General features: G+C 39.0%; 17 protein-coding genes across 34 annotated transcripts; 6 read left to right on the forward strand and 11 right to left on the reverse strand.

Moving 5' to 3' along the window:
• The first annotated feature begins 3,035 nt into the window (after positions 1-3,035).
• Positions 3,036-6,727, forward strand: LOC104434467 (probable fructokinase-1). The gene is given in 7 exon segments (XM_010047412.2): positions 3,036-3,223; positions 3,225-3,270; positions 3,272-3,410; positions 3,413-3,543; positions 5,055-5,387; positions 6,141-6,257; positions 6,364-6,727. Coding segments are annotated over 7 exon segments (990 nt in total). The 5' UTR covers positions 3,036-3,131; the 3' UTR covers positions 6,496-6,727.
• A 19,185-nt stretch (positions 6,728-25,912) lies between these two features.
• On the forward strand, positions 25,913-28,178 carry LOC104434572 (protein YIF1B). Of its 2 annotated transcripts, none has more exons than XM_010047555.3 (5): positions 25,913-26,043; positions 26,660-26,858; positions 27,184-27,282; positions 27,368-27,519; positions 27,720-28,178. In XM_010047555.3, exons 2-5 carry the CDS (start codon positions 26,688-26,690, stop codon positions 28,105-28,107), a joined length of 810 nt encoding a protein of 269 aa, XP_010045857.2. In that variant the 5' UTR covers positions 25,913-26,043; positions 26,660-26,687; the 3' UTR covers positions 28,108-28,178. The 2 variants fall into 2 exon arrangements, with proteins under 2 accessions (XP_010045857.2, XP_010045792.2); XM_010047490.3 differs by having other exon boundaries at positions 26,686-26,858.
• Positions 28,179-29,385: 1,207 nt separating this feature from the next.
• LOC104434734 (B-box zinc finger protein 24) lies at positions 29,386-31,491 on the reverse strand. Its single transcript, XM_010047636.3, has 3 exons — positions 30,999-31,491; positions 30,070-30,363; positions 29,386-29,926 (listed from the first exon to the last, which is right to left on the reverse strand). The coding sequence occupies exons 1-3, from the start codon at positions 31,179-31,181 to the stop codon at positions 29,705-29,707; spliced, it is 699 nt and encodes a 232-aa protein (XP_010045938.2). The 5' UTR covers positions 31,182-31,491; the 3' UTR covers positions 29,386-29,704.
• Positions 31,492-34,998: 3,507 nt separating this feature from the next.
• On the forward strand, positions 34,999-36,612 carry LOC104434927 (RHOMBOID-like protein 13). Its single transcript, XM_010047799.3, is given in 2 exon segments — positions 34,999-35,941; positions 35,944-36,612. Coding segments are annotated over 2 exon segments (813 nt in total). The 5' UTR covers positions 34,999-35,469; the 3' UTR covers positions 36,285-36,612.
• A 2,012-nt stretch (positions 36,613-38,624) lies between these two features.
• Positions 38,625-42,308, reverse strand: LOC104435029 (protein ENHANCED DISEASE RESISTANCE 2-like). 7 transcript variants are annotated; one of them, XM_010047991.3, is made up of 3 exons: positions 41,949-42,308; positions 39,667-40,613; positions 38,625-38,950 (listed from the first exon to the last, which is right to left on the reverse strand). In XM_010047991.3, coding segments are annotated over exons 1-3 (1,011 nt in total). In that variant the 5' UTR covers positions 42,012-42,308; the 3' UTR covers positions 38,625-38,949. The 7 variants fall into 7 exon arrangements, with proteins under 7 accessions (XP_010046293.2, XP_010046243.2, XP_010046408.2 ...); XM_010047941.3 differs by having other exon boundaries at positions 38,625-38,970; positions 41,949-42,307; XM_010048106.3 differs by lacking the exon at positions 38,625-38,950 and adding an exon at positions 41,079-41,159 and having other exon boundaries at positions 39,663-40,617; positions 41,949-42,307.
• A 2,776-nt stretch (positions 42,309-45,084) lies between these two features.
• Positions 45,085-47,543, forward strand: LOC104435470 (protein STRICTOSIDINE SYNTHASE-LIKE 13). Its single transcript, XM_010048240.3, has 4 exons — positions 45,085-45,524; positions 45,861-46,145; positions 46,401-46,568; positions 46,780-47,543. The coding sequence occupies exons 1-4, from the start codon at positions 45,154-45,156 to the stop codon at positions 47,177-47,179; spliced, it is 1,224 nt and encodes a 407-aa protein (XP_010046542.2). The 5' UTR covers positions 45,085-45,153; the 3' UTR covers positions 47,180-47,543.
• A 631-nt stretch (positions 47,544-48,174) lies between these two features.
• LOC104435578 (probable transcription factor PosF21) lies at positions 48,175-53,764 on the reverse strand. Of its 2 annotated transcripts, none has more exons than XM_010048383.3 (4): positions 52,676-53,764; positions 50,695-50,827; positions 50,390-50,474; positions 48,175-48,936 (listed from the first exon to the last, which is right to left on the reverse strand). In XM_010048383.3, exons 1-4 carry the CDS (start codon positions 53,356-53,358, stop codon positions 48,578-48,580), a joined length of 1,260 nt encoding a protein of 419 aa, XP_010046685.2. In that variant the 5' UTR covers positions 53,359-53,764; the 3' UTR covers positions 48,175-48,577. The 2 variants fall into 2 exon arrangements, with proteins under 2 accessions (XP_010046685.2, XP_010046629.2); XM_010048327.3 differs by having other exon boundaries at positions 50,692-50,827.
• Positions 53,765-55,858: 2,094 nt separating this feature from the next.
• LOC104441094 (probable xyloglucan galactosyltransferase GT17) lies at positions 55,859-57,611 on the reverse strand. The gene is given in 2 exon segments (XM_010054097.3): positions 55,859-57,187; positions 57,189-57,611. Coding segments are annotated over 2 exon segments (1,470 nt in total). The 3' UTR covers positions 55,859-56,140.
• A 4,097-nt stretch (positions 57,612-61,708) lies between these two features.
• LOC104435742 (flowering time control protein FPA) lies at positions 61,709-74,966 on the reverse strand. 2 transcript variants are annotated; one of them, XM_039303463.1, is made up of 7 exons: positions 74,531-74,966; positions 70,338-70,583; positions 69,629-69,718; positions 69,520-69,561; positions 68,390-69,333; positions 66,509-67,861; positions 61,709-62,024 (listed from the first exon to the last, which is right to left on the reverse strand). In XM_039303463.1, exons 1-6 carry the CDS (start codon positions 74,840-74,842, stop codon positions 66,529-66,531), a joined length of 2,967 nt encoding a protein of 988 aa, XP_039159397.1. In that variant the 5' UTR covers positions 74,843-74,966; the 3' UTR covers positions 61,709-62,024; positions 66,509-66,528. The 2 variants fall into 2 exon arrangements, with proteins under 2 accessions (XP_039159397.1, XP_010046755.2); XM_010048453.3 differs by lacking the exon at positions 69,520-69,561.
• A 1,726-nt stretch (positions 74,967-76,692) lies between these two features.
• LOC104435786 (3beta-hydroxysteroid-dehydrogenase/decarboxylase) lies at positions 76,693-84,612 on the reverse strand. Of its 2 annotated transcripts, XM_010048516.3 has the most exons (12): positions 84,261-84,608; positions 83,145-83,234; positions 82,905-83,038; positions 82,626-82,796; positions 82,122-82,238; positions 81,961-82,040; positions 81,236-81,434; positions 80,467-80,584; positions 79,348-79,522; positions 78,570-78,726; positions 77,289-77,355; positions 76,693-77,198 (listed from the first exon to the last, which is right to left on the reverse strand). In XM_010048516.3, exons 1-12 carry the CDS (start codon positions 84,526-84,528, stop codon positions 77,035-77,037), a joined length of 1,740 nt encoding a protein of 579 aa, XP_010046818.2. In that variant the 5' UTR covers positions 84,529-84,608; the 3' UTR covers positions 76,693-77,034. The 2 variants fall into 2 exon arrangements, with proteins under 2 accessions (XP_010046818.2, XP_039168603.1); XM_039312669.1 differs by lacking the exons at positions 76,693-77,198; positions 77,289-77,355 and adding an exon at positions 78,937-79,026 and having other exon boundaries at positions 78,611-78,726; positions 84,261-84,612.
• Positions 84,613-86,678: 2,066 nt separating this feature from the next.
• On the reverse strand, positions 86,679-92,819 carry LOC104435856 (probable hydroxyacylglutathione hydrolase 2, chloroplastic). 2 transcript variants are annotated; one of them, XM_039314316.1, is made up of 8 exons: positions 92,668-92,819; positions 91,733-91,915; positions 90,529-90,732; positions 89,513-89,636; positions 88,908-89,008; positions 88,195-88,269; positions 88,013-88,111; positions 86,679-87,033 (listed from the first exon to the last, which is right to left on the reverse strand). In XM_039314316.1, the coding sequence occupies exons 1-8, from the start codon at positions 92,719-92,721 to the stop codon at positions 86,887-86,889; spliced, it is 987 nt and encodes a 328-aa protein (XP_039170250.1). In that variant the 5' UTR covers positions 92,722-92,819; the 3' UTR covers positions 86,679-86,886. The 2 variants fall into 2 exon arrangements, with proteins under 2 accessions (XP_039170250.1, XP_010046949.1); XM_010048647.3 differs by lacking the exon at positions 92,668-92,819 and adding an exon at positions 92,069-92,224.
• Positions 92,820-96,669: 3,850 nt separating this feature from the next.
• Positions 96,670-104,471, reverse strand: LOC104447947 (calreticulin-3). The gene is made up of 14 exons (XM_010061735.3): positions 104,195-104,471; positions 103,523-103,630; positions 102,633-102,825; positions 101,427-101,685; positions 101,111-101,167; positions 100,982-101,029; positions 100,637-100,723; positions 100,502-100,559; positions 99,322-99,389; positions 98,888-98,983; positions 98,762-98,818; positions 98,610-98,676; positions 97,510-97,542; positions 96,670-97,024 (listed from the first exon to the last, which is right to left on the reverse strand). The coding sequence occupies exons 1-13, from the start codon at positions 104,286-104,288 to the stop codon at positions 97,538-97,540; spliced, it is 1,197 nt and encodes a 398-aa protein (XP_010060037.2). The 5' UTR covers positions 104,289-104,471; the 3' UTR covers positions 96,670-97,024; positions 97,510-97,537.
• A 1,402-nt stretch (positions 104,472-105,873) lies between these two features.
• Positions 105,874-111,148, forward strand: LOC104436090 (U1 small nuclear ribonucleoprotein C). The gene is made up of 6 exons (XM_010048916.3): positions 105,874-106,030; positions 106,134-106,176; positions 106,588-106,629; positions 106,739-107,009; positions 109,449-109,717; positions 110,254-111,148. The coding sequence occupies exons 1-5, from the start codon at positions 106,023-106,025 to the stop codon at positions 109,706-109,708; spliced, it is 624 nt and encodes a 207-aa protein (XP_010047218.2). The 5' UTR covers positions 105,874-106,022; the 3' UTR covers positions 109,709-109,717; positions 110,254-111,148.
• Positions 111,149-112,362: 1,214 nt separating this feature from the next.
• On the reverse strand, positions 112,363-114,048 carry LOC120292773 (60S ribosomal protein L38). The gene is made up of 3 exons (XM_039311194.1): positions 113,923-114,048; positions 112,775-112,958; positions 112,363-112,647 (listed from the first exon to the last, which is right to left on the reverse strand). The coding sequence occupies exons 1-3, from the start codon at positions 113,923-113,925 to the stop codon at positions 112,625-112,627; spliced, it is 210 nt and encodes a 69-aa protein (XP_039167128.1). The 5' UTR covers positions 113,926-114,048; the 3' UTR covers positions 112,363-112,624.
• A 4,847-nt stretch (positions 114,049-118,895) lies between these two features.
• On the reverse strand, positions 118,896-120,700 carry LOC104436328 (protein SHORT-ROOT). The gene has a single exon (XM_010049107.3). It carries the CDS (start codon positions 120,622-120,624, stop codon positions 119,284-119,286), a length of 1,341 nt encoding a protein of 446 aa, XP_010047409.2. The 5' UTR covers positions 120,625-120,700; the 3' UTR covers positions 118,896-119,283.
• Positions 120,701-124,833: 4,133 nt separating this feature from the next.
• LOC104436424 (selenoprotein F) lies at positions 124,834-127,949 on the reverse strand. The gene is made up of 4 exons (XM_010049223.3): positions 127,657-127,949; positions 127,244-127,302; positions 125,705-125,886; positions 124,834-125,268 (listed from the first exon to the last, which is right to left on the reverse strand). Exons 1-4 carry the CDS (start codon positions 127,829-127,831, stop codon positions 125,196-125,198), a joined length of 489 nt encoding a protein of 162 aa, XP_010047525.2. The 5' UTR covers positions 127,832-127,949; the 3' UTR covers positions 124,834-125,195.
• Positions 127,950-129,649: 1,700 nt separating this feature from the next.
• LOC104436505 (putative pentatricopeptide repeat-containing protein At1g31840) lies at positions 129,650-135,279 on the forward strand. Of its 7 annotated transcripts, XM_039315754.1 has the most exons (6): positions 129,650-130,041; positions 130,543-133,029; positions 133,740-133,907; positions 134,028-134,151; positions 134,315-134,376; positions 135,062-135,279. In XM_039315754.1, the coding sequence occupies exon 2, from the start codon at positions 130,798-130,800 to the stop codon at positions 132,682-132,684; it is 1,887 nt and encodes a 628-aa protein (XP_039171688.1). In that variant the 5' UTR covers positions 129,650-130,041; positions 130,543-130,797; the 3' UTR covers positions 132,685-133,029; positions 133,740-133,907; positions 134,028-134,151; positions 134,315-134,376; positions 135,062-135,279. The 7 variants fall into 7 exon arrangements, with proteins under 7 accessions (XP_039171688.1, XP_039171670.1, XP_039171675.1 ...); XM_039315736.1 differs by having other exon boundaries at positions 134,028-134,376; XM_039315741.1 differs by having other exon boundaries at positions 134,028-134,372.
• Positions 135,280-140,178: the final 4,899 nt, after the last annotated feature.

A 140,178-nucleotide genomic window follows, 5' to 3' on the forward strand; every position in this document is an offset into this window, starting at 1 on the left:
ATAATTATCAGTAAGCTATGATTAATCATTATTTTTTTGATGTTAAATATATACACGATCAATGATATTACATTATTAAATCAAGTGAGTGGAATTTTAGCACTCGATAATGTAGGCATAGTCTATATTATACTCACTTATTAGCATGATGCAATATTTTATATCTTCTATTGCTACTTTACCCTCGTATTTTTTTACTTTTCGCTTTAACTAATGTTATCATCACCTTTAAATGAAGGGAGTTGATTGGTTCCCATCATGCAATAAAATTAGATATATCTTTAGGCTTTGTTTGCATCTTGGACCATAAACTCTGACTCAATATATAATGCAATTTTTAAACTTTCAATTTATTTAATGTAGTTCCTAAAATTTTGTCATATATTCAAACTAATCCCTAAATTATATGAAAATATTAAATATTTTCATTCAATTAATTTAAGTTTAGGGACAACATTAAGCATTTTCATATAGTCTAAGAACTAGTTTAAACATATACCAAAAGTTCATAGACAACATTAAACAAATTTAAAGTTCAAGAACCACATTAAACAAATTGAAAATTCATGAATTACATTGCACATTGAGTCTAAATTCAAAACCATCTGTATCATTGTCCTCAAAATATTTCATTGCCCACGAAATTGTTTTGACTTAAATTGTTATCGATAATAAAAATATTTTCCATCAATTAATTATTTCAAATGATACAAGTTATTACTTTTTAGGAAATTATTCATTTTTTCGCAAAAGAAAGAGAGACTTTAAGGGCCATTCCATCATTCACGGAATCTTTAACTTTTGCTGAAGCAGCTTCGTTAACATATAGCTATGTGCAGTATATTTTATACTTACTCAGTTTATCAACAAAAAGCAATGAGAAAAGGAGAAACTTTCACGACTGGACGGGCGATAGACGAAGCGAGACTTTGGATTCTTGCATGACGGCGACAAAAGGGTATTCATCGATTCGGTTCGCGCGTCAGCTTCGTTCGTCTTCTCCGGCCTTCTCCGGCCACGAGAAACGTCGCATCTTCGCCACTCCCTGAAGGGGGAAAAGATGGAAAAGGGATTTCTTTCCATGGGCGAGAATCTTCTTAGGGGCCTTTAGCTTCATCCCGGATGAATCTTATCTCGACGTTCGTGTTCCTCTTCATGTTCGGCCACGGAACTGGAATGGAATAAAGCTGAGGGCGGTTCGAAATGAGGTTCTGCACGTCTCGTGTGAAACCTTTGGGAAAAGGGGGAAGGTGATGGATAAGAGAATTCGAGATGTAACAGTTGAAAGAGAAAGGAGAACGGGTTGCGGTTGAGTTTGTTGCTGCTGCTTGAGATTATGACTCTCTGGATCTTGCAACAAATATGACATTGAGCAGCGCCCCAAGCTTAATTGGCCGACGGTTGCAGCCACAATTATTAGGTGTTGTGGTCACCTAACAATCAAAATCAATCTCTCTCTCTCTCTCTCTCTCTCTCTCTCTCCGGCACATGTGGAGGGCGGGTTCTGATAGAGCACCTTGGTGAAGTGACTGCGGATGTAGTGGTTGCGGTGAATTTTCGGGTCATCCCCTCTCTCTCTCGAGTGGTGAGTTCAGATTGAGCATATACCAATTAAGTTCACTAAATGCATGACCATATATTATATGATGTGACTGGTTGCGGTGAATTTTCGGGTCATCCCCCCCCCCCTCTCTCTCTCTCTCTCGGGTGGTGAGTTCAGATTGAGCATATGCCAATTAAGTTCACTAAATGCATGACCATATATTATATGATGTGACGATTGATATTCCGAGATTTTTGCGAACAAAATATATGAAATAAGAATTTTATGTCTTGTAACGCTTTTTACTTTCCCTTCGCATTTCATTAATTGCCATCGAGACGTTTGTGTTCGAAGTCAGTCATCGAGTAAGCATAACACTTAAGAATGTAAGAATGTAAGCCATACATTCCGTTTCAATAAAAGTTCCTCGCAGTTTCCTTAAATATTTTCAATTATTTGGCTAATGTATTAATTAGATAATCGAATCGTACAAAGTGGAGGCTTCAAGGCACATTAGAATCCTTCGGCTTTTGATGTGAGGTCAGATTTGATACTTTAATTGGCCATTGATTGAATTTGATTAGATTTAATAATTAAAATCATCAATTTTCAGGCGACCACAATTAAATAACGACACACGACAATCTTATAACCAAATTACTCCTAGATTCATGTGAAACCTCGAATTGGAAATGAAATTTAATTCCCTGGATTTGTTTCTTTGAGCTTTTAAAGAGTCAAAAGCGATTTTTTCCCCTTTCCCCATCAAATTCAACATATCATCCAAATTTCAATAAATTACTAAAAAGATGTACACGCGGATCTAAATATTATGGCAATACCATTTTTAGAGTTTTTAAATACAACGCATTGAAAAAAAAGTCAAAATGCATGCCCCACTAAATTTGAAACAAAAAAGAATAGTAAAAGATAAAAATAACTCCATAATAATCTAAATCTAGAAAGGTAATTGTGTTTTGCTTATCAACAAATATTATCTTTTCCCGCAATCCAGCGGTTCTAGCGTCTCCATCAAAACACGTGTAAAGCAACAACCGCAACATCAATATCCAAAAATATCTATTTAGGATTTGTTCATCTTGTTACCTCGAAAGTTTTAGTTACTGTTTACTCCCATGATTCTGTTATTGTTATGATTGGATAAGTCCGTTTGTTATTAATTATCCTTTCGACAAATCCCTCTAAAGATTTCCATAATTCCAGCCGATTTTTTAATAATTCTAGGGTAAAAAAATAAAATAATGGACCAGAAAAAAACCGCAAGAGCCAAATAAATCCTATTTTGGATTTAATAGATAAGCTCGATTTTATCCATATTTATCCAAATGATATATTTAAAATTTCCCGAAATCGGAATTTTTGTTTTTCCGGTATCCTCGTCTAAGTCGTCTTTATCTCTCCCCGACTCGACTCAACTACTTCTTCCTTCTCCGCCGCTATAAATAAGCCTGAAATTTCTCTTCATTTCCTCTCTCTCTCTTCTCCTTTCTCTCTCTACACATACGCTGTTTCTCTCTCTTCTCGCCTCCTTCCTCCTTCGAACCCTCCACCTCCACCCGCGATCCCGATGGCTTCCCGCAACAATGGCATCTCCGGCGGCAAGGGCCTCATCGTGAGCTTCGGCGAGATGCTCATCGACTTCGTCCCGACCGTGTCGGGGTCTCCTGGCGGAGGCCCCGGGGTTCCTCAAGGCCCCCGGCGGCGCCCCCTGCCAACGTCGCGATCGCCGTGACCCGCCTCGGCGGCCGGTCCGCGTTCGTCGGCAAGCTCGGGGACGACGAGTTCGGGCACATGCTGGCCGGGATCCTGAAGGAGAACGGGGTCAACTGCGACGGCATCAACTTCGACCAGGGGCGCGGACCGCGCTGGCCTTCGTCACGCTCCGCGCCGACGGGGAGCGCGAGTTCATGTTCTACCGGAACCCGAGCGCCGACATGCTGCTCAAGCCCGAGGAGCTCAACCTCGAGCTGATCAGATCTGTAAGTGCTCCCGATTCCTCCACCTCCCTCGATCCATCGATCGCTCGAATCGCTCGTTCGTCCCCTCCTCCGTTCGCGCTGCTGATTCGCCGTGAATCGCGTTGGGATCGAGCTTCGGGTTCCGGAATCTAGGCCCACCGTCACGTGGGGCTCGACCCTTGCGATCCGAACACGTCAACGCGTCCCGCGGACGTAATCGGACGGCTCGAATTGGAACGTCGGCATTGCGGATTTTCTCCATCTTCTTCTTCCCCCCCCCTCCCCCTTCGAGATTCCATCAGATCTCTCTCTGCCCTTTCGTTGAGGAAACGGGGAGCGAACGAGGCCGCGCGAGGTCCCTCTCGCCTCCGACGGTCGCGATCTCACGTGCATGTCGCGTGACGGCATTCTGGGTGGGACCCTTTGGTGAATAATTCCTTTCCAGGGCCCACTGCGGGCCCCGGATGATTCTTTTTGGAGAGATTTTTGGTCTTTTTCCTTTTTCCTTTTTTCCTTTTTCTCTCTGATGACCAATATTTTATAAAATAAAAATCGAGATTCCGCCGATAAACAGTTCGAACTGGACTATGCAGTCGGTGATGTGATCTGCTCTCGGATTGGATATTTATCGTCGATTGCCAATTTTCGGGGGATTTATTTTTTTCTCGTGCGTCGGATCGCGCACGCTTCTCCGTCAAAGCTTTGACTTTTGGTTGGCGTTTCCAGAACTTCGGCGCGCGCTCTCTCTCTTGACCACGCCTACCGCCCCTCTTATTTATTTATTTATTTATTTATTTATTTTTTTCTGTACGTAAATAAACTGGCTCATCGTCATGAGTGATGGAGATTTTCTTTTAAATACTGTTGTGAAGAATTACTTGATAATCGACAAAGGGGTTGTTTTCAGAACTTCTATTATTGAGTAAAGGCGTTTTGTTTTTTTTTTTTGGGGGGGAGGGGGGCGGGGGTGATGAACAGGTAAGATGATAGTACCAGTGGTGATCTTTGTGTTTGAGATTTGGGTCCCTGATCTGATTATCCTAGAAATTTGGCTTCAATTGAAAAATTGATGCGATGGGTCAGGTGGATTAGTACTATCGTTGATGAACAGCGTAGCCATTGTGATACCAAACGATATTTAATGTTGACATCGGATGAACCCATGAAGGAATATAAGTCTTGAAGATTACCTGCTGTCGGCACCATTCTTAGGACTAGTTATCTGACTTATTTGGGGTTCATTAGCCTTTTGTCTGTGACTTTGCAAAAGACGGACGTTTAAGAAAACATAACCTTACATGGCGAAACTAGCTAGAGTCAGAAGCCCCTGTAATTATTGAAATTTTCTTGAAGATGAGATTGGCATGCTTCATGTATCGATTCCGGTATCACCTGTTTTTATATATGTATTACAACCTTGGAAAATTTCAGTGACGGTAATTTTGATTGACCAGAAATCCTCAGTCTAACGTGTGTTTCTTAATAGGGAAAGTCTTTCGTTATGGATAAATCTAACGTGTGTTTCTTAACAGGCGAAAGTCTTTCATTATGGATCCATCAGTTTGATTGTGGAGCCATGCAGATCCGCCCATCTTGAAGCAATGCAAGTTGCCAAGGACGCTGGGGCTCTGCTCTCCTATGATCCAAACCTCAGACTACCATTGTGGCCATCACCTGAGGAGGCTCGTGAGCAGATCAAGAGCATTTGGGACAAGGCAGATATCATTAAAGTGAGTGATGTTGAACTGGAGTTCCTCACAGGGAGTGACAAGATTGATGATGAAAATGCAATGACACTGTGGCACCCCAACTTGACACTTCTCCTTGTTACTTTGGGTGAGCACGGTTGTAGATACTACACCAAGGTCAGTGGATGTGAAATTCCTACTCGTCACTTCTCTTTGCGAGACTATTGACTTTTTGTTGCAGTCCTTTGTGGCAGCTACAACTAACTATGTTATTATGCACCTCATACTTTATGTGGGAGGTTGGTCTGGTGTAGAGAGAGAGAGAGAGTAAAAGGACGGTCTAGGAATTGAAACGATAGATCAAGCACATTTTTTAACAAATTATCCTATTAGAAATTGTTCAACGATTATATAAATTTGAATTGGGTTATTGTCTTTCAGTCATATTTTGTAATAGCAGCATTGGAATATGCAACAGGAAGCATATGGAGTTTCTCTTTCTGTGCTATAAATGTTGCAGGAAAATTTTGTTTCTAACCCATGTATTTGAAGTGAGAGTTATATGAAAAGTAATGTCGTTATATGATACAACGCCCTACTTGATGTCCTATTCTGTTTTGTTGGGGTGCGTGGATAGGTTGGTATGATCATTCTTGGATTTGTTCAGAGTTGGCTTGAATTTATTATCTCATGCAGCTAACAGTGGATTGAAGCCCTGTCCTCACCGTCTGTTGTGTGATTGTGGTTATGTATCTGTCTTTCTCCTCTCCACTCCGATATATGATTCTGCTGAACTTCATATATTAAAGAACAACAAGTTGCTGAACGATGAATTGTTGTGGGAGCTATGAAGTCTTATTTAAATTTTTCTTGGGAAAATTAAAAATCACCGGACCACTAAAGTTTCCTTATGTTTCTGCCGAAATTCAGCATTTTCATGGACATGTGGAAGCATTCCATGTTAACACGGTTGACACAACCGGGGCTGGTGATTCCTTTGTCGGGGCACTCCTCTGCAACATTGTTGACGACCGCTCCATTCTCGAAGTATGTATCGGACTACATTTCCGGAACAATGCTCGCTTACTATTCTGATAAACTCCTTTATAAGCATTGGGATTTGTTGGATAACGTGCATATTGTCGATTTGCAGGATGAAGGAAAATTGAGGAAAGTCCTGAAGTTTGCAAACGCGTGCGGAGCCATCACCACCACCAAGAAGGGAGCGATCCCCGCCCTCCCGACCGAGGCTGATGTCCTCAGCTTGATCGATGGCACGAAATAAAGCATTCGAACAAGCTCCAATTCTTCCATTCTCTGATTTTCCTTAGGACTAGTCGTTGCTTGCTTCCATTTTCAATTGAAGAGAGTCTGGTTAGCATTCCTGCTGCTTCTGTATTCCCATTGCTCCCCTGCGTATGGTGTCACAGACTCCTTTGCTTTCTTAAGATATATAAATAATCCTAATAAAATTTTTGGGCTTGTGGGGACACTAAGCACGCCTTCGTCTCGTCTAACTTTCACCTTTTTTCCTCCTAAAGTGGTGGATAGCCAATTAGCCATCATTGATGTCGCTGGTCTAATCCTCTTTCACTTTTTTACTTTTCATTCAATTCAAACGAGGTTGGCTGCTGGTAGTCTTGTTGAAATGCACTACCTAATCTAGCGTCTGCGAGAGATCTCCTTTAAAATATAAAAACGTGGTTTTTATTACAGGAGGCTACTAGGGGAGCGAGTAGGGACCCCGTGCTGGTTTTTTTTTTTTTTTTTGGTAAAAAACCCCGTGCTGGTTTTGGTTTTGGTTTTGGTTTTGGCTGAAAATGTACGAAAGCATTAATAGTCAGTCACCTGCATCGCGAAACGTGCCCACCTACCCATCTTGGACCCCACGCCCCGTCGTCTCTACACGTTGCCCTTCTTCTTATCTATTCAATTTGAATTCAGTCTCTTTGGTTTTACATCTGTTTCGAGTGAACAATTGATAAAATAAAATAAAATATATATATATATATATATATATATATATATATCGAAACTCAGCGTTACATGACATGTATTTAAATGGAGGGATATGAATCGAGGCCTTGTCAAAATAAAGTTGTATGCGTATGATCGGCTGCCGTGTATCATTTTCAAGCGCCCACCGGAGCGCTTCTGCTTCTAGTCCTCACTATTTGGCTCGCGGGCCATTCTATTGCGGGGGCTAGATGTGTAATCTTTCTTGGAAGCGGATGTTTATATGGTTTAATATTAGGGGTATGACTTATTGGTTCCCATTCCGCTTAAATGTTAAAAGCATGCGACGTGATGTAAGCATGTGCTCATTTTGTGATTTTTGCGTAATCAATTCACAAAATATTTCCATCAACCTTTAACCTACTTATGACAAATCGCTAAGTTCGACTGGAATTTGAGACGTGGAGAGATAACGTCAACTAAGAAAATACTTGATGCATGCCAAGGAAGTTATTATATTTATCCTTAGGAATAATATATGTGAAAAAATAAGGATATTCTAGGAAATTGAAAGAAAATTTCATTTCCTTTAGATATATGAGGGCTTAACTTGTTGCACGAGAAGCATAAATAGTATTTCTTTTTCCAGGTATGCTTGGGCTCTTGTAATTATAGGACCTCTCTCAAACTCATAACAATTAATTTGTTAATATAATTTGCAAATGTCCAAAATGATAAATACTAATTATTAATTCGTGTATTCTATTCAGTTGTATACCAAACTGCATTTCAATTTTTTTTAAAGTGTTTTAGGGTTGGTTTGTTAACTTATCCAATAATGATAGATTCTATTATTTTGTTCCTGAAAAAAAAAAATTACAGAAATTCGTTTGGTAAATTTTCGATTCACGAGAACAAATTTGTCCCCAAGAATAGATATGAAACAAAATCAAGAAGTAAAAAATTGCTTATTTGTTTTTGAGAAAATTTCTATAATCAAGCCCAACCTATTTTTCTTTTTTTTTTCTCTTTTCTTTTCTTCTTTTCTCCTTCTCTCTTCTTCTTCTTCTTAGCCGATCACTAGTCACTGTCAACCGTCGCCACCACTACTGGCGATGGTCGGCAACCGGCCACAAAGAATAAGGAAGAAGAAGGGAAAAAGGAAAAAGGAAAAAATAATAAATATAAAAATAATAAAAATTTAATAAAAATATTTAAAAATGAAAAGAAAAAAATTAAAGAATTCTACCTAACACATTTCTATTCCTAAAATAAAAATTTAGGTAGTTACTAAACGCTCCAAATGTTAAAAAAATTAGTCATTTAGTAGCCATTTCGTTCCCCATAACAAAATGGCTACCAAATACACCCTTAAAGGAACATTATCTATTTTTCGTCCTTGTGAATTTCAATAAAAATATATAATCCGTAATAATTTGTTTTAGCTTTTACTTAATCATGGTATCAAACCACAACGAGAAAAAAAAAAAAAAAAAACCGCACAATGCACGAGATTGGAACCGGTCATCATTAAAGAGCGACATGCTCAAAGGGGTTACAATAAAAAGTCGGGAAAGCCCTTGATTTTAGTTCTGTAGAGGATACTTGCCTCCTTCCTTCATTTCTGGAGGTCCGCCCCCCCGGATCTCCGTGGCAGCATTTTATGTCCCGGGCGCAACAAATCGGGGACGTCGTGGTGCCGGGGATTGCTAATGCCAAGAATGCTAAGAAGGCGACCACGGCGTGCTTCAATACGGACCTCATTGAAAACGTTGTGGGGTCCATTATTATGGAAAGGAAGGGGGATGTTCATTTTATTTTATTTTATTTTAATGTCTGGTCTTTTTTTAGGGGCTTTGCTTGTTGAAGATGTATAGGACTCTTGGAAATCCCCTATCTTTTTTTTAGGTAAAAGAAAGAGGTGGAAACGATTAGATGCATTTATAATTGCATTGAAGATTGCGTTATATTTGGGAGTTTTGAAAGACTTCTTTTGCAACCACCGAGATTCGCCCTGGCCCCCTTCCAACATGGAAGGGAGAGGTGAGGGGTTCAAATCCCCACATTCTCAGGGGGATGGGGTGGGGACAAGTAAATTGCAAGAGTGGGTTTCGACTCCACGCTCCGCAAAGAGGCAAAAAAGACGTTATTTATAAAACAGCCCTATTTCCACCCCCATTTAATTAACGTGGTCGTCGTTTTCTACTTCTATATGGCTTTTAGTTGCCACAATTAACAATTTCACATTTTTTTTCCATTTATTGTGGGCTTCATGCTCGCATTTTTAATGTTGGATTAAGTTTTGTAGAAATTACTTTTGTTGAATTTTTTTGTTTAAGAAACTTAATCTGTTCTACTTGGCGAATAAAAATTTTGACACCCATGAGTTTTTAATGTTATCACTTGTTTTTTTAACCACTGGGATTCGCTCTAGTGGCCACTATTCCAATATGGAAGAGGGAGGTGAGGGGGTTCAAATCCCCACCTATGGTGTGGGGACGAGTAAGTTTCCGGAGTGGGTTTCGACTCCCACGCCCTGCAAGAGGTAGGGTAAAAGTCTGAGAGTGAGGGTAGAGTAGGCATAGAGTAGAATTGACAAAAAAAAAAAAAATTACACTTTTGTTGTGCTTATCACCACTACCTTCTCTTATTAATCATCATATGTATACATAAACATACAATGGGATCATAGGATGAAATCAAAAAGACCCTCTTTAAAGATTTTTTTAAATATAATCACAGGTACTTTTTCCAATGAGAAATTTTAAAAGGCATAAAATAGTAATTTTTAAAATCATCGTTTTGAATTGATAAAAACTTATATCATCCATGAAATGTCTACAATAAAAATATCAAGATTTCTCATTGTACATAACTTTTTCACATCGTGTTTTCAATGTATTATTGGATACTTGTAAAATGTCTTTACATGCTCTATGTAAAGATATTTCACAAATGATAAGGAAATTAAAAGAGTTATTTGATTTCTTAAATTAAGAGACTTGATATATATTATTTGATTTATTAAATTAAGAGGCTCGAAAATTTCTCTTTGGGTCCCCCCGCATGACATTTGACCGTCCCACGGTTATTAAATTAAGAGGCTTGATATATATATTCTTGAAAATTTCTCTTTGGGTCCCCCCCGCATGACGTTTGACCGTCCCACGGTTAAAGGAAAGCCATAAAAGTTTACATGGAATACCCACAATAAACAAAAATAAAATATGTGAAATATTTTAATTATGGCAATTGGACCTTAAATAAATAAAAGGCAGGCCGTTGCTTTAAACTGCAATTAAATGATTAAGGGCAACTTGTCTTTTTAGTGAAAATATGGGTGGATTAAGTATTAATACGGGTTCTGACCAAAAAAAAAAAGTATTAATACGGGTGAAAATAGCACCACCCTATTAATAACTTCCAAAACATAGGTACGGTGGTAAAGAAGATTGAAGCATTTTTCCTTTGATGAAACATTTTACCGGAATGGACCAAATTTTAAGAGACAATACATGCAAGAAAAGGAAACGAAATCGCTACATGTAATTAGTGCCACATTAGATTTGATTGCAATAAGCTAGTTCAAATCTAATAATCTAAGATTAAGACGTGATACCGGATGTTAAGCGGGTGGACTTGTGGAGTATTGCCAGGAGCTACGTGGGACAAGCGGCGTCCAACCAACATTTGGAGGAAATTTTCCATGTAATATCTTTAGGACGATGTTTGTTATGGAATTGAATATCTCGTATAATTCACGAAAATATCCTTTACAACCTTTTTTACAGTCTTATCATACAGGCGTTATTTAAAACTATTAAATTGCATAATCCCCGATTTTTAGTAGCTTGCAAAATGAGATATATAATCTAAAGATTATAAAATTGAAAGGATCGCCATTTTAAAGTATCCTTTATAAATGGCATGTTATATTGACAAAATAGCCATTTTAGGATACTAGAATAAATAAATAAATAAATCCATTAGGTAGTCTAGTCCATCACAATGATCACATGATTTTGCGAAGTTGTGTATTAATGCGGGTAATAGTTTGTTACAAATCCTAGAGCGGAATAACTTGCGGCTTTGAAACATTACCAAGGAAAAAATACACTTGACTAAAAAGGAAGTTTTTATTCGTTGGCATAACCTTACTAAAAATGGTGGAAAATTATCAAAAAAATCATAAACTTATTGTATCTTTACCAATTTAATCATCAATCTTTTAATTATGCCAATTGAGTCAATCCAACTAATTTTTGGCTAAAAAGCTAGCAATCCTCCATGTTACGGCCTACCATTGCCGGCTAGATTGTTAAAAAAGAAAAATAAATGAAGTATTATTAAAAATTATTCATGTTAGCACCAATCATGCCTCCTGCCGGCGTTTTCAAAATTGGTCCAATGGACTCAATTTACAAAACATGAAAATGTTTATGATTCAATTGATATAACTAAAAAGATTAAGACTAAATTGATAAAAGCACAATAGGTTTAAGACTTTCTGAACAATATTCTCCATCGAGTTGATTGGGAGTCAGTTTAGTGCCTTCAATCTTATCATTTTCATTTCTTTCGTTACCTCCATATGGACAGAACAACGGAATGACGTGTTTAGAATTAGTATATATCTTTCATCCCTTTGAATTTCAAGAAAAAAAGTATATAATCCGTAACGATTTTTGTTTTAGCATTTACCAAAATCAAACCAAAACGAGAATAATTGGAAATACCCGGGCGATGCACGAGATTGGAACCCATCATTTATTAAAGAGACATGAGTAGATGGTCATGCTCAAAGGGATTACAATAAAAGGACGGCAAAGCCCATCATTATATTTAGTTATGGGGAGGATACTTACGCCCGCCCTCCAGATATCCGTTGCAGCAGGCTCTGTCCCGGGCACAACAGATCGGGAACGCTGTGGCGCCGGGGATTGCCGATGCCAATAGCGCTAACAAGGCGACCGCGGCGAGCTTCAACACGGACCTCATTGAAAAGTTGCAGCGTCCATTATTATGGAAAGGAATGGGGGATTTTTATTTTATTTTATTTTATTTTTAGTTTTATTTTTTTTAATTTTTTATTTAGGGGCTTTGCTCGTTGAAGATGTATAGGACCTTGGAGATCCCCATCTTTATGTAGGTAAAAGGAAGAGGTGGAAGCCGATTAGATGCATTTATGATTGCATTGAAGATTGCGTTATATTGGGGAGTTTTGAATTTCTTCCTTTGCCAAAAATACGTTATTTGTAGGGTAGCACTATTTTCACCCTTATATGATCAAAGTGGTGGCCATTTTCCACTTCTATATGGATTTTCGTTGCCATGATTAATAACTTCTTTTTTTCTTTTTTTCTTTTTGCATTTATTGTGGGCATCAAGCTCGCTTTTTTAATCTTGGATTTAACTTTTATAGAAATTAATTTTATTGATTTTTTCTTTTTTACAAGAGACCTAATTCTATTCTACTTGGCGAATAAATTTATGGATCAATTGTCAAGTAAAATGTAGAAAATTTGACACAGGCAATTTTTTACTGTAATCAATTATTTATAAACTTGCGCTTTTATTGTGCACATCGACATTACCCTTTTTTTTTTTATTAATCGTCATTTCTATACATAAACATATAATGGGATCATAGGATGAAATTAAAAAAAAAAAACCCTCCTTAAAGATTTTTCAAAATATAATCATAGGTACTTTTTCCAACGGAAAATTTGAAAAGGCAAAATTCAATCAAATCAATTACATAAAATAATAATTTTTTAATCATCATTTTGAATTGATAAAAACTTATATTATTCATGAAATGTTTATAAGAAAAATATCAAGATTTCTCATTTTACATAACTTTTTCATGTCAATGTTTTTAGTGTATTACTAGATACTTGTAAAATGTCTTTACGTGCTCTATGTAAAGATATTTCACAAATGATAAGGAAATTAAAAAAAAAAAAAAATTTTGATGTGTGAAATTAAGAGACTTGATATATATATATTTTCTTTTTTTGACAAAACTCATATATGCGGAAGTAAATTCTAAAAATAGAAAAGGAAACATAGTGCATTTAATATACATTATATACCCACAATAAATAAAAAGAAAATATATGAAATGTCTTAATTATGGCAACCGGATCTTAAATAAATAAAAAGTGGGGCCACCATTTGAAATTGATTGAATGATCAACGGCGGTTTGTCTTTTTTAGTGAAAATATGGGTGGATTAAGTATTAATATGGGGTTGGAAATAGCACCACCCTATTTATAATTTCTAAAACATATGTATGATGATAAAGAAGATCGAAGCATTTTCCCTTTGTTGAAAGATTTTACGGAATAAATCAAATTTCAAGAGATAATACATGCAGAAGAGGAAACAAAATCGATACATGTAATTAGTGCCACATTAGATTTGATTGCAATAAGCTAGTTTAAATATAATAATCTAAGATTAAGATGTGACACTAGATGTTAAGCAAGTAGACTTGTAGCGTATTGCCATGGGCTACGTGGGACAACAGGCGTCTGACCAACATTGGGAGGAAATCTTCCATGTAACATCTTTACGACGATGCTCGTTATGGTGTTGAATCTCCCGTATTATTCACAAAAATATCCTTTACAACCATTTTTACAATCTTGTTAAACAAGCGTTATTTTTCGACCAAAAAAAAAAAAAAAAAAACAAGCGTTATTTTAAATTATTAAATTTATAGAATCGTCAATTTGCAGTAGCCTGCAAAATGAGATATATAATTTAAAGATTATAAGATTGATAGAATCGCCATTTTAAGCATCATTTATAAATGGCATGTTATATTGACAAAATAGCCATTTTAGGTTACTATAATTAAAAAAAAAAAATCCATTAGGTAATCTGGCCTGTCACAACGATCACATTATTTTGCGAAAATTATGCATTAATGCAGGCAATAATTCATTACAAATCCTAGAGCGGAATAACTTGCGCTTTGAAAAATTACCAAAGATGTGGAAAAATTATACTTGACAAATAGAGAAGAATTTAATTCGTTGGTATAACCTTACTAAAAATGATGAAAAATCATCCAAAAAGTCTTAAATTTATTGTACTTTTATCAATTTAGTCATAAACCTTTCGATTATATCAATTTAGTCCATCCGACAAGTTTTTGGTTGGAAAGCCAACTATCCTACATGGTATAGCCTACCATCACTGGCCAGAGTTGTATAAAAGATCAAAGAGAACAAAAGAAAATGACAAAGAATAAATAAATAAAATATTATAAAATTATTAAAAATTATTTATGTCAGCGCCGGCTATGCCTTGTGCCGACATTCCAAAATTGGTCCGATAGACCTAATTAACACAATTAAAGGGTTTATGACTAAATTGATTAAAGTACAATAGGTTTAAGATTTTTTGACAATATTCTCCATGGGTGGCCCTTGAGTTGATTGGAGTCAAACTCATTTCAGTCCTTATTGGTTTAGCACCTTGGATCTTATCATTTATTTCATTTGTGACCCCACATGGATAGGATAATAGAAGGACTTGATTACAGTAATTTGATAAGACCTTATTGTACTTCCACAATAAATTTTAGGAATCCCCGTACACTCATATCATTGTAAAAATTACCAAAAAGGAGATTTCGTCATAATATGCTTATTTGGATTAAACTTATTTCCATCGGTCACGATTAGGACTTGCTTTTCATGATGATGCTCGATGTGGTGGTGAATCTTCCATGCCATACATAAAAATTTCCATTACACCCTTTTTTTTTTGGAAAAATTTTAAATAAGGGTCCGAAGTAATATTGTTTTCTTAAATAAGAATTTGGAATGGACCTTATTTCAAATAAGAGCCTGAAGTAACTACATTAACCTCAAAGAACGGATAAAGTAAAAAATATGCCTTATATCGACAAATCAAGATAATTTGCAGTGAATTAAATTATTTTATTATCATAATTGGGTGATACCAGAGACATTTATGAGTAGTAGGAATAATAAACATCTACAAGACGTGCTCTCGTAGAAACAACGGATGAATGTCAAAACAAAGATTTCAAGATAAAAGTTAAATTTTTAACAAAGTAATTGACTTCACGTTTTACGTTTTTATTAATTAAAAATTGTAGTGTTTTTATTGCTGGCGACACGAGTGAACCTTGTCTCGTGTGAAGAATTTCAAAAAGTCGTGTAATTATTTTACCCGAAGGAGAGAAATTGAATAGGGAAAAAAATACTTTTGGCATTTTGCTTTGCTTGAAAATGAAGGTTTTTGTTATAAGGTTAATGCCCTAAAAACTCAAAATAGTATACATGTTAAAAATTTACCCAAAACTATTTTTGTAATCATGAAAATTTCAAATTGGTATATCTGTGATAAATTTATCTCAAATGATAATAAAAAAACCCTAAAATGGTATACTTGTAACAAATTTACCACAAACTAATTTATTCAACCACAAAAACTCCAAACTAATACATTTGTGACAATATGCCTTTTAATTAAATTGGATTAATACCACAAAAAATTACAAAAATTGTATAACTGTGACAAATGAATGGTAAAATCTCAAACTGATATACCAGTTAATTGTCACATGTCATTAAATTGATAATTTGACAGTAAAATTCAACGGAAATTAACAGAGGGTAAATTTATCAATTTGAGGTAAATTTGTCAAAGGTGTACCAATTTGGAGTTTGACAAAAATAATTTATAGTAAATTTATCATTGTACCAGTTTGAGATTTTTCAAAATATTAACCCTTTGTTGTAAAAGTGAAGGCTTTTCAGCGACAGTGCAACACCTGTTGATTAGTGCTACCCATCCATCAGTGCCTGTTTTGCCATCATTTAGTGTGTCAATTGGGTAGGATGCAGCTCTAGTGGAATCCATCTTCGTTAATTTGCAAGATCTCTCCATGTTCTCTCCACAAACCTCAACTCAATTTTCACTAATATAATGATTTAATTAAATAAAAATTAATATTACAAAAACTCAAAAACATTGATAAATTTATTTTAAATTAATTTTTTGATAATAAAATTCCAAATTAGTATACATGTAACAAATTTACTCAAATATATATTTTTAACCATAAAAAATCCTAAATCGGTATATTAGTCACCCTCCATTAAATTGGATTAATATTGCGAAACCCCAAATTGGTAGAGCCATCAATTGCCACGTGTCATTTGACTTAGCAATTTAATAATAAAATTTAACGGAAATCAATAGAGAGTAAATTTGTTATAGGTGTACCAATCTAGAATTTGTATTGATCAAAAAATTAATTTTGGATAAATTTTTTTGCAATGTATCAATTTAAGATTTTCATAGTACTAATATACTAGTCTTGAGACCCACCCCGGTGGATGCGCTGGTTTGCGCTCTACCCCCTCATTTGGGAGGGGAGGGGTTCAAACCTCCGCACCCCCATTTGTGCGACTTAAGTGGAGTGCCATGGGAGATGGGCCCCCGCGCTAGTGCTCCCCTTGATTTGCGCCATCGGTTGTCGGTTGTACGGTGGTTCCAAGATAAGCAATATATATATATATATATACTAGTCTTGAATTTTTCATGATGTTAATCCATTAAACAATACTATTGACTAGGAGTATAGTCCTTGCTCTTTCCTGACCAATAACTTCATGAAAGATATTCCAGACTTTTTCTTTTTTTAAAACGTATAAAATAAAAGAAATAATTGTTTGCTCAACTTTTTGTTTTTTGTTTTGGTCTAAGTTTGCTCAACTTAAAAACACGCGATTCCATGATGCATCAAGTTTTTATCTTCAAAATAGATGACTAAAGTTATATTGCTTAGAAAAATTCTTCATGTAGTACCTAAAGGATTAATAAAACCAGTTCAATTTTTTACGTCGATTTAGGGCGTGAATTATAACTATTCTTGCTAGAAATTGATTTCTTCTAGAAGAGAAATAGATTTTTCTATTTCTATTTTTGGATGAATTTCTAAGCAAAATATCCATTTAATAATGACACAAAATTTCTACTCCTAGAATAGAAATTTGTTTGAAAATGACACAAAATTTTTCTCTCGGCGACGGCGACCGGCAAGAAACAACAATCGGTGACCGGCGGCGACAACCGACGGCTGAAGAACGATGGATGGTGGTCGGTGGCAACGGATGGGTGACCGGCTAGTAGTGAAGACAAACGATGAAAATAGTTTTTACTTTAATTTCTATTCCAAAAAAAAGAACAGTAAAAAGTTTTTATTTCTGATTTCTATTCCAAATCTATTTTTTGAATAAAAATCTATTCCAAGCTTGAAACTTCTTTTCCATCTATCCAGGCTTTCAACATAGGATTGGTCTTGTCTCAAAGAAAGCATGGAAAGAGCATCTGAGAGTACCGGATCCACTTAGTAATCGTCACTTAATGCACGGATGCCTTTAATAATGGCTTTTGCTTAAACCGTGTGGAAAACTTTGCTCTTTTCTAGTGCAATATCGAAAGCAGTATTCCATTCGAGGAGCCTAGCCTTCTTTGCTATTAATTTCAATATTTGCTGCTTTTGTGCCAACCCTCTTAGAAGGAAGAACTCTAGGGAAGTAGGAATATTTCCTACCCTTCCGGGTAGTTCTTCCTTACGAAAAAAATGAAATATTACCACCTGTCGTGGTGGCTCCGTTGGGTAGGCTTCAGTCCTTTGAGGGAAAGTCATGAGTTCGAAGCCCTTGCGACGCAAGTGGCAAAGAGGCTGGCAGGCTATTAGGTGATTGATGCGTGGTGCCGGGATGGTGGTTTCCCCGTTAGCGATACACGGGGTTTACGTGGTGGTTGTCGGCCAAAGCGGTTCCTCCAGCAAAAAAAAAAAAAAAAAAACTGAAATATTTCTACCGAATGGATTTCTCTTTAAAAACAAATTTGAAGTAGAAAAATAATTTTAAAATAAAAACAGGATGGTTATAATACATACTCTTTAACGACTCTTAATTTTTCACCCATTTTGTGACGCGGTTTATTGAAATGAGGATTTTCAGAACGAACGTAATGAGACGTTTGAATGGTCTCACGCCATGGGGAAGGAGGAAATCCATAATGAGACCTGTCGCAACTACTGCACTGACAGAAGAAGAAATATGAACTTCTGAGCAAGACCTGTCTTTTTAATTAGAAAATTAGATTTTCTTTTTTTCCAATTTTTAATGCTACCCCAAATCAAAAATTAGTTTAGCGATGAAAAATAGATTATTCTCACTCACTACTTTTATGAATGGAGACTTGTCACAAATTTTTATTTTTTCATTGTCCATTGCCTCGCTCTTTTCGCCTTTTCTGCTCTATATTTAAACATGAATTATTCTGCACAAGCATTTTTCTGTTTTACATTTCTGAGCAGCATTTTTTGAAATTCTTTTCAGACCTTACTGCAACTCATCAATTTGGTCGAGTTTGTAGTGACACTTCTCATCAATCAACCGTACGTCCCTAAAGCTTTAATGGAAACTGTACAATTGTTAATAAAATAGAACGAAAGAAAATGAGAGCGAAAGAAAAAAGAAAATGAGAGCGAAAGAGAGAAATTCAGAAGCTGAGGGATAGAACATGACAAGAGGAGACCTTGCTGAATGATGATTTGATGTTCCTCTTCCCGGATAGAAAGGGAACCTCAATTCAGTACACGTGGAAAACGATAGGGCATCCCGCACCGTTTGTTCACATGCCTAACCTCAGTTTAGTACATGCGAAAGCTATAAATTCTTGACCAAATATAAAAAAGAGGAGAGTTCAATTTTCTCTAGTCAAGGCACTCTTTATAAACCTCAAGCCGGTGACGCTCGCTAAGCGAGGCGAGGGCAAGCAACCCTCTCCAAGATCTAGGAGAGGGCTCCCATATTGTCGCCCTCTCCCGTCTTTGGCTAGCCCTCACCTCTGGTCAACAAGGATTGTCGGCCCTTGCCCAAGTACCGGCGACCCGGCTGCCATAGGCAAAAGGGAGTATCTTTCTAGTATATGTTCATCTATTTTTTTAAAATATATATATATATATATATATATATTGGTTTTGGAAAGAAAAAAATAAAAATTCAAAAAACAAAATTGCCCTTCACTAAATAGTGAGTTTAGGCTCGCTTTAAAATTGATATGGTCATTTCGAGTTCTTATTTGAAATATGGTTTACTTCAAGCTCTTATTTGAATTTTTTTTCCCTCCTTATTATATAGGTGCCATTTAAAACTATGAAAATTTACAAAATCGCCATTTTTTCGAGAGCCTACATAATAAGGTATGTGATTTAAAATGGTAAGATTGACAAAATCACCTTTTTAAAGTAACCCTTTATAAATGGTATATTATCTTGACAAAATAGGCAATTTTAGGCTGATCAATCATGCCTCAAGCATGGATTGAAATTCAAGCGGTATGCCCCGTAATTCAGTTTGTGGACAGAATTCACATTAATGTGACTATTTTCCATTATCAAGTTTCAAATTTCATGTATCTCGCCATCTTTTAGATTATAAATCTAATAAATGTTTTTCTTTTAATTGGAAAACACATAAACTTCCATGGCCTCTTTGCATCTCTGTTATTTTTTTTTTTTTTATCAGCAAACATCATCATTTGATTTACTATTTCATATGAGAGAAAATAACACTCAGAACATCAGTCCGTAGATGCGAGGGGCTGAATTCCATACCTTGGCTGTCCATGGGCAGAGGAGAAAAGTGTGCTCAAGCGTTTCTGCTTCCTGTTTGCAAAGGGGGCATAAAGGAGAAGGTACGATCGTTCGGTAGTGCAAATTTTCCATTGTTGCTAGGGCATTGTTACATGCGTTCCGAGGAAATTTTTATTTTGGGTGGGGTTGTGGACTGCCAAATGTATTTCCAGAGGTTGGGATTGGTGTGTAAGATGAGGTTGCTTGTGTATTCTCTGATAAATCAGAGGCGTTCCTGAATATAAAATAACCGCTCTTTACTGAATAATTTCCTGATTTTGTGTGCATCCATACCAGTTGATCCTCTTCATCAGGTAAGCCAATGGGTGTGGCTAAAATTTCCCGTACCCTTCTTTCGTCAAACATAGAGTGTGGAAGAGGTTCGTTCCATGTGCCTATACTTGGATTTATAAGATCTGAGACTTTGCCTGGTTCTTGGTTTGTTACTGGGCCTCCTATGGGGCCACTTTTTAGCCATCTCTCTATTCTAATTGATGTTTTTTTTTCCATTGCCTATCTTGTGCATGACCTGAGGAGCAATCGAATCCCTTGCCTTGATGATACTCGCCAACCCCACGAGGGCCGTGATCCTCTCGCCAAAGATGCCGAAGTCACCATGTGAGTAATACAGCCCTTTCAATAATTTAGTTACCAAAGTGAGTTTGGATTTTTAATTATGCGCCACATCTGTTTTGCTAGCATTGCTGTGTTGAAAGTCTGTAAATCCCTAAAACCCAAACCCCCTTCACTCTTCCTGGTTTTTAACAAATCCCACTTCTTCCAGTGAATGCTAGCCTTTTTCTCATTGCTTTTCCACCAAAACGATGCAACCTTTCTCTCAATTGCTTTGCAAATCGATATAGGAATTTTGAATATTGACATAGCATATTGAGGGATTGCTTGTATTACTGCTTTCAGAAGTATTTCCTTTCTTGCTTTTGATAACAGTTTTTCCTTCCAGCTGTCCAGTTTGGAGTTAACCCGAGCTAAGATCCATGCGAACATGTCCTTCTTGGATTGCCCCCAGTCTGAAGGTATGCCCAAATACTTGCCTGTCTTTGTGATTTCTGGTACTTGAAGGGCTGATGCCATGTTTCTCTTTAGAGCTGTAGGACATCCTTTGCTAAAGTAGATACCTGATTTGTTGAGATTAATTGCCTGACCAGAGGCAAAACAGTATTGATTTAAGATACTAGCCAAGTTCTGACATTCTACAATTGTTCCATGCAGGAAGAAGATGGAATCATCAGCAAAAAGTAGATGGGACAGAGTGGGGCAGTGGTTGTTCAACTTGATTCCAGTAAGTGAACCTTCCTGAACAGCTTTCTTCATGAGGATGGATAGCACATTGGCCACAATGATAAATAGGTAAGGTGAGAGAGGGTCTCCTTGGCGTAAGCCACGAGTAGGTTTAAAGAGAGGTAAAGGCTATCCATTTAAATTTATGCTGAAAGATACTGTGCTCACACATTGCATGATCCTCTGTATCCATAGGTCACAGAAACCTAATTTTGTTAGATAGGCCTTAAGAAAATCTCACTCGATGCGATCGTACGCCTTTTGCATATCTAGTTTTAAAACTGCTTGAAATTTTTTCTTCCTGTTGCTGGTTCGTAGTCTATGTAGCACCTCCTGAACCATCAGTATATTATCCTGAATATGCCTGCCTCCCACAAAAGCACTCTGTTCCTCTGCAATGATGTGTGGTAGAATTGGTTTGAGCCTGTTTGTGAGTACTTTGGAGATTATTTTATATAAGAAATTGTAGAGACTGATAGGCGATACTGCTCCAGTTTTTCAGGCTGTGGGACTTTGGGAATCAGTGTGATGAGTGTTCTGTTTAATGCGGGATCTAGATGACCGAGTTGAAGAATAGTTGTATTTCTTGAAAGATCTCCTTGGAGATTGCTGACCAAAGGTCTTTGTAGAAGATGCCATGGAACCCGTCAGACCGGGTGCCTTGAAAGCTCCTTCTTTGCATAGCCGTGGTGATTTCCTCCTCGGTAAGTGGAGCCATCAAGGTATGATTCATCTGGTCATGTACTAAAGTAGGAATGAGTTGTATGATAGGTTGCCAATTGTGGGAGCCCACTGATGTATATAGATTTTTGTAAAACTGTGCTGTCATCCCCTGTATCTGCTTTTCCCCTCGAACCCATACTTCACTCTCATTTTTCAGCATTGTTATCTGGTTTCTACTTCTCCTCTGAATTGTCGTCGCATGAAAAAATCGTGTATTTCTATCGCCCCACTTTACCCAGCTGATTCTCGACCGCATACCCCAATACATCTCCTCTTGACGCCATAACTTATCAATTTCTTTAGTAATCTCATTCTGTTGAGCTGATTCTCCAGTGATTTGTGTGCTGTTCATCGCCCGGAGTTCACCTTTTAGCCAGGTGACCCTCTTCTTTGCATGGCCGAATTTGCTCTTGCTCCACCGTATCAACTTCTGCTGTACTTGCTTCAGTTTGTCCACCAGGTTAAGATCCTTTGTAGTAGGGTCATTCCAAGTATCTGTGACTATGTTTTTGCTTTCTACATCGTCAGTCCAATATGCTTCATACTTAAATTGCTTTCTTTTTTTGCTCTTTGGTTGAGCCAGGGATAACAGGAGAGGAGTATGATCTGAGCCTATCGCCGGGAGTGCAATGCATTCAGCCTCTAGGTAGGTAATTCTCCACCAAGCGAGCGAAAAGCCCTATCTAGTCTCTTTTTCACCAGATTTTCTCCCTCACGTTTGTTTGACCGAGGTGAAGGAGCACCCCTTACATTCCAGGTCCATCAAGGAGCATTGATTGACAAAGTCTCTCGAATGCGCTAACCTATAAGTTTTAGCTCCAGCTTACCCACTTTCTCCCAAAGTGATTTAATATTTCATTAAAATCTCCCAAGCAAAGCCATGGTAGTCGGTAATGCATACTAACTGAGGAAATCTGTTCCCATAACTCGATTCTTTCCATGAAAACAGTTGGAGCATGGAGAAAAATAATTTTCATTTCCTGATTACTGTCTTTCAGATGACATTGGGTGAAGATGGCTGTGGCTGAAGAGGAGTCAATAGATAACTGTAGATGATCATCCCAGAATAAAGCTAAGCCCTTTGCTGTACCCTCTGGATTAAGTATGTAACTATTTTGGAATTTGAGTCTCTTTAAAACAATTAAAATTTACAGAATTGTCAATTTGCAAAGAGCACGCAAAATGAGATTTATAATTTAAAAATTATAATAAAATCATCATTTTAAATTATCCTTTATAGATGCCATGTTATATTGACAAAATAGCCATTTTAGCATATTAGGAAAAAAATCCATTAGGTAATTTGGTCCATCAAAATGATCACATTATTTGCTCATTTGTTCTTCATTTACATTGTGGCAAGTTTTGTCTCCAAATTCAGTCTTGGATGCTCACCACCACTCCCCTTGCTCGGTCTATAGATTTATGCAGGTAGTTTGGCCATGGCCTACGGTGCATGGCCAGGGACAATTATCGACAAAGTTGTAAATTTATTACATTTTTGTTAATTTAATAATGAACTTTTAAGTTGTGCCAATTAAATCATAAATATTTTCACGTTTTGCCAATTGAATCCCAAACCTTATCACATTTTCCCAATTGAGTCTATTCGGTCAATTTTTGATTAGTAATCTGGCCATCTTATAAGGCACGGCTTACCATCACTACCCAAAGTTGTAAAAAAGAGGGAAAAAAATTGAAAAGAATAAATAAATAATTTGAAAAATATTTAAAAATTATTAAAATAATTCATGTCAGTGTCAGTCGTGCCACGAGCTGGCGTTCATGTATTCTTGACTAGAATTGGTTTGTTGAACTCAATTAACAAAACGTAAAAATGTTCAAGATTCAATTGGCACAATTAAAAAGTTTAGAAGTGAATTGATAAAAGTGAAATAGGTATGAATGATTTTCCCCAAAAAATGGCCCTTGGGTTGATTGGCAGTTAAACTCGTTTCAGTCCTTAAAGGTTTAGTGCCTTCAATCTTATCTTTTATTTCTTTCATTACACAGCATGGACGAAATAATGGAAGAACTTGATTGTGCTAATTTGACAAGACCCAATTGTACTTCCACAACAAATTTTGGGAATCCCAGGGCACTCATCTCATTGTAAAAATTACTGAAAAGGAGATTCTGTCATAATATATTTATATGGATTAAAATTATTTGTCACGATTGGGACTTGCTTTTCTTGATGATGCTTCTTGTGGCGGCGAATCTTCCATGCCACACATAAAAATTTCCATTACAACCTTTCTTTTTCCCGTCTTGTTAAAAATGTGGTATTTAAAACTATGAAATTTACAAAAATCGCCATTTTTCAGTACCTTACATAATATGGTATGTGATTTAAAATGACAAGATTAACAAAATCACCTTTTGAATGTAACCCTCTATAAATGGTATATTATCTTGACAAAATAGACATTTTAGGATATTATTCCATTGGGTAAACTTTTCCTATAAATAATTAGTTATAAATTCCATAAGTTTCAGACCGATGGCATAAGTATTGCATTAGTCACAACACAAGCAAAAAAATATAATATCACATCGCCAGGATCACATTATATTCCAAATTTATACATTTATTCTGGCAATTATTTATTTCAAAACATAGAGTGGAATTATTCCTCCGGAGCATGCGCTTGCTTAATCTTTAAGCTTCACTGGATCTGCAAGATTTTACCAAAAGAAATTATAATGTATAATCCAATAAATCTAGACAAGATGAACGAACGAAATATATTCTATGAATTTAATTCATGATTAAGATGAACAAAAAAGAGAATTTTGGAATATTCATCCGGTAACGAATAAGCTCGATCTAATAAAGATTTTTCGAGATAAGATTGGTGTATTATTGGACTTTAAGGCGGGGGACTTGCCGGCGTCAATGGCAGCGGGAGGAGGGCACGTTTCACTGCGTGCGCACTCCTTCTAACACGGGTAGAAAGGCTTGGCGCCGGCACATTCTTGTCTGCATATTCGATTGATGTAGTCATTGCAACGATCACCATGTGCTAATTGTGCGGCGAATAAGGCAAAGATGATCATCGCCGCCACCGCCATCGCCACCAGCCTCTTGAAACTTGAAGTCGCCATTCGAGTTTTCTTTTTTTGGATTCTCACCCACTGATAAAAAAATATGAAAATTTGTTGTAGTAGATAGAGAACGGGATGGATAGGAATTTATACAGAATGAAGCTTAGCTGGCAGAGGCAGCTTAAGGAAAGAGAGACCTCAGGCTCCTTGGAAAGCTGTGAAACGAAAGAGCTAAATTAGTGACAAAACCAATTAACTATCAAAATAAATATTGTCAAAGAAAAAATATTTAACTTCCCATTCTTTAATTTTTTTTTCGCTATCTTATTAATCAAATTATACATTATTTTCACTTACCAAAAAAAAATTTATACATTATTTTCGTGGGAGTTTCATTTTAATTAAAGAAAACAGAAACTTTAATTTCGATAATGTAGCTTTTTGCGTGTCTTAACAAATGCACCTACCATATAAGCATGTTCACGGATTTTGTTTCCATATAATTTAATAAGATCCTAATAATAAATATTTTTCCAAGGATCCTATCTGGGCAACTTTTCTTTTGGAGAAAATTATCAAAAAAAAATCATAAATCTATTAAACTCTTACGAATTCGAGCTAACCTTTTAATTATATAAAAAATGGTGAGTAAATCATATACATGTATTATATAAAAATTATGTATTATATAACAATTATATATCATTTTGGGATATTTATTTTTTCATTTTGGAATTTTAGAAAGAATATAAAAAGGTCGAAAGAAAAAGTACCTTCCTCCCCAAGTGTCGGCGAGCGGTATTCACATTTTATTTTTCTTTATCGTTCCCATGCGAAGGAGCGTGGAGGTCCACCTGTCAGCCTCCGATTGGGCGGATGATGATGGCGCGCAAAGAAAGATTCAATGGCGGTGCACACGTGCAAGCTTCCCGGCAATTTCCTCCCCTTCTTCTTCTTCTTCTTCCCCTTAGACGCGTTCGTTCTCTCAAGCTCGAGCTTTTCCCCACCGCCGGCGAGTCCTCGAACGACCGCATCTCAATCGCCGATCGACTTGCCGACGTCCCGCGTCGCCACCGCTCGATTCTCCACCGCTCGAGTTCCAGGTCCAGGTTGCTCCCTGCTCCCTCGTCTACGAGCGATTTTCACGTGTCTATGTTTTGCTCGAGTTTGGTGTCCTTTCGATTGCCTGCATTCATGTCCACTTCGTTTGCATGATTAGTTTAGTTATGGTTTAGGATGGGTTCTGGTTGTTAAGAATAACAAACAACGCATCACTCGTTTTGGAATTTGAATGAGTCATGCATTGTTATTCTTGACACTGGTAACAGTGAAGGTCTCAGGCCATGGAAGCTATCGAGAGCATTTGTCTGTCGTGCATATCGGGGTTTGTATGATCGTTTGGTATGATCCTTTCTTGTTAGACAATGAGGGGATATGTCGTTTCCATGCTAGGTTTGTTTCTAGCCAGTCGACGGATTCGACGCGGCAATGCTTGCGTGATGGTAAATCACATGGACTGCATCCCGAGGGGAAAAAGGCCGTGGCATTTGAATGATCCGGGGATTTGGCAAGCTGATTTAAGAAGTGAATTCGACTTTTTGCGACGCGATTTTGCCGCATATGAATTTAGGAAAGCAAATGGCTTGTGCCTGAAAGAAATAGATAGCCTATTTATGTCGGTTTGACTTGTGGCGATTGTTTACCTAAGGCTTTGGCATGGCTCAGGTTGACAGAAGTTGCCTCTTCTGCAGTTATGTACGTCAATCCACGGCTGCAGCCTGGGGCACCTACGCCATCGACACGTTCTCAGCCTAACCCGTTCGAAGATGCTCTTTATGGAGCTGGTCCTGGACTTATTCGAGGTGGCCTTGGTGCATATGGGGAGAAATTTTTGGGATCAAGCTCTGAGTATGTGCAAAGCAACGTGAGTATTGCACTGAAAAGTTGTAACCCGTTTGGTTGTTGCTTGCCTTTGGAGCTACATCTGAATTTTTTTCTTTTCTTTCCATTGAACGATGCCTGGTAGTCCTCTGTTTTAAGTGGATTGCAATAATGGCAAGAAGGAAGCTCATGAGTTGCTCAAATCAAAACTTTTTAGTTGTTTCTTGTTGATTTGAAGGACGGTTGACTTATGCATTGCTGAGATGAAATTTTTGATGTAGTATACTATTATTCTGCAACCTCTGTATATATTTTTATCTGACGAGTTTCGTTTGGCGTCTTTTGGATTTTGCTTTCTGTGCGAGCAGATTAGTAGGTACTTTTCTAATCCCCAGTATTATTTTCAAGTAAATGATCAATACGTGAGGAACAAGTTGAAGGTGGTTTTATTCCCATTCCTTCACAGAGTAAGTGATGTCGTCATTGGGCAGTCGTCATTGGTAACTCTTGTTCATCCTTTCATCGATCTGCTTTGTGTATTCCTTTCTTCAGGGTCACTGGACACGAATAATGGAACCGGTGGGAGGAAGGCTCTCATACAAACCCCCTATTTATGATATCAATGCGCCGGACTTGTACATCCCATTCATGGCTTTTGGCACCTATGTTGTTCTTGCTGGCTTATTGTTGGGACTTCAGGGCCAGTATGTATTGCCTTTTCGGATGTTGAAGTTTGCATTCTTCTGTTTCTTAGACATTATCAATTTCTCCTTGGAGACAAGTTCTTTCCTGGATTTCCCATAATTGCTTTCACGCAAATAATGCTAGCATTCATCTTGCTTTGGACTGATATTTCGCATTGCCCAAGCTTCTTGGTAGACATTAATAAGGGGTTTTTTTTCAGGTTTAGCCCAGAAGCATTGCAATGGTTGTTTGTCAAAGGATTGCTTGGCTGGTCTCTGCAAGTAATGTTGCTGAAAGTCACGTTGCTTTCTCTGGGTGGTGTCGAGCCACCTTTGCTGGACATTGTGGCATATGCCGGGTACTCGTTCGCAGGGTTGTGCTTGGCTATTATTGGGAAAATTATCTTAAGATACATGTACTTTGTTATGATGCCATTGGCCTGCTTGTGTATGGGCATTTTCTTGGTGAAGACGATGAAGAGAGTCCTTTCTGCAGAGGTGAGAAGTTACGATGCAAGTAGGCTGCACTACCTCTTGCTCTTCATTGCTTTCGCACAGTTCCCACTTTTCTCATGGCTTGGCAATATTAGTCTCAACTGGCTTTTCTGAACTGAATCGTGTAATTTTTTGAGTGGAAAGAGTCCGTTTGGTAGCATTTTTTATGATTCTTGTACAGTTAACTTCTTTAATTCCCTCTTAAATTTACTATGTTGAAGTTGGTTATTGATCATGCAACTTTGAGGCAGTGTTGGTGAAAAGACTATATGAAAAACAACTTCTCAGATCACGGCAATTATGAGGTTTCATATCTCTTTTTTCTTCTTTTTTTTAAACCTGGAGTAGTGGTTATGACTTCTCATCAGTACAGAATCACAAAAAGATAGTGGAATAAGGAGGATATTTACTTGATTAACATTGTATCTAAACCACTGGTATTGCCTGGCCTGGCCTGAGGTCCTGAGTATTATCTATTATCTTGCGATTTTTGGGCCATCTCTCACTTAAATCGCATTAAAAGGAAAAGATGATCTCAATCCGTCTCCATTATGGAGACCGTTGGATCAGATAAAGCCACAAGAACAGACAACTTGTTTCGGTGATTGGCAAGTAATCTTCTTAACTGGTTAATAAGTTTTCATGCTAAGTTACTCGCAATTAAGGTGTTGAAAACATTACCTTTTGTTCTTGGATGTTACCAAACAAAGAGAAAATTGTACTTATTCCTGTTACTTTTCACATTACTTTTCACAGCAACCATTCTTAGAAATGGCTGTGTATAATGGATTTAAAGTTACTTTTCCCTTTGAAAATCTATTGATCACACTGAATATGTAATTTAAATTTCTGTATGCACAATCACTAACCTCGCATAAGAGCTGTTAAATTCATAGATCTAAAGTTACTTCTCCATTTGGAAAGTTCCTAGTGACATGACAATATTACAAACTAGGAAACATTACATAATTTCTGTCATACAAAGTCGCTAAATGATGTGAATACTAGTTAAATTCACTATTTGAAAGTGTGTTAGATAGATTTGAAGTTACTTTTCCTGTCCTAATTCACTCCAAATCCACATCCATGCTAGCCAATGTATCCAATGGCGAACTATCTCCATTTAGCCTCAAAAGTATTTAGGAATCGATCAAAGAAGAATCAACCTGCCATAATTTTTGGGAAAAGATTAGATAGACCCTGCATGAAACCAAGCCTCACTGCTGTTGATGATTCCTCATGCTTCAGGGGCATGCCTTAGCGTGAGTGATCATATGGCAACGTTTGGTCCATCCAATGTTATTTTCGAAGAGTGCGATGAGCAGCCACACAAAGTGGCTATCCTGTCTGAATTTAACTGCAGACTCATTCAGAAGATGGGTATAGCGACGCTGTTGTAAATTTCACCCATGCATAAGCTCGACTCATCGTCGTCACAAAGTAATGCATAAGCGGATACTTTTAATACATAGCCACAAATTTTAAGTGTAATTCTAACAAAGAAAAAGAAAGGAAATCTAGTGGAAGAAAGACCTGTCTATTTCTTCTAACCCATGACATTAAGGACGACTTCTATAGCAGTTCAACAGTTACTTTAAGTTGTACATGCATTACGCGTGCATATGTAAATATATACGCGTATCTATGTACCAACACACCAGACTATGATCAAACCTATCAACCACTACCCTCAAAGTTAACTCCTCTATTCTCATCCGAGATCAGGGACGGTGAAGTGCTCCTCATCATCGTCTGGGATTTCAATCCTCGGCTTCTTGTGTGAGACATTGAATTTGGAGGTCCTGGAGGAAGTGTAGTTGCTCGACTGTGGCATCGGCAGCTGGGGAACTTCAGCCGCTTCTTGAGGGACGTGATCACTGAAAAGCCCCATGTCTGCAAGCCACTCTAGCTCTCCAAACTCTAGCTGCTCTTTCTGCAAGAAATTTACAAATCAAAACGAGCTCTAGAAATAACAGAACAATGAGTTAAATTTTTGGGAGTGCGACGAATCACCAGAAACCCAAGTGCAGAGCATTATTAGCATATATAGTCCAAAGTGATCACACTTTATCTCACCTTGTCAGAAGATTCAAAATCCGTTAACTGCAACAGGTCATCGACGCCCCATGGCGAAGTTGAGATGGAAAGCTGTTGGTGGGGTGTTTTAACTGGTTGAGAGCTCTGGTTCGGTGGCTTGGAGTGGGTTTTGTCACCGTCCTTGGCACATCTAGATCTTAGAGCCACCTTAATGCCGGTGGCTAGGAACCTCTGGTGGTTCGCAGAGAGGCTCCCCGCGGAATGGATTGGTTCATCACAGTCCTGACAGAAGAGAGCTCGGTCTTCGACACAGAAGATGAACGCCGCCTTCTCCTGTATGTCAAAGTTATCATGAGATCGAGAAACTAGAGTGGAAAACAATTTTGTGGCTTGTATCACCTTTGAATTACCACAGAATCCTGCAGAAGTCAGAAAGCCAAAAGGACAAAGTAGTTCAATTTTGTTAGGCCATTTTAAGTCTTTCTAATTGCGCAAAATTCACAGGGCCCCCAAAGAACTAAATTGTGGCCATAGTAGGGTGTTAAATCGGTAATCACAACATGGTCATCATCAGCTAACTATAAGGATTTGCCATTCATTATAATGCACATCAGGGTCATCATGCTCTTCAGACAAAAAGAGAAGGATTGAATCGTCAAAATTGAGCAATAAGCAGCTGCTAAATTTAGCCAGAGAGATTGATCTGTGAATATTTATCCGGACAGAGAAAATAATCATCGATAGCTATGATAAGCAACTTTCTTTATGAACTAAAAGCTTAAGATAATAGAATAACCAACTAGTTACTTCATACAGAATAAGCAACTTTCTCAATATTTATTTCATCAGCTTCAAATTGCTTACAAACAAGATTAGTTCTAAACCAGATTTCCCATTAAGAACACAGAAGAAAAGAACAATTTTAAAGGTAAATCAACATCGACCAACGCATTAAATAAGGGAAGTACCCGGCAAATGTCACAGGGAGGGAGTTTGTTGGAGAGGCAGTTGAGGAGAAGCCTCTGGTGCTTGCTCGCGAGTTTGTTCGCTGCGTGAATCTCCACATCACATTTCTCACACAGCGCAGCTTCATCCGCGCAACATATCACTGTCGCCGGCGCTCTCTCGCACACATCACACTGTATCTTCATCTTCTTCTTCTTCTTCTTCTTCTTCTTCTTCTTCACCTATCAACCTCAACAAGTGAAGTCTCTAAACCAAGCAGCAATGTTTAATTTTTGAAAAATGCCCATCTCAGGCCACGCTGAGAGGACAAACAGACAAGTTCAAGAGTAATTTTCACAATTAAGAGAACAAGAGAAATAGAGTATCAAGAGGTGGAGGGAGAATGAAAGAAAGAGGAGGGTCAGAGAGATATTGTTGCGTTCGTCTGTTTGTGCGCGTGGATGATTGATGAGGGCAAGATACACGAGAGTGTTTGGTGGACAGTCAAGGGGCGAGAGAAGATAAGGAGATATGAGTTTTGGCCCGAATCAAAAGCATGAAATCCACAACATCCACCAAGTCTTTGGTGGGGTCAGACCCCCCATGTGGGTGAGCCGTCCTCAGAGAGAACAGATCTTTTATGGTTCCTCGACATAGTACATCAATCTTGAATGGGGATTGACGTTGCTTTGATTGTCGAAAAATCAAAATCATACCTTTGACAATAACACGTGCCATGCGAGATAGGATCGTCAAGTCGTATCGTGTGGTATTAATCGCATAATTTCGAAGAGGTAAAAGTAGGATGTCGAAAAGTAAAATTTCTCCTTTTACCCTTTGTTCTTTACGACAAAGTGTTAATTATTTTCAAGAAATTCTGTGGACATGAGTACTTCCTGCCAAACTCACAAGAGGTCAATCGATATTGACAGGAGCGTATGGTGCTTAGAAGGAGAGTGGTTGCAACCTTTTTTAACCTCAAACTATATTCACATAGAGAACTTCTGGAGTGAAAGCTAATTGAACTGTGGGTCACTGCGCATGCTCAACTTTGCTAAACCAAGGAATGAAACATCTCGTGGTTAAGGCAACCAAAGAAGAGTGAAGATTGAGCTTGACCCTGAAAACCCTGATTTTGAGCCTCCTCTGAGACGTTAGTCCTCGACGGACCTCCATTACGATTCCCGCTGCGGACTCATTAAAACCCTTCATCGACCTCTTGAGCTTCCACTTAAATCCACTGACCCGATCATGATCATCGTGATGGTCATGATCGCAAATATCTTCTTCTTCTTCTGGCGGCGGGGATGATGAGGAGAAATGGTAGCTCTTTAGGAAGGCCTGCCTCGCATGCCAGTATTCGCGGCCTCGGCGATACTCGCATGTGCTAATTATGATTCCTTCTTGCGACGATCATCGGCTTGCAGACTGCAATCGTGGTCGTTGAGTTGATGATGGAGATCATCTTGAAGCGGTTCACGTTCACTACTCATTCGTGGTTTTGTCCTTTGGTGCTTCGCATGACGTCTTGGTGTGAGGGATACTAGGTTTCGTTGATGTGTCATGGCTTTATATAGACTCAAAATTAGGAAAAAAATTACAGAAGAAAAGGGCTGGTGGTTGTAGAGATTAAGAAACTGAATGTATTACTGAGTGGGTGAACCACAAAGGAGAATGTGCAATTAGGGTTGGTAGCTTCTGTTGCACCCAAGACATATCCACCCCATAGAAATGAGAATGTTTAATATTGACTAATGATTATTACTTATGTGTCTTCTGCTCTCCAGTGACGTCGCCTCTGAATCAAAAAGTCGAACTCTTTGATCATGTCACAAAAATTTTATTAGACCATCATTGACATCTTACCATCATATTAATCATATATGCCACGCAATAATGCCGTGTCATGTTATCAAACACGCGACCTCTTCCATATTCAATCAAAGTTTTGATCATTGTTACCATTTCATCAAAAGACAATTGTTTGAGTGTTAATTTTCTCTATAGATTACCAAACCTCAGTTTTCAATGGATAGATGACTTCAAAATGACCCATTAAGTAACCATTTTTCCTTAATGCCTAGTATTTTCGGTTTTCATTGTCATGTTTGATCATTCACGCCATACCGTAATCCCGTGTCATCATCGTGTCATGTTGTCAATACAAGATCTCTTCTATATTAAATCAAAATTCCAATCAGTGTTGTCATTTCACCGAAAGAGAATCGTATGGTGTTAATCTTTTTCTATACATTATCAAACCTTGGCTTTCAATTAACAGATGAGTTCCTTGTGAATCAATCTTGCCAGAATAATATTTGCTAACGAATAAATTCTAGAGCTTAGTATGGAAATGAGATGGACTGCAAATGATCAAAAGTTTCCTATGACTGGTTTCACACCAGCTTATACTTACTAATGATGAAATATTTCATCGTAAAATCACAGCACATCTCCATTGCACTTCTTCTTGTCCACAATCTTCTGAGGCCACCATACATGTAATTCGGGATTGAAAGTATTCCAAGGCTATTTGGCAGAAAATTTTCCCTACAAATTTAAGGGTCAGTCCTTTACTCTTGATTTGCAGAAGCGGTTGTTGGCAAACCTATCTCATGCAATAATACTGATAAGAAAATATGACTAGCCACTAGTCTTTGGTGTAACTTTTTGGCATTTGTGGAATTGGAGGAATCAAAAGTTATTTCAGACAAACTTTTCCCTTCTAAGTACACTTTTTGAATCTGATCTTAGGATATATAACAATATCCCGTCTGTTCAATTAGTAGAAAATAGATTATCTGCCAAGAGGGATAAAAGATATAAGTTTGTGGTTGGACCCCCTACTTCTAGTTGGATTAAACTCAATTCTTATGTGACATCTAAAGGCAACTCAGATCTAGCTTCAGTAGGTGGATTTATTTGTGATTGGTCAAGCAATTGGCTTACGGGATTCCTGTAAACAGTAGGACTGTGTTCTTTTCTCAAAGCAAAACTATGGGTAATTTTCTTGGGCCTCAAATTTGCAATTTCTTTGATTATTACTATAGTTATTATGGAGGTGAACTCGAAAGCATGTATTTCTTTGCTTCAGAAATCAACTTTGTTGCTTCATTTTGGTGACATGCTCATTCTCAAATTAGAAGTATATTTAAGTATTTTCAACAGGTCAAAATTCTCCACAATTTTAGGAACGGAAATGCATGTACAAAATGGGCTAGCAAATTGCGTCATCCAATACAATAATGTGGGTGATAATTATGGTTTAAATAGGCCACCAATAGGTTTGCTTCCTATTTTGTTAGGGGGTCAGATTGAATCATATTTTATAGGAGAGTAATAATATAATTTTTAGGCTATGCTCACTTATCTATCACGAATAATAATGATGATGATGATAGATAGATAGATAGATAGATAGATAGACTTCCAAATGACCCCTTTAAGTAATTGTGTTTTCCTTAATTCCTAGTATTTAAGGTTTTCACTATCATGTTTGATCATTCATGCTGTACTCTAATGCCATGCCATTTCCATGTCGTGTTGTCAACACACGATTTCTCCCATATTAACATCACAGTTCCGATCATTGTCGCCATTTCACCAAAAGAGTTTTGTAGAGTGCTAATCATTCTAATTAATATTACCGAACCTCAGCTTTCAGTTAATAGATGACTTCAAAATGACCCCTTTAAGCAACCGTGCTTTTCTTTAATGCCTAGTACTTTAGGTTTTCACTAGTTTAAGAAGTCAAATCATTTTGGTCAATGATATGAAACCATAACAAAGAGAGACTTTAAGAACCTTTGCAGAAACAATACGACCTTAAGATATTCACAAAAAAAACTCTCAAAGGCCCTGTAGCAGTCGTCCTTGATTAGGCTGCAAACCCCTTTTCTTTCTTCCTCCTCGCCAGTTCATGTCCTAGAGTTCGGCTCGTGTCGATGTACTGTCGAATTCGAGGAAGAATTCTAAAGCCCATTTGAGATGTGGCCCAATGCTGTCTCCTCGTGGAGTCGGTTCTGGTCCGAGGCAAGATACGAGAATTCCAAAGGCGAAAGAACGAAGTGGCGATCTTCCGGAGTTCGTATACGCACGAGCGAGGCTCAGCTGGACGGCGCGCGACGACCCGGTTAAATCTAGAATTCGCGAAGAACGGGAGGATTCATTACTGGGACTTTGAAGGTGAGAAGTTACTGCTGCGAATTTTCGAGATTCGATCAGCTCTTTCTCGGTCTTTCGAGAGCAAGAAATCTTTATCGACCCATCTTGGATTCCTTTCTTGAGCCCAAGATATTGAGAGGAATCCTGCTCAAGAGCGTCTCTTTGATCGGTTCTGGACAGCCGAGTTCCTAGTTCTGGGATATCTTGATCTGGGTTGTCTTGATATTTGCCAAATTATTCGAGAGCGGAATTGGGCAAGTCTCGTGCTCTTTGGGGTCGCGGAAGTTCCAATGCGTGGGCGAGTGAGGAGGTGATTTGAGGTTTCTGTAAATGGGGAAGCCTCTGTTTTACGAGATCTTGGAGAAACCCGCGACGAGCTGCGTCATAGGATTGTGCTGCGCGATATGGTTCTTCATTCAGAAGAAGGGGATTGGTTACTCGCATGTCGGGCTGAGCTACGACGCCGCCGTGGAAGGGCACTACTGGCGGATAATCACCTCGGCGTTCTCGCACATTAGCATCTTGCATCTTGTCTTCAACATGAGCGCGCTCTGGAGTCTTGGAGTGGTGGAGCAGCTGGGGCTCATGGGTCTTGGCGTGGCGTATTATCTGGAGTACACCCTTGTGCTGGTCATCTTGTCAGGGGTGCTTGTGTTGGGGATTTACCATGTATTGATCCATCGGTTCAAGCTCGAGCATTTTCGGAGAGTCACGGCTGTTGGGTATTCCTGTGTTGTTTTCGGGTGGATGACGATTCTCGCCGTGAAGCAGCCCTCGTCGAAGCTTGACCTTTTCGGGTTCCTTTCCTTCCCATCAGTTTTGCGCCTTTCGAGTCACTAATTTTCACTTCTATCATTGTTCCCCAGGCAAGTTTTCTTGGGCATTTGTCGGGAATCATTGTCGGGTATGCTGTTGCTTGGGGTGTGATTCATGGAATGAATAGTTATTGGGCTGTTTCAATGCTGGGATGGGTTGTGGTTGTGTTCATATATAGTTTGAAGCGATCCGGCGCCTATGATTTAAACTTTCTCGAGATTGAATCTGTTACCGATCCCTCCTTGCCGTCTTTGCGATTTGTCACAACCGGGAATGGTAGAACTTTGCAAATGACCGCACTTCCAGTTGGAGGTGTTGAACTCGTGTGACCTTTAGCCCCGCTTTCTTCTCTTGTAAGGGTGGGAGCTAGCTTAGGGCTTGACTCACTTGAGATTTTTCATGATGCACAATATAACAGTGATTTTTTATTGCCAAGATTTTATTCGCTCCACGAAGATTCCGCTATTCTGTAAATGTGTTTTGGTAAATCACTCTGTTGTATGGTACTGATACCATTTGTCTGCATTATTACACTAGCAGATGGTTGTCATTGCTTCCTTTTGTGGTGCATATTATACAGTTGACTATCTACTTCAGTTATGTTGGCAAATGAGGAAGCTTTCTTATTCTTAATGACAATATTTAGTTGGGCCATAATCTTGATATTCCGTGGCTTGGTTGTTTGAAACGTTCGGATATATTCATTTGGCAAGTTGTTCGAAGAACATTAATAATTTAAGGGATGATGGAACATTAATAATTTAAGGGATGATGGCCTTCAGGTGATACTTTTATGATGGGGATCACTTAGATGGTGATTCTCTTGCAAGCTCGACCAATCAACCTGATTAAAGTAGCTATCGAACCATGATTTAAGTGATTTTCTTGCAACCTTGACTAGTCATACTGATTCAAGTAGCTATCGAACCATGAAGCTTTGTCATGAAATATTGATTCTTCATGAAGTTGCGTTGCCCCTCTCTTTCTCTCTCTTTATAGTATATGCTTGGGTTTCTTTCTTTGCTTGCTTCCGGATCAAGCAGATTAATTTCCAGGACAAAATTACTTTTTTCTTTTGTTGCGGTGGCACTGCTTTTTTCTTTCGTGCTTACCTACCCCCGCGTGAAACCGTTGTAATGAATTAGGAATAGTTGTAAAAGGTTTTTTAACACCTTTGTTGGCTGCATTACTAATAAAACTATTTCCAGAACTTGTTGGAGTTCATGCTTTTTATGCTCGTGTTAGTAGGATTCCCTGCTCCCGGCTGCCGTGTCTCCCCTCTTCACACAATCAAATGCTCACTGTTGAAGCTGCGGCAATGAACGGAAACTTTTAAGTCGGATAATTGGTGATAATTTTGTATGCATGACGCTAGCTAACAATAAGCAAGCACATGTTACACCTTCTGTCTTTGCGTTAATCATGCATGCAACTTTTTCGTCGTTCTGGTCATCAGTCTTTCCTGTCCGGTTCTCCTGCATATTGATGTAGTCCAGCGAGTTATCAAGATCACTTGCGATGCTTTCGTTCTCTTTCTCCACTATTATAGTGTCAAATGGTCTGATGAACGTTGAGATTCTGCGCAATGTCTCTCTCTGCAACTATGTTCTTTTGGCAAGTGATGAATGTACGCACAGGTTTTGATTACAGAGGAGTGTGTAAACAAAAAGGAAATCGTGGCCTTTCTTGAGCCTCTATAGTTGTTGCGAGTAAGACATTTTGTGGGCACATGGCTCGGTTGTTGGCCTTCACTAGCTCCATCAATGCTCCTGGGAAGATGGTGTCCAGATCTCGTGTTGTTCGTGTCTGATAATATACGTGCTTCGTCTATCTACTGATTTAGCAGAAGACTTTCACAGGCTCTTGCACTTAGCAACCCAAGCAGCATATTCATGATTTGGTAGTTGCAGCATATCGGCTTAGGTCAGCCTTTTCTGATTTGCGCTTTGCAAGGATTCCAGCCATCTACGGAGATTATGTTTGGACAACATCTTGAGTAGATTTCTGTTTCAGTTTTGATCAAAAGCGACGCAATTAGGAGATTGGACTCCTTTGATGAGAGAAATTGAAAATTCTGAATGGTCTTTTTCAGGCTTTCTTGAACTATTGGTTTCTTTCTTCAATGTTGATTATCTTCTAAGATGTGCAAGAATTTTGTCCTGGTATTGGTTACATCTTGACAGTTCTTAAAAGGGCTTGAAGCGTAGCGTCACCGCTTAACACTTGGAAAGATTGGTTTGAACTAAAAAATTGACCAATAAAGGGATGCATCAAACTAATCGTACCAACGTCCTATCATTCTCTTCTATTAATTTCATTAGTTAAATTCGATAGGCACCCTGACGTGACGCTGCCGCGTACTTGAATAATACATCCACTCTTCAGGAAGAAGGCTTCTTGGGATATTTACTAAAAAATTTACGACTAAATGGAATGAATTCAAAATTCAAAATTTTTAGAATGAATGATGTTTATTTTGAATATCTATTAAAATTGGCCGTGACTTTATAAATCAATTTCATGATCCAAATCTTTCCATTTCCTAGCATTACTACTTAATGAGTTGGTAGAACGAGGTGATTGACAAATAGAGAGAATTCATAAGATGGACATAATAAGAGAAGAGGGGGGTGGAACCAAATCCTAGCCATCACCTACACCAATCCATCTACTCAGAACTAAACCCTCTATTAGAAAAATAAACACACTTACATATGTATTGCTGCATCATATTCACAAACTGAAGGGCATATCAGTTTTCATTCAATTCAAAGTTGTTAACACATAAATACAAGGCCCTTGCAGACGTCGAAGATGGGTAGACAAAAGAATCATTGTCAGTCCTCAGCCATATGATCTACTCTACAGATGAATGAAGTATCGGACAGCATGAGCAAGCGCAAAGCAGTACATGTCAGCTCAGACGTCCCCAAATTCTTCATAAGTAGACATAGTCTTTGATAGCAATAAATGCTTCCAGAAATCAACATCAACTCTGCATGTGGCATATATAATCTGCATGAAACCAATATACACCAAAAGCTGATACATTATCAACAAACAGAAAAGGCTGGCGATGCATCTCTCTTTCTCTCACACATGCACTCTCTGCAGCAATTTAGTTTGCTGAAGAAAGGAAAGAAAGTTTCGAATGAATAGATCACCAAATTAGCAGTTTTGTGGAATGCAGAGTGTGCCTAGACCAGTAAATAGCAGAATAAGTCCTAGTTAATTTGAAAACAAAAGGCCTCAGTGACACATGGATGATGTTTCAAGAGTCCGAACACTTGAATTGACTTCCCACTACAAATATTGTGGCACTGGCAAGCATCAGATACAGCCACAGAAACGCAAGTGTAATTCCAATTACAAACTTGAAGACCTTCTAGTCAGGTCCAAAGTTGGACCCAAGGTGAACTCTTTTCTGGTGGGAGTCCTAAGGGTGATATCTAAGCAATTGTCATCTTTTCAAAAGGAGTGAAGATCTCCCTGAAAAAGAGCACCTTGACTAGTTCTTTATAAAGTTCTTGTGTCAAAAGATCTCCTTTAATAGGTAATAGGAGTGCTAAAGAAGAGTGCTAACGAGAAGGTGTAGCAAATCTTATGCTAGCAAAATTGATTTTCTCTGTGGAAATGCATAAGAAATAAGAACAAAGAAATAACAAGCTATTAGACCAGTATCACCCATCAAAACATGCCTGAACAGCTTACCATTTTCCTAATATATCATTCTTGTTATCACTGCCAATGCCATTACTGTGCACTGATCCAGAAGGAGAGCTGTCCTGGGAGCCTTGATGAATTAAATTGGAAAACCCTTGACCGATGGACCTCCACCATCTAGTGGAAAGAGACGACTGTAAATTTACATCAGTACCATCAAACAGTTCCACTGGCCTAGCCGAAGCAGGGTCCAGCTCTGAGAATCTAACGGCGCCCAAGATTCTTTCTGGTAGCTCCGACTCCGTCTGGCTCTCAATAAGGAAAGCCAAATCAACTGTCAGTGTTGTAATGTAGCCAAATGCCAAGTGAACAATCGCACTGGCAACCATCGAGGACCCAATATCGACATCCACTTCTATAAAATTGTCCGATACAACATATTTACAGGTAAGGGCACGTCCAATTATGCAAATAGCCTGCTCTCCAACTGCCTTTTTAACTATCCAAGGACCCTTCACAATGTTTGCAATCATTTTGAGACGTGAATTTTTATACACATCATCACCCTTTAAGAACTGGTCCACCAGGGAACCCTCTTGAATAGGTTCCTTGGCTACAAAATACGCAACAGCACTATAGTTATCCTTGCTTGGCACTTGGAGATTAAAAGCCCATACAAAGGGTCTGTCCCCGTCTGGAAATTCAGTTTCGATGGCCTTCCTCACACGGCTATTTGGATTTTTCATGACCTCCCAGACTTTTGAAGAGCTTTTAATCCAATCGAATGCAAGAGGCTTCAAGAGATACTCGCCAGCGGGAATTTTGACCCTGTTTGCAAAATATTCTGGACCTCTAACCATAAATTTGTCTCCAGGTGGAGAAGCCCATCCGTTTGGACAGTTATCAGGATCAAGGCATGGAACAGCTCCCTCTGACTTGACTTTCTCTATCCACTGAGGATCATTTGCGTCAGCATGGCTGCCCATTTCCACTGACTGACTGCACCATCAAATAATTCAAGATTACAAAGAACATTAAGAAATAGCACAAATGATGAATATGTTGTTTCACCACCGAGATAAGGAGGTGAGAAACACTAAAAATCTACTGATCCTCTAAATGTATTGTTTTGCCTAATATTGCATGGAGGGCAGAAAGGTCCCTGCCGTCAAATACAAGCATGTTCCTTTTGTGAACCGATTTTGCTTTACTCATAATATCATAATAGCAGTAGGGACAAACAGAGACAGGAAAAAGAGACCACTTAGCAAAGTGTCCATGCCTCTCAAAGTAGGAATACAGAATACTAGTACACACATGTTAGAGAGTAAATTGGTGAACTGATCTTTTCTTTTGTTTACTTATACCTAATCAAGAAGATTGAGGGCAACAGCCTTCCAAGTTCGAACACTTTTACCAACCTACATATCCACAGAGACGCAAATCGATCCAATGATTACCTAAAGGGACAGAACAATCTTCAGAGTACATCTGATGATTGTGCCAAGTGCTCGAGAAGAAACTTCTGAAGGCTTGAGCAACTTATCAACAAAAGGAGCTATCAGAAACAGGTTGCCATGTACACATTAGTCAACTATTATCACTCCTTCCAAAATATGGAGAACCCAAAAGCACATCAGTAAACCAAACTTTTTCGTGCAAAATCTTCCTTAAGGTTTCTTTGGCACATAATGATCTACACCCCATCGAGAAAAAGGGCAGTCTGTATAGAACATGCTTGACATCTACCTCAGTGTCTTGCTATGATTTTCAAAATTCTTCACCCAGAAAAGAAAACAGATATTTAAGAAGAAAAGTTAGACCTGCATCCATTTCAATAGAAAAGGATTAACAGCCAAAACCCAAAAAGCAACCTGAAGCTCTGCTGATATCTTGAACATTAGAACAAGATTGTAAGACCAAAAAACACACAAACACAGCTTGCACCCGCGAATGAAATCACATGGAGAAAGGAGCAGATCAAACGCCCGGAATTCAGCTTAATAATAAGCAAACAGAATCAACACAAGAAACCAGCTTAACCTGCCGCCACCACCGCAATCAGACGGATCATCCAATTTCAATATCAGGGCTCAGCCTCGAATCAAGATTAACAATCATCTCGACCCAGAAAAAGAATCGCCCGCACGTGGAAGTGCAAACCAAAATCAACAGAAAAATGCATAACATGCGCAGAAAACCGAGCGATTACACCGCAAAAGGACAAAGAGACGCTTCAAGAAACCATGACAAATGAGGATCAAGATGCATGAGTCACATGTCTCGTGCTGTACAAACGAGAAGTGGGGAAAAGGAAGAAAAAATCGAACCTTTAGCCGTTGAGGAGAGATTTCAGAACATGGGTCTGTCGCATAACAAGGTAAACAGATCATATATGTAGTCAAGGACTCATTTTGGGTTTCGGGTCATGATTTATCCAAGTCAAGACGGGAAGCTTCATCGACAGCTCAAGGGGAGACCTCCCCCATTCATTTGCTGTCATTCCTTTTCTCTCTCCTTTCTCTTTTGCTTTCCAAGAATTGTACTTTTATTTCGCCAACAATTTTTAGGGGGTAGATGCTTAAAGAAACGATCTTTATGGGGTGGAAGAACGACCGAGCAAGGCAGATGAAGATTCTAACGTTCGACCATAGAGAGAATGTAACGATTGCTTGTATGGGTCGTTGTTGTCGGTGTCCTGCTGGCCCTGGATGAGAAGGGTACTTGGGAATTGACATTAGTTTTGAACCTTTGCTGGCCTATTTTGGTTGTTGTTTCTTCTAGCCTTTTCTATGGATTTCGCAGATGAGAATTGTCAATTTTGAAGTGCAAAAGAAGAAAGCATTTTTCTTTGGACTTAGTTAATCTTGATTTCATTTGTTTATACTTTGAAAAAAATTTGCACAAGAAATATAGTTTTTTTTTTTTAAATTACCTGTGGGAGTAATCAAGTAGATGCGGATTACAATTATGGCTAGGGAGTTTGGACATGAAGCGTGGATAAATTTGACCACAAATGCTCCGAGTCCATTCGGTATTATGTCGGTTATTTTGGATCATAAAAACTTCTGCATTGAGGGGACGTTGCCATTTTTTCCCTATTGACACACATGACGGGAGATGACTTGAAAAGGAGATAATTAGGAATTTTTGACAAATCAATGCATCCATTTTATGTAGGTCAAAAGCTTGTCAAACCATTGAATTATGTTTATCCTGTTTAGTGTGATGTATCCATATGAATTAGGTGCGCATGAGTGTAAAAAGTGTCTCTTCTTCTAAAGAAATGACAATAGAATTTGGAAAGGAGCAAGAAGATAGATCCCCTTTGAGTGTATCAATATGTGGCTAAAAAGAAGATTAAGTGAGCATGACCATGGTACATGAATTAGAAATAATGGACCAACGCCAACTTAGCCTTTTCTCTTAGAAAACTGAGATGGTTTGGAATGAGAAGCAAAATTTTCTTATATGAGTGCACTAGTCTGAATTCCAACACAGGACTCAGCAAGATTGTGGCTCCAAGTTTAATTTAGGGTGAAAATGTGCACTCTCACTGAGCTGCAATGAAATATTTATGTCTTATTAGATTATGATTAAGAATTAGTTGCCCCATCACAATCATCCTTTGAGAAATGATTATGGCAAAATATGCCACAAAGATTCTCTTAAAAGAGTTCGCATGGATTAGACATCTGAATCTCTCTCCTTATGTTTTATAAAACTTTGGCTGGCTTTTTTTCTTAAAATCTTGCTCCATTTTTTCCGTCTTTTGAGGATTATGCTCATTTAAATGTTCCATCCGTACATAAAGATAAGCTAATTTGAAATAAAAGTCTGCACTTAATCTGATCATAAAACTTGCACGGTAATATATATAGCTCAACACAGAAAAATTATCTATCTTGACAGTAGTCTATATGAATTTTACTCTTCATTGGTTCCATAGATGATATGTGCGTTGTATCTTCCAACAAATCAATGATGGATTGAGGGGCTTACTACGGCTGTTGCCCTTGCTTTTTAGTTGCATGGTTCCACTTAGGAACTAGGAACCGGATTGGACTGACCGGTTGGGTCTAGTTCGGTATAATGAAACTAGCCACTTAGCAAAAAAATAAAAATAAATAAATAATACTAGAGTTATTATAATTTTAGGGTTTATTGTTATTTTTTTTAAAAAAAATTGTTGATTTGGTCCATCGATCCAGTTTCTCCCAAAACCGGGAACTAACCGAAAATTACCAATTCTATTTTTATGAAACCGGGAACCGGACCAACACTTCCAAGAATCGAACCAAACTAGTTAAGTCCAATCTAGTCCAAACAATCCGGTATGCTCACCCTTGCATGCAATCCCATGAAAAGTTTCTTCGGATCGTACCCTAGCTAAGTATTGTGAATTGAAATTTCTTTCATCTTGCCCCCTCCAAGCTAGATTTCTGTGCCGGCCACTGCATTGGATCATCTCATTCTTCCCTTGTGTATGATACTTGGATCTAGCACAAGAATAAAGAGGCGGCAGAATAACAGTTTCAACTTCCAATGAACGCATTAACATCACAAATATATAGATGCAAGTCACATCTTAGCCATGTTTCCATTGATAACCAAGCCTCCATTGGAACTTTTAACCTTTGTCATTAAAACCGAGGATGGTTCTAGCCTTGTAGGGCGCTTTATGGCAAGACATCCCAAGATTGATCACTCAACAAAAACTTCTCTTGGCAATGTTCTCCTTGCAAGGCTTTTAATGCGGAACGTTTACGTGTAACAACCTCTGCATCCCCATTCATTTGAGTAGCCCCGCCCAGATATTGTTTGCTGAAGAAACTGGTCTCGAGTCATAAAGAGATTATTCTGTACGTAGTATCAACTAATAGATGCATTGAAATAACTAACAGACAAATGGTACAAGGCACCGAGTAACTTCCAAGATTTAGTACAATGGTGAAGCATTTTATTTAAATGTTACTAATCTCATATTCAAATCACAGCGTCTCTCATTCAAAATAACTTTAAAGATCTTTTGTGTCACTTTATAGATAAAATTTTGCATATGCATATGGGCATGGTGGATCACATGCATTCCTAGAGATTAGTCAATGCAACGATTTAAATACCTATGTTATAAAAAAGGAAAAAGAAAGAAAAATAATTTTTTTGTGCAAACCCCATTAGGTATCCTTTGGGCCAGCCAAGATTCCATGTCACACCAAATTTGGCTAATCTTGGCCACTTTCTCAAATGGAAAAGTTGGTTTCGTGCTGGTTTCTCTTCAAACAAGGAAAAACGGATGAACACACAATCCATGAGCATGACCGACGACAGACCACCTACTCCCACGCAAACACTTTCAATCCCCTCACGGACAATGCATGTTATCCCTAAGGTCACCCTTCTCTTTATCATATCAATCCCTACCAATCACCACAATCGACTGCCCAATTTCACATCACAACCCTCATATTCAAGAACACCCACAAAGAGTGGAAACCCCTCTGTCCTTTTGCATTTGGAGCCCTCTGGAGAAAGATGGAGAAGAAGGGTTCCCTCAAAGATGAGACTTCACTGCAACAGTTGCTAGTGTATGTTGTTGCAGTAGCATTGTTAGGGTTTTGCATGGTGGACCCATTCAATATGGGGCCAGTGGGAGGGCATGAGTTCAGGCCTGTGAGGCATGCCATTGCACCTTACAAGAGGGTCATGGAAAGTTGGCCTAGAGACAACCAGAGCAAGCTGCGGTTTGGGAAGTTGGAGTTTGCAGGCCAAGTCTTTGGGCCTGAGTCCTTGGAGTTCGACCCGTCGGGACGCGGGCCTTACACCGGCCTAGCCGACGGGCGGGTCGTTAGGTGGATGGGGGAAGGCAGTGGGTGGGAGACATTTGCTTTCGTAACTCCAAATTGGTGAGTGCTCTCTAGTTATATTACTGCTCATTGACAACAGAGAGCATTGGAACTCCTTTCAAAAGTCCACAGTACAATGGTTCCATACTCGAGCATATATTTAGTTACTAACCGAAGGATAAGATGCAAATGATTTGATCTTGACATGTATGCGATCCAAAAATAAATCTTTAAATGCACCACTTTACAACTGAAGAGACGATTAGATACAATTGCCATCATGTCAATGCAAATGCATGCTAAATGCCATCAAATTCTACTATAGCATGGAACATTTCATGTAATATCAACAAGCTGCCATGTGAATTTGGGAGTGACATTAATGAGAATTATTAGGTCAGAGAAAGTATGCGCAAAAGGTGTGGACTCGACCACACCAAAGCAATGGAAGGTGGAGAAGAAGTGTGGGAGGCCTCTAGGGCTGAGGTTCAACAAGGAGACTGGACAGCTTTACATAGCAGATGCCTATTTTGGGCTGCTGGTGGTTGGACCAGAAGGAGGATATGCAACTCCCTTGGCCACACATGTGCATGGTCAACCCATTCTCTTTGCAAATGATCTCGACCTCCACAGCAATGGCTCCATCTTCTTCACTGATACTAGCACCAGATATGACAGGGTGTAAGTTAAATACATAATACATTCCCATGTACTCATCTTTTTTTTTTCTTTTACAAAATAATTTCTGAGAAAATCACTTTGCACCCGCATTCTCTCTTTTTTCATTCTTTTTTTCAATTTTGTGGTTCAAAATACACTACGATCAACATAAGCATTTTGTTCAAAGAAGTAATGGTTCTGCACGAGCACTTTTAAGTCTTTTGGGTTTCAAATTTTTCATTGTAAGTGTGGAAATGCGATTGTTTTATTGTGAAGGAACCATTTTTATATACTGCTGGAAGGAGAAGCAACTGGCAGGATCCTAAGGTACGACCCTCCCACTAATACGACTCATGTCGTTTTGGAAGGCTTGGCCTTCCCCAATGGAATCCAACTGTCCAGGAACCAAAACTTCCTCCTCTTCACTGAGACCACCAATTGCAGGTAATCCATTGCTACCACAACTGCAGATATAACGTGCACTCTCTGTTCAACCACCATGAAGTTCTAGATTTTGCTTCTGATGATTTCGGTTTGCTTCCCCGTTAGGATTATCTATGCACACTTGTGTAGAAATTATGAAGTACCGTTGTGAAACGGACTACCTGAGGCATCGTGCCACCTCAGACTGATTAAATTTAGAGTTGCATCTCAGGCTGATGAAGTACTGGCTGGAGGGTCCAAAGACCGGGACAACTGAAGTCCTCGCTGATCTTCCGGGCTATCCAGACAATGTGAGGATTAACGAGAAAGGGCAGTTCTGGGTGGCCATAGATTGTTGCAGGACGCCGGCACAAGAGCTTCTCAGTCACAATCCATGGTTTAAGAGCATCTACTTCAGATTGCCAATAAAATTGAGCATCTTGGCGAGGCCAATGGGGATGCGAATGTACACGGTCATCTCGCTGTTCAACGAGGAAGGAGAGATCTTGGAAGTTCTTGAGGATAGGAAGGGTACGGTTATGAAGTTAGCTAGTGAAGTAAGGGAAGCCAATGGGAAGCTTTGGATTGGAACTGTGGCTCATAACCACATTGCCACCCTACCTTATCCCTGAGAGTTTGCCTTCTTTGCCTTCTCATGCATTTTTTGTGCTTTCCTTTGGTCAGGAGTACGCCTTACCAAACTTGGTCGTGCTACTACAAAGCAATTAGTTACCCCGCCTAGGGAAACCCTTAGCATGTTATTTTCCTGGATTCTCTTATGTCCTACCGTTATAATCAGAGGTCGCGATGTCATCACCGCTCAATTCTGCATTTTAATGTCCTCGCACTTCCTCCCCTGCCCAAGCTTCTGGATAACGGTGACCCCGACGTGGAAAAGTTGTCAATTGGTGGTTGCAGACTTGCAGTCAAGTCTGTGATCGAACATTGAAATATTGCCAACCAAGATTGATCAATTTACTTACTATATGTCGCCAATGGTTAGGTTCACACTTAGGATCCATAAGTATGCATGCCCTCTCAACATATAACAAAAGAAAGCTTGTTCAAGCACACATCTGAACGGTGCAGACAATAATCCCCTCGTTCTCATCTTTTGATCTGTAAAGAAAGCTGCATTTGAACTCAGATGTATAAAACAGTACACTCAGAGGAACCATGTTCCCTGAGTAGAGAAGTTCTCTATTTGATTGGCAAAACGAATAGGGATAAGACGACACACGCATAGTGTATGGATAAAGATAACTGCAGAATGCTTACTGTCGACTCTCTCAAAGTTTTTTCTTACTTGGCCCTTCAGCATGTAAGACCTTCCCAAAAATGTCAAGAGGAATGACTAGCTAGTTAAACAAGGAAACTAAGGATGTGGTCCGCCTCATAGTTTAACGCTTCATCTAGGAACAGAAACCTCTGTCCCCCTTTTTGAAAACAGAATGGCCTGCTCATAGAAATATTCTTCATTGCTGTGATATTGAGTTACTCATCAGAAAAATCAGATTACCTGATTTTTGTTCCATGTGCAATTTCGGAAATGCAGTTACAGATCGTAAGTAAAAAGAAATGAAGAAATTTTACGACCAAGGGTAGATACAGTCAGCCAAGTCCACACTAAGTAAATCTGGATTCCACTTCCTCAAACTTCACAGCAAAAAGGGTAAACGGCAATTTAGAAGCAGGCAATTTAGACTAAAATTCTCAGTTATACTGAATCACTACAGGTACCCAACAAGTAACTAATTCACAAAGCAAACCTACTATGAGAAACTTGAATCCAGATCAAAGATTTAAACAGCATGGCAACAAAAAATAAACAAATAAATGCATTCAACAGTATGTGTCCCATGAAAAGCCTAAATCTTGTCCTACTTTTTTTTTTTTTTTTTTTTTTTTTTTTTTTGAATTTTCCAAAGGGAGGGGTATGCGCCTAATCTGATGACAGATGGTAATTAATACTGCTAGTGACAGACTAAGAGGAGACGGCTGTTTTTGATACAAAGCCCAGAGGCAGCTACTCACTCCATTTTAGAAGAATTTGACTCTGCTGCATTACCATCTTTCTGATTTGGAGAAGGAATAGGTGCTCTGAATTTCAAGTCCCCAGCTGGTTGCTGCTGTTCGTGCTGTAACTGCTGCTGCTGAAGTTGGTGATGCAGTTGATGCTGTTGAAACTGGTGTTGCTGCTTCTGTGACTGAATCTGCAACTGTTGAAACTGCTGTGCAGCCAGAAGAGTGTGCATCGCATGGTTGTTGGGATAGAACTGCTGGCCACTTCCAAACGAAGGGTAGTTCATCATGGGTCCACCATTGGGCATAGATTGGCCAGTTAGTACCTTCAGATGCTGTATCTCCTCTTTGAGTGCTTCATTCAAAGCTGCAAAGAAGAAGGGGTATGCCTCATCAAACCTCCTACCAAATTAAATTCAATATACAATTCTATGCTACAGAACCATAAGTGAGGAATCTCAGAGTGAAAGTAGTAAAACCAAATGACACTTTGTAGAAACAATTATAAACAGAACAAAACAATGCTTGCAGACACTCTTAGACAACTCTCTGGAAATGGCTTCTGCAAGAACCAGACAGCACTGCAACTAGACATAATCATTGTGGTAAAGCACTTCAAATTGCTGCGCAAAGAGTCCAAATAAATACAATTACTACATTATATCAGAAAATAGAGCAAAACAGAAAAATTAATCATTGCGATGATATCCCCAAAAAAAAATTATGATGACAGAGCATTTGAAAAGGGTGAGCAAGAGAAGGGAAAATGTACCAAACTTAAATTCCAACAATATCATTGTGCAGAACCTAGCATATCTTGCATACCAGATTTACACAGATTCCCCACATCCATACTCTCTTGCACCTAATCACCTACTTTATAAAAATTGCTAATGACAATGGTAAGAAAGAGTATCTGACTAACACGAGGATTGCTGAAGAACATGTTGTTGACTAATTAAAAGTACCACATTACTGTGATATACACATACTGTGAAATTCCGTGAGACAGTAGATATTGGAGGAAATCACAAAAGATTTTTTCAAACAAAGGATTCTAGTACATAATGTGGAACAGGAGTCAGAACAATGGACATTACTTCATTTGCAGTCCATAAAAAACCTACAACTAACAAACAGGTGCATTGATCCATCATATGCTTAGATGATCATGTCATTTCTCCTGATCATCATCTTTCTAGTAGGACCTCTGGCACTGCAACTTTATTGATTTCCACCAAAGCAGTTAACTTCCATCTTATGAAAATTCTGTTTTTTTCTCGAATCCTTTAACTATTATTCAAGATGCTCAATTAGCCATGCAATGCACATCAGGTAAAAGTGGTCAACATCACTAGATTAGGCACATGCACAAAAAAATATCAAAAAGATTGCATTGCATTTGAGGTTAGATTGCATCCATTCAAGTTTCCTAATTTAAAACTTCATGTTTTAGGAATTATGTAACAATTTAGGAAATTCCACAATTTCGATTAAAATTTAATACTAATTATTTCCATTCCAAAACATCACTACAATTATTTTCATTATTACAAGCAAAAAGAATTAATTAATGCAACACAAACGACTGCAGTCGTTTGTACAAGAACCAAAACATAAGAAGCAACAGTCTGAAGATACAACTAATAACAAGCAGCTGCATCTTTCTTTTATATGCAGAAGCAATGAGACAATACAGTTCTATAATGATGCCGTACTAACTTGTGTGAACTTAAGAAAAGGCCTAGACAAGCAGAAGTGCAAACAAATTAATAATAGTTACCATACTACAGAAGGACATATCAAAGATCAAGCCTTACCATCTTGCAAATGAACTTGTTGCTCCATTGTTTGCAACCGCAGTTTCAATTCACTATTCTCAGCAGTCAAACCATTTGTGTCTCTCTGCATAATCCAAACAAGGAATATATTGATAATGATGCCAGTGCGCAAGCGACACCACTTGTCAAGAATGATAACATGAGAAAAGCAAAAGAAGAACAAAATGTCACTGGGAGCTTTTGTAGCACTTTGAGCAATGAACAAACCAAATCAGCTCACATTCAGACTGCCCAATTAGACACCATTTTCTGACCAAAAAAAAAAAAGTTAAGACACAATCTACCTGCAGCAGAGTCAGCTGTGCAGACAAAGTTGTTGCTTCAGTTTGTAAAGTTTGTACTTTCCGTTCTAGCTCAGCTATGTATCGCATCTTCCTTTCCTTTGACCTTGCAGCCGATTGTCTGTTTGCCCAGATCCTATTGAATCACCAAAAGGATGGTGTTGAAGTTGCATACAATGTGGATATTACATAATTACAGTACATAGATAAAAAGAAGTTACCATAATTAATTCTAGAAAGAGAGACAGAGGACAAAACATAAGACCAAAAACAGTTGAACTTTCAACTAGTTTGCACACTTCATAGCAAATTGAAGCACGCCATAGAAACCCCACTTGCAACAGACCTCATTAAGAGTGAGAAAATAGCAAATTACAATACTACTGAAAGCATATACAAATGTAGATATACATGAAATGTTACTCTGCAAGTGAGTCATAATTTCATAAAGCCCTCAACAGTGTCATATGTACAATTAAGTAAAATTCATGGTCATTCAAAAACATATGGTGTCGCATAGCTCACACTTGACATTTACTATGAAAGGTAAAAAAGGAGAAAACATATGCTCGCTTCTGAATTTCACGAGTAGAAATTCTTAGCAAACATAAACATCCTGAATAAAATCAAAATGTAACATGAATCTCACAGCCAGGAAAGTTAACAAGGAGACAATAAGTCCAATTTCAGTCCATTTTCGTGTTTCTACCTTCCTGCTTATTAAGAAAGCAAACTCTTTCATCAATTATCTAATCAAGGTTCTTAACACAGACTCAAGTCAAAACTCTCGGAAAAAGGCAGCAGAGCACCTCTAGCCACACATTATCGCAATGGATGTGGAAAATGTTCTAAGTCTATTACTCTAGGTGCAACCAGCTATATTAAGTAGTTCTGAATGAAAGGTAAAAATGCATTATAGTAAAATCCTGTGCTAGTTTGAATTCCTCTTGCAAACATTTACAATATCATCCAATCAGTTAATTAGTTAAAGCAACTTTCAACCTTTGATCATGTACTATAGAAGATGTACTAACTCTAAGAGAGCACATCAGCTCATGAAAAACAACAGGCATCAGTAATGAAGCAGAATACACATCAAAGTACATGAGCAGCGGAACTCAAAACCTAAAACCTAAAACCTCCCTTCTCCATGTACAATGCCTAAATGTAAACTGTTCTCATTGTTAATAAGTACCTCTTTTAAATTTATGCCCATACAGGCACCATGCAGATTAAAGTGCACTCTACTCTATTGCATCATTTTAAGACTTCCACTACATGAGAATAGAGGTCATAATATTGTCATGCAGGTCAAACTAACACCTTTGAAAGCAAACCAGCATAGGCCATACGCAGACTACCCAATGTACACGAGGTGTAGCACACATAGTGTCCTGAGAAGGAGAGACAAGCTGTATGCATTCAAACTTAAGACCTATCAAAACTCACTACCGCTGCCCCCCGCATATACATATTCACAATCACCAAAATAACACGAGTGAAGGTAGAAGCACAGGAGAGAGAACACATCTGATGTCAGTACAAATAGTTCAAATGAATTAGCAAACCAAACCTAAGGCAGCATTTTTTTTTTCCTAAAACCAGAGAATTAAGTCAAAAAAAAAAACTTGCAAGGTTATATTTTGCACCAAACATAAACCACTTTACACGTCAAATCAATAATTCAGCAAACCATGCGTCTATTTCGCATGCAGGAATGGTCCCAGAATTGTCTAAAAATCATCCATACAACAACCGTAGAACTATCTATCACGAGTGATGAGCCAAGATGTACAACTAATGTCTAGACGATGCAGTCAATACTTGTCATCTGAATACCAAACACTAAATGATTGAAGCATTTATTAAAACACAATCAACAACAGGTTTATGCTATATATGCAAGGGGGCGATATCAAACGCTGACTTCAGCAACTTGCTAGAGCTAGCAAGTATCGAAAAACTCTCTTGATCCACTGTTTACCTCTTTGCACGCTTGGGATCAATCAGTGCAAGCTCAGCAAGCTTCGCAGCAGACATGGCCTTCTTGGCATCTGCAGCAGATGCATCCTCTGAACCCGACATAAGCATCTCGGGCTTAATACTCGTCGACCCGTCCATAGACTGGCTATGCTGATGTCTAATTCTCGGCCGCTCAGTCGACCCAGAAGCCACGTTCTCCGCAGAAGACGGGGCAGCACCCGAACCGGAGTCCCCAGCACCCGGCATGGCCATAGGAGCAGAAGAAGGCTCTCCCATCTGAAACGACGAAGTCGCGGAGGACGAATTGAACTTATCCATGTCGAGGTACATGGAAAACAAATCCTCCTCCGTATCGTCCGAGAACGAAGGGCCGTCCGCGGCCCCCACGACCCCGAGATCGCTGTCGAAGCTGATGTCATCAGGGAGAGTGAGAATCTCGGAATGGGCGCGGCGGTGGCCGCGGTTCCTCGGCGGGTTGTCGGGCATCCGGCTAATGTCGTGGCTGAAGTCGGAGACCAGGTTCTGGCCCTGGGCCATGGGGAGGAACGAGGAGGAGCTCGCGGCGGCCGACGGCTGCTCTGGCTTCACGGAGAAGGCGTTGGCATTGGGCGAGAACCCGGCGAAACGACCGGAAGGGGGCGGCGGCAACCCGCTGCTGTGGCCGGTCAATTTGTCCTTATCCATGGCGACCCAAAGGAATCCCCGCAATCCACCTTGAAGCTGGCGACCCCTAGAGACCAAACACGATCGACCCAATCGAGAAGACCCCCGGAGGTCAACTTCCGCAGCTTAAAAATCCCGCCTTTACAAGGAAGCCGATGGAGGCGGGCAAAACCCTAGAGCGAGGAAGATCCGGGGAGAGCGGAGAGCCGGAGAATGGACGGAAACGAAGGAGCAGGGCGGGTGGGGAGTGAGAGGAGCTGGAAGGGGGCGTGAAAGTTTCGATTTTTATGCACCTCTCTGTCTAGGGATTGTAAGAGGGACACAAATTCTTGCAGGCGAAGTCAGACAGAGAAGAGAGAGAGAGAGAGATCAGATCTTCATGTGGAAATGGGGGAATAAAATGGAAGGGGAGGAAGGGGGAAGGGGAAGGGGAAGGGGAAGGTGGGGGGTGTAAAAGGGGGAGAATGAACAGCCTTTTTGGTCTTTCTTTTCGCAGAGGAAGGAGGCGCATCACATGGGGAGAGACAGATGGCTGTCGGAATAGAGAAATATAGTGAGAGAGAGAGAGAGAGAGAGACTATAATGTTACTAAGAACAGAGAATCGAGGGGAGAGAGAGAGAGAGAGATCTGAGGAAGAAGAAGACGAGGCTTCTTGGGAAAGACAAGGGAGGGGGACAGAGAGAGGCCTGTTTTTGGGTTGGGCCTTTCTCTTCTCCCTCCTTCTCCTTCCTTCCTTCCTTCTTCTGATTTGGCTTTAGTAAAGGAAAGGTGTGATGCAAGATTTGGATGACCCATTGCGCTCTTGCCTTAGGTGGTGATTTTAGATCTTTCTTGCCCTTCCTGTGCTTCCATTCCCATGTGGAGCTCGAGACCTTTTATTATGTTGCCCATCATGCTACAGGGCTACATGATCTCTCAACCAAGCAACCCACGTGCACTGGTTAGAAATAGCAGCGCAAATGGTCTCTGAAATTTAGCCCGACATATAATATTTCCTAAACTTTTGATTTATTTAATGTGATTCATGAACTTTCAATTTGTTTAATATGACCCTTAAACATTTTCTACATATTCAATTCAATTATCAAACTATATGAAAATATTCAATATTGTCATTCATGAATTCAAGTTAAAGAACAATATTAAACACCATTAAATTGAACACATGTCAACTGTTTATAAACCACATCAAATAATTTAAAAGTCTATAAATCACATTAAATAAATCAAAAGTCCATAAAACATAGTCAACATTAAGCGAAAATTCAATGGCCATTTGTATCATCATTCTCAAATATATGTATAAGAAAAGTTTCCAAATGCGTCGAGATATAATCGCTATATCCCTATAAAATGATTCCTCGAGAGATTGTAGAAATCGCGATCGTGCCGTCCTATTAAAGCGGTGTCGTACGTACATGAGGTTGTTGGTCGTGCTTGCAGCGCAATAAATATTTCATTTCTAATCAATGATGAGCGAAATTAGTTATAGGTTTCGATTTCCTGGAAATTCCTTCTTCCTCTAGTCAATTCTACGGACCTAGGGACCAGGGGCGTCGTACATCAAACTCCCCGAAAAGGACCCAGAATTACCTGCTGTCCAGGTAGCAGGTCGCCACCTCGCCAGATCTTTTTGAACTCCCGCTCGTCCTTTCTGCGCCCCAGCCTCGCGGAATAGTCCGGCCCGTCTGAGGCGGGATCCACGTGTGGGCTCCACCCGATCTAACGGTGGATCTGTGAATTAGGCTCGCCACGTCGGAAGCGTTGCCAATATCCCGAGAATTGGTTCCCGCCGCGTGGCGTGAAGAAAAAGGTTGGAATAAAAAACCTGAATTAACGCGTTCGACCGGGAATTCTCGGTGAATCCCGACAACCTGCCTAGCCACGTCGACTCTCCGACGGTCACGTCAACCTCAATTCAGTGGACTTCGGTGGCGAGCGTTTTGATTAGACAATTTATGCTAATAGAAGAACTTGATTAGAGAAATAAAAAATAATGAAGATTCAATTCAAGAAAACAACACAATGCCATTTAACTTTTGATGTATGTTTAATATTATCTTGATTTTGAATTAATAGAAAAATTACAATTTGCATATAGACTTCATTTCTTGAGCATATTTATCTTATTGCTCTCATCGATACTGAAACTAATGCTTCTATTAAATCATATTGAACAAATTAAAAGTTTAAAAATTATATTAAACATTAATCTAAAGTTCAAAATCATATTGAATAAATTAGAATCATATTAAATTTAAATCATATTAAAACAAATTAAAAGTTTATAAAATACATTGAACATTAGATTAAAATTTATAAATCATATTAAATTAACTAATAATTCATTAATCATATTATATATTGAACTAAAATTTTTTTTTTTCCAAAAAAAAACTAAAATACAAGTCAAAATGTAAAATTTTTCCATCTTAAAATAAAGATAAAAATGTAAATTTTCCCATCTTAAAATTTAGTAGACCTTATGAAATATAAAAGGAATTCATAGAAGACCTTGTAAAATACAAGTCAACAATTGATATTTTAGAAGGAAACCAAACGCCTGCATTGGTTCATGAGAGATGATGCCAAATGGCGATACATAGCAAATCTCAAATTCTATTAACACAAAAATCGACCGTCGCGATCGTGACAGATTTCATCACATTACACCAACACAATTAAAAAAAAAGCAAAAAAAAAGAGCAAAAAATTAAAAATTAAAGTTAGGGACTTTTATTTTTCACTAAAGGAAAGAATTATTAATAAATTTGATAAATCAAATTGAATTTTGGGTCCTCTCTAGCTTTGATTCTCCACGTGCTCGAGCAAGGCGTCGAGCGCGACGTCGACGGCGTCCCGGAACCCCAGCTCCGTCGCGTTCGGGTGCGCGTACGTGATCTCCGGTATCATCCCGATCACCCTCCGCCGCATCTCCGCCGCCTTCTCCGCCGGGATCGCCGCCAGCACCTCCTCTATCTCCACCCCGAGCCGCGTCGCCCCCTCGCCGACGTCGATGAGCACCGAGTACTCCCCCGGGTCCCCCGCCGGGAGGTACCACCGGTACTGCGTGTACGCCGTGTGCGGCGAGAAGAACACCGGCACACACCCAGCCAGCACCGCGTCGAACGCCGACCGCCGCGTGAACGAGTCCCCCGGCGCCTGCAGGCAGAACCGCGACGCCGCCATGACGCCGAGCACGCGGCCCGGCTCGTGGCACGCGGCGGGGGACGACGGCTGGCACACCACGAGCTCGCACCTGGCCGACTCGCCGCATTGGCGGATGAGGTCCTCCCTTATCGCCGCCTTCCCGGGGCCCTTCCGGGGGCCGCCGATGAAGGAGAAGAGGTGGGGCCGGTCGGAGTCGGTCACGTGCTGGCGCCACGCCTGCATCTCCGCCGACGTGGAGGGGTGGAAGTAGGAAGGGTACGGGATGCCGTGCTGGTTGGAGCCGGTCCAGGGCTGCCGCTCGACGGTCAGCACCGACATGTTCCGGACGACCGGGAGGTCGAGGAGGGAGTTCGCGCCGAAGTCCGGGCCCTGGTTCGAGAGGCGGAGGAAGTCCCATGCGGTCCGGCCGAGGACCAGGAAGTGGTCCCGCCCGCCGCGCCGCCGCCATGCCGGGAGGGACTGCAAGTGCTCGGCGAGGTCCACGGCGAGGGCGTCGCGGGCCGGGAGGCTGAGCTCGCGGAACATGCTGGACGCGTAGAGGCCGGCGTAGAAGGGGACGTAGAAGAGGTTGGCGCGGGCGGGATCGGAGACGCGGCACGGGTGGTTCTCGAGGCGCGCGTGGAAGATCATCTCGGCGATGAACTGGTGGGTGGCGAACCAGCTTCCGCCGCCGCCGCCGACGCCGCCGACGGGGAATGGGGCGGCCGAGGCCGCGGTTGGAGACGTAGGGGCACATGTCGGTGTAGATGTTGAGGGAGCGGCAGCGGAGGAGGAGGTCGGAGTTGAATTTGGAGGGGAGGGAGTGGACGTAGACGGCGGCGCGGGAGCGGCAGGCGGCGGGGGCGTTGGGAGGGGTTCCGGCGACGTCGTCGAGGGTGAGGTTGATCGCCAGAGGTCCTCGTATCGCGGCGTCGGGGCGGCGGGGATCGAAGCGGAAGTAGAGGAGGAGGAGCCAGAAGGCGAAGAAGGAAATGAGGAAGAGAGCGGGCTTGAGCTTCGAGGCCTGATCCTTAGGGTGTCTGGTGGAGGATTTGGGCTTGTCGTCCGCCGCCGCCGCCGCCGCCGTCCACGGCAGCGCATTTCTCAGCTTCCTCAGCATCATCTTCCCAGAGAGACAGAGAGAGAAAGAGGGAGAGGGTTTCCGGAATGGAGATAGTGGGTAGAACGCTGATGGCTTCTGGGGGATGTCGAAGTCAACTGAAAGGACCGACCGACACAACATGAACGGGGAAAAGAAAAGTAAAGTAAAGAGGAAATTGTCGAAATTCCATATAATTTTTTTTTTTGTCGGTGGGTTTCTAATGAAGAGAAAGAGGAATATATGTTGGTGGTGGTTAGGGACAAATGTGATGGTTCCAAAAGTGAGATCACGAGAGTCCCCATCTTTGATGGTGTTCATACACGAAGTTTGCCCAATCTTTGGGTGAGAGGGAGGGGCCTTGTTCCCCATATTCCATGCTATATATCCATCTATTTTCGTCGTATGGTCTGCAAATCATGTAAGTTGTACATGAAATTTAGACTGTTGCTGTTTAGAACACCATCGAATTCACACCGATTTGAGGTGGGCGGCCTTGACTATTGGTCGTAATCGACAGTGAGAGAGAGAAAGAGAGAGAGGAGGGAGGGGGGAGGGGAGTTTGAGAATTAGGTGAACACCCAGCAGAATCTAAAGGTCTTTGTGTTGAGTGTCAAGTGATGGATGAAGATAACAAACAGGTATAGTAAATGAGAAACGTACCGGTCATCCCTCGATTTCATAATTGGGGACCTTCAGTACGAGCATGAGCTTGAGATGAGATCTCACTATTAGGGAAATTCTGATATAAATTCATGGTCCACATCAAATACAATTTATGTTGTTCGAATTTTAAAAGACTCATATGGAACTCAATATTCGTAATTATACCGTCAATGATCATATTTAGACAAGTGTTTAACTCACCATTCAACCTCATGATCGCCTCGGTGTTAAAAGTTTAATATAAGTCAATCATCTCTTGTATTGTGTACAATGTCTAAGTGGGAAAATTTAAGATGAAATAATTTAAAGGGTCTCGTTAATTGATGTGCTCAAAACACTTATTAGTCATGTACCTAATAGAAGTAAGAGTTTCTTTTTCAACGCATCAATTGTACAAAACCCTAATTCAAAATTTGTCGAGTAAAAGCAGGAGCATCCGAGAGAAGAATGCGAAGAAGACGAATGTAATAAATACCAACCGTTATCGATCTAAAAAGTCCTAGCAAATAGCAATTTTTGAAATAATAATAACTCTACATTAAGTACTGATCTTAATTCGGGTCAACTGACGGAACGCACGACGATCATTGTCGACCCGAGTTTAGATGCATGAAATGCGCAGACGAAAGCTCGTGCGCGGCCGGACCAGACGAAGTCCAACGTCGATGATGACGAATCGATGACGATGGTAAGTAAAGAGCGAGACGCAACCCCAGAAAAGAGGTCGCATCTGGAGCCGACTTCTAGGCCAAAAAAGTCAGAACTGGACGAGGAGGAGCGAGGGAGGCGATTATTGGCGAGATTGGCGTTATAGCGTGATGGGAACTTGCGACCGGTTTGGTGAACGATCGCTGTAAATTCGGTGAGAAAATTCCACCGGAGAAAAGGCCTTAATTGACAGATGGCAGGGGTGAGATATTTCTGGAGAGAGAGAGAGAGAGAGAGAGAGAGAGAGGGATTGGCACTTTCTTGCACATGCATTGCGTGCAATGCCTTTGGACAGCAACCACCGACACCGCACGGTAGGAAAAAGTTTTAAGGTTTTTTGACCCGTTCTGCCTCGGGCAGGCTACCAGTTCTAAGCTTCGAACCGGCGGTTCTATCCGGGAACTGGCCTAGATCGGTTTAAAGCGAGTTCACCTGCTCAGCCGTGACCATTATGGATTGCATAGTGAAGATTGTTTATAAGAAATTGGTGCAGTGTAAGGACATGGTAATTGTTGCTTTACTCCAATAGAAGGGCAGAATGTTCGGAATGATGTCCCAAATCGATATTGTTCTAGACCGATTCCAAATCTCATGAGTCGATTCCTATTAAGTTTTTTCAAGACGGAACTTATCAAATTAGTTTAAGATTATAGCTTTCGAATCGACATACCTTAGAATAGATTACCATTACGAAATACTATTTAGTTTTTATAATCGTCCTACTCTTATGGGTATGCCGTTAGACATATAAGTATAAAGTCTATGTTTTTACTTAGAGGTAACTAGACTCCCAAGCTTCAGGTAGCAAGTCTGGGTATGCGGTTACTTTCTTGATCTTGATATGTTTGGGTCCAGCCAATTTTATATGTAAAGATTGAGATTTCTTTAATCACGATCAATCATCGGAAAGGACTTTTAGGCTTAACTTGCCCATTGATCTTCTGCTAATCGAGATTAGATCTCAACATTAAGGTTAAGACAAAATAGTGCCTTAATAATCAATTTTTTTTTTTTGGAGCATATTTGAAGACCTCAGCATTCGAGTCGCACCAACACCATATATTCTCAAAAACCTAACCTATGCCACGAAATAAAATTATAAATATTTTATCCAATTACAATGACAACATAATAAACCAAATGATTGAGTTATTAGACCACCCACTTGTCACATTACTTCCAATTTTCTTTATAATTGGAGTAAAACAAGACGAAACACCGCCGTTTGCCACGTGGCCCCCAACTTCTTGGACCAATCACTTTGGATAGGAGGGCGCACACATGGAATAAAATAGCACTTAGAGTAATGCTAGGATGAAGGCAGTCAATATTCTCTAACTTGAAGCTCAAGAAAAAGGAAAAAAAAATAAGTAGATTATATTTAAAGTTATTATATCCTAGTTAGGACAAAGCCAATGGTCCCATGCAATTTTAAAATGGGTTTAAACTTATAAGGAAATTTTTTTTGAAAATCTTATGGGCGATCAATTCCTAACTTGGTCAAATCCCATCTCGAAATCAAAAACTGGACTGGGGGACCAGTTTCTAGTTTTTGAAATCGAGAACCGAACTAATCAGTCCGATTCGATTCTAAGATGGTACAATAGAATGGGTCAAATTTAAATGAGAGAATGTTTTGAACTCTATGAGTGGTGAAGAGAATCTAGAGAAAGGGAAAAACTGAAAGAGCAGAGGAGGTGTGGGCGTGGTGGGGTGAAAAGAAAAGACCCAAAAAAGAAGAGGAGGCATGCGCAAGAAATTTATTAAATAAATAAATAAATAAATCCATTTGGGTGGTCCGACTGATTTGGTCAAGCCTAAGTAATTTATGGTTCAGTCAATCAATCTGGTTCACCCCTAAAAAACCTATGGCCAAATTCTCACTAATTCATGGTCATTTATTGTTCACGCTCTTTCTTGGTTATTAAGCAAGAGAGAAATTTCTCATCGTTAGATCGTGATAAATTTTTTCATAAAACTCATTAGATCTGATGATTGAGAATATGTTGCTAATAAGAGAAAGGAAGCCTAGAAATTTTCATGACGTTTGACTTGCTAATTGATTGACAAAGTATTCTCTCTCTCTAACTGTATAGTTTCGGTCACGTTCACAACCAATTAGTGCGCACTTAGGGCACACTTTATCTGGTGAGACCGAAAAATTTATTGATCTACCGAACGATTCTTGATTGTGACGTCTCTCGTACACAGACTATTCAACTTAGGAAACCAACAACCACCTCATTACTCTCGTCGTAACCTTGGTGACCAGCGAGACCAATTGCCGATGTTCGCTACCCAACAACTAACGGGCAACATTAGAACAAGCGAAGGAGAGAGGATGAATCACGATAACGGGTGAGGAGGTACCATATGGAAAGACTCTTGTGATAGCTATTGTGACTTTCTCTAGTGTGATAGCTATTGTAACTTTCACTACTAGAGATCACAAAATGAACATGTACGTTACGCTATCCTTTCTACTCCTCCTCGTGTTGTGCTTGTCCGAAAAGCCAGTACGTCCGTCCATTGCGTACGAGAAAAAGGAGATTTGCAAAGGTATCCAATGGTCTTTCTTTCTTTCTTTTTTGGTTTTTTAATAGATTGCGAATGCTGGAGTTTAGAAGCACGTATTTAAATATCAAACGGAGGCGACTTTTGTTTAATAATACTGGTCGAATGGAGATGATAATAAATACTGCTACGGAGCCACTACATGTATATTTAATAAATTAAACAAAGGAACATTAGGCTAAAAGCAAAGCACCCTTTGGAGTACAACGTTAGGGATTAAGATTAAGACTACGATTCCATGTGCATTTACAAAGAACTAGATGTTACCCAAAAAACTAACTCAAATGTAAAAAGCCCATAAAACGAGAGAGAGAGAGAGAGTTCATTGAAGAAGCCCAAAAAAAAAAAAAAAAAAAAAAAACAAAACAAAGAGAAGGAGAAGAGAAGACTACAAGGCTCTGCTAGTTGACTGGCGTTCGAAACGAGCGACGACACGTCTCTTTCCAATTGGTTCAAGATCTGCTACAGCGAAGGCGGCCATCTACGCTCCTGAAATTCGCCAAAATGGCAAACGGCAAGACCGTGTATTAGCTTTTGGCGAAAAGGACCGTCCATAAAAAACAATCTTATTCGGACATCTGGAAAGGAGCAAACGAGAAACGAAGCTCATGCGAAGTTCATGCAAATGTTCCATTCGATTGATTTGGTATTTGTAAATGCAATCTCATTCGGACATCTGGAAAGCAGCAAACGAGAAACGAAGTTCATGCGAAGTTCATGCAAATGTTCCATTCGATTGACTGGCATTTGGAAATGCCCCACAAAAGAAGAATCTTTCCCCAACACGTGTTCGCCCGTCCATGATTCCCTATATAGAGACTTGCCCAGGAAAACAGAGAGGTAGATATGCGAGTTTCATGGTAGATTTAGTCGTGGGCATCAAGACCCAGTAGCTGTCAAACCCTAACCTACCCTCTAATTTATTTGATTGAATCAGCAACTAGAAACAATCAACCGTATCAACCAGATTATCCGTTTATTTGAAAGAAATTCTCATGCAATTTAGTCCAACGGGTATAGACCGCAAAATCCTGACTTACAATAAGAAATAGTCAATTAACGACGGCCAACTAAAGTAATCAGGATCAATTGCCTGGGATCGAGGACGTGGATTGAATCGAAACTACTGAGGCAACTAACGACGACGTGAATTTGGTTGGCAACCAAGAACCAACCGATGAGTTTGACTGGCCGCAACCCAGCAACCCAGCAACCCAAGAGGACAACATCCAACGACTTAAGTTCCAGGGCAGCGACCAGGGTTCAATCGAGCGGAGTGAGGCAGATTTTGACCCAGATCCAATGACCGGGTCCAAGCGTTTGATTGCTCAAAACATTACGAGAAATGACTGATCAGAGCTATCGATGAACCATACCAATTTCAGCTAAGGACTGAGAATTACTACTTAGGATCGGTCCGCAATGACAGTAAACAATTTTAAATCGATTGATGGACCCAAGGTCGCTCGAGGACCGACTGGCAAGAACCAGCGACTGTGGCTGATGGTGGTGGTTTGAGCAATGATGGTGATATAGAGATAGATAGAAAGGGAGAGGCAGAAGATTCCATCGTGTGTGGCGTCCGACAGTAGTATCTTCACAGTACGATCCGATACAGAAATGCCCATCCCTACAACTCAAATTGTAGGGTACTATATAATCATGATGGCATTACTCTTGAGAAATGCCCTTGCTTTGATATGGCCTTTGCCGAGACAGATCTACAGACGTACGACCAACAAACCTCCACCATCATATCCTTCTTCTGACAATTGCACTCACCACTTCGACTGGTTGAACAAAGGTTCGGACGGTACATGTTCATGTCATGCCACCCTAATTAAAAATTATCACAAAGGGTCGCAGAATCCTCTACAGAAGTTTGGAGATGGTAACGCAACCTTAAGATGGCGAAGAAAACAGAATGTCGTTCGTCGACTATCTAAGTGTGGCGAAGGATCGTGCTTCTCCCCCTCGAGTTCATAGAGACACGAGCCCCTGTCAAAGTTGTTGCAGAGTGTCGACATGATCACAATATTATGTAGTCATGTTGTGCAACCTCGAACTCGAGTCGTACATGGTCCGTGTGACAGACACAACTACGCAATGATGATACGCAACTCGAGCACAGGGACTAACAAGCATTGCGGCAGCAATAAGAGATTCATCAGATTAAGGATTTTCAGCTAGAGCGATTTCTTACTAAAATTAGGGCACGAACTATCTACAGAGACTGACCTCAATTGATTAAGGTGAACTCACAGAGGCTCCCCCTAGAAACAAAAGTCACCGCTTCTAACCACTCCTAACAAGTTTACAGAGCACCCCACACCAGAATTCAATTAACCTTATGGAAGGAAACATCGTTAGCAATAGGTTGCACTTGCAATCGAACTCAAAGAGAACTAACCCTTTAAAGTTACGAGAGGAGACAAGCGTGATTGAAGATCCTGATAAATCTCCGATAGACACAGGATAAGACATTAGTATAGCTTGTGTCGCACGCCCAAATATGTAAGTTCTAAGGGCTCTATGTCCAAAAGACTAGTAGTTATACGTGCATCTCCAAATATGCCACGTTAGACGAGAGGTAGACATTGCGATATGACCAAAAGTTACAAACCAGTAGCTCATTATAACACTCAACACTCCTATGGACCTCCCCAGTGAACCAACATCCAGTTTAAATCGCCAAACAGTAGCAGCAACACGTGCATTATTTTTGGCACAAGCGGTGCAACAACGCGTGGGAATTTGCCATTTGTTTTCCAGTGATCTCTGTGAATAACTTACTAACAGAGTCTTGTGAACAGAAAGCCAGCCAAAGCAATGGATGGTGTCAATCTCTACGGTTGGCTACTTATCATGGCATGAAGATTAAATGAATACTATGTTTTAGTGTCATTATCAATTTTGGCCAAATGATATATCGTGATTTACTAATTCGTATTTTATAAGTTTTCAGAATCGGCTGCACAAACTGACGAGTCTAAAATCATCACAGGAGCATGAAAATTCACGACTCTAATTGCTACCGTTAGGTTGGGGACCGCTTTGGCAATCGATTCACACTCCAGATTTTTCTTACTCAGATAAGCATGAATTCATGAGTGGTTTGGCATGACAGCACAACAGTAAGCAGGTAATGAGCGATCGCGATCAAGGAGATTGATGATGGGTCAGGGGGTTAAGAAGATTCACTATCTCGAAAATGTTGCGATGAGGTGCAAAATCCCGTGATGTGGCTATACCCTACCAGGGAATTCAGGTTCTTAAAATAGGCACGTCGGATATTTTAATGATTGAAAGGAGGGAAGGGGACAGATTGTTCATCGAAGCACTTGCCTTGGGCAATTTGTGTGAAGCTTCCTGACGAAATAATCTATATATGGACACGATTAACGAGTGTTTCGAGCAAGGTTTGAGGACCATATTTTTTGTTGGTAGACAACCGACCCACCCAAAAAAAAGACACCAAACTGAAGTTGACAGATGAACACTGGTCGTTCTTTGTTTCACAAAGGTTATCTTCTCAACCCAGAGTTAAAGAAGTGAGAATAAGTAAGCACACTCTAGACTACGAACATCAGGTTAAAGACAGTCGCCCTACCAATTTTAAAAGATCTGCAAATGTTCACGCACATGATTCCATCTCTTCGGGTATTGATAATTCAACAGCACCTACTTGTTTCATCGATAATTTTTAATGAGTCCTAGGATAATTCGGGCAGATTAGAATGTTCCATGTCAATATTTGTCGTCTTAGAATATTTCTAAAGATCCACCATCTAGACAAACTAAATATGCCAGTAGAAATTGAAAATCATTAGTTACATTATAGGAAGTTTCAAGTACTCCGAGGAAATAGTAAGCAAATTTCAGAAATACCAACTAACACACCACAACAGATACAGACAACTTGCAACAACAGTGCATTATACTACTAAACAACGGACAGTCAGGGCATCAAGATAATGTGAAGCATGTCAAGGGAGAAAAGGTCATCTAAACTATGAAACAAAGATCAAGGCAACAAGTAACAGCAAGATTGGTAACAGCCAAAGCACGGTAAAGCACAGAGAAAAAAATGATCAAGCACAAAGAGAAGAGAGAAGCTTGCAGAAAGGACATGGAAATAACCGAGCAAACATCACGTCATCTGAAGCTCAACTTTCACTTTCCCAAGACTACAAGCACGAGGCAAGTTCTTGAGTACGTTGAAAAGGACAACAACAATGAGACAAACGTCACAACCATCCACAGATTATTAAGAAAAAACCTTTTTATCCTAGAACAATATATCAAGACAACCTCTAATTCGAGAAAGAATTTGTATTTACAACAGTTCAACCTTCTGTTTTGCTTTTTCTTCAAAGAAATAACTTAAGCATTATTTATCTAAACTGAGCCAATCAAACTCTCAAATCATTTTGAAAATTATGCAGCTGACCATCCCCAGATAAAACAAAGGCAGACATCCAGATAGAAAAAGAGAAAGCAACACAAAAGCATGTTGCGGCACATCATACAGAAATTAACAAAATGAATGCTTCATTTAATTAATATCAATGTAACGGTAGATGATTGGTTCAGAGGGAACAGAATGAGGAGATAGGATGGAGAAGGCACTTAAAAATGACAATCATGGAACATGCATCAACCAATAAGAATCTGCACCCTCACAAGGCTCATAACATTGTCATAAGCCAGCAACTTAAATACCTATTAGGTAGCTTATGCACCCAGCAATTATCATCACACAATGCACATTTCCACTTCTGAAGTCAAAACGGAATTGCAAAGACATGCGCTTAAGATTGAGAATAAGTAAGACAAAAATGAGCCCTCAGAGACATGTACACATACAGGGAGAGAGCTATCTTCATGCCAACCAGTTGAATTTTGAGGATGTCAGCAATATCATTCAAAATGAATTAACGCACCTAAACATCAGATACAGAGAGAGAAATTACCTGCAACCATGACTCAATTTCTATTGGCCAGCACCATAACCTTGCCCATGATGGGCGCTCGGTGTTGGCTGTGGCTGCTGCTGCTGCTGCTGCTGTTGTTGCTGCTGCTGCTGCTGCTGTATCTGCTGAAGAAGGTTCGCAGCAAATTGCAATGTTGACTGATAGCGCTGGTTCTTATCAACCTCATCTTGTACACCCTGAGCAGTCCCAGAAGCAGAGGACTGTATCTGCTGTGGTTGATTGGAGACATCGGTATATGTTGTGGGAACAACAGTTTGTAGCTGAGAAAAAGGAGGAACTTGAACCTGGCTTGCCAAGCCAGAAGAACTGTGCTGGTGTAAAAGTGGTGAACTGTATAACCCAGAAGAAGTGGGAGGAACTTCAACTGGATACTGCTGGATGGAAGCTGCAAACTGTCCACCTTGGGAAGGGATATTAGTAAATGATCTAGAAACTGCGGCATATTGTGAAGCATTGAGCACAGATTCTTGCATTTGGGTGGAAGCAAGGATGGCCGGCACTTGCATGGACTGGCTAGTGGTGCTTGGGACGGTTGTATAAGGCTGAAATTGGGTTACTGATGACATCGGAGCATTCAACTGACTCCCGGGTTGTTGCACTGAATACCCACCACCATCGGATGCTTGATGTTCTTGCTTCCATGCTTGCAATGAAGATTCATTGTTAGGTACAACAGGGGGAAACATTGGCCTCGAGTTTTGCTGAGAACTTTCTGTAGATGATGTCCGTGCACTTGCAGGAAGTAATGAAGCTAGAGTTGCAATAAGCTCGGGTGTTAAAGCAACTCCAGCTTGGGATGCTGCGGCAGCATTGCCATGTGCCTGTTCGTGAGAAGCTGAACGCATTGCAGAGGACTCACCCATGTGTTGATACAGCAGTTGCTGTGGAAGTTTTGCATCCTCTTGTGCATTTCGAAGAACTTGTTCCTGCTTAGGGGATAAATATCCATACTCGGGTTGGAAAGCAGGCATCCTCTGTGCATCAGCAAATTGGGAAAGAGCCGCCAACTCGTGTGGTTGATGCTGCACAGATGCATTGCCAGGAACCTGAGCAAACTTGAGGACCACTCCATACAGACGCTCAGGACCAGTTACCCTTAATACCTTCCTCAAAAATTCTGATGGAGGGACAAGAAATAGGGTGGTACCATCATCAAGTTTGGCAACACCAGCACGATCTTTGGAGCCCAAGTACCGGAGAAATTCAGTGTAGGAACCAAATTCTTCTTCACTGTCTGGCAAGAAGAAAACAATGTCGAAACCAAGAGCTTCCTTATAGTGTGTTGCTAGCAAATCCAGACTTGTTCTAGCTGAGCAGTTGACAACTTCAGGACTGCAAAATAGGCAAAGCAGCGATTGAGAGACCCATCTCAGTCTAACTTATGTAACCATCTCAGGTAGAATACAGTATCCAAACAATGTAGAAATCTTACAACACGACAAATCCTAGGAGTTAATTCAGGCAACTACTAAAGCATCTAAAACCCCTAAATTTGAGTAAGTGCTTTAACCGCAGCACTGAGCTGCTGGCACAATAACATAGAGAATTAGCAATTGCCACAACAGCTGTTCAATAACTAGTATTAAACTTCAGTTTTAGGATTTGGTTTGCCTCAATAATCATAGTCTATGCTTTTTCACGACAACGCCAAAAGCTTTACTAGATATAACAACAAAGGTGGCTGCAAAGAAAGAATTTGCTATTAATGGAGCAGTCAGTGAGATAGCTAGTTTCAGGACGGGGTTCCAAAGACTTCATCCGAATAGAAAATTGTAGCCCATTTCCTGGGGCACCTTATATCCACACATACATATACACAAAAATAGGGTCATAATTTTTCATATAAGAGCAGACACTTACATCTCTGCAGCAAGCCCCTCACCAACAGGCACACATCGAGCATGACAGACAGGTGTTCCACCCTTCGCAATAAGGCCCCGCCAGATGTAATCATCATCACTGGCTTGACCAGGTCCAGATGCAAACCTTGCACCCATTGGACTCAGACGACCATTTCCATGGGAATTTGCATAAGGGCCGGGAATACCTACATCAATTGTTGAACCAGGCCCATGGTCCATCCTCAAGCCATGATCATCCATCTTCCTAGAAGGAAAAGATACCTCGTCGGCAGGTAAAGAAGATTCAATTCTTGACCGCTTGGAATCCCTAGGGAAATGACTAGCATCATAAACATCCCATGAGCCAGTGGCCCTCACAGGAGTCCTAACACCTGAAGCAGGAGAAGGCAGCACACCAGAAGAGGAAGGAGACGACCTCCTCCAGCTTTGGCCCATCAGATTTTTCCCGTTGACATCTTGCATGCCATAAGGCAGGTCAACATCATCAAATTCTGAAGAACCATAAGGCCTTGCCGCAATATTTTGACCAACACCATGCGGAAGTGAACCTGGACCCCCTGGATGATTGTGACCAAACATATCCATTTGGGGGTTCCGGAATGGGTGTTCCATTTCTGTCCTTGGCCCTCTAACTCCTGGATGAAACGCGGGGTACTCTCTTCCAGGTGCCAGGTCACTACTGGAGAACATAATGGTTATTCTAGGATCATTAAATAGACGGCCCTGTAATCCTTCCTTGGCGCGACGGGCTTCATCCACACTTCTAAACTCCACAAATGAATAATGCCTTGAAGGAAAGCTTTTGATTCTCTCAATCTCTCCAAATAATATCATTGCATTATGCAGCATTTGTTCATCAATCTGGACAGAAGGAGGGTAACCTATCCACAAAACTTTACTAGGTTGCCCGTCTCCTCTTCTAGACCCTGAAGAATGAGAAGGCTGCAAGAGAGAAGTCACAATATCAGAAACCAAGTAAATAATACGAAGCAATAGGGAAATCTTATCGTCAGAGTTTGGATCGAGTTCCTCTTAAAACAATTTGACAAAACTGCAGTTCATACAAAAGAAACAACCTATTTTATGAATCTGGATCAGCAAACAATTAAGAACTTGAAATAAAATTACATTGAGGAGACAGAACGGCAGAGCCATTCCAGATGCAACCACCTGAAGAGACATGGGACTGTCAAAGAAACTCAGGCATCCAAGGCCACAAGATGAACTTTTGACTCACCTGTTGCCTTTTAGAACCTGCATGAACGTCAGTAGACCCCATGCCCCTACCAACAAACTCCCTAGAGTCATGAGTGTCAGCCCAATGTTCCTAATTAGAAAGAAAAACCAGAAACTGTTAAGTCACTTGAACAAGGAAACTTTTCTAAAAGCTATAACATCTTAATCAGACAAGATTCCAAAAAACTGAATTAAAATGTATTAGAAAAATGAAAAATCCACAACAAAGGAGTGTGCTTCACCCCTTAAACGAGAACAAATAATCACATGATAAGTAATCAGAAAAATAATTGTTTCATAGTCAAAATCAAAGGAATATACAAATGTGAGAAAAAAACATATGTGGAATTCTTACAATCCCTTTAACTCCAAATCCCTCCAGATCTGGAGTTACTTAAGGAGATTAGACAAAGCAAGGAATGTTGCTAGAGTAATCCCTCCAAATCCCTTGATTTCGATCCCTCCTACCAAACAATAAATTCTTTTTTAAACCTTTTCTCTTCCTCTCTAATCTGTCATTATTCCTCCATCAAAACAAAGTGTAACAAATATGGTGGATTTATAGTAATGACAAACCAGTTGCATAAGTTTAAAATAGCATGCACTTCAGTTGACTCCTAAAAAGATGCGAACATAAAAAAACTAGCTACGGCTCATTGAAAATAACTTAAACTTGTCCAATCCCTCAATTCTTAAATAGAATAGCTTACTCTTCTTGAGGGCTGAGATCGCAGGAAATCCACACGTATTTGATCACCACCTAATTGCTTTCCATTCATGTTTCTCATCGCTTGAATAGCGTCCTCCACTCGGACATACTCCACTAATGCAGTATTGCGGTCTCTAAACAACTTAAAGTCATCAACTTTTCCAAAATTGAGAAATTCCTCTTCCAGATCCTCCTTTGAAACAGCTGGGTTGATCCCTCCAACCCATAATTGCTTGCAAGGTTTAGCCTAAAAGCAACACCAAGTAAGGACACCATGCTAGCAAATTATACAAAGGGAGAAAGAAAGAATAAAACCAGAGAGCGTGTTCAACACAAACAAGTTATTGCCAAAAGCAACAACTCGTACAGCGTCCAATCATCATATTCTTAGAATAAGAACGGCATCACATACAAAGAGGTTTGAACAAAGCAGCGGACATTTGAAATGATCAAGCATACAAATACACAATTTTGATCTTTTGTTTGTATATCATCATCCGTTACCTACACGTCTTACTCCCAGCCATGAAAAACAATTGAAGCTATCTAAGCATTAGCAATTTAGCATCATTCTCTCACCAGCTAACAATAATGGTGGAAAAGTTACTTTATAAGGATGACAATAACGGAAAAAAGAAGATGACACACACACACACACATATATGTATATATATAAAGAAAGGAGGAGGAGGAGGAGGAGGAGGTCAATGGTACTGCCAAATTTACATCATCACAATTTAATAAGTATCACCTAAAAACAAAGCTAAAGAATCATGCTTCATATATTCATGCAGGCCTTCTATTGGCATATCTCCTGCTGGATTTCAGATTGATTAACTTAGCCATAAACTTAAGCAATCTTACATTCATTGGGTTTCAAGCACCATCAAGAACCACTAATGATGACAAATGGTGCCCTACTGTGGCCCAATATTCTGGGTGGCAAAATCCAACACGCTGAATGGAACTTTTAGATTTTCATGTATTTGGCTCTGTATCTTAATGGAAAAACAACTTCCAAAGAAATAATTGGCCATAGAGCAGGAACTCTTAGTTACTTCTTTGACAATAGTCACACCTTAGAAGATAAAAGGGTGGAAAACCATATCCTGTAAACCTCTGCCTACAACCACTACCTTGCTTAGAAATTCTAAGAGATGTTACAAGAAATGTAGGGCTGTCACTGGTTGATGGTAGTCATTTGTGCGAAGTGCAAAGGGACAACATGCTAAATAACTATAGCTAGTATCATGAATAGGACTAAATGGTATGTCAACGAGCTTCACAAATTGCAAAATTGTTTCACTAATATCTGAGAAGAACGAGAAACTTGAGAGATGGTCACTTGCCTAATTTTTTGGATTACATTAACAGAAAGAAGTCACTTAACATTTGAAAGCTGCCAACAAACTACTTCATGATCTTAAGAGAAATATATGATTCAGACAAAATAACTGCATGCACTATGACCGATATGAAGATTCACCAATATGGATGGTCACCAGCAGAATAAGGCTATCATCAAACTTCGTTTTCTCATCAAAAAGTTGTCTATTGCTACAGTGGGAGGTAACCGCGATTCAGTAACTTGCTACCCATAGCTTCACTTCATCGTCTCTCAATAATATAAATTGTTAAAGGAATGACGGACTTTACATATCACCATGTGGAGTAAAATCTACATCTTTTTGCAGTAATATGCTTCCCAGGATGGCTTTCCAAATATTCTATACATCAATCATCAAGACTATTTAGATTTATCTCAAAAAAAAGGATCTGTAAATTCAGAGTCCCACGGCAAGCAAGAATTGCTCTGACATTCCCTATACTATTCAACGCACCAGATGAGTCCTTAAGGGACATGGCCAGGACAGGAAGCCTATAGTCGCATTATTGCAACAGAGAAGGTGTTCAGATAGTAGGTATCATCACATGATCACAACTTCACATCAAGATGTAGAGCAGAAAGCTGCGTGAAAAAAAAAATGTTGTTGAGGAAAACCCCCTATTGAGGCATTATGTGATGAATCCAATTTAAAGGAAGAAAATAACCAAGCTTGTAAGAAGCTTCCTGTTCACCTCTAAATGGATTATGTATCATCCAACAATTTACCTTTAAGCAGCCAAATTTTTAAAATCATAAACCCCTGTTTGTTCCTCAACAGTAATTCTAGAAAAAGAACTCAGCTATTGGTTGAAGCATAGGTTTGGGTATTCAAAAGTCAAGAATCATCAATAAAGTTCCCTACAAGTTGATAAATTGCCTGCCAAATGATTGCGAGCCTAGCAGTGGTGTGGAGCTCATATCTCCAGTGATCCTGTCTAGAATTGGGGAGGGAAGAAAAAGAAAACAGATTTCCCTCATCTATGAGCATTATTGCTATGCCAAAAATTAAGCTACATCTCCAAATGCGGAGCTTAAGGTTATGCCCTCGGTACTGTGAAATAACACATAATATAGGATACTACCACTCTATCACTTAGACTACCCTACCTGACTTCTTCTTTGAGGAAAAAACAGAGGTGAGAAAACATCAATTATGTAGACAATATGAGTTCTCTAATTATGTGAAACTCACAGTAGACTTGTAACTCGACAAACCGAGTTGAGTTGGAATATACTCACCGGTGCAGAACTCATGGAAATTCTAAATTGACAACATGTCGATGGTGAAAAAAGGCTCAGCCAAAATGAAATTTTCATAGGACAAACTCAAAGAATCAAGATATGTGTTTTATAATGACCTGGTCCGTGAGGAAAACTAGGGACCATTGTATAGGAATCGAATGACAAGGGCTCCTCCTCAAGAATGTCATTAGTGACAGTAGGCTTCAGTTGCTACTTAAACCATATTTTGAAGCTTTCCTTGAAGTTTGTTTACTATATAGTATAGGCATATCGTAGTTTATCAGTCATCTTCACATTTTTTGAAAGTGCCAGTTATCAAGTTATTCAACTATGTAAAACCGCAAGTTATCTCATTATTTTTCCATGTGTTAGAAGCCTCAAAAAGAAAATTAAACAACATAGGATATCTTATTGGTGTCTTTTAGCAGCAGTGTATCATGTGGGTCAACCAGATCAGCAGTTTCGACAACCCCAAGCACAAGAATAACTGAAATTGAAACAATTACCCAGATCGCGGTTCGAACTGTGACAATCTAAATTTCAGTTAACCACCCATTTAGATTCTCGAGATTATGTTTCAAAGCACAAATAACCTGTACCGCAGTAAGGCAATAGAGAGGAGCGTGGTAGTCCAGTTTTCATTTTTCAATTGTTGCTAGAAAAACTGGCAAAAAGCATTATGTTTGATCCAATTAAACATGTGGCGCTAATTGCATTTAACCACAAAAACTAAAGCGCAAGTTTACTAAAAGCACCCTCAATATGCAAAGCCTTCATCCAAGAAGGTCTGGCCACCATGAGACCTTGCAGAAACACCAAAAGGGTTCCAGCAGAGAATAGGGAAGACCAAAATCTAGTGTCCTCCCTTTTGTATATTTGATAATTGTCGTATTATGCCACTTGCGCCAAAAGAGAAAAAAGAGCCTTAATCAAATGCGCAACCTGTACCGTCCAGAACTCAACCCTCTCGTAGTTGAAGTATCACGTGTAGCTTTGACACTCTGAAAGTCTAATGGCCATGGACACAACCTTTGGTTTTCTCCTTTACCGTTCCTTGTTCCTATCAGTCTCCCTTTCAATTTTCGAAGTATGTGCTTCATACATGATCATAGACGCATCAGGATCAAAGCGAACGTGGAATCCTAAGCCAAAACATATTAATTACTGAACGATAACAGGAAGGGGAGCAGCCCCCATTATTCGCAATCGTCGCCACTAAAAGATTTATAATTTTCCAATTTCCTATGGATTTAACCAAGCCTACGCCTCAAAACTAAACCTAATTCTCATTCCAAGCGCGTCCGAAATCCAATTTGCGGGACATGAGCTCGGTCGTCTTTGTAATTGTATCTTAGCCAGGGCAATCGAGCGCAATCTTATGCCAAACACACCGTACCCAAAGATCGCATAAAAGCACAGCAATTGATAATCGAAACCAAGGAAAAAACTGCTGTTCCAGACGGACAATCAACCATTCTACCAAGAAAAGAGAAGCGAATACAAAAGGGAAACACGAACGCTCGCGACGGGCCGAATAAATCTACACGCGAGAGAGCGGCACAAACCGGTCGAGCGAACTCGATCTTGATCTGGTTCCCCTTGACGGAGGTCCCCTGGAGGGCGTCCTTGGCGGCGGCGGCGTCGTCGGGGCGCTTGAAGAAGACGAAGGCGAAGCTGCGGGCGGCGTAGGAGGTGGCGTCGAGGGCGCCGTACTTGCCGAACACGTCCATCAGGTCCGTGTCGGTGACGTCGCTGGAGAGGTTGCCGATCCAGAGGTTGTTCGACGGCGGCGTGTCGTGGAGGTCCCCGCCGCCGGCCGGCGACTCCTTGGCGGCGCCGTGGTGGGAGGGCCGGATGGACTTGCTCGGAGGCGGCATTGCCGGCGGGGGAAACGAGGAAACCCTAGAGAGAGAGAGAGAAAGACAGATTGCGGAGCAGATAAAGAAGAAGAGATTGAAGACAGCCCTGGAAAAAGAGGGCGACTGACGATGTCTACTACTCGAGAGAGAGAGACGGGACGATATATAGTATATTTTTGTTTATGTAAATATAATATATATATATATATATATATTGTTTTTTTTTATGTTTTGTTTATTATTATTATATTATATTATGTTACGGATAAAACGGAAGCGGAAAGTAGATTCTAGAAAGCTTGTAGACAGATGATTTTTGGTGTTTATATTTTATGTCGGTGATCCACTAAATGAGCCTCCTTTAATAATTCTTGATTGTAATGTGTTAAATTTCGAAAAATTATGAAAGAAACTGGGATTGTGCTACCTCGGGCCTACTGTATGTATAAAAAAAAAAAATTTGCGATGTGATTTTGAACTCAATTTCTTGCATGAAGATTCTATGAAAACCCATACGGGTCGAAACTATATTAACAAGTAAATATTGGAATGTGTGTACTTTACTTCTTCTTTATATAATGGAGAGCATCTTTTCACACGAAATAAAAAAGGCCCTTCAAAATATTAAAATATTGATTTGAAACTAGGCGTTCACGTCAAACATGGTCTTCCCTTTCGTACTTGAAACCTACATGAAATGCGATTTGACTGGAGTTTCCGACACAAATGCAAGAACATCGCCAACATCAATAGAGACTTCATCAGAAAACAAAACATAAAAAAAAAAAAAAAAAAATTAAGATCGTGGTAACTCAAAAGTATTGTATGTAAAAAAAAAAAATTGTGATGTAATTTTAAACTCAAATTCTTGCATAAAGATTCTAACAATACCCATATCAATCAAAACTATATTGACTCGTAAATTATAACCGATTTGAATATGTATGTACTTTCCCTTTTTTTAATATGATAAAGAATATTTTTTCATACCAAATAAAGAAAGTCCTTAGAAATACTAAAATATTGGTGTGAAGCTGAAAAGTAAAAATAAAGAAGACTTTTTTCGTGTTAAAAATCATCTTATCTTCTCAATTTTTTTTTGTCAGATAAAATCGTCTTACTTTTTTTTTTTTTCCTATTCGTCTTACCTTAAGTGCTTGAAACCTTCGTGAAATAAGATCGTATTGGAGTTTCCGACACAAATGCAAGAACATTGCCAACATCAATAATGACTTCATCCGACAAACCTTCAAAAAAAGAAAGAAAAAAGATCGAGGTGAACGGGTTTGGAACACCGTGCGGGGCCTTTCCTTCGAAACAAGTACACGCTCCCTTCTTCTTGTTTATTTGGGGCGCTCGGTCGTGCCTGCCTTTTCGGAACAAGTCCGGACGTCAAGAAAGACCAGGAATAACCACATAACGAAATCCGACAACCTACAGAAACCTAGCCCGTCCGGTCGCTACAACAGACAGACCGTCCGCCTCTTGAATCGAGGCTTTATAATCCGAAATTTGGCGGAGCAATCTGTTCAGAAGGAATTCTAACGATGCTCTATATTACCAGTGCGGACACATTGATGACTCGTTTCACCAAGGTGAAAAAGAGGACGTGTAGAAAGCATACTACGGTTTTGCATGTTTCACCTATATATCCTGAAGCCGGCACACCTGATCGGATCCGGCGTCCTCAACCTGACTCTCCAAGTGTCAAGCTGATGCAGCTTTAAGACGATATCTATTGATACGTTGTCGTCAGAATCTGCTTTTGTGTGCTCATAGCCACGTCTGACAACGTTGTAAAATTTATTCCTTGCTTTTAGGCTGGTTCAACAGTACAAGTAGAAAAAAACAAGAGAGAGAGAGAGAGATGAAAGGAAAGAGAACAACCATTGCGTTCCATTGAACAGTTGCTGTTTACATGTCATCGGTGTACACCGCCAACTGTGCTTTAGTGACGTGAGATTCAGACGTGTTGTAAAGGACAGGAACAATCTATTTCCAGAACTTCTCGAAGTTAACGAGACCTGGTTAGAGACTCAAAGGAAGCGCCTTCTAGCTTAATTCTACGATCAATCGCTGTACCTGGATGCAGATCCCCTAGTGAAATTGCTAATTCACTAATTACATTTGAGAGGCGATGCTGTCAAGCTCAGGTGGTGGTCAGTGGTGGTCATTGCAGACGGTTTCTTGCGTTTGGATGAGTCCCCGTGCTACAAATCTTGTGTGCAGCCATGTGGCGTTTTGGAAAGAGGCAAGAAACTCACCAACCATCCCTTCAAGGTTTTCATTCCGCTTATCAGAACCCTTTCAAGTGTGTCAATCTCCGATTCGTATTGTTCGTAGATGAAGAAGCAAGTAAACGAACAGATGAGAGCTGCAATCGCAACCGACATCAATTAGGATGAATAAATAACAAATCTAGGACCGCTTTAATCTGTACTTGTGTATAACCACTAATTCTTACCTGCACCAACTACGTAAGTCAGGTAATATGATACAATGAGCCTCAAGAAATACGTAGCGACAGCGGTCTGCATTAGTTTGAAAAATCATGTAAATAGGCTTCATAACTTCAAATACATTGTTAGCATGCGACTTAGAACCAAATGATATTGAGCATCAGCAACTCAAAAATGCAAGATGAATGCATCTGTCCACTCCTGCATACATTGGATGTTCTTTCACAACAAAGGGGGTTCACCAAGAAAGGAATGTTAAGAGAGTGCAGATATTCCTGAGCATTTTAAGATGTTGCTTGGCAATGTATCAAGTTGCTCGTTCATGAGATAACCTAGATCTTTTCTTCCTGCTCCAGAAAAGAAAGCAAAGAAAAACTAGATCTTTTCTGTAGCAGAGAGACTAGACAATATGACAGTTAAGCAGTACATGATGCACCACTACAACCAGAAAGGGCAGAGCAGGGGCAGTACACTGCAATTATGAGTGGATAGTGCTATGACAATACAGAAGACATCATTCCTGAAGTCTCAAATTACTACAAGAAAATGTGATCTAAACCTTCATTCTCAGCCTTGCAAAAGTGGAAACATCACTGTTTACTCAATTAAAGTTTAATTATCGTCAAGTTATGCAGACATATTTTATCATAGCAAGCCAAAAACTTTGTTGCAGGGAGTGTAAACTTGGAAGGCTTGGATAATTCTGGGGAAAGCACCCATAGCAGTCTAGTCACTCACATTTTACACAAATATCTACTTATTGGGATGGGAAACCCCTCGAACATATCATGAATCTACAGGCACTAGAACACCCTCATTGACAATCCTTTACCACAACACATCTATGATTTCCTGAACAAGGTGATATCTCATCCAGGGTAAATCTTTAACTCATCCCCCTCTTACTAAGATGACAAATTTTCTGGTTTACTATTGGCTGCAGTGATTTCCAATCCAGCAACATTAAGAAAGGCAAATTTGATTTTTAGGGGTGATAGTATAAAAGTTGACCGATAAATGACCCTTACCGAACTAAGGGCCGCTCAACTGCATCCACAAGTACAAAGAGTAGGCCCTCTTAGAGACTAAAATTTTGTTTTTGGCCACAAAAGAAACCAGAAGTTTGAATGACAAAAAAGTACCATACTCTACGTAATACATAAAGCATGAAAGTTGACTATCACCATAAGGATGCACATGCCCAGCATGGTGATACTATTTGCAGAAGTTGGCAAATCTAGTGCATTATGCTTTTAGAAGAAATTATATGACATCAATGGTGATACCTTAAAGAAAATGTTCCAATCCTCTCCTTTTGCCACTGATCTCATAATACGGGCCCCTCTGTTCCACAACAAGATGATACTCCCAAGCGACTCTTCTACTATGCTTTTGTGCATATCAAAACAAGAGAAAGACGCTGTTTTGATATTAGAATCGAACCTGTTACAAACAACCAAGCATATGATCTATCATTTCAGTGAGTCGACGCTAAAACACACCAGAAGATAGCCACTATTCTAGAGGAAGCATAAAAAGTCTTTGAGTACTTGCAGACAAGAAAATATTTCAAATGCAACAGGGATCCCAGGCCTTTATACACAGTGAGACATTTAAAAACTAAGTGTAAACCAGTAAAGCCAACAAGTTTACCCTAGAGATCTTGCTAAAGGAAATTATTAATTGCATTCCTGTCTGTGAGGATAATGAATGGTGTTTCCACAATGATTATTAAACTGCATACTGGTGCAGAAAAGAAAGAAAAGGCTGCCGCCACACAGTCACTAATCAAATCATGAAACAAGAATATTTCATGCTTATAGGTCAAAAGCAAAGCACCTGACAAGCCTTAGCAGAATTCTAACCCCCAAAAGAAAAAGTTTGGCTATAGTACTGCTTATGCATAAAAGAGAGGAACTAAGCAGATGGAGAACTTGAATTAGTCAACTTTTGCAGGGACACATAAATGACTTCGCTGAAGAGAAATTCTTGCCAGAAGACCTAGGAAAGGGTGGTAAACAAAGAAAGATCTTACTTGTGGTAGTAACAAGCATTAATACTTACAGGTTTGATGTCAGATAACCATACCCAACGAGAGCCATCATCAACATGAGTAGTAGATAAGCAGTCGATGAGATAAAACTTCTTCCACTAATGAAGAACCAGTAAAACAACACCACCGAAATCAGAAAGTAGGCGAATGTCTCCTTCTCATCTCTCCAAAGCAAAATGTCCGCTACTGCAGTAGCACAACATGTCAGAAAATTTAGATGGTGATGTTTCGTAATGAAGCATGTATTTGTCACATGCAAGACACTGCATAACGAGACAAACTAAAAGGACTTTCATAGTGAGACCAGACAGGCCTATTCAATGAGTAGGAATGGCAGCAGTGCTTAGGTTCATTCCAGATATTTTCTTCATCAATTAATCTGATTTTTGTTCAATTAGTCTCTTTTTGCAATAATGATGATAGCAAAGGATAAAAAAGCTGTAAAAAATCAGAGACCAACAATGTATGTTTTTGAAAACATCGCACCATTATGTCACCACAACAACTGACTGCACTTTGTTACTCCACAAAGGTTATGTTACAGTTATATTAGGACATTGAAATTTTTATCAAGAAACAGTTACACTATTATTAATCCATGCAAATAACTCAATTAAGTAATGATCACCGCACAGAAAACAGTATTCAGCAACTTGGAGAAGGCATACAGAAAAGGTAGATCTATGTCGTAGATTAAAATATCTAAAGAGCTTTATTAACCAAAGGGCAATTTATTCTGAACATAATCATCTTCAAAAGAATAATAACGTAGCTTTTCACCATAGATAGTAAATTTAAAATATTGATTTATAGACTTTTAAATTTAGCCAAATTTCCCACTTGAAACAACATAATTAGCACTGGCACCAAAACAGGGGTTAATGAGCTTTAATGCAGGTATTTCATGGGCTGCAGTGTACCTGCCTAAGGAGGATTCCTCGTCATAACATTTTAAAAAACAGCATTGTGAGAGAAAAAAGGTCATTTCCATTTCTTCCGGTAGAGAAAAAAGGTTAATTCATTAATCTAATAAGAACCTTCAGCAAAGTATGACTATGAATCTACAAAAACAAATTTGGTATCACTAAAGAACCAACATTGTATACCATGGAGTAAAAAGAAAATACAACCTTTTCCACCGCCAAGCATCCAATCTGCTTTTGACTGTTCAGGGAATTCACCTTCTCCCCCATAAGATGAGTCTCTGGAATAATGAGAGAATGATGCAATGGTTGTTGCGATGCCATCCTGTTTGAGCAATAACAAGTGAATACCCCCATTCAGACTTGCATTGCTGAGACTAAGCAAGGACAACTCTGTTGTAGCATGAAAGCTCAAAAAGTATTACTGACATTGCCACAAACAGCCCTAACTGCAAAATGATTTGATCCAGCATTTATAGTGTCCCAGTGAAAGTAAAATGAGGGAACAAAAGGTGACCGGCAGCAAATCAACTAAGCAAACATCCAATTTGAGGACAACATCTCGAAGTATAAAAGTAAGAGAAATATGCTGAATAATACCCAAGACGAGGACCAACAATGAAGCAGTTTTCCTGTTTGCTACTTAGGGATTGAGTAAAAAAATATGCAAAGTGATAGAAAACTGCTTGACACTGCTAATGCTCACAAGAATACTCAACAGAAACCAAATATAGGTTGACAAGGGAAAAAAAGATGTGTTCCACTGAACCTGGAAAACTACCAGACCCTAAGAGACTACATATCATCATCAAAACTTGAAAGACAATGAGTTTGACATTTTGCATATTCCCTGAGAAGCTAACAAGGTCTTCCACCTAGAAGGAAATCCCACAATGAGATTTGACGAAGCTCACGGGTGCAAGGACTCAATAATGTGAAAAGTGCTAAAAGCAACAGCTTAAGAGGAGGTGCTCACTTTTAGGGTAACAGTCGGAGAGTATTCAAGTTGCTTCCGGGCCGCACTGCAATCAAAGGTTCTATTTCGGGAGGCTACTTGAACATAATGGCGAGCTGACATAATATAACTGTTCTTTGTGATGCCCAATGATTCAAACATCCCTTCAAGAAGCAAGAAAAAATAGTAGACCATGCTAACAGGCAGCTTTATGAAAGGCCTGCAATCAAGAGGCCAATATTCAGCAAGCAAGAAGAGATAAAATTACAAATTCACCAGTTAATAACACTTCTAGGATGACAACAACCAAATACCAACCAGATAATTATATCCAAAATCAAATTAAGCAAATATAAAAGTAATGCAATGTAGCTGAAATATTAAAGCTCAATATCATAGTTATTTATTAAAGCTATTAAATGAGCACAGCTAATCTTTTGACCAAAAAATGCTTAGCTAGCATCTATCTCACCTAAAATATACCTGATTATTCCTCCAACCCATCCTCGAAACCCAAAAGAAAATGACAAAGAGAAAAGCCACCACTTTAGCAAGTAAATTCAACACTAAATAATTCAACTAAGTAGTACAAGAAACTCAAACAACTGCTCTTAAGAAAATAATCCACATAATAGGTGCAGTACAAATGCATTTCTAATAGTCTTTCAGATTTGAGGAACAGTGGTTCGCATACTAACTCCACATTTTCAATAGATGGTGCTAGTGCAATCAACATTTCCCTTCACCTTTGATATCCCAAGCCTTCCAATAAGAGAGAGATGAATTCCCAGAACTTCACTGGTTCATTGTTAGTGATGAAGAATGCCTAAAAACAGTCCCAAGATCAGCAACAATTGAATCAGGATAGCAAAGAGATCAGCAGCCAATGATGTAACCAAAGCAATACCTTTCCCGCTACAAAGACAGTCCGAGAACATAAAGCTTCTTCCGTGCAAATATGGGCATGAGCTACATTCTCAATATAGGTGAAGTCGCACAAATTTTCTCCACCTCCTATAATAAACTGAAATGAGAAATTCTGTTACCTTAAAAATGATTCATGATGGAGTTAAAAAGCAATATGCAACCACAATAAGAAGACTCAAATTTCACAAATCAGGGACAAAAACTAAACTGACATTATCACAGAGTAAATCCACTACATTACCAAGAACATTTGGTAGCATAAACATTCAATCTGGTCAACAAAATTGTCATGTAAGGGAAGAGAGATGGAAAAAATAAACACAAGGATAAGAATGAGTTGCTCCAATCATACTACTCAACAATTGTAGTAACAAAATGCAGACTGGCATAAGAGTCAATAACACATACAGACCTTTTACAACATCAGTAATACAAAATGTGGCTGATTATATAAATTGAGGAAGTGCGCGGAAATTTCTCAAACCTTCATCCAGCCGGATTGTGCTAGATTTACAACTGCTGGCACAAACTGTGCATCTCCGGGACCAAAAATGTTGCTAGGACGAAGGGCACATGTCAAGAGACCATCAATATCGTTTGCAAACAAAACAAGTGCCTCCGCTTGAGCCCTGAGGTCACTCAACATATCTGCATACTGCTTTACCATACAGACAAGATCATGAAAGGAACTAGTGCATGAAAGAGTGAATGAAAGAAATCTTCGTAAATTGTGAAAATGGCTCCATTAAAGAAAGATACATGCCTTCCAAGGATATGGCAATGATTCATTTCCACCAATTATGTCCCTTGAACCATCGAAAACAACATCCGCAGAGCTGTTGTAAATTAGCCGTTTGACTTTGCACTCTCTACAAGCGTTTATGACATTTTTTACACCTGCCTCAACATATGAAGAGGCTAAGTCAGCTAACCACCCAACTGAATCAATTCCAAAAGTATCTTTCTACATGGTATTGCTAGTACTGGCGAAGCAATGTCTTACCTTGAACAATGATCATGTAAGAGTTGTAGAAATCTTGACCGGATAAATCCATAACATCCGTATAGAACACAGCCTGTGAACCTTTAATAACTGTGAAGGTATATAAAAAAAAAAATGTATGAGTCATTCCTATACTATGTTGGAAGAATATGACCATGAAGCGCGAAAATCAGGATAAAAGGGGAAAAAAAGATTTGAAAAGTTATATATCATGCTAAACACAGCAGTTGGTACCTCTCTTTCACTCTCGACCCTGAACCAGAAAGATTGCATCTATAACACATTGTGAGAATAGAATACTCGGAAATTTTATTTTTAAGTTCAACCAGAGCAAACCACCAGATTGCAAATTGAGCAGCATGAAATTTCCAATTCAGGTGAACAAGCACAACTGAAAGTTACTCATGCCAGTTAACAGCGATGGAGATAATAACCATTCAAATTATTATTCTGCATCAAACATTTCTCTTGTTCCTTTTCTTTAAATATGGCAATTATCATACAATAGCCTGCCATTTTGCCATCAAACACCTTCAAACCTGAGAATATAGCGCTCTCATTTTTTAAATTTGAGATAAAATTGAAATGCAAAGTATCTTCATAACAGTATGCAAGAATGACTACAACTATTGCCTACATGGCAAGGATAAAATTCTGGTTCCTACATTACAAATATGTATGTAAAGGGTCAACTGTCAGAATGGAACCACCAGCAATCTCTCTGGGCTCAAAATTAAAATGTTGACATTACAAATATGTAAACGCTCCTGTCGAATGGAACTTGCAGGGTCAAAATTTGTCGATCAGCTGCAGAATACGCAGTAAATCACGACTGCATGAACCACCAGCAATCTCTCTGGGATTCTCAAACGAAAAAAGCCGAACAACGGTAAACAGCTCGATTCAGCAGCGATCTCTCCTAATCTTTCCAACGATTTTCCCGTTTCCAAAAAAGTAAAGTAGCTACGTCACCAGACGCAACACGCAGGACAACACAGCCGAAACGCCGTACATCAACCATTTCCGGCCTCACACTTTCTCATCCGCACACCCTCGCCGTTCCGCATTTCTCACGTCCAATCACATGCACAGGCGCGAAATCGAAAGACCGCTCACCTCCGAGCACCGACGATCTGTCGCGGACGTCGAGGTGGTGGTAGGAGGCCTGGCCGGAGGAGACGGCCCGGGCGAGCGCCGCGTCCGGCTCCGCCGACGGATCGAGCCGGAGGGAGGGATCGGAGTCGGCGACGCGGACGATCCACTGGCCGAGCTCCAGGAGGCGGAGGACGAGCCAGCGCCCGACGAAGCCGCGGCCGCCGACCACGACGCAGGTCCGCCGCGTGGGGCTCGAGCCGGCCGACCAGCTGTCGCCGATCGCCGCCATTTGCCGCCGCGCCGGGAGAGGGAGGGGGTGTCGAGGCTACGCGTCAAATCGATTGGACGATGGTGGTGGTGGTGATGGCGGGGAAATAACAATACGAAGAGCGAAAAGAAAGAGAAGATGATCGCGAAGTTTAACGGGGCGGTGGGCCCCGGGAATCGGATTGGGATTTTTTTAACTTTTCTTGGGATGAGGATACGAATTTTCCTGTTCTTCTACCCAACGTGCAATTAATCAATATGTAATATTATCCTTTAATTTAAAGATAATATTAAACTTTTCACGTAGTTCCATGTCTAATATCAAACTCCAATTTAAAGAACATATTGAATAAATTAAAGATTTGGAGATCACATTACACATAATGACAAAATTCAAGAACCATTTATATTATTTTTTCTTTTCTTTTTCATTCTTTCGTGTTCACTTCTATTATTATTTTTTTTCAATTTCACCCACCAATTTCTTCATGACTATTGAAATAAAGGACCATTTATATCTTTTTCCTTTTTTTTTTATTTTTTTCATTCTTTCGGTTTCACTTATATTATTTTTGTTCTTTTCAATTTCACCCACCAATTTCTTCATGATTAGTGAAAAGAATTATTCATCATTTGCTAGTAGTTACACCATAAAAATATTGATGTGGGCATTATTTGACGTGATAAACACGATAAGTGACGAGAGGGGAGGAGAATGGCAAGGGAGACGACATTAGAAATTATGGCAACCTATAACTTGGCACGATGTGATGAGGAAATTATCGTGAGTGAAAGTAAACGAGGGGTGTGATCATTTTTCCTTTCCTTAAGCAATAAGTAATCGCAAGAAACATCCCATCAGCTCTAATTGCCTCCATCCGAATACGTGTAAAAAGACAAGTGGGATACGGAATTGAAAAATTATCCCCATCACTTTTGCTTTTCTCTCACAAACCTTTTCAAATTTTTCATAATTATCCACCCAAATTTTCTTTCTCCCCCACCTTCTCTTGTTTCCTAAACATACCCTAAAAACTTGCCTACTTTGACAACAATTTCAATCCTTGGATTCAAGAGGTGTCTGATCCCAACAACACCGCTCATTCTAAAGGACAGAACATGCTTTGACAGGCTAACGGCACAGTTGGTGAACTGATCATTAATAGATAGCCCCCAAAAAACACTGGAAAGACTTAGAAAACTGGAATTGCCTCCTCCAGGACGGTGGTCATGCCAATTGAATAGGAAGATCACAAAGGGTAGCAGATGAAGAAGTGCCACTCAACTTGATGGAAGCTGATGTCAGCCCTTTGGAATCAAGGCAAAAAAAAAGGGTGGAGTTTGGTTGAGAGAGATTACAAGTTTCACTAGGTCACTATGAATGAAAACCCAAAAAGTAAGAGAGAGAGAGAGAGAGAGAGAGAGTTTGGTAAAACCATACATCAACAAAAGGAAGCTTCCCAAATTCCCAAGTATCAAATTGCAGTTGAAGTGCTCACTTCAGTCATCACAACCAAATTGGTGTCATCCCACCTTTGCTTTACTTAGGGACTTCTCAAGCTCTGATGTGTGGTTATACACTGGCACCCTCCCAACCAAGTTATCTCCAATACAAGCATTGGAAGGAAGCTTGCGCTCGATACGCGATGCTCTTGAGTAACAGTAATATGCATATAAAATAAAGCATCCCGTTGCGCTAAGTTGAAGTGCATATTATGCGGGAGAAGCGTGATTATATCCGTGAAGTTGGTTGAAATCAATTGAATACCGAGACTCAGGAATTACGAGGAGTAATTCATTAAGTAAACTGTATTTACTATTTCTCTGAGTAAGGGCCAACGATCTTTCACACGACAATAGTACGTAGTCAAGAAAAGTGTAATTATGCCTTGTCAAATGATGCCAAAAAAGGGCTACTTTCTCAATGCAATAGTGTCATTTCTAAGCTAAGTCCACAGGACTATTTTCAACTGACTCGACAGAACCCCATAACCCAACAGATCTCAAGGAACCGAATCTTAATAATTCACACAACCGCAGAACTTGTTACCGTCAAGCTCATTAAAAAGCCCGTCGATCAATGCCTCTCCTCGACATTTCTTCACCTATACAGGGCACATTATGGAATGGCAGTTCGAGAGGTGCAGGGCGACAGCTTATTTCTCCGGCACATCCGTGAAAGCAAATCTCATAATACTTTCAAGTATAAGAGAGTATTCTTCACAATAGCAACACGCCTTTCTTTACCAAGCAATCGCTCGAAGAATCAATCCAGCATTAGATTTCACAATACTGAAGCTACAATCGTCGGGTTAACGACCACTTATGGATGCATTCACACGCTCACTCTATACAAAAACTGAAGCTGCTATCGACAAACTCAAAAATTATCCTTTGCTTGTCTAATAATACCCAATGCCTCGGCATCGTCTGCTGTGGCTGGAATACTTAGCAACTGTCGAATTTCCGAGCTCGAAGTGCGAAGGAATGGATTACACATTTTCTCCATCTTTAGAGTCGTTGGGATCTGAAAAAAAATATACTCACATTATACTTCTAACTACACATCAACCGTATGTCCACCATTCTAACAAAGAAGACTGCTATAGAAATATCTTGAATTACATCAATGTCTGACTTGAGTAGAATCTGTGGAATCATAAATTACCCTGAACCTACCATTGCATCTGAATAAAAGGCTTATTCTACATAACTCATGCAATTCAGAAGATTGACTGAGGTAAGAGAAGCAAACAAATCGATCTTGAATTATGCATCTCCCCACCCTAAAAACTTTTCAATGCCCAGAGAATTAGTTTGATCAGAGGTGAAACACAGTCAAATATGACTACAGACAATATTATTAGCCATGTATATTTCCCTGAACTTAATTAAGCAACCCAATACACTAAGTTAATTGAAGAGACTATCATAAGCCCAGTAGATGGGCAACAATTAAAAACCAAGATAGCTTCACTAAGCATTTTTTCAAACTATATTTAATGTGCTTCGGGAACATAAAAGTAAGCTTTTCATGTTTCCACATACGACACATATCATTACATGTTACTCATTTTCGAGATCTCAACATAAAAATATTCCCTATGTATAATTAGCTGAGATAGTGCCCTAAGGGCACTCATCACAGGGACCATCTGCTAATATACGACATCTAGGTAAAGAGGCCTAAAATTGCTATACACCTCATATCTAATACAGGAAAATACAACTGACCGAACATGAAGACATCCTAGACATGTACCAAGAAAACATTTTATAAATTAAAGATATGGCCCTTTATGCAGAAACGGAAAAGGCACTGTTGCTTTACATATTGATGTAAAAAGCTCATTTTAGGACATCACATGCACAACGCATTGAAAATAATAAGTCTCTTGCTATACGCAAACTCAGCCAAAACCATCAGCAGTAGTCACTGCACCATAAATAAAATGTTTAATGAATTCTTCAAAGTTACTGGCAAATAAAAATTAGACCAAAGGTACCGTTGCTACGCCTTTGCTGCGCTGATGAGCAACTCGCGCTGCATAGTTTTTAAGTGCTTCATTGTTGGGTTCTATAGACAATGCAAACTTTGAATTACTCTGCCCAAAAATGACAACCAATTAGAGCTTTCAGAAATTGAGCTTAGCAAGGCTCAACAACCTAAGAAGACAAGTTGACTCACCAATGTATATTCATGACCACAATAAATGTTTGTATCATCTGGCAAAGCTGTGATCTTTTTGAGGGATGACGCCATCTGCCAGAAATATCAAAAGTTAAAATCAGCCAACTGACCATCAAAATGAGCTGGCCCATATAAGCAGAACAAGCAGGAGATAGTAGCGGTGAAAGCACGGTTATTGGAATGAGAGCAATCATCATTTGAGTGTAACAAAAAGATATTCAACACTTCCCAGCACTAAAGATTGATGTTCCAAACCTCTATTGGATGTGAGGAAGATGAAAGTTGACTCTCAGCCTAATAATGTATTCACCTGGAAAAGTAAAAGCTAAACCCATCTCTCCTTAAGACAAAACTGGAAATCTTCTCCACCATCAAAAGGCAACAATAACAGGGGATTTGGTGTAAAACGCTTTTTTCCAGCCTATGCAAGAGGCATATCCCTTTAAACTGGTAGTTCTTTTTTCTTTTGGGCCAAAACTGGTCCCCTTCAACAGAACCAAAAATAACCAAATTTTCTGACCATGCCATATATTAAAATAGGTCAAGAGAAGTTCAACGTTTAATTTCCATAATTCCAGATGCAAACCACATGATCTCTAACCATGCCTTAAACAGTCATTTCTACATTTTCCTCGGGCTTTGTCCCACAAAACATCACTTTCAATATCCAAAGAAACAAAATTAAAATAGTTATTTCAAAGCAATATTACCTGTTCAGGAGTCCCTTCAAAGAGCTTGCCACACGATAAGCTAAACAATGTATCTCCAGTGAAAATTACTCCAGATCCAGGAAAATAGAAACTAATGTGGCCTGCCACACAAAATCATTTTGAGACATTAGAAAGAAGGAGAAAAGATTAAAATGTAATCATGCAATTTGATGCTAATTGAAATATCCAAAGTTAAGATACTTGACCGATTTCCCTCAAAAGCCTCTAAGCAAACGTAATTGGATAAAAAGCTATGCCCAATGGGCGGTCATGTGAGTCGCATGTAAATCTCCCAAAACAGGCATCCCTTGGGAAATGCAAATCCTCAATAGACACAAAATTACTACAGATTTCCTAAAAGTAGGCAAAACCAACAAAGTCACCTACTGAAAAGGTCTCAAGCAAATCAGAGTAGTGCTCTGGTTTGAAGAGCTAATGAAAACCATGATTGTATAGGTGTCCATACTAGTTTGCGTCAGCCATGAAATAATTAAAAAAATTCAGTCTCGTCATGGCCTGAAATACTAAATGGTTAATTTAAAGAATCTGATCTACCACATAGACTAGCAGCCAAAGTTTCTCGAAAGGAATAGGGAGAACTCAACCTCGAGTATGTCCTGGAGTTTCAATCACAAGCACCTCATGTCCAGCGAACATCCATTTATCCCCACCATTGAGGGCTATATCTATGCCAGGTATTCTGTCCCTGTCCATTCCTGAACCAATCACCTATAAGAAGCAAAAATAATATGAGCTAATGCAGAAGTTGATTACACCAAAAACACAAATTTCAGACAGTGTAGCTTGAGAAGGGTATCGAATGATCATAAGTTTCAATTGTCAAATCCTAAATCTTTACATTATGAAACAACCAAATATATGGTCTGCAGCTTAAGAAATATCCTAATCTACCTCAAATCAACTTTTAAAAGTTGGGAGACTATTTTTCTGTGTTTCTTATTCCAATCGTGAATATAAGAACAAAAAGCTCATTGACTCTAAAAAGGATCAGAGTAGAGGCCAATACTAGCTTCAGCCACGTTTTTAGGAGGCCATATAACATGAAAAACACTGGGCTGCATCAACATGACCAGAAAACAAGTTGTCAACTGTGCAAAACTAGACAATCACAACCAGAACATTCAATCCAATCTAAATAAAAGAATCCAGTGGTAGGCTACTTCAGACAGCAGGTCGCTCTTTCCTTAGCAAGTGTCAATTTCAAACCCATAATGGATCTAGTCCAGCAAGGAGAGCAATTTCTAAGTGCATTCAGTATAAATCTCATCATATGTTAAAAGTTTCCAAATAAACTGTTCTCTCTCTGTAGAGAACATGTGTATTTATGATTGCTTATGTGTAACATAGTTCATTATGCTCCAACTAAACAATGGCTAAACCCTTGGTCAGAACAAAACAAATGCATGGAATAAAGATTCAGCTAAGTAACTTTGAGAAATCAGATAGTCATATCATTCTTATAAAAAATGCATAGACATAACAGAAAAAAGCTTTCACTTGCACGCACATTCCATCCTTGACTTTTTTTACATGTGCATCTAAGAAGTTTAGAAGAACAGTAGCAATATATGTACTTAATTAACAAGATGATGCATCATACCTTAGCACCGTACCTTGCTTTTAGCTCTACATTGCCTCCAGTATGATCATAATGATGATGGGTATTTAATATATAGTTGAGATTTCGGTTTTTCCGACTCAAAGCATCAATTATAGGTCGAGATTCAGATGGATCAACCACTCCAACTGTCCCAGTATCCACGTCATGTAAAAGATATGCGTAGTTGTCCTTGAGACATGGTACCTGTGAAAAGGCCAAAAGAATTATGTTTCCATGCAACAAAATGCAAACGAAATTTCTAAGTGACCGAACAGATACACCAAATGCTAGTGAAACTAAAAAAATTAGACGCACAAAAAACTCCACTGGAAACTTTTAATTTACATACTTCAGAATGTTCCAGAAGAATAAGCGTCTGTAAATGTACCTAAAAGCATGATTTAAAATCACATCATGGGAAGAGGACATGAGTAGATATGATTATCCAAGAGCCTCTTAGGTAGTAATAAGACGTAGAATGATTAAAAACGAAGCCACTAGTCACCTTCTGATGACCATAAAGTTATTGCTGCACAACAGGGATGAATAGAACAACAGAAGTAACTCCAACGTCTTTCATGAAGTTGCACTCAACAACTATTCCAACAAGACCCAATCATCCATGTGGTCCTCCATCTTCTATATTTTACAAAGTCAATGACATTGATACAATCATACACAGTGGACAACATCCACTGAATAAAAAACAAAAACAACTAAAAACAGTAGGGACAAAAAAGAAATTTCTATTTCCGTGTAATATGCAACAACATTAGAAGGGGGCAGACCTTTTAGAATATACTCTTTCTAAGTTGTCAATTATCTTTATCCGGCCACGTAAGTTCTTTTTCATTGCATGAGTTCCTAATTTTCTCCATAACTATTCAGCTATTCTATTTCACCAACGAAAATTCCAGCATCAATTCAAGTATTTATGTTGGATAAGTCTCATATCATTATTTTTCAACCCTGAGAAGCCCATAAGCATCTCCAGAAGTAAAGCCTTCACTATCCAAGCATCATTAGCTGACCATCCTCAGCTGTACTACATAATTCACTGTTTAAAAAAATCCCAGAAGAAATAACAAATTCAAGTTTCTTTGCATTTTTATTAGTTACTAGGACTGTACGAAACAAAAGAAAGCTGAATAGAAAGAATGCGACGGTACGCCTGTCAGCCCAATGTAACCCAGGCAAGGCTCACCAATTCGATCTGTAAAGAGGAGGACACGCTCGACACAGTGCAAAATTGAGTAACTTTGAGCGATCTACTGGCACCCCACAAGGTCTTGAAAGGAATAGACAGGAAACGCAACAATCCATACGGAAGTCCTTTCCTCAAACAAAGCTGTTTCATGCCCGGCCACACGCATAGCCCGCTCTTCACCTGAATTAAACAAAGCAAGAACATCAAAAAATCTCATAAGATAAAGCTTGGTGAACATAGCATGACAAACTACTTTCTCAGGGACCCAAGAGCACCAAATCAACTAAGAGCGAGCGCAACACACAGCAACAGACAAAGCACGGCAACACTCACAACTGTTCACCCAGTAAACACCATTTCTAAGAAGATCAAGAATCCATCCGAAGATTCGGGCGAAACCCGACCGCCAGATTCAGCAAATCCCAAGTGCTGAACCAAACGGCACTCAACTGCCGGACCACACGGCACAGGAGACCCAAGCTAAAAAATTTTTAAATAAAAAAGAGAACCCAAGTTCCGCAATCAGTGTCTCTATTACAGAGTCGCGGACACGCACTGCCTAACAAGACAAGGACAGGAATTCTCCAATAATGGACACGTCGCGATGCACCGTCGAAATCGAAAGCCAGCCCGAATCAACTACCGTCACTCGGAAACGCGAAAAGCCACAAAGCGAACAAGAAATAAACAAATGAACGGTAAGCTCGGTCCACGTGAACCTCCCTCCCGTCGATTCGGGAACCCAGATTTTTCCCCGAACGAAACGCACAAATCAACAGCAACCCAGAAAAAGTAATGGTATGATATTCGGGGGGTGCCGATCCGAGTCACCGTGCGGAACACGATTCGAGGCGCGAAACCGAGACCGACCCTCGAAGGAAAAACAAGAAAATGCGATCTAGAGAGAGAGAGAGAGAGAGAGAGGTGGGGACCCTGGTGCAAGGGAAGGAAGCCATGGTGCAGGAGGCTTTGGAGATCGTCTGCATCGCTTTCTCCTCCTTCTTCCTCTGCGGAATTCTCCTGGTTCTAGAGAGAGAGAGAGGACTGCCCAGGGTAGAGAGAGAGAGAGACAGTGGAGGTGGGCTGGCGCTTTTTCAGAGAGATGCAGTGGGCTGGCGCTTTTTCAGGCAGTTGGCACTTGCTCATGTACCACTTCATTTGTTTGTTGTTTTTTTGTGAACCCCACCCCAAAAAAATGTGTCGTTTGTTTTGTTTTCAAAAGGTACTTCATTTATTTATTTTTCTTAAAATTAAAAAAATTAATATCTGCTGTGACAAATTAAATTCTCTCTAATTAATTAGAAAACCAGCTCATGTTTATTTCAACAAAACTTTTTTATTTATTTATGAAATTCTACAGTATAATTGAGTCGAGTGGAGTTCGAGCAAATTAAATTCTCTCTAATTAATTAGAAAACCCAACTCGCACGAGTGCAACTCGGGACTCGAACTCAAGCTTGGTCGAATAGTGATTTTTTTCCTCTCGAATTAAGACATCGGGATATTCAGAATTAACTTGATTGCAATGAAATTACAAACAAAAAATTCAAGCACAAGTTTAAGTATATCTATTTTCATAATCGTATGTGAATATAAAAACAAATTACAAGAACTTGATCTGACTTACAAATATATCGAGTTGAGTATCGGCAAGTTTGAGTCGATATAAAGTAGCCATTGAACTGTGTCCCAGTTATAGGCATAAATTGCTTGACTTGTTTTCGCCCATTGTAAAATAAAAATGTCTGTATTTGAGCTTTTCAAAAAGTTGAAAATTCCACCTCTACTTAAATGGTTGATACTCTTAATCAATATTCCAATGAGTATAGAAGAAATGATTATAAATATCAGGAATTTTGCGCATCGATCAATGACCACTAATTTTAAAATTTGCAAAAGCTAATTTATTTTTTGAGGTGGAATGGGACCGAGATGTTGCTGTATAAAATGCCTCCTTTTTTTTCTGGTTCCAAGATGCTTAGAAGAGGGAAAAAAAATTCTCACCCCACTTTATTATATCCTTTCCAAAGATGCTCCTCAAGCCACGTGACGAGCACGCTCTCTCTTTCTTTATTTTCGAGATAATTATATAAATTATTTTTGAATTTTGACTTAATATATAATGTGGTCCATAAACTTTTAATCCATTTAATATGATCTTGAACTTTAGCCTAATTTACAATGTCATTCTTAAATTTTTAATTTATTCAATGTGATATATCGATATTTAATAAATGTCAAATCAATTATTAAATTATATGAAAATATTAATTGTTATTATTGCATCAATTCAAGTTCATGGACGATATAGCTTAGGGATTAAATTGAACTGTATTGAATAAATTAAAAATTCAAAAACGACATTATATATTAGCTCGAAATTTCTAGACGAAATAATTCATTTTCCTTTCATTTTCTATCGCATTTTCTATGGTGGATACAAAACCCCGTCGCACTCAACCCCACATTCCACCACATAAAACCTGAATTTTAAATGTTAATAGGGAAAATGGTCCATAGAAATATTGTTTTAAAGATATTCCACTGGATATCCTTTTTCTACGATTTTCATTACTGCGACAGTAAGAGGATATGCAAGAATATACCGCGCTATACTTCTTTTGTTATACAGCCGTTTGGTACAAAGTCATTGTTGCACGATTACGACCATTTGCTTTTGGTTCCAAAAAAATCACGAAAAAATGTTGTTATTAAATCAGATCACTAATAAAAAATAAATTATTAATGAAAATATTTCCATCATCAATATTAATTTATGGGAAACAATTTTGTAAACAATGAAAATATTTTTCATTCATTCACTTTTGTAGGTGATTATTTTCGTGAGAATATTTTACATGGTCATTTGGCTAAAGAACACAAGCACTCTTGCTCATAACTTCTCAAATAAATAGGCGATTCTTATACTATCTTCTCAAGGTTCAAAATTGCCATTTCGTTATTTTATATTTTCGTTTTACCTTTTGAAATTGTCTAATTTGAGATCTTTCGCCTCATTTGTCATTGCCATCGCCGGGCAATTGTTGCCCCTAAAGCAAACCATTATAAGGTGGTTGCCCGCCTCTGACACCATGACTGCTGCTGAGACAGCCATCGCCACTGAGGTGCGAGGTGCTGGCTGCAGTGCTGTCATAGCCCTCTCTCTCTCTCTCTCTCTCTCTACTCTTGTTTGTTTTTCACAAGGATTATTTTTTAAAATATTTGTTTGCCTACTTGACGTTACATAAGAAATTTGATCAAATTGATATCCAACTCAATATTCACATCCACCTCATCATTCATACGATGAGGATGATTTTGGTCTAAAAAGAAATGTAAAAGAACAATGTTGTATAAGGACCAATCGTGCCGGTTTATCTCCAAAAAAAAAAAAACTTGCAAAAAGGGAAGAGAGAGAGAGGGACCTATAAAGCAATGATGACCAATGTGGACCCTCGACCGACCTGACGCACCAGTGATGTAAAAAATGAACCGGAAGTCTCAAGTATTTTCAATTCGGTTTCGGTTCGAGATTCGATTCAAGTAATGGAAATTGGTCTCAAGAGTCGTCTGCTTCAGCTGCATCGCCGTCCCGGGAGACCCGCCATTGATTGAGAGAGGCCCTAGGTAAGCACAGCACGCCCCATCCTCTCTCGCTCTCTGTCTCTTGACTGCTTCTCTTCGGTGGTGGGAACCACTTCCTGATGATGATGATGGGGAATTGATGATTCTCAGGCTGCACTGTCAACTGTCAAGTCCTGAAAAGAAATTAATTCCCCTTCCCAGCCTTTTTCTCTTTTATCGTTTTTTTTTTTTTTTTTTTCATTTCTACCTTTCTCCCTGATTTTCTGTTCCTTGGAGTAGTGCTTGGAACTTCATGCCCAAATGGAGGTATACTTTTGAAATTGCCTAAAGAAATAGGATTAACTCAATAGAAAATTGATACATGTATAACAAATTTATCTCAATTAATTTTTTGATCACCAAAAACCTTAAATTAGTACACTCATAATAAATTTACTTTAAAACTAATTTTTTAACTAAAAAAATCGAAAATTAATATATTTATAACAAATATACTATTATTTAAATTGAATTAATACTATAAAAAATTAATATACCTATAACAAACAAAAGGAAAAAAAAAACCCAAAATTGGCATACCCATAAATTGTCACATGTCATTTAACTTAAAAATTTAATGGTAAATTTAACAAAAACTAACGAAGAGTAAATTTATTATAAATATATCAATTTAGAGTAAATTTATCATAAATCCATCATTTTATAGATATTTAATGGATGTATCAATTTAGAATTTTTTGTGGACAAAAAATTTAATTTAAATAAATTTATCACGTACATATCATTTTGGGGGGTTTTTCATAATATCAATCCAAAGAAAAAAGAAAAACGAACCTGACACCCAACGCGAACACTTTTGGTTTGGGTATCATGGAAATCTGAACAGCTGACGGACCTACCCACGACCACCTCATGGTGACCGATTGGGAAGAACGGCTCTGTGAGGTTGGTGGTGGCGCACTACAGATCTTAATGACAGTTAATGACAGAGAGAGAGAGAGAGAGAGAGAGAGAGCAAACTGTAAGGTGACATCAAGGTGGCATCTGCGGGCGATTGGGTTAAGAGAGTATCTACGTCGATTAGCCAAAAAAAATTCTAAGTCAACAGCTTTTAGGCGGTATAAACGCACGTCAGCGAAATCCATCGTTGACCCGATTCAAGGACGAATGGTGACACTTTCCCAAAGGCACCCGGACCATTTTAAATAAAAAGGGAAGTGAATGGATGATGTCAAGCAAGAGCACAAGGACTAACTCAACTGAAAACATCAGCACATATAACAGCAAATCGACTTACTTTTCTTTAAAGTTTCTAAAGCAGCAGATTTTGGTACACTACTCAAAAGACCGAATGTCAAAAAGGAAAGGCAACTCGAATTTCTTTAGTAACCATAACAACACAGCCAGTAGAATCATATGCAGGTAATGAAGAAAAAAGTTCATAGTACAAGGCTCCAACAATCCTCATATTTAAGCCGAAAGTATGACAGGATTTACTTCCAGGATCCATACTAGAAAATAGAAGCAATTGTGCTCCTCAAACACAAGCTATTGCAGGTAAATTAACCTTCGCGTTTGTCGTAGTTTCTCACATCAAGGACAGGATATAATAAACCCATAAGCTGTTTCAGCACGAAAGCATCTCTCATCTGTTTTATGAGTGCAAAAACGATTGAGGAAAACTGCATGTCATCAGAGCTCGTCCTGCAATCCACAACAGGTGCAAAAGCATCATTCAAGCATGCTGAACAAATTCTATTCATAGCAGCGAAACTATTAGAAACTCAAGTGTGCGACTAGATATTCGCCATTCTTATTTTCTCCGTTGTTTTTTCCCTCTCTGTTTCTTTTGCATGGTAAAGTGGTTTATGATCATCCAGGATTTTGAACCCCAGGTGCCAGAGCACTGAATAAATCATAATCACAATCCCAAAAGCACAGATTGGATCGCCCAAAATGATCTATCTGCTCCATAGAAATAGACCAGCTAAGACTTAGAGGGTTCAGTGCTCCTCACGAAGGGACCACAGGCAACCCAAGCTGTTGCATTGTCCTGTTGAACTCAGTATTTGGTGATCACTTTATATGACAGATACTACCGTGATTAGGCTAATTAGCAATTGACTCCTACGATGCAAATTATGATTTTGAGAACAGTAAAGGAGAGTAGTCGGAAGGAGAGTGCTTACATGGTAATCATCCAAGTAATCATGTGGGTCATGCTGCGAAAGGACAATAATCAGATCAGATCCCAAATCAAAATAGCTGCAACTTACAAGCAAAAGGTTCAAATCTCAAAGCATCTCTCCTCCCTTCAATAATAAACAAATAGGAGGACCATTGGACAAGCGCATCTTTCATGCAGTACATGAAGGTACGTGTAGTTTTCAATTTTTTTCTTCTAAATGATTGTCTTTGGTCTTAAGGCTGGGCTTCCACTTTTGGATCAGACAAAGGGATATATTTTCTTATCCCCAGAACTTCAGTATATATTGAGGTTTTATTTTCTCATCAGATGCTTGACCCCAGAAATGAGGGCATCCCATGTTGAGCAACAATCAGTGCCCATAACCTTTTCTGAGAGGAGAAAAAGAACTTTCCTAATGCAAACATAGGAATAACTTGTTCCATATTACAAGAATGGCACTGTCAGTGAAAAAAAGAAATCCACCTGATTTATTCAAGGATGAGAATTTAAGCTTTCTTTGTATCAACCAGACAGCCTGACTTACTCAGGATCTGAATGAACATCAAAATATTTTTCCTTTTCTATTTGCCCAGAGAGCTTCACATCTTTGGATTTCAGAAGCCTATATAATCTAAAGCACTTAATAAAAAAGATGAGATTTTTGAGACTGAAAAAGCAGGGTCTTGGTGGCTCTAATGCCATAAAGAAATTAAGATATCATTCACAACGTATCTAAAAATGTAATGAAGATGTAGTTTAACATTCACTGTTCCTAACAACATAAATCTGTTCATAAATAGACTTTCAATTTCTGAAGCATTCAAAGTTTATTTAGGCCCAATTGCACGTTAGATCAGGAAAACAGAGATTAACACTGACTAGTTAAAGCCGCAACAGATGCACAATTTAATTATGTCGCTAAAGGGGTAGCTGAACCATGTCCACATGAACACGTCCTTCAATGGTAGAAGACCATAAAAGTATACTTCATTGCTCAAAGTACAAGAAATCATGGGAAGATGTACATATTGGCATTTCTCAAGCTTAAAAATCTTTTACCAAAATTTTTAAAGTGAATGAGACAATTAACATGACTATTACCCGTCTGGAGTGCCTCCCACGTCTTTTTCTTCCTCTTTTCACCTTCCACTCTGGCCTTTTCATTTTCCTGCAAGTAACGACCAATATTACAAAGTGGCCTAAACTTTAGTAAAGTTTTCCTCTCAGATCACAAAGCCAAGTATAGATGCCACCTCTTCTTCCCGAGCTCTCCTCACTTTCTCAGCTTCCTCAAAGGCATCCTTCTCAGCCTGAAATAGAGAAATAGGTTAATTTATAGAGCTACACAACACCATCGTCGAGAAAGATCAACAGCTCACCTCTCTATTCCTTTCATAATAATCTTCCACAATTTGCTTTGCATACTGTGGATCATCGCAGACCAGTATATTATCATAAACAGAACCAGCTTTCACCTGCAACAAAATTGCTTGGTCAATCTCTGATGATGTCCATTGAAGGTTGATTTAATAGGTGACTCCCCATTCAATTATTCCAGATCCAAGATCTTGGAACTTGATTTTGGAAAAGCACAGATACATAGTCTGCTAAATGAAAGAAGATATATGCAGCAACCTGGACAGCTACTCCACAGAAAATTCGCAACAGATATATACAGCCAAAATTTCTCCTACCCTCAACAGCAAACTCGATACGCAGAATTATTGCAAAAGGTTGATTGTTGCACTTAGTTATATGCTATGAGATGATAAAGAGCAAAACAAAACCAGTTGAGGTAAGTAGCAATGTTTACCTGCCAAACTTCTATTCCTACATACTTGATTGGCTTCATTACATAAAGGTCGGGATCATCTTCAAACTCTGCAGCAGTAACAACAGAGAATCAGGATATATAGAATAAATAATAAATGGTATGGCTTAATTGTATCTTCTATTTTAAAAGATAAAGCTACACGGACTAGAAGGATCCATTTATTTGGTCATTCATAAAATAATAGCTCAGAAGTTGACACAAAACATGAGATGCTCAGAACCAAGGTTTTAAATTGTGGTCGTGGTCATGCTGCGATAGTCGTGGATGCAGGCATAGTGGCCATCCAATATCTGACTGTGGTCATAGCAGCATGAATTTTCATAATGTTTACACAATTATCATAGAATCAAATTAACTTTTGTAGCTTTAATATTACTATATTTGTGACATATAGGAATATTAGAGTGTTTTTCAAAGCATATAAGAGTGCCAAAAGTTGAATTATATGGATTTGAAACTTTATATGTCGAATATTAATTAGGCTAGACAAATCTTTGAGCATGTTCAACTTTTCTACATGGTAATTGAACTGACTTTCTTTAATCTGAGACAATCAACGCTTCCTTTCTTGAATTTTGACTTCAAATGAGATGGGCTGACAACTTGACCCTTGGGTTTATGATTATTCGTAAAGTAAGTTCAAATTGAAGGAAAGATCTTCTTCTATATTTTAAGTCGACTGAGAGAAGTGGAGTGGAAAAGTAAGTGTTAAAATTAGACGGACACGAGGCTTGAAAGTTTCTTGGGAAGACAGTTGATGTAACTCTCTCTCTCTCTCTCTCTCTCTCTCTCTAGAGTGGGAACTTCTTGTCTTCTTGTCTTCCTCCTTCTTCTTCATACTTTTCTTTTTCTTTTTTTGTTTGAATTATTAGGGTGCGCAACAGCCCCAATAATGCCTGCAACCAGCACTATCGCTGAGATAGGGGCGGGATTTAGAACTATGCTCAGCACACAATTCTCAAATTAGGATCCATAAATAAGACAAACATATTATGGAAAGGTAGAAAGATATCCACAATATGACTAGCAGGAGCCAATGTTTATGTGGTTGTTTAGGATTATCTGACACATGCTGACATTCTCCTGTCTCTTCCAGATTTAGATTTCAGAGACAAATGGACCAAGCCGGCGATAATTTCTAGCCAAAAAAGGAAGTTACCTGGGTTATCTATCCAAGGAGTCTTCCATTTACCCTTGTAGTTGGGATTTTTGACTTTCTGCAGCTCAGAAACAAGTATCATAAGTTTCAAAAAAGTGGAAAAGGACTAAATCTCCTATATAAAAACTTAAGCACCTTTCTTTTCCATGGTCCTTTATATGCAGGATTCGGAATTTTAGGTGGTTTCCATATGCCATCATCTTCCTCATCCCAGTCTGCAGGCTACATTAGCAAGAAAGTGGCTCCAGTAATCAGCATTTCATAAGGAAGGAAAAACTCTGCATGTTACATCTCAATAGAAGAGAATGTATAGTCATTTCAACCTATATGCATTTTATGCCGGTGGAGAAGTACAGGAAAAGGAATAAAAAACAAAGAGTAAATATTAGGATGTCATACTCAATCTAGAATGTGTAAAAGCAAGCGGCATTAGTTTAAATCTGAAGTAGACATGGCAAAACGATTTTGTTGAGCACTTACCTTTTTAGCTTTTGGATCTGGAATCTCCTTAGGAATTGAATCGTATCCCTGCAATGTTCAAACATGAGGAAAATGTCCAACATAATGATCTCAACAAGTCCTCCAACTGATTGAGAGCAGAACTTCTACCTCTGGTCTGCCATCATTAGGGTCATCGATGTATTCCCTGTCATCCCAGTCTGCCGGCTGTATGGATGACATCAGTTATGAATGTTATCACAAGTAGCAATGCAGGAGCATAATAACTAATTAAAGACGAAGTCAACCACATAAAGCACGACATATATTATCTCAACATCAAGATTGCCTGTTGATTGGCATGCACAATTATCAGAAGAACTGGTCCTGAAATTATAAATCAGTTTCCCGCACAAATTGGTGTTTGGCGTTAAAGAAAAGGGTGTTTTTCACAAAACTCCAGCCATGTCTAAACCGGCGAAATTACCTTTTTAGCTTTCAAATCCTTAATCTTCTGTGGGGGAAGGATATCCCAATCCGTATACAAACTTCCTTTTTCCCTCTCACGATTATCAACCAATAGACTGTATGAAGCATCTGGCCTAAGTATAAATGTGTAGAAATGAGTCAACTTGTCAGTCTCACATTGGAGGTCCTTTTTGATTGGATAATTCTGCCCCTGGTAGGAAACTATGAGATGAATCTTTTTTGTCTGTGAGCCACATATATCTGGTCCTAACATTAAACTGCAAGGAGAAAGTTGAAATTAATATATGCAGCTTAGGAGTAGTTAACTACTAATGAATTACGATTCAGAGTAGGCATATTTAGGGCAGAAAGTCAATGATACAGTAAATAACAGGTTGAAATGAACTCATAGAATAAAAAGGCAAAACACATTTCTGTACATCAAATGATTAGGGATAACCCATTTGATAGATAGTGGGTCTAAAAGAACTACATCAAGAGTGTAACTTTGAAAAACTTTTATTCCAGAAAAGCTACAAGAGCAGCAAAGCCTACAAGAGAAAATAACTGAGCCATCACAAACATTTCATTTGCTCAGGTTCTGTCAGGCACTTATTTATCAGTTTTCATCTTATACTAGAATTATAAGGAAAAGCCACCAGAATATGTAAACATAAAAGATTGCTTTTGTTTGATTTTCTTGACTTTAGAAGAAATTCACCTCAAGGAAGTCGATAGTAGAAAGTTTTATCTTTCTTCTGAAAGAGTAGCAGTATTCATAACTGCTATAATGCCACGCAAGAGTGCAGCTTCAGTGCAAGTGAATAACTGTTTCCCAAAAAATTACCATAAAGGCACCTTACATTCATTCCTTTAAGAGGAGGATGGGTCCTAATTGTAGCTTTTTAACCAAACATGGATCCTTTCGGTTCAATTAATTCTTGTTCAAGCAGGGTGATAAAAACCAAATATGATCAAATCTGTTTAATTTGATGATTGGAAAAGAATTTTATTAATCGACAAACAAGTACTTTATTAAACAGATTTCAGCAACGCACCCAAGAAATACTCTTTGACCATTGGGACAAATGCTTAAACTAGAAGTCACAAAGTGGGACACTTGAAAGGATATCAAGTGAATTTGTGCTCCTTTGACAACCTTCCTTAAGGACATTGATGAATAGACTTTACAGAAAGTGGACTATGGGGATAATCAACTACGAACCTATATGGAGTATCGCCACCAAATTTCTTCTGATTGACATAACCAGATAGAAGCTTGATGTAACCACCACCGCATTCAATGTCCTGCTCAAGCCGAAGTGAATATTGGACGACTAGAGTCCGATCTTTGTTGCTGAATTCTGGTATCTTTGCCGATATGGCATAATGCTTTGCATCATAATAAGTCTGGAGACCTACCAGCACAAGCAGATCATCAAAAGGACGATATTATGAGAAAGATTTAACTGAGAGTTACAGCAAAAGGAGTTCAATGAAGCGTAGCAATGGAAAATTAGACTTAGTAATAATTCTGGAAGGAAGAGCTGTTTCAAGGATAATTTAATTCAAGCCCATGACCAGACAGCCTGCATGATCTTCACTATATTAAAGATTCCATTGAAAAATAAATAAAACTTAATAAATTAGACGTGAAAAGATCTGTTGAGATCGTGGGTGCTGATGGGACTATCAAGACACAGATTCAAAAGGATGCGTACTAGCTATTGGCATGCACTGCACGAATGCAGACTAGCAGATAAGATGGACTGCACACATGGATTGTACACGGCAACTTGCTTTCATTCCTCATAGGCATGGAAGCATGCGTTCTCTATGACTTTTATATTCCATCAAACATAACAATCATACTTTCAGTAAATTTTTCCAAGGCTGCTGGGGATGGGGAGGGGGATTGGGAACTGTAGCAGTAACGTAAGCTTATACCCTTTACCAATAGGAAGAAAGATGGAAACAACGTCTCACTGACATCTTGACAAGCTAGTAAGCAAAACAAATCAAGTTATCCAGATCCCACTGAATTATACGCATTTATTTCCTTTTCCTGCTGAACTAAAGCAAAATAATTCTGTAGAAGATAGATCGATGATTTACCTTTATCATTAGGATCTCCATGCCATTTCCCAGCCGTATGCTTAAATGTCCCTGCCTTCCCTTCGGCCCGCTTCCAGTCAGACAACACCCACCGATCTTTCCACCCATCTGTCGAAAAGTATCAAATGAAAATGTCAACAACAGCCTTAAAATAAAGAAGAGGACACGAAGACACTTGGACACGAACTAGCACCGCCCGCACAGCTTCTGCTGTATCGTATATACTAAGGAAGATACTCGAATCCTAAAATCGCAACAGACGTGACCCGAGAATCGCCATCATGACTAGACCAACACGATACTTCGACACTAAATCGCCCAAACAGTAAGTGCTCTCGCAATCACTTGATACTTTTTATTTACTTTTTATTCACTTCGAACCTCAACACGAAAAAAAAACTAAAGGAACTCAAGTTCATTTCCGTACGATAAAGGAGATGGAAAGCACACGAACTCCGTGAGGATTATTTGGATGCTAACTTCGCGCGAACACCAGAGGACTCGAATTCACCCTCGGCTAATTCATCCTCCGCCGAGATCAGTCGATCCTCCGACAACAGACAACGACCGTAAGACCGCGACCCCGCACGCTCGCCCGACATTAGTAACTAAACCGACCGACGAGCAGAGAACGCGAGAGGAGAAGCCGCGCAGGACGATCGACGAGCTCACCTTCGAAGCGCTCTTCGAAGAAGATCTCCGCGACGGCGAAGCCGGAGAGGAGGGAGACGGAGAACAGCAGCAGCAGCAGCAGTGGCGACCCCATGAGCACGCTCCGCGTCTGACGCCTGATGTTGTCTGAACTCGCCTTCCTTTTATACTCCCATCGCCATCTTCTTCTTCTTCGTCTTCTTCTTCTTCTTCGTCTCCGTGTTCCGTGGTTCAGAATTCCAGCTCGTTTTCAGACGGTTGGGAGTGGCCTTCGGGTCGAGCGTCCTCCACGGGTCGCGACGACTTTGACGCCGGTCTTGACTTGGAAATCCCCGGAGAGCTCTTTGCCCCCGTTTTCGAGATGAATTACGCTTGTGCCACCGTTGGGGAAAAAAAATCGCCTCGAGGTGGACGGGCTCGACGTCGGGCCGGTGGCCGAAGCTTCTCGAAGCAGCGCCGGCCCGTCTTTCCTTGCCCGAGCCCGGCCCGATAGGAGGCCGGTCTCGACGAGGCCCGACCCGATTTTTGGATGGTTGGCTTTTGGGGGAATTCGATCTCCCAACGACCTTTTTCTAACGAAATTAGAAAGGAGAATGAATTCGGATTTTGGAGCAAGTATGAAATTTTAGTCTCGATCCATTGGCGTGCCATGCTGCATAATCAAAAATTTAATAATTTAACAATTTAACATTTATCTAAATCTCAATTATTTGAAAAATCTTACAAGCGAAATCACAATATATTTTGTGATATCTTAATATGTCATAACGTGATATCATTAGATTATGAATATATGCCAAAATATCTTAAGATCACTGTTAGAATCTCATTGTGCATTGTAGGGATCAATTGTATCGTTGTTAGTTGTGTTAGACTTAGGAATGCCAAAAAGTCTTGCTAATGAGTTTTTTTTTTAATACTTTTAAAACATGTTTTATAAGGAATTGCTTTATTTCAAAGTATTCATTATGTATGTCACTAATGAATTGAAAATTTCAGTATTTTTCTATTTAATTGGTCAAAGTTGCCGTGATAACATTTTAAAAAAATCTTTATAGATATGGATTGCGATGCAAATACTGCATAAAATCGTGTGAACCTTAACCAATAAATCCACTTACCAACTCCTAATTTCTCTCTCACCTCAAGTAGGAAGAAGCAATCAGTCAGTTTAACTCAAGAGTCTTACTAAATAATAGGCATTATCAAATCAAGTCTAGGTTGGAATGTATGGAAATCTAGTAGGTTCTAGTTCGATTTTAGCCTAGGAAGGCCACCATTGCTTTTGGCATTTTTTAAATTTGTTAATTAAATTAAATTTATTTTACAAAAATAAATTATTTTAAAAATATTTTTTAAAAACATAACTACTTTAATACTTACTTATATCAATAAATGAATATTTTTTTAATTATCTACAAAAATATCTAAACATCCAACTATCAATCATTTCATACTATATAAATAATATAACTTCACATGAAAAAATTAGTCAATAAAAATATTTTTATTATCAAGAATAATCAATATTTATATGTTTTCATAAATGACAAAAAAATTCCGTTTATCTATTTTACAAGCAATAATAATAATAATAATATCAAATCATTAATTTAAAGTTTATTTTCCAATGAAAGGCCCGATTTGCGAATTGACTATGGAGATCGTTCAATTCGAATCCAACGGGTTCGATTCCGGTTGGGCCGCCTCGGAAACCGCCCGGAGCGAAAGAGAAAACGGCAGGCGGCGCAGCGTTACCAGACTCGTCCTCCCCCGAAGAAGCCGAAGCCCCTCCGATTTTCTCTCGCCTAGGGTTCCGCCGCGCTCCTCCGCCGAACTCGAAGCCGCCATGCCTCGGTAACGTTCCCACTCGTCGGGTTCCCTCGACCGACACCCTCTCGTTTCCGATTTGATCGCGTTCGCCCGATCTCCGCTGACTCGAATCGTCCGTCCTTCGCAGGTACTACTGCGACTACTGCGACACGTACCTGACGCACGACTCGGTAAGGCCTTCCTTCTCGCTCGGCTTTAGCTCTGTAGAGTGGACGATCGATGGATCGGGTTTCTGTTTCTCCTTCTGCAAGTCGTCGTGTTGAGTTTCCTATGCCGTTGGCCGTGTGCCGCGTCCGTATCGCGATCTTCGAGTCGTCCGTGAGCTTTGAATTGATGAGTACTGGGCTTTAGAATGACGTGCGAAAATGGCTGCTTGCTTGTTGAAGTTGCTCAGGGACTGGTTGTTAGCTCTGAGGAGCTGCTATCTTATCCTTTGCCTTTTTCTTCATGAGATTGAGCTCGTTTTGGTTATGATAGTTCCATTTCATGTTTCTTTTTGAATGACTCGTTGCACTATTTGACCTTTAGAACTTTGCACCGCTAATATTTTTAATTACTATTTATTGTTTTTGATGCCTCAGCCATCAGTTAGAAAGCAGCACAATGCAGGATACAAGCACAAGGTACTTTTTTCTCGTCTGCATCTGTTTTGCTTCCCTTTCTTTCTTTGTTTGCTTTATTGTTTATAGTGGGCTCCCAAGTTTTTGAATTTGAATCTGTGACTGGTTTTAGGCGAATGTGCGTATTTACTACCAGCAATTCGAGGAGCAGCAAACTCAAAGTTTAATCGACCAAAGGATTAAGGAACACTTGGGGCAAGCAGCAGCTTTCCAGCAAGTTGGCGCCGCTTATAATCAGCATCTTATGGCTCAGAGGCCTCGATTACCTATACTACCAACGCCTATGATGCCCATGGGAGCGAATGTGCAGATGCCTATGAATTCTCCTTTAGCCCCCGGAATGAGGCCGCCTGTTTTGCCTAGGCCACCCCCTGGTGCTCCAGGTACTGTGTTGATTATTGCACTGGCTCATGCATGAATTTTTTGTACACATGCTGAAAATGTGGCTGTGTGGAGCTTTCCTTTATTGATTGACTGGTGGCCACAATATTTTCATTTCATTGTCTGGGCTTCGTTAAGGTATTGAATTTTATTGGTGGGAATATTTGGCACGAGACTATTATAGAATTTTAGCTAAACCATATGTTAATGGTCTCAACCCATTGCAACCAATGAGGATATATTATGATATTTCCAGAGCAGAGATTAGCATATGTCATTTTCTTCTAGTGGTAAATAAAATTCCATGAAGATGAGATGGTGCATCACCCCTATGTGGAACGACTTCGCAAGGGAAGCCACCCATGTAAAACACTGTGCTAGAGATATTGTTTCCAACATTTTTCAGAAGTATGAAAATTGAATATACCAAGATTGAAGGGTGTATAATCAATTATTCCAAAAAGAACCCCAAGAAGATTCAACTTTTTCAAATGCATATTGTTTCTTCTCCACTGTACAGAGAGATGGAGGAATTATCTTAGCAACTTTCTTCTTTCCAACACACTAATTTATGGCCCCTCTTCAAGCTCAAAGTTCTTGTTGTATTGTGCCTTATGCAACCCGCATTACCCCTAACATTGCAAAAACTGCACTTCAGATCTGTGTAGTTTAGTTATAATGTAAGTTGTAACAATAGTTGTTGTATGGAAACATCTATTTTTTACCTGTGTTTTCTTTTTCATTTGAAGGCTGTCATAGGTGATACTACATCCCTGAGCTGCTTCTCTAGAGAAAAAAGAAACCTTCAAGGAACCTTTACTTTCCATATAGATTCCCAAGGGAAAAGCATGTTTTGTTGCACTTCCTGTTTTGTAGAGACAAGATTAATGTAGTTGGATTTGATAGAAAAATCTCTAGAAGTACAAGAATTCCACCGTTCATTATTGTCCTCTCGCACATCAAGTGTTATCTGCTACAACAGCTCAGAAAAACTAGAGAAAGCTTTGAGCTCCCAATCTTTAGCCCTAATAAACAAGGTCCATTGCCCACACCACTTCTCCACCGTCAGCCTTCCACCACCTGAACTCTTGCAGTCCTTGCTAATGCAAAGAAACTGAAATTTATCTTTGAAGGCAGTGTCTCTGCACCATCCATCATCCCGCAACAAAGTTTAGATACCATTTCCCACTTAAATGGTAATTTTTGCTTCTGAAGTTGTCCCAACCCTGCCTTATTTTCTTCCAAAGCCCTATCCTGTGTGCTCCTAGATTAGACATCGCCAAAACTGCATCTTCCAAACCAAATTTTGCAATTAGTAACCTCCTTCACAAACTGTCTTTCCCCACATCAAATATCCACTGCCATTTCAAAGCAAAAGCTTTGTTGAAAGAAGGGGTATGTTCTTGGTGTGTTTATATTTCGTTATCTCAATTTTGTGGATGGTACAATAATGCCTACCCTTTGGAAGTGCTTTGTTGGAACATGCATTGGCTGATGATGTATTAAATGTTCAGTATCCATTTTCTATTTTGTGGAGTGTCTTTTATTAAATCATCAGTATCACTTCATAGAATGCCTTATCTTCTCCAGAAAGATTCTGGATGAAACATATAAAGTTTTGAAGGCTGAAACTTGCTGTACACATGAAAAATAAATTCAGTGAAAGCTCCTTTAAAGTGAGTTGGATAGGGCATTGACACTGTCAATGCCTGCAAGGAGCTGGGTAAATGTACCTCTGTTGGGGCATTTATGTGAAAATATGTAAAGTTGGACCTCCAAGACATGGTAAGGATAAAAAATGTTGTAATGTAGAAGGGTGTATCATGCTGATCTTTTGTGTTGCTTCTTTCATTGTTTTTGTTTTAGTGAAACGTTCAAATAAATGCTCTAGTTCTTAAGAGGCAAGAAGGACAATTGGTAACTATACAATTCTGTTTACTCTGAGTTGTAATGGTGAAAATTGTCTAATCAAATCATAATCATTGCATGGCAAAGGACATCATATTGTACTTCATGAGTCCTCTTTTATCTGTTTTCTAAACCAACGCGAGTCATCTCAGTGGATTAAAAATCATTGTGTTCTGGGTATTCATTAGTTCTTATTCTAAGCACAAGCTCCACTTATCTTATTTGCTGCCATGTTTCTAATATGTTTTTGAGTTATAGTTTTCTTTTCTCTTTTTACTTTTCCACACAACACCATTTTATTATAATGCATTGACTTGTTGCATTGGATGTGGGAGATCTTTGACAAGCAAATGGTTGTTCCATGTGTGTTCTCATCGATTTTTTGATATCATTTCAGTAAGCTTGTATCATCTACATCTACTCATTGAGAGAGCCTGCACCCTCCTACCGATGTCTCTTTGTTGCCCACGTATAAAATGGCTATCAAAGGAGAAACATGGATCTCATTTTATTTTATTTTCTTCTTTTGGCAGGCTATAATCCTCCCTCAACAATGCCTTCAATGGTGCCACCCCCTGGTGCTCCCTCTATCCCTCAAATGAATGGCATGCTAAGGCCTCCTACATTCAACGTGCCTCCTAACTTTCCTGGGAGTGGAACAACCCCAACCTCTTCTGGCAGCACCTCCTCAATGGCACCACTTCCTGCCTATCAAACAAATCCTGCCGGACCAAATAGTGGAGGCTTTGACAGTTTTAATCCCAACTCTAAAGCTCCTGATGCTAGTCATTAGTTTTGTTTGGTAGGTACTTTTGCTTCTTAATTGGATTTCTTATGTTGTCCAGTAAAACTATAAATAATTTACCATTCTTTCGGAATATATTGCCCGTGATAATTTGCAGTCAAGTCCTATATAGGCGGTTCTTCTTGGATTAATAATTATTTTATCAATGTGGGACAGATGCAGGCGTTGGCTTGTTAAAAGTGGATGATTTTAACAAGATATAACATGAGGGGCCATGTGGTAAAAGTTAAGTCAAAACCCTTAAGGAATAAGTAGCTAGTTGAATTTTAATCTACAAAGAAATAATTTACCAGGTTCATCAAATATTTCAATTACCTTGTCAAATGTGGCCTTCGAGTTTCTTGTTTGTTTATATCTTTCATCAGAATTATGAGGTTGGGATTCTTATCTTATGGCTGACTTTAGAAATTTGCCACATTGCTTCAAAATAATTAGTCCATGATCCTTTGTTTGAATTTCCTTGTGTGTCAGTGGCTTTTGTGATTTCATTTTTCATTTGACATGTTATTTACTAGTATTTATTCTTCAAACAGGCAGCTAGTTAAAAGCAGGATTTGTGTTCATGGTGTAACCAATTGATGCCTTTTGGACTGTTGAGGGGTGCTTATAGGATGTCAAAGTAATGAGTTATGTGCAATGCTATCACTCTGTAGACAATGAGTATAGTCTAAACCATCTTCTTCTGATTTGGAACTCGATTCTGGATCATGGTTCGGCTGTTGAGACTGTTTATATAATCTGGGGAGCCCTCGACTTAGGAAAACACCCTTTCCTGTTGCTGAATGGGACTCTGCGGTTTTATGATCCTATGATCATACTTGTCTTCACATCCCAATTGCCATGTCTGAGTTTCACTATGTATATGTGAAGCATTTTGATGGAGCCGATTATGCTTTATGTTGTTGAGATTGTATTTTCTTGGTCAACCCTAGTTGATCATATATGGGAAAAATGACACAAATAGTCCCCAAACAAGTTTCATTGTGGAAGTCGTAAAGGAGATGAGGGACCTCAAGAGCAGAATCAGCGCAATTCTCTTGAGGTACTTGATTTTCTTAAAGATGGTAGTCTATGTACACAGTCTTTTCGCTTGTGGTTAGAACTTTTTTGTTTCCTTAGAGACGAAGTGAAGATAGATATGGAAGAGTTTGTTGGTAGAAGTGGTAAAAGAGACAAGGGACTGCAGGATCAGAATCAGAGAAACCGGTAATGGTTGGAACATTTCCATTTCCGCTATTTTTTGTAATATGATTGGCTTGATCCGTGAGACCAAGTTTTAGGTATTTTGTCCTAGTATCTTTTCTTGGAAGACCAAAAGACTGTCCATTATTCTTGACTTAGGTTTTGGAGTTTATTTGATTATTTAAGTTACGTTTGTGCAGTTCCTGCCAATTGCCAGATTTTATCATGCTATCCTTTTACTATTTATCCCCTCAGTAGTTTGATCGTGAGTTTTTGATCTTTGATCATTAGGCAAAACATGTTCGCCATCGTCTTGTTTGTCATCTGAGGCTCCATATAAATAAATGTGCAGAGCATCTGGATATGTATGACAACTGACAAGCTAAGAATGGGATTTTTGTGATTGTAGCTTGTTTTGGGAAAAAATGAAGACCTGGACAAAATCACAAAAAGAAGAAATAAACTTCCACCAATCTCTAGATTTTGATTTTTGTGGGAATTTTTTTCTTGATTTTGATTGACCGACGAGTCTTTGCTTATTCTAATTTTCTTTGTGGTGAAGTTAATCGATTCATTCCATTCCGGAGTCCATAGAAACTTGTAGTGGATACAGCGACCACATATACGTATATCGATCTTCTGCATTGCTCCCTTCTTTCTGCCTCTCGTCGCTGCTGTGCTCATCTTCACTCTTACTCGCTTGCGACGTATTTACTCAATCCATTGGAGGAGCGAATAACCAATAGGTACAATTCCAAAGTCAAAACGACAGCCTGTTTGGAGATTATCCAGCAGGGCATTTTGACATGAAGAAGTTGTTTCCGGAATGCAATCCCAGGTTCACCTGGAGCTTAATCCACCAGCACAAGTCCCCTCGAGCGCAACACTTTTCATTGGAACGAATGATCAAGGCAAATCTCTCCCCGAGTTTTATGCAAGCTTGCTTGCACTTCATACTTGCTTGGCTTTGGAGAGCCTGAAATGGCGTTAGCCTTGAGAAAGAAGCCTCAGAAGAAGCAATCCAAGGGATTGCATATTTTGTCAAGAATTGGAACTAAAACTGATGAAATAGAAATGAATGTAAACCCTTAGTTGTTACTCTTATCAAATCGGAAACAGTAATTATTAGCTCAACTGTTCCAACTTGAACCACAGCAAACCCTAGTCTCCGGGAGAAACGACTAAAGTACTTCACATATTAGATACATCGCATAAGAGTGGCACGTAAAGAAGCATACCTACCTAACGAGAGTTTATCATATTTCAATCACAAAGTTGTTTCATTTGCATATCATGTGGATATTCAAATTGATAAACTTTTCATTTAATCGATACATTAAAACCTTTAAACTGGTCCCCGTGTTTATTTGGCAAAGGAGTTGCAAATTACCATCCGGGAAATGAAAAGTCAGTCAAAATTGCGAAAATGAAAATATTACAATTGATGGGAGCATCTTCTATCAGAAAAAAGAAAACCATATTGATTCCATATCAACAAAAATAAGCTTAGATTCTTACTCAATCCAAACAAGATGATGGCCAGAAAGGTTCACAGGTACCATATCACATAATCCAGCATAAGCCATATTTTCCTCATAACATAAAAATTAATAACCAAATCCAGGTCAACCTCTAGATACTGGTAAGAAAATAAATCTTCAAAAACAGGAAGTGCATGTGTCTCGTTAACGACTCTACTGGATACGAAACAAAGCCATCTTCTCACAGGTCTTGCACGCTCAAACCTGCACAAGTGAACAAAAAGAAATCAGCTGCAATGCCCTTTTGTATATCAAACATGGAAACTATGACTATTAAAAAATGATTTAACATCTGAGATGAACAAAATTTTATGTTGCTGTGGCAGCGAACCTGGAGGAAGAGATTGCTTCAACTTGTCGGCCTTCTCGGAGTCAAAGACGCAAAGAGTGTAGAGGTACTTGGAGCAGCGAACCTTGAACTTCACCACATCCTTGCTCCTCTTGATCTTCACAGAGCGTGCATCCTTCCTCCTAGCAGTGAGGAGGAAATCCTTGATCTCGTGGATTTGCTTCGGCTGTGTACCACAACAAGGAGTTCCAATCAACACGAAATCCCTCTCGGTATATCAGTGACATATTACAGTCAGTAAGAATCGAATGCATGTAAGACCCAACGAGCATAACTCAGTACAGAATTTAGTTTATATGCACAGTAACTACCCAAAACCTTTATAAAACTCCACCATTTATCATCTAAGATCCAACTTATAAAGAAGATTTGGCACTATAGGCTAAAAATCAATGCCTTTTCAACTCAGAATGAACCCACTTGGCAAAATTATTCTGGGAAACCAAACAGCTGAACTTGGATTCACGTTTCGCATCTACTGCCATCTAATATAGAGTTTTTTGGCAAATAAACACTTGTGAATTGACTCTTGCTTCTGCAGCATTCAGTCAACCAATATCTAGTGCCGCTCAATTCTTGCATTTTCTAGGCTGCAGAAGCTCGGAGTCCTTCCTGGATACAATCTCACAAGTGCCAACAAACATCTAAGCCTCACAGGAGGAGAAACAGAGCATCAAGGAAGAGTTCTCGATCACCATCGATCACCAACCATACACCCAGAGACAAGTCCAACACAACATCTTGCTACCGAAAAATTCTACATCCATCTCCCAATACAACATGTCAACAACGCCGCATAGCCCACTCTCCACAGCAGTTTCCTTAAATCAATAAACAGTTCTACCCATCATCTAAAATCCGAGTAACTACGAACAACTCCCGCGGCTTTCGACTACACACCAGTCCTAACAGTCCTAACATTCGAAGCTCCAATCTCAAAATTATCAAATATCAAACTTGCTGCCCAAACAGGTTACAAGATCTGAATCTAACCTAACACTTCAAAGCAGGAACCGAACAAATCGTCAACGCCTCTTCAGACACATCACAGAGCAGACACTCGACAAATTCCGTTCGGACAACAAGAAGAAACGAACGACGGAGGAACAGAGGAGAGATGACCAAAGTACCATGTCTGAGCAGACGGAGGAAGAAGGCCAATCGGAATGAGAAGCTCCCTCCGAGAGTTGTCGCCGGCACGCTGGAAGCGTTAGCGCCTCGTGATTCTGGTTTTATAGTCGCAAGAACGAAACCCTAGGAATCCCCAAAATAAGGTTTTGAGTTGTTGGGCTCAAGACGATGGTCTCAAGCTTCTTGGGCCAGGCCCATCACCTAAACTTTTCAGGCCCAAATACTGTTGATCTCGCCCATGATTGGTTTAGAAGTTTCTTATTTGAAGATGGAAAAAAAGGAAGAGTTTGATCAAGTGAGAAGAAGACATTGAAGAAGGAATGTACTGAGTTGATTGAGTGGTAGAATGATTGTAGATTTGGTGCATGTTGGCGGTTATTAGATACTGTGCGAAGCATAAGTTGATTCAATAGGAGCAGCTAAAGGCATGGAACTATACTTGCCTATTCGGTAATAGCTACCTTTGAAGAAATGATAGGGAGTCTATCTTTCTCCCTAATGGTCGCCTAATTCCTAGGTAAATATTTTTCTTCCTTACCTAAGAGGGGATACTTTCGAGTTTTATGTCTCAGAGTTTAGAAGAAACCTTTTAAGGACTTGCTTAAGTCCAAAAAAAAGGAATATAGTATGTTGATTGAGTGGTAGAATGACCGTCGATTTAGTGGTTCCTTTAATCTAAGTGCCAATGACTTACATCTGTTGGGACCCGAGAGGTAGACTTACATATGTGGACATCGATTCAATAGATATCGCCTAACCAAAAAGAATGATTGACATAGAGGGCATGAAATAAGTGATTCATTTCTTGCTTTCGTACTAGTTATATCAAAGATTTTGTGTACGGCGATATCATAAATAAGTCACATGATCGACAAGATTTGACAGGTTAGATTTTGCTATTGTTGCTAGGTTTTTAGACCCCTATTGATAATAGAAAAAAAGGGGGCTCGTGCTATAAAAAATTCGAAATTGCTGCCCATAAAATTTTTAACCAAAACTAGTTTAGATCTCACGAACAAACCCAGACCAATGTCCTTGAAACCCAAGTCAAGCCCGTTGAACTAAATTTACACTCCATTAAAATGCATATTTGTCAACACACGTGGATTTTCCACAATGAATATATCATTTTCAATACCATTAAAAATCTCAAATCTTTATGACATATTTAACCTAAACTAATTTTAATCTCAATCTGTACCCTTAGCTAAATCTACCTTTTGTTAGCATTTTGTTTGGTATCTCGTGAAAATGCATATGCATTGACATACGTGGCAAAAGACTGAAAGATGGATTTATTAAGTAGAATGACATAATCTTTATAGAAAATTAACGTATAGACAAGCATGCTCTTCAACGAAGGGTATATTTGACTTAAGGGTATCAACTTTGGATTTTTTATGAGAAGAAAATTAATTTAATGATAAATATGTAGTAAGGTACCTTTTTGGGAATTTTAATGGTACATACCATTTTCAAATAAAAAAGAAGCCTCCTTTTTTTAGCGAACATGATTCATCCACATGGAAGCGCAGATTCATAGTGTTTTGTATGATGAAGCAAGTGGGCTATCAATAAATAACCATCAAGGATTGGGCGACAAACATGTAAAATTAAAACGCAAGGTCTGAAATCCATTGATGGAGAAAAGGTTGTGGGTAAAAAAAAAAAAAAAAAAAAGATGGGATTTTTCCCACCATGTGATGTTGGGGTTATGTATCTATACATATATAAATATCGATATTTTCATGCTGTTCATTCAAATCATCCACAGACAAAAAGGCAAAAATGGGATCTGGTTGATAGGTCGGTGCTTGCCACTGAAGTCTCATCCTGGGCCTTCCCCTTTATCTTTACTCCAATTCTATTATATCATCGTGCACGTAGCATTTGGTTTGGGAAGATTTCTAATAAGAGTACGAAATGAGTAGATATGCTCCTCGAAATCATTTCCAAAATAAATATTGATAATTTGGATCGAGATCCTTTCAAATATGTTCATTTGACCTTCGGGTCCATGACACATAAGTTGTTCCCGAACTAAGTATGATGGATGCATTTATTAAAATTTTAAGGAAGAAGTACATTTTTTATATGATGTGGTTATACTTTGCTTCCTCAACTCAAACATTCGTTCATCTTCGTTGCCTTAATTGTGAAAAGCTCCCGGGGAGAAGCCGGCACACTCAAAGCCTTTAGTCTTGAGATTCTCTTTTATCTTCATTCATTCACATTAACAGAACCTTAAAAGTCCAAAATCAGGCTTTGATTTGTTGGGCTCAAGACAATGGTCTTCTTGGCCCGGGCTAATTAACTAGAGTTCTTAGTCCCAAATACTATTGATCGATTCCTTCATGGATGATCATGTATAGACCGTCAAATAAATGATTTGGGCTGGATAAAAAAACCAGGTGGATTGGCTAGGTCAAAAATGGTTGGACTAAAATCAATTGATTTCCATACAATATAAAATATTGACCCATACCCAACCAAACCATACCGATATATTCTCAATGACTTATATTGCTAAAACACTTCTATACTTAATCTAATTTAGGATAACAGCGTAAAGTGAGCGGGCGTGAGATGTAGTGATAGCGAGAGGGAGTTATATAATTAGAGTCTGAGTCTATAATTAGATTTGAGTGAATTCATTTATGACCTATTTTGACAAATATAATCATGTGAGAAGACACAAAGGAGGAGAATCTAAGGGCTGGAGATTGGGCGGCTCACATACTCTTCGGCATCACCGACTTGCATTTGCAAGGACTTGAGAGGTAGACTTAGCTACGTGAAATATCACCTTACCACTAAAAGAAGAACAAGAACGGAGACCGGGAATTAATTGTTCATATGTCTTGCTTTCCAGATGATCTAAAACATTTTACAGCAGTGGTGTCCTGCAAGTTATCTGGTTTCCACAAAAAAGGCGATATAAGTCGCACATCGATAGGCCTAACAAGTCAGATTCCGGCGTTGTTACTAGGCTTTCGAACCCAATTGATAAAAGAAAAAGTGAACATGATGCATCCACATGGAAGTGCAGAACTATACAGATTTTGGGCATGATAAGCAAGGGCGCTATCAATTGATCCCCATCAAGGAGTGAACGACAAACATGTAATAAAAAAACAGATGGGGTCTAAAATCTACTGATGGTACACAGAATGAGGGCATTATAAAGCAATTTTCTTTTTGAGTTTTATAGATATTGATAGAATTATGCTGGTCAAATCATGGGGAGACAAAAAGGCAAAAATGGGATCTGGTGGTTAGGCCTGTGCTTGCCACCGAGGTCTCCCCCTTGGGCCTTCCCCTTTTCTTTATGTCAATTTTATTTTTATACAGCAATTTGGAAAATTTTCATATAAACACTTAAGATGAGGAATTATTTTCGAAAAATAATCCAAAGTGGATATTATCTTAAATGAAAGTCCTTTATACACAAAATCATTTTTTAAACAAATATTGATAATATAGATTGAGACCCTTTCAAATACTTGACTCTATTTAGTCATTGGGTTTATGAGATGTTAGTGTTGTAGCTAAGCATGATGAATTTGTTTATTGTAATTTTAGAATTTTTTTCCTAATAGACATAGTTATATTTTGCATCTCAACTCAAATATTGGTTCCTTTTCTGTTTATATTGATTGTGAAAATACACTTACTTGAAAATATTAGGGCTATTAGGGTTGTTTGATAAAATCGAATTAAGTGCTAAAAATTAAAGTGTCCATAATCTCAAATGTTAAAAATATAATGAACTATTTGGTGATAATTAAAAATTGACAGCTGAATATTATTATTCTTTTACAAAAAAAAAAAAAAAAAATCACTATTAGTAGGTTTTATCAATACATTTAGCAAGATCCCAATAATTATCAAATTTCTGTTTCTGTTGGACGAATTGTGCTCGCTTACATACCAGATTAAATGGATTTTGACTTAATCGAATAATTTTAAGTAATATTCTACCTAAAGGTATCCAATAAGCCTAATCTCATTAAGTGCTGGCTTTGTAGTTTTCACCACTCAATTGAGTTTTAAAGTACAATATCCATTTGATAAAACCCAAGAGATCCATTTTGAGACAGAGAGAAGAGATAATATAGATCAAAGTTGTGGACCATTTTCTGTAAATAACCATGAGAAATCAATTTGTTTAGCTGGTAATTATCAGTTCACACTTTAGTCTACTAGATTAATCGGTGTGTTCGAAACATTCGAAGTTAGAGATAGGTCAGCCGACATGTTTTCACAAGGGATCTCAAGGTGAAGATTCTCTATTCCATATGGTGCTCCCCGACGTCTCCACGAAGCTCAATTGATGGTGAACATCTTATAACTTAATAGGTAAGATTTATTGAGACATCGGACATTGTACATGTCCCCAGAATGACTCGATTGGCTAAGAGGGTACAGCTTTTTATTAAAGCTAAAGACTAAGGAAGGACCTTGTTCCCAACCACCATGGCTTTGAAAGCGACAGCATCAATCATCAACCGAAGAGAAAGCATAGAAAATGGACAAAGGGAGGCTACAAAAGAGTAGTTCGATAAACAAGTTGCTTAATTTAAAGAACATTCACATTATAAAATTCTTGTCTTGTAAGTTATAATCAGAGAAAAAGTTCTTTTTTCTTTTCTTTTTTTAAATATAACTTATCTATCAATTGTTCTAATGAATATGTCAGTAGGTGATTCAGATTGATTATCATTATTCTTTCATTTCTTTTTGATTTCTTACATCACCTCTCTCATGATTAATGAAATATATAAATTCATAAATTTTGCATCTCCAAACGTGCTCATATAAGATGTCCCTCTCCACGCCTGACAAGAGGAAAAGAAGAAAAGAGAGGTTCCACTAGGAAAAGTGTGTGAATGATAACTCAATGATAATAGTAAAACATTGCAACTTTGCAAGTACCAAAAACGCTTTTTCCTGACAAAATTCCACGAAGGGATAAAGAGAAATGGAAGCCGATATATCAAATCAATCCAAGTAGAGTACTCCTGATAAAGTAAAGAACTTGCACAAGTTCAAGCACCTTCAAACAAGAACAACCTAATAAAGAAACATGCCCAGGGAGAGAGAGAACAACACAAGCTCCCAAGCACAAACCATAGAGAAAAAGAAAAGAAAAAGCTGAACATGGTCATGAGATGATGAATTATATGAGTCCCCTCCGGAAAGATATCAAAGAGAAGAGACTAAGCTAGTGATCATCAGAATTTTTCCATAATAAAAACCCTAGTAGGATGTTGGTATTCATAAGCCATGACAATCTATGGTGCATGCAAAGAAGGTATTACTGAGATCAGCGTCTCTCTCTCTCTCTCTCTCCCCCTCTTTTAGGGTTTCCATGCTGAAGCCCAGACTAGAGGCTCCTCCTTCCAAGCCAAATAAATCCCAGCTGATGAGTCATCTTCTTGTCCTTGTGGCGGCACCACCAGCGACCAGCCAGCCCGGTACCTCTTGAGGAGCGCCTTGACGTCATCGACCACGTCGTCGCTGAACCCGACAGCTGAAAAACCGGCCTCCTTGAGCCTCTCGGACCATTGACTCCCTCTCTCCCTTCTCTGGCACTCGCCGCCGTCGCGATGCCCTTCATCACAGGCCAAAACCCTAACTATGCTCCTTGAGCACTCCCTCTCCAGCATCAACCTCTCATTGCTCGTCGGTGCAAAGCTCTCTTCTAACATCTCGAAGTACATCGTGTAGAACTTGAGGCACTCTTCGAAGCACTTGACGAAATCGTCCCTCGTGCTGGAAAAGTCGGCTTCTTCTTCTACGACGGTCATGATCCTCGGTCTGAACGATTGGAACATCCTTATTATTTCCCCTCTTTCATCCACTTGGACCCTCCTCAATGCTCCGATGCAATTGATCGCGATGGCTTCGTCCTCTTTGATGCCTAATTTATCCTCGGTCAGCTCTCCCAAGTTGTTCAGTCCGCTAATCAAGTTCAGTTCGAAGGGCACTCCCATCAGCCTCGCGAATTTCTCCATTCTTTGACCTATTTCCTTCATCACCGACCCGACAACGCTAGCAGTTATCACCACAGTGAGCTTCAACCTCGGCGTCTCGTCATTCCTCGTGGCCAAAGACTCTAACAGAGTAGGCCATTGAGTGCAAAGCGTGTTGCTTATATCAATTATGTGAAGCTTGCTCTCTCCTTCTAGGGCTTCCAATATTGCACCATTTGAAGCGACATGACCAAAAGTCGTCCACGGACTCACCTCCTGGAACTTGAGTATCAACTTCCTAGCCACGTCGAACCCATGGCTCTTCTCAGCGACCGAGACTAGGGTTTTGTAGCACCGGTGCCCGGAGTCCGTCGCCTTGCAGAAGAGGGCTTGTAAGAAGTAGGAAGCCAATTTCTGATCGCAATCCCCATAAGGAGAAGCCAGCTCATTCAACATCCATAGGAGCTGATGGATCTTGGTGGAATCCTTGTCCGAGATCGCCCTCGCGCACTCCCTAAGAAGCCTTGGAGCCCATTTGTTACCTGTAGCTGACGGCTCGCTCGAGTCCGACGACCGGCTCGTCGAGGTCGTTGTCGTGTGGCTGTTCTGAGGCTGGTTATTGCTGTTGAATTGCATGTCTAGCTGACCATAGCCGATGATAAATTGGGGGTCACAACCGATCAGGTGTGGGGAGGTTCCTTTGGGAGTGAAGAGGGATATGTCCATGGGGGAGGAGGAGGAGGGATTGGAGCCCCTCTTTGACTCTTTTGAGACAGTTCTCTCCCAAAGGTGTATTAATAATCTATTTCACATGATGAGTTCTTGAAGTGCCAAGAAAGTGAAATAATGATTAAACTAGATGCTGCGTCAATTATAATAGTGTGGGTCGTTTGTCTCTTGGCTTACCAAATAATAATAATAATAATAATAATAATAATAATAATAATAAAATAATGATAATGATAATGATAATGGTAAATAAATAAATAAATAATAGTTTTTGCTTGTTTCTTGTTGCGTGAAACATAAACATACCAATTCTAATTTGTGAAGTTCGGCTTTAAAAATTAGTAGATGGTTTCAATTAGAGAATTTCTTGGAGGTCAGCGTCCTGAAATATGTTTGATTGTTATTATATGGTTGGCAAAGGAATAAAACATTTATTCTTGGAAATACTATACTGTGCTCGCAGAATCTAATATTAATTAATGGACAGCTAGGTCGAGGCAAAAGGAAGATTACAAAGAAGGTATTTTTTGTAACAAGAACAGAGAGATAACGATAAAGAATTCACTGTTTATAGATTAGAGAAGCTCAAGAATATTAATTCATGAAATGACTTAAATGGTCAATCAAGTTTGACATTGAGCTAATTTTAGAAAAATTCTTTCAAAAAGAGATATTTTTTAGTTCACCGATCATCATATTATCGAAGAAATTTGGCCTAGTAACCTTAAAAATAAAATGTTATTTTTCTAAAATATATTATATATTTATATATATATATATATATTTGTGCTAGCTAAAAAAAAAAAAAAAAAACTACTCACGATCCTTTTCAATGGTTGTGCAAAAATCAATATGTTTTGTATGTTTATATGTAGTTGATGTTACTCTTGATGTTAATTTCAACATCACTTTCAATATCTATTGTGATAGAGTAGTTAGCATACTTTTTTTGCAAGTGGTAATGATAGTGCAAAACAGCCTATTATTGAGACATAATTTCTCTCCTGTATTTGTTTTGAGGATCTTAAATCGGCCGATATCTATCAAGATTGGCGTAAATCAATCAGCGATCGTGTCCTATGATTCAATTTAGATGCTTGTTTCATAATCAAGATCCTTATTAATTAAACACGATATGAAAGGTACTCTCTTTTTTTGGCCATGCGTCAATAGGGATCAACGCGATGCCTCTCCTAAGATGCCCTTTTCCGCCACTCAAATAATGGGGTCGTTTGGGTTTTGAACTCTTTGACTTCTTTTCTTAATTGAAGCCGCCGGCGCAACGGTGGCCTCTTGGGAAATAAGACGTTGAAATCCGACCATTCGCACGGAATCTTTTTCCACCTTAATATTGGATAATCAGCATGAGATGGATGCTATTGCTAGGCCAAGTTCTCTTAACTCACAACGGCATGTCGGTGGCTATAGTTTTAGGGCCAACAACCCAATTTGAACGTGCACGAATAGATGTCTCAACCTACATATATTTATGTATGGCTATAATTTAATTAATTAAATAATTAATTTAATGTAGCTCCTATAGTCCCAAGAATCGACATAGGGGTCTAAGCAAATGGCACAAAAAACCATGTAATGATTGGCATCGAAAGGATGCTTTATTCCTAAAGGAGATGAAACAACAAGACAAGGAGTTCAGATCTCTATTTTATTTTATTTTCAATAAAGTTTTAATTATATTAAATCCATCCATTTTGATATAATTGGATGAGGCGTCCTTGTTGCAGCCACCTCTTTTCTCAATTTCCCATTCGTGTGGCCCATCACCACGCACCTTTCCTAAGGTAAACTCCACATTTTCCCATTCTTATTTTAGTAGGTACTGAAATAGCCATTTCTAACAGTTTTTAATGTACAGTGAACAATCCAAAGTTTGGCAGTTGGTCCTACTATAATCAATAAATATTAAAATAGAGTTACGTGGTTTGGAAACTGCTGGATTATCTATTTTGCCCTGCAAATCATTTGATGAATCTTTCTTCTGACGTGCTGGTACAATTAAGAAGGAACTTAAATCGGAATAAAAAAGTTGGGGGCTGACCAATCAATCATTAGGAGTCGCACAAAATCAGAACACATTAGGGGCTGATCAATCGACCATTCGCGTTGATAAAGATATTCTCGCTTTTTTTTTTCCTGCTCTCAATCTGGAGATAATTTTTTCTTTTGCCATGAAGTCTTTTTCTTGCTTAATGGGCATATAGTATAACTCAATTTCATTTTTAGCCACATATAATAACAGAGTTCATGAACGGTCCTCTGCTCCGTGGGTGCACGGATGAAACAAATAATAAGACAGCAAAAGCTGCATTTTCCGGATCAACTTGTCGGAAATTGGAAAGGATAAAGCAATCTGTATTGAGCAGAGAGATTAGGATTTGAACAGGTAATTAACATTGATTTCATCTTAATTGAAAAGGGAAAGGGGGAAAAATGTAAATCCTCACGAATAATTTAATGAAAAAAAATAAAATAAGCCTTGTATGTTGAGACACGAACCCTGTAATCCTTTGGTATCTCAATTCGTATCACATATATAAAATCTGGATACATATCCTCTCAATGTCATATTTTCTAAAAATTCAATAGCACCTGTTGTTATCCTATCAATGTGGCGTAAATTTAGGAACACAAAAGGAATATGTCTATAAACAAATGGTACCTAATGATTATCCTCATAATTGGAGCAAGTAATTCCTTAGAAGCTTGGGCAAAAGTTGTATACAATTCCTTATAAGGTGGAGGCCTAGTTAAATTAAGATGTTGTTTGTTTTGTAGAATATGAATGATTATGTCAGAAAATGATTGTTTGTGTAGATCAAAGTAATTAGTTGATGAAAATTATTTTCATTATCGATAATAATTTATATTTAAATATTTAAACCAACACCTCTTAGACAGTCAACAGATCTACAACCTCCTCGTGGAGCAAGTGAACTGTCATTGGTGGACAGCCAGGTCAGACTTTGCCATCTCTACAACAAATTCACGGCTAAAAAACAGTTTTTTTTTTGTTATTTCTCATTATAATTTGCCACGTGTGGTGTCCCGTAGTGTAGATACCAATTGATGAGACATCAGGCCACTGAGAGATTAAGATTAGAATTAGACAAAAGTATGGGCCGAATGGAGTTGCGTAGTTTTCGGACACTTCTGTATGGACTGGCTAGTTTGTTCCCATTGCACATTACAATTACAAGTGACAACAATTAGGTTTCCTTTAATCAGTGATACTGATGTTCTATAGGGTCAAGAAGAAAGCGTAGTTCTTGCTGAAGTTGATGGAGGCAAGACATCAACTATGTCAACGTCATCCGACTTATTTTAATAGCCTTTTCTATTAGATTGAGTGACGTTCTTGAATCGGCGCCCACACGGATATCCAAGTTGCCCACACGGATATCCAAGTTGCCCTATTCAATTCCATCGAAACCTGGTAGTCTTCATTGAGATCTTGTTAAATCCACCACATTTCTTCCTGTCCATTGTCTCTTTGTAGTTGTAACCAAAGATGTGTGAACATTTTCATCCTCATTTTGTTCTCGGACTACTTTGTTTTCCCCCCTTTATATGGCTGCTTTGCAAGTTAAAAAAAGCAGAACCAGTAATGTCTATGTGACTTCTTTTCATGGTAACAGAGAGGAGACAGGTTTGTGATGCAGATGTTTCCTGTTTGTGACTTTGTGCATGACAGCATCTTTCTCGGAATCATTGACATCAAAACTTCAGAAAGTAAGCCCTACTTGAATCCATGCATAAAGTGCCAGAAATAAGAGGCAGTGCTCTTGATCACCTGACCAAAGTTGTTCCAGTTCTAGGCACAATAAAATGGCCTACCGGTTTATTGGCTTAATTTATCCTCTACTCGTGAAGAGGGCAATCAAAATGGATCCTTCCGCCATACATACAATACGATAGACGTTACTCTATTAGCATTAGCTTTTTCATACGATCCTCACACTTCAAAATCTTGCAACTGAGTCCTCCAACATATCTAGCATTTTCAATTAAGTCCAGGTTTTTCAATAAAGAGTCCACCAAATCAATAACAGGACACTATACCTCAAACAACTTCAACTTACACTGTTTGTGATGGAGCATAATCACATTCTATTACTAGCACGAGAGGCAAATGGCATGCATGCGAGAGAAAGATAAGCAATTTTCATAAACAAATATTGCCTGCAATTTCTCAAACTCATCGTATTTTTCTTTGAGGGGGAAAACATACAAGAGATAGTTCTAGTTGCTTCTAAGAGGATACCTAAGTATGATACCGAAATGGGAAACAGATATTTAAGGAAGAGAAAGGATATAAAATGAGAAACTTAGTCGCATGAGATTCTAACATGACCAGTTGTCAGAATTATAGAGAGATAAATCAGAAACCTTTGTCACATGAGATTCTAACATAACCAGTCATCGAAACTATGGAGAGATAAATATCAAACATCTACTTTCCATGACAGAATCACTAGAATGCTTCAATAAGTTCAAACGCAACATCATGTCTAATCTACAACGTTCCCTCCAGCCAAACCTCACTCCTTTCACTTTGGCGAAGCAGGTTTAACCTTCTCTCTCAGAAACTGCAGGACATGCTCACGTTTCCAGTTGTCGATCCTGCCGAAAGGGAAAAAAAGGTAAAACCACTGGAAAGAAACATTTAGCTAGCTGCTTTGTGCTTAGTAATATGAGGAACCATTTTAAACTAGAAGCAGGCCTATCAATCTATCATGTCCAGCAATGTACAAAATGGCCATAGATTGATGCGTTTGGTGGTTACGTGAGTAACAAACGTTTGCTTCAAGATCAGATGAATAGCATCTCAAATCTTATCATCATCCATCCCAGAATAATTCTTTTTTAATCCTACTCAGGGGTGAGGTCAAGCATGCCAATGTAAAAAAAAAAAAAAAAAAAAAACCAACCAAGAAAGCATGACATTCACCTGTCACTAACATCCAAATATTGAGAGGGATTGAAAACCTTGTCCATTCAACCCCAAGTACACACTACCACATGGAATCAGCCATTAGCATTAGCAGAAGAGAGTTACCTTATTGTGTCTTTGAATTGGCCATCCTCATCCAGCATGATCAACTTTGGTGGTGAGTTGAAAACATACTGGACTTTAACGGAAGGGAACTTGTCCTTCTCTTCTTCAATAAAACCAACAATTTCAGGATAAAAGACTAATTTCCTCATACAAACTTCCAGTAGTGCCCCAGAGTAAGTGATCTGCCGTCAAAACAGAACTGATCTTCGTAAAATACTAGCATCACATCCAGCAAAAATCAATACTTTAATTTTTCATTTGACTTTTGAACACGATTTTAAGAAAACAATTAGTAAACATGGCATACTGAAAACAGTTAACATTTTTAACCAGAAAGAGACAATTAAATCATATTGCCCACTTGGGGAGCCAGTGAAGTGTAGACAATTCCTTAAGTTCCATCCTTCTTATTGGAACAAAAACAAATGACAATAATGAGAACACAGGAGAGAGGACCAGAAGACCAGAAGAAGGCGAAGGTCAGAAATTGATGTAAGATAGGTATGGAGTCAAATAGACCAATACCGTCAAACGTCCAAAGTATTGCCTGTGAGATATTCTCCTCAAAAAGTGCATAAAAACAGCGAATAAGGCTTTGGCATCTATGCAGCTCTCCCTTTGGTGAGTATGCCAAACAGAACCTAAAGGGCATACTTTAGGATGAGGAGAAAAGGCTTGTGGATAATGAAAACTATAAATGAAGGTAATCTATGCAGTGAGTGTACTTCAATTAGTGTACTTAGAGAAATTTCTGATATTGAATATAAAAGACTCCGGTATCAAGGAGGATCAGGACAACTCAGGAAAATCACTAATGAACTTCCATTGCGGTACAAGATCAAAAATCCATCAGAAGTTGTGACTAATACAAACTAAAGTCCATGTACAGGCTGCTATTGCTTGGTATAACTCAAAAGATCTAGTACTGAGTTTCCTCTCCTCCTTTTTGCCAACCTTTTCATTTTTTTCTTGCTCTTCTCAACCTCTTAGTAACATGCAACTAACAACTCCTTTGCATCCATCTATCATTGCCAAAATGGTCTCTGCTAATGGTGTCGTTTCATAATTTTTACAATAAGCACAGAGTCCTGAGATTATAATGGAGGCAGAGAGAGAAAATTAAGCAACAACTAGACAAGAGAGGTATGAGAGTATCTGGAGCACAAGAACTCCCCTAGAAGAAATAGGAACGGTCAGATGTGCATAGAAAGCCCGAGACTAAAGTCCCATGACAATGATAGGGAATCGAAAGAATCATGTAAAAACTAAAAAGCCTCTTAAGATCGATTATAGAAAGTTTCTAAGTGCTCCTTTCACAAACTACTCCATCCATCCTCTGATCTGCATCGTTATACATCTTGTGTTTCAAATGACACATCACAACCAAGTTCTTCTTACAAGACAAAGCCACTGCTGCCTCCTTTTTACTCATCCAAAGCGCACATACAGATTAGCATTGTCACAACACACTGATATAACCAAAAATGAAAATTAAAAAACATACATTTAGATACAAGCCCAGGAACACATCCATCATACCTTGCTAGTCTCGTCATCAGAATCTTCGGTGCAACACTTCAAACAGTCGGACACGAGCTCTGCACGAGAACATCACAAGACAATTTCAAGGGACACCTCAAGTCATGCACGGGGTCGAAAAACTACACCATTCCACACATTCAGACTAAAAAATTAACACGTGAAGGAGCCAAGTTATCTCATTGATCATGACCCAACGCAGGGTAACTTTCAGTTCAAAAAACCCAAACCCTAGAATCACCATGCAAAGCTCAGTTTCAGATTTCTCCACATTCGTTTACACTCAATCCGATCGGCTCCGTTCTTTCAACACGTAATCCGAAAGGGAGCATCAAATCGCGTCTCGACCCATGAATCGGATCCAAAAATGGGCTCGACCCTCGACGCGAATCGACGCGAAAGGGGGCACGCACCTTGGTCCTTGACGTACTCGGCGAAGGCGTTGCAGTCGGAGCAGAGGGCGAGGCCCGAGAACCCCAGATCTTCGCACTGCCGGGCGCTCAGCTTCTCCCGCGACGACGCGAGCGAGGCCGACGCGACGATCGCGAGCGCGAGCACCACCAGGCCGTAGCCGCGCGCCGCCGACATCGCTGCGAAGCGAAAATCCTCCGACGCCGAGTCCACTCGCGCGAGTCAGCCCCTCCTGGAACTTGGCCAATTCTTTCTTCTATACTCGCCCCCTGCTCAGGGCTCGCTCGTTCAGGAAGAAAGAAGGATAGCCGTCCGATCAACTAAATTCAGAAAATCAACTCGAAAATCTATTGTCCTGAGCTTTTAAGTAGACTCCAAAAATTACCGATATTGAAAATATTTTGTGTTAACTAATTATTTCGAGGAACATAAGTAATTATTTAAAAATAAACTATTTTTCAAATTATTTATTTTTCACAAAGTAGATGGAATAATTCCCTCTAACGGGAAGAAGAGATTGTAATCATACTTTGTTTTCTCTAATTCATTTCAATGTTCATACATTTTGTAGTCAGTAAATTGTTCGGAGTAATTTAATATTTCTTTTATGCACGTAATTCCTGTATACTACTATACGCAAATTAATTATTATAGTACTTTTATTATGGAGTGATATGATATACTTTCTTTTGCCTAATGATCTAAACTATAAGTGTAGTCTCAATTCTACTATAAACCTTTCTTTTTGTAAAATGTCCTCAATTTTAGGTCCAATCCCAATTGTACCCTAAATATTTTTCCCCAATAAAAAACTCCAAACTTTAGATATAATCTTAATTCTACTCTAAACATTTTTTCTATCTCATAAAATCCATTAATTTATGCTTGAGTCCCAAATCAACTTTTATTAATCTTCCGTCCAAAATTTGTCGTCAATAATCAGAGGTAGAAAAATCCCAAGTATGAGATATTTGAGCATCCCCGGTCAATTTTCCCAAGAGCAAGCTCTTTGAATGCAAGAGATGGAAGACTTTCGAGCACAAGAAATTGAAAACTGAGCATAAAATCGAAAATCTTTGAGTAAGATGGAACAAAAACTCTTTTAAGAGTAAGAGCAAATAAAGAAAACAAACCCTATTTAAGATTTTAGAAGATGTTTGAATGGAAATTCATTTATAAAGGACGTTTTCCTGAATTTAAAATTAGGGTAAAAACTTGAGCAATAATGCGAAAATGCCACGTAGGATCATTAAGGGAAATTTTGAACAAAAGGGTTAACGGGACAGATATGAGATTTAAGTAAAAGTTAATGATTTTGTATTAAAATTGGATTTTTTTGTTTTGTTGTTGTTGTTGTTGGTGGGTCGTAGTTATATGTATTTTTGGTTCAAGGTGAATTGGAGTTATAGTTTGGGCTTTGTAGGACGTTGGGCCTTGCCCATATACAACGCCAGCCTCTTGAATCTTAGACGCTCGAGGCTTGGATCTAATGAATGGTAAACTGATTACTAGACATCTGGTTGCTCGATTTGAGTTTAGACAAGATAAGAAATTATTCTAGTAGGTGTTTACGGGCATTCATCGAACATAATAAAATGTTGGATAAGAAATTCAACTTAAGAAGTGAGATAAATTCAGATTGGTTATAAAATTGAAAAAAAAACTAAAAACTTCATGATTGATCTTTTAGCATAGTAATAAAGTGATGTATTGGATATTGCCTCGCCGATGTCGCCTGCCTGAGGATCACCTCTAAAATTACTAATCATCTTCACTTTTGACCATTGCACAATTGCTAATGCATCCAATCATGTTGATCATTAGTGTTTGCGTGCGTGCTCGGTCGTGTTTTGACAAGAGGGTGAAAAAGAGGGTGAAAAAGGGCCTAAAGACGATTTGGTTTCCATAGATCATTTTTGCTATCTCAATTGCGCACGTCCTTCACGTTGAGCCCAACCCTTCATGCATGACTCAACGGAGTCCAGCCGTTCGTCCCACATGAAGTGCCTCCTACCGTTCACGAGGCCGTCCCAAAATTAAGTGAATTCGTGTCGGTTGAGAGACGTCGTCATGCTCCTGAGGCTGACTTCCAAAGATGGGATTTGAGTCTCGTGTACAAAAGGGAGCAAAGTCGGAGATGGGATTTTCAAACCAAAGGCAGTCTTAAGGATTTGAGCAGCGTGACGTGGCTGCCGTTGAGCCGCCGCCTTTTATCACCGGCCCGTCACTTTACACGCCGTTTGGCTAGACCAGACGAAGAACCACGGTCCGGAGCAAATTTCTCGGTGTTTCCCGAAGGCGTTCTGGCTCGAAGGCATTGACGTTGGTGGAAAAATAAATCTCTTTGTCCAAATCAACTGGAGTTGCTCTATGTTCGTCCAACTCAGGTATTGCGTTTTCTCACGCTCGACACGCTTGCGCGATCGTTGTTGTCATTTCTTTTCGCATTGGGGATGGGAAAATAAGTGAAAGATGGGTTGATACTGGTTGAAATTAGAACTTGGGTCTTTGGTGTTGTGACCACGAAACGTCACCCAAGGGAAGGAAATTGATCGCCGCATGCTGCACACCAGGTGCTTGATGAAATTCCCGAGAAGGGTCTTGCTGTTCTTTGTGGCGGAGAGCTTCCTTACTCGTTTGGTTTAGTCCCCTGTCTTCTTAGCAGGAGTTCGACGATGGGTCTTGTGGTTTCTGCACCGAGATGATTCTTTTTATCTTCCTAGTTGGTTGAAATGATAACCCAAGTGAAGCTATTTATCCCACATGCTCTTTTCACTTTTTCGGGTGTTCCCCTTTTGAACAACTTTTGCTTTCCTATGCTCTGATATCGTGCTCTGGAAAGATGTCGATTGAAGTGCTTTTTTCCTCTTCTATCATTGTATATGCAGGTTTGGCATCCATTATGATGGAGAGGAAGAGCATGAAGGTCTTCTATTCCCAAATTAAAAATCGAGGTTTCTGTGTTGAACTGGATTCTGGTTGAATCAAAGAAAAAGTTGGTTGATGCTGTGAAATGTTGAGGCAATTTCTCAATATCCAATGTATGCCTAAGCATGATGATCGAAATGATGGGACTTGGCCTAATAAGTCTCTGCTCCAAACCAAGTCATGTAATTCAGTTCTGTGAGTGATCAGAGCAGTTGATGGGATCTCACCACAATATACATTCTTTTTGTGCTCTCCTCCATCTGCTGCTTTCCAAGAATATGTTTGCCCCTGCCAACAGAGTTTTTGACAAAATGATTGGTTATTGCATTGTGAATTCTTCTGATTTATCCGTTCCAATTTGTGAAGGTCTGAGGAGGTATGGTGCAATTGGAAAAATAGGAGTGGCATGTAGCTTCTTGCTTGATAGTTACCGCAAATATAGAATGATCGATCAATGCATGAGTACGTTTCATTATATGTGCAAATCGCGCATTATGGTATCACATTCATCATTATCAGCGATGCTGGATTTTTTGGTCGATTTGAATCGTGCTGATGAAGTTATCAGTATTTACAAGTCTATGTGCAAATCATTTGGAAGTCAGTGTCATAGAGCTATATATGAGCACGTCATGGATAGGTTCTTGAAGAGGGGGGACATTGAAAAAAGTTGGAATTTTCATCGTGCAGTGATTGATGATGGCGCTGTCCTTGATATCATAGCATGTAACAAGATCATGAGAGCTCTTTGCGAGAGTAGTCAAAACAATTTAGCTCTTCAATATCTGAATATGTTACAGGTAACTGGTCCAGAGCCATCAGTAGCGTCTTTCAGCATTTTGATTAATGGTTTTTGTAAGGAGCGTAGATTGGACAAGGCATTTAAGGTGTGTGAGCTCATGGCCAAGAATGGTGTCGATCCTGATCTTGTAACTTATACTATTCTCATTGGTGGTCTTTTAAAAGCTAAAAAGTTGGATAAGGGTTGTGCTCTTCTCTTAGAGGCATTGAATAAAGGTATTGAGTTCGATGTAGTGACTTATAGTTCAATTATGGATGCATTTTTGAAAACTGGAGATTTGCAAAGGGCTGCTGTGCTGTATAGAAGATGTTTGAAGGTGGGGATCAAACCAAATATGATCACATATGGCATTCTTATCAATGGAATGTGTCTGAATGATCGGATTATGGAGGCATGTGGGATTTTTGGTCATATATTGAAGCTTGGTTATGTGCCTTCTCTCTTGACTTATAGCAGTCTTCTTGGAGGCTTGTGCAAATTTGGATACTTAAGAGATGGTTTCAGGTTGTATGACGATATAATGAAGAGTGGTGGAGAGCCTGATACCGTTGTCTGTAATGTGCTGATAAATGGTCTTTGCAAGCAAGGCTTGATGATTGATGCTCTCAGATTCTTTTATCAGAGCGTTGACTATGGGCTTAATCCGAATGTCTTTATTTTCAACTCCTTGATAAATGGCTGGTGTAAATTAAGATGTATAAGAAATGCTTTGAAGGTGTATAGCCAGATGGCTTGTTATGGCGTAAGACCTGATATTGTGACTCAAACCACACTCATAAGTGCGGTTATCGAGTTGGGAAGACTGGACTATGCTTTGCTGCTTTTTTTCCAATTATTGAAGAAGGGTTTCTCCCCAGATGTTGTAACTTATTGCACTCTTATTGATGGTGCATGCAAGCAGCATAACTCAACTCTTGGGTTTGAAATTTTCAAGATGATGCAGTGGAATGGAGTGATAGCAGACATTGCAATATATAATGTTCTCATTAACATGTTGTTGAAGGAAGCTCGTCTAGGAGATGCTCTACAGCTTTTTGATCAAGTTAAAGAAAGAGGCTTAGAGCCTGATATTGTGACATACAATACTGTGATCTGTGGGTATTGCTCTTTGAGAATGCTAGACGAAGCAGTTCAACTTTATGAGAAGCTTAATTATGGTCAACTAAAACCGAATACCATAACATTTACAATTCTAATTGATGCTTATTGCAAGGAAGGTAAGATGGATGGAGCAATGTCTTTGTTCGGAAAATGTTGGAAAAAGGTCCGGAACCTAATCTCATCTCTTACAGTTGTCTAATTGATGGGTATTTTAAATCTCAGAACCTTGAGAATGCCTTTGAACTTTATGAGGAGATGCTAAATAGGAAGATTTCTCCAAATATAGTTTGTTATAGCATTCTTATTGACGGTCTTTGTAAAAGGGGACTCATGACGGAAGCATCGCTTGCATTTCATTGTGCTAAAGACAGGCGTTTAGTGCCTGATGTAATAGCATATGCGATTTTGATTCTTGGCTATTGCAAAGTTGGAAATGTAGTGGAAGGCCAGATGTGGTTTGAGCATGTTAAGAGACGGGATAGTGCCGGATGATGTCATGAAAACAACAATTATGGAGCCTTATCTTAAGCATGATTAGTTCTGAGTAAGGCATCATCCTTTTCCTTTTGACAAGTATTACAGTAGAATCTCTTATTATACTTATCTGTGAAGTCAACGGGTGGATTCTAAATGTGATGTAGAATTCACCTTACTCACAGTGGACTCATTTTATTGAAAGTCTTTTCTGACCCACAGCTGCATTTTTCATTAGAAGATCATTTGTTTTGCTTTGCACAGGATGCAAGTTAATTGTCTGGATGTTTTACTTTAATTGTTTTGAGTTCCCACTTTAAATTGTAGAGTTGTACCTGAAAGATAAAATGTTGAACAGAATTGGTTTTCCCCTTTTGAAGATGACAGAATTAAAGTAGAGCATATCCTTTGAAATTGATTTTGGTCTCTCTGTGTTAGAATATTTAAATAATAAATAACACCTTTGTCTAATAGCTTAAGCTTTTAAAACAATCGGCAGTGGTTCCACAAAATCTCACATGGTATCAGAGTTGGAGGTCTTGAGTTCGAATCTTTCCAGGTCCCATGTGCTTTCCGAATTAAATTTCCATGCTTAGTGCTAGGCAAAGGACCAGACTTAGTGGGAGGGGGAGTGTTAGAATATTTAAATAATAAATCACGCATTCATCTGATAGTTTAAGTTTTTAGAACAGATGATAGTAGTCTCACAAAATCTCACACTATGTTATTTTGACTGGGTTAGATCTCATTGACGATGTTTGTGCTTGTCATTGTTTGTAGATTTTTCGCTACAAATACAGCTATAGATCTAGAACATGCATTTTCTGGCTGGTGAGCGTTTTGGTGAAATTGTTGGAAGCTCATATTGCATGGTTCCAGAGATACTAGCAGGGTGATGGACCAGATATTGATGCATCTAGTGCAGGCACTGTGTTTTTGGGCTGGCAGGTACTTTCCTTTGATTGATTATCTCACTTTGCCAAGATGCCAATTCTGGCTTTCTGTTTTCTTTCCTTGTCGTTTTGGGTTGCATCTGCTAAGATGGGCGGTATGATATTTATTTAACAGAACTGGATAAGGAATTGCAAGGCCGGTGATGGGGCAGCACAAATATTAAGTGGGATCCTTGGCCAAAGCATTGTGGAGAGGATGGGCATTATCCTTATGCCTTCTAACCATCCAAAAATCATTGGTTTGGAATTGCTCTCTAAAACCTTGTATTGCTTGAGATGATGTTTCTCTCAACTATCATGCCTCCACGTTGAAACCCTAATTAATGCATCTGACCATATGACAAGAAAATGGAGGCAGATGGTTAGGCAATAACTAACTCAAGCACGTTCCTCTACTGGTAGATGGTGTCTAGAAGCACTTTGACTGTATCGCTAATGGGGGAGCAAGACCAAAAATTAAGTAGGTGAGCCAAATCTGTGATCTTGTGTATATCACATCTTCATTCAGGACCGTGATATTTCTATTCAGAAGAGATGTTCAGTAACAAACTCAGCTTGGTGCATCGATGTTAACTATTCCTAATAATCTTGTACTTGCTGCTTCTGTGAATTCATAAGAGGGTGATGTTGCATTAGGAATAAGAAAAGGTTTGGAACAATGAAATTTTATCAAATCAACTGATCATTTACTGTGCTGAGTCTAGACAAAATGTGAAATGTGGGCAAAGCTTCCCTCTCTGGGAGAAAACATCTGATTATGTTCCAGGAACCACATCTATACTGTCAAATAGTAAGCAAACAAGTTGTTTGGATGCTTTCTGCTTGAGAAGGCGTGCATCATAGTGCTAATCATAACTCACTGTTTCATGTAACATTTAGTACTGTGCTGCACTTTTACAGCAATGAAATGTTTTCTGTTAAATTTCATTTACTCCTTCATCCTGAGTTGGATCGAGGATCTTATTACAGAATTGGTAAAGATGAGATTTGAGATGCTATTCAATTCGATCTTGTAGCATGTGCATTTCCTCGCCCGTAAAACACGTTTTTAGTTTGAGATTGCTATATATGTGCACATTATTACGTTCAAGAAGAAAGCCTACCATTCATTTTTTCGGCAGTAGCTTTACTCCTTTGTCCTTTTGGCAGACTTGACAATTGAGACTGAGGGTTGAAGCCTCTTCGCCGAAGTAAATTAGGTGGCTCTGTCATGGGCTGCTTCATTGAAAGAAAATGGTCCTGGTCGGTTATCGAACAGCCTATTTATTTTTTTCGCCTACTTTGTAAAATTGTTCGTTAAACGGTCTTCAGTTCTATTGTATACGGATAATTTTCTATCAAGGGACATGGCAAAATCCGTTCTTTTATTTCCCTCTTTAATTCTATCATATTGTATGGGCATTCATGTTCTTCCACAGCACATTTTGGCCAAAAATAGAAAGTGGAACCCATCGCCCGTCGTTCGATCCTCCCCTTTAGGTGAGGTGAGGCGAGGCTAGGGTGTTGACGATGGTCCCGAGTCTTTCCATGTTAACCAGCAACGGTCGTGGCTGTCGCCACCCACGATCGGGAGTTCGGTTCCGACTATCGTCAATCACTACTAGCAAGGGCCATTGCGCTTGTTGGTTGCCCCCATTGTCCCCCCTCCTACATCTATGCAGTTTCCCTCTTTGTTTAATGTGTCAAATATTTGTTTAAATGATTGAGTAACTAGAGGTCATTGGTGTTAATTTTTTTTTGATCAAAAGAAAATTGTATTAATTACTCAAAGGGTGTTAATTAGCCACATTAGTTTCGTGATTAAATTAACTGTGATTTCAAATTGGGTAACTAGTTTGGCTAAAATTAACATGAAAAGTTGAATTCAGGTATTCTACAATTAATAAATTTGATGAACTAGGTAGAAATTAGTTTTAACATGTCTCAAACTATTGAGAAATAAGTAGATATTTAGGATGCGCTTGATAACATTTTTGTCTCAGGGAATAATATCTTTTAAGAAATAATCTTTTTTTTTTATTTTTATTCATTGGAACAATTTGTGGATAAAAGAACGCGTTTGGTAATTATACAAAATTTCTATTTTTGAAATATAAAAGAATATGAATGCATTTGATACTATCAACAAATTTCTTTGTAACGTAGAATCTCTTTTAATCTTTTAATAATTTTTAAATTTTTTCTTTTTTTCCTCTCTTCTTTTCTTGCTCCTCTAGTGGAAGGTGGCCATGACGGATGGGGGACAGCGGACGGCAGGGAAAAAAGAAGAAAAGAAAAAAAGAGAAAAAAAAATGACTTATTTTAAAATTGTTTCCGAAAATAATAAATTATTTTTTTCTACTTCTTATTTTTCTTCCAAATCTATTCTGGCTACAATTTTATTCCAGGGAATAGAAAAATTAGTTGACTCTACTAAACTTTTTTTTTTTTAGGAATAAAAGAACAAAAAAACCAAGAAATAGAAATGTTACCATGCATGCTCTTAAATGCTCCAAAGAATTAACTTTACTTTGCTTTGCTTCTATTCAATTATTACAATAACTCGTACATCATTGGTCATTACAACTTCATTTTGATTCACATTTTATAGGCACTAAACAATCTCATGTCAATAATATAACAATCAAGCGAACACATGACCACACCTCTGTTATGAATGCAACATACACCTCAGATGCGGTCTAAGAATTCATTGTCTACTAAGTAGAGACTCGCATAACAAAGGGCATCGCCCTAGATGCAGTTGATACAATTTCCCTATTTGTAGTTTGTGAGGTGCTGTCGTCCAATATTGCTTTATATTTGTAGGATATGCCTAACTTGTATCCCATAGAATCTCCCAATCACTTCCGATAAACATAACATTACTCACAAGCTTTCATGTCATTTGAATCTTTTTTTTTTGCTATGACAACTTTCTTCCCATTTTTTGGGTTCAAACTCTGATGGCGTCTCAGGACCCTTCATTCCCCTTGGCACTTGCCACCAACCGAGGTGTTTGTGGTGAATCCACTTCATTTCTATTGCAATTCAATATCCCCTCAATGCAGCCCCTTGCTTTCGATAACTTATTAACACCATCTCTATGGGACAAATAATCAATAGCATGTTGCTATGAACTCAGGCATTAAATGCACAATATAAAGTGATATTGGACGAGGGCAAATCAATGTACTGCTAAGTCACAAATGTTCGTAGCATTGAGCTAAGTCGCACTTGGACAAAGCTAAACATTCCCCATCCTCCCCCTACTTCCTGACACAGCTAAATATTCAATCTCAACGCTCTATAATGCATTGCTTCTTGTGAAATTTCTTGAAACTTGAAAGAAGTTCTGCGCAAGATATCGGCCGCGGTGCCACAAGGGAATCTATCGCCTTCGCTGTTCGTCTAGCTGCTGCAAGCGACAGACCTAGAGGTTCGTAAATGCTTTGTGTTCTCTCTCTTTTCTTCCTTTCTTCTCTTCCCTTGGCTAAGAGTAGACATATTCATTTTATTAATAGAATGCCTATCATTGCTTTACTCTTGTAATGTAGGTTTTCTTCAATTGGCGGGTGGCACCAATGCTTACACAGTTGCCGGACTAAAAAAACATGGGCTAATCCAAACTAAATCTGCTTCTGGTGTTGCTTCTTCTGTCGTTTCTGTTCTCTCTGTGGTTTTCCCTTTTTTTTTTTCGTTCCTTTCTTTCTTTCTGTTTATATTTATCCCATCTCTCCTTGTACTAAGCTAATACCATTATGCATTAGAAGAGAACTTCAAGGATGGGCAATCAACAGTCGGATCGCTCAGGCCATGGATGCATTCGGTAGAGGTGTCAAATGGGTCTTAGACCCATATATGATCCATTTTAATCATAAATAACTCATATATTAGTCACTTACTTTTTTAAGAAACTAGTCAAATGGGTTTAGAAATTGAAAGGTCTTAAATGGATTAGACTTACAACTTGTTTCCAACCCAAGCTTAACAATCTCTCTTTTCCTCCTTAATTTTATAAAAATCGAAATTATAATTATTTTTTATATTTCATTTTTCCTTTTTTTTTTTTTCCTTTTTTTCCTTCCTTCTTCCTCCTTCCTTACCAATGGCAAGCACGGCGACGGCTGGCAACCGGATAGGCGAGGCTCAAGCTCGCCTAATTTGGCTAGCCTCGAGCTTGTTGGCATCGGGTGAGCTTGGTGAGCTCGAGGTTGGCCTATGGGTGGCATTGGCCATCATTGTAGTCGGCAGCCGGCTGATGTAGGAGAAAAAGAAAAGAAAAAGAAAACTAAAAAATTATATTTTAAAAAATAAAAATAATTAAAAATTCGATTTTTTAAAAATAATTTTTAAAAAATTTATAAAATTGTCCATTAAATTTGTATTGCATAAAAGTATTTTAGCAATATCATTTTAAAAAAAATATCCTAAAAATAAGCTTTCTTAGGTTTAGTTAAATGGTTGGGTATATTTTGGATTGAGTATGGGTAAAAAATTTTGTACTACAACAAATGGGTTAGAAATGGCTTAAATGGATTGATTTGAGTTGGACTATTTATAACCCGACTCAAACCCGACCATACTGACCCACCCGTTTGAAAGGTCTAGCGTTCGATGCCCTTTTGATTTTAAAAATAAGGGTTAATATCGTAAAAACCCCAAACTGTATATATGTGATAGATCTATTCTCTATTAGCTTCCGTTCGATTTTGCTGTTAATTTTGTTGATGTGGTTGCTGACGTGGCAAGCCATGTGGAAATTCATAACTTTAATACCATTAAAAACCCAAAACTGGTATATTTATGACAAACTTACCACAAACTGGTATATTTATGACAAATTTACTTTAAATTAATTTTTTCGATCATAAAAAACCTAAATTGGTACACTTGTGGCACATTTACCCTCTTTCAATTTTCCCAAAACTGAGTTGTGATGTCCAATCAATTTTATTTTCCGGATTACTCTAACATTGCTTCCCTATCATTAATACTTGATTTTTTTTTCTTTTTATTGAAATCGTTATTCGAAAACTATTCAAAGACTACCAAATATGCACTTCATTCTTGTGCCGAGAGAATGCCCATTAACTAAAAGATGGACAGATCGCTTGCGCACATATACAAAAGAAGTGCACATATCGTAGTTGCTTCGCTCATTTTTGGTTTGTGACAAACTTGGCTTTATGTTTATATGTCTGAGGCTCTCAGCCCCACATGGTTTACTGCTTGTTCACAATTTGTTTGTACGCTTACATATTACTCTTGCTTTGCTGTTCATTCGTGTTAGTCCATGTCCTTATTAGCGTTATGTAGTCTTTTCTACCTCGAATCATAAGTGTGTCAACATTTTAACATGGAACTTGCATGCGAAATGATTGACTTGTACATCACATGCTCGTTGAAATGCCGGAACCAAAATCACTTATGTTTGTCACTGATTTCAGGTGTACTTTGAGTGTGATTCTTTTGTATATGTGCGCAAGCGATCTGTCCATCTTTTAGTTAATGGGCATTCTCTCGGCACAAGAATGAAGTGCACATTTGGTAGTCTTTGAATAGCTTTCTAATAATGATTCCAATAAAAAGAAAAAAAAATCAAGTATTAATGACACGGAGGCAATGTTAAAGTAATCCGGAAAATAAAATTGATTGGACATCACAACTCGGTCAAATTTAGGAAAATTGAAAGATGATAAATGTGCCGTACGTGTACTAATTTAGATTTTTTATGATCGAAAAAATTAATTTAGAGTAAATTTGTCATAAATATACCAGTTTGGGGTAAATTTGTTATAAATATATCGGTTTGGGGTTTTTAATCGTATTAAACTTATGAATTTCCATATGACTTGCCACGTCAACAACCACGTCAGCAAGGTTAATGGCAAAATCGAACAGAAGTTAACGGAGGGTAAATCTGTCACATATATACTAGTTTGAGGTTTTTAGTGATCAAAAATATAATTTGGGGTAAATTTGCCACATATGTACTAATTTGGGGTTTTTTAGGGCTTTAACTCTAAAAGTAATTTACAATCAGTAGTTTCTAGTTAAATTTGGCCGAAAATGATTAAATTGGTAAATTTTCGCAAGATAAATGATTCAATTAGTATAATTAAAAGGTTTATAGCTGAATTTGTATAAATATAATATATTTATGACTTTTTTGTTAATTTTTCATTATAAAACCTCTTAATCTTCCTTGAGGGCAATGAGTGCTTAAATGAATTATAAGGTTGTGATCTTCCACCAGCTCCTACCAATTTGCTCTCGTTGATTTT

The sequence above is a fragment of the Eucalyptus grandis genome, chromosome 1, assembly GCF_016545825.1.
Source record: "Eucalyptus grandis isolate ANBG69807.140 chromosome 1, ASM1654582v1, whole genome shotgun sequence".
Classification (NCBI taxonomy): domain Eukaryota; kingdom Viridiplantae; phylum Streptophyta; class Magnoliopsida; order Myrtales; family Myrtaceae; genus Eucalyptus; species Eucalyptus grandis.

Bases quoted from the DNA above. Each gene is read 5' to 3' on its own strand.
- LOC104434572 (XM_010047555.3), top strand. From the start codon at position 26,688: ATGTACGTCAATCCACGGCTGCAGCCTGGGGCACCTACGCCATCGACA. The intron at 26,859-27,183 runs GTGAGTATTGCA...CTGTGCGAGCAG, and splicing joins CTGAGTATGTGCAAAGCAAC to ATTAGTAGGTACTTTTCTAA. The intron at 27,520-27,719 runs GTATGTATTGCC...GTTTTTTTTCAG, and splicing joins TTGTTGGGACTTCAGGGCCA to GTTTAGCCCAGAAGCATTGC.
- LOC104434734 (XM_010047636.3), bottom strand. From the start codon at position 31,181: ATGAAGATACAGTGTGATGTGTGCGAGAGAGCGCCGGCGACAGTGATA. The intron at 30,364-30,998 runs GTACTTCCCTTA...TTTGACATACAG, and splicing joins CTCCCTGTGACATTTGCCGG to GAGAAGGCGGCGTTCATCTT. The intron at 29,927-30,069 runs GTGAGATAAAGT...AATTTCTTGCAG, and splicing joins ATTTTGAATCTTCTGACAAG to AAAGAGCAGCTAGAGTTTGG.
- LOC104435029 (XM_010047888.3), bottom strand. From the start codon at position 42,011: ATGATCTGTTTACCTTGTTATGCGACAGACCCATGTTCTGAAATCTCT. The intron at 40,614-41,948 runs GTTCGATTTTTT...TGGTGCAGTCAG, and splicing joins TCTCTCCTCAACGGCTAAAG to TCAGTGGAAATGGGCAGCCA.
- LOC104435470 (XM_010048240.3), top strand. From the start codon at position 45,154: ATGGAGAAGAAGGGTTCCCTCAAAGATGAGACTTCACTGCAACAGTTG. The intron at 45,525-45,860 runs GTGAGTGCTCTC...GAGAATTATTAG, and splicing joins GCTTTCGTAACTCCAAATTG to GTCAGAGAAAGTATGCGCAA. The intron at 46,146-46,400 runs GTAAGTTAAATA...TTTATTGTGAAG, and splicing joins AGCACCAGATATGACAGGGT to GAACCATTTTTATATACTGC.
- LOC104435578 (XM_010048327.3), bottom strand. From the start codon at position 53,358: ATGGATAAGGACAAATTGACCGGCCACAGCAGCGGGTTGCCGCCGCCC. The intron at 50,828-52,675 runs GTAAACAGTGGA...GTGATTCAATAG, and splicing joins GATCCCAAGCGTGCAAAGAG to GATCTGGGCAAACAGACAAT. The intron at 48,937-50,389 runs GTAAGGCTTGAT...TCTTCTTTGCAG, and splicing joins ACAAGTTCATTTGCAAGATG to CTTTGAATGAAGCACTCAAA.
- LOC104435742 (XM_039303463.1), bottom strand. From the start codon at position 74,842: ATGCCGCCTCCGAGCAAGTCCATCCGGCCCTCCCACCACGGCGCCGCC. The intron at 69,562-69,628 runs GTGAGTCAAAAG...ATGTCTCTTCAG, and splicing joins CAGGTTCTAAAAGGCAACAG to GTGGTTGCATCTGGAATGGC. The intron at 67,862-68,389 runs GTAAGTGTCTGC...CCTATTTTGCAG, and splicing joins GAGGGGCTTGCTGCAGAGAT to TCCTGAAGTTGTCAACTGCT.
- LOC104435786 (XM_010048516.3), bottom strand. From the start codon at position 84,528: ATGGCGGCGATCGGCGACAGCTGGTCGGCCGGCTCGAGCCCCACGCGG. The intron at 83,039-83,144 runs GTAAGACATTGC...ATGTTGAGGCAG, and splicing joins TTACATGATCATTGTTCAAG to GTGTAAAAAATGTCATAAAC. The intron at 81,435-81,960 runs GTGAAGGGAAAT...TCTTGATTGCAG, and splicing joins GAAGGCTTGGGATATCAAAG to GCCTTTCATAAAGCTGCCTG.
- LOC104435856 (XM_039314316.1), bottom strand. From the start codon at position 92,721: ATGCAGACGATCTCCAAAGCCTCCTGCACCATGGCTTCCTTCCCTTGC. The intron at 91,916-92,667 runs GTCCCCACCTCT...TGTTTAATTCAG, and splicing joins CTTCCTTCCCTTGCACCAGG to GTGAAGAGCGGGCTATGCGT. The intron at 88,270-88,907 runs GTAATATTGCTT...TATTTCTGGCAG, and splicing joins TTGAAGGGACTCCTGAACAG to ATGGCGTCATCCCTCAAAAA.
- LOC104447947 (XM_010061735.3), bottom strand. From the start codon at position 104,288: ATGGGGTCGCCACTGCTGCTGCTGCTGCTGTTCTCCGTCTCCCTCCTC. The intron at 100,560-100,636 runs GTGCTTAAGTTT...TCTGAGCTGCAG, and splicing joins AAGGACCATGGAAAAGAAAG to AAAGTCAAAAATCCCAACTA. The intron at 98,984-99,321 runs GTAAACATTGCT...ATTTTGTTGCAG, and splicing joins TAGGAATAGAAGTTTGGCAG to GTGAAAGCTGGTTCTGTTTA.
- LOC104436090 (XM_010048916.3), top strand. The intron at 106,630-106,738 runs GTACTTTTTTCT...GACTGGTTTTAG, and splicing joins ATGCAGGATACAAGCACAAG to GCGAATGTGCGTATTTACTA. The intron at 107,010-109,448 runs GTACTGTGTTGA...TTCTTTTGGCAG, and splicing joins GCCACCCCCTGGTGCTCCAG to GCTATAATCCTCCCTCAACA.
- LOC120292773 (XM_039311194.1), bottom strand. The intron at 112,648-112,774 runs GTTCGCTGCCAC...TCACTTGTGCAG, and splicing joins GAAGCAATCTCTTCCTCCAG to GTTTGAGCGTGCAAGACCTG.
- LOC104436328 (XM_010049107.3), bottom strand. From the start codon at position 120,624: ATGGACATATCCCTCTTCACTCCCAAAGGAACCTCCCCACACCTGATC.
- LOC104436424 (XM_010049223.3), bottom strand. From the start codon at position 127,831: ATGTCGGCGGCGCGCGGCTACGGCCTGGTGGTGCTCGCGCTCGCGATC. The intron at 127,303-127,656 runs GTGCGTGCCCCC...GTTCTCGTGCAG, and splicing joins CGAGTACGTCAAGGACCAAG to AGCTCGTGTCCGACTGTTTG. The intron at 125,269-125,704 runs GTAACTCTCTTC...CCCTTTCGGCAG, and splicing joins CAATTCAAAGACACAATAAG to GATCGACAACTGGAAACGTG.
- LOC104436505 (XM_039315736.1), top strand. From the start codon at position 130,798: ATGGGATCTCACCACAATATACATTCTTTTTGTGCTCTCCTCCATCTG.